At 31.3% G+C, this 137,788-nt stretch overlaps 23 protein-coding genes across 59 annotated transcripts; 9 read left to right on the forward strand and 14 right to left on the reverse strand.

Moving 5' to 3' along the window:
- Positions 1 to 170: 170 nt before the first annotated feature.
- LOC124426751 (kinetochore protein ndc-80-like) lies at positions 171 to 3,162 on the reverse strand. Its single transcript, XM_046968826.1, has 7 exons — positions 2,824 to 3,162; positions 1,890 to 2,339; positions 1,552 to 1,758; positions 1,205 to 1,423; positions 847 to 1,053; positions 536 to 709; positions 171 to 398 (listed from the first exon to the last, which is right to left on the reverse strand). Exons 1-7 carry the CDS (start codon positions 2,881 to 2,883, stop codon positions 171 to 173), a joined length of 1,545 nt encoding a protein of 514 aa, XP_046824782.1. The 5' UTR covers positions 2,884 to 3,162.
- Positions 3,163 to 3,714: 552 nt separating this feature from the next.
- LOC124426928 (uncharacterized protein YMR317W-like) lies at positions 3,715 to 6,536 on the reverse strand. Its single transcript, XM_046969211.1, has 2 exons — positions 6,183 to 6,536; positions 3,715 to 6,101 (listed from the first exon to the last, which is right to left on the reverse strand). The coding sequence occupies exons 1-2, from the start codon at positions 6,504 to 6,506 to the stop codon at positions 3,843 to 3,845; spliced, it is 2,583 nt and encodes an 860-aa protein (XP_046825167.1). The 5' UTR covers positions 6,507 to 6,536; the 3' UTR covers positions 3,715 to 3,842.
- Positions 6,537 to 8,343: 1,807 nt separating this feature from the next.
- LOC124426955 (uncharacterized protein YMR317W-like) lies at positions 8,344 to 11,144 on the reverse strand. Its single transcript, XM_046969298.1, has 2 exons — positions 10,794 to 11,144; positions 8,344 to 10,712 (listed from the first exon to the last, which is right to left on the reverse strand). Exons 1-2 carry the CDS (start codon positions 11,115 to 11,117, stop codon positions 8,454 to 8,456), a joined length of 2,583 nt encoding a protein of 860 aa, XP_046825254.1. The 5' UTR covers positions 11,118 to 11,144; the 3' UTR covers positions 8,344 to 8,453.
- A 1,927-nt stretch (positions 11,145 to 13,071) lies between these two features.
- On the reverse strand, positions 13,072 to 31,611 carry LOC124426502 (T-box transcription factor TBX1). 4 transcript variants are annotated; one of them, XM_046968242.1, is made up of 6 exons: positions 19,378 to 19,609; positions 15,149 to 15,528; positions 14,703 to 15,063; positions 14,142 to 14,617; positions 13,692 to 14,082; positions 13,072 to 13,595 (listed from the first exon to the last, which is right to left on the reverse strand). In XM_046968242.1, the coding sequence occupies exons 2-6, from the start codon at positions 15,240 to 15,242 to the stop codon at positions 13,187 to 13,189; spliced, it is 1,731 nt and encodes a 576-aa protein (XP_046824198.1). In that variant the 5' UTR covers positions 15,243 to 15,528; positions 19,378 to 19,609; the 3' UTR covers positions 13,072 to 13,186. The 4 variants fall into 4 exon arrangements, with proteins under 4 accessions (XP_046824198.1, XP_046824195.1, XP_046824194.1 ...); XM_046968239.1 differs by lacking the exons at positions 15,149 to 15,528; positions 19,378 to 19,609 and adding an exon at positions 30,247 to 31,611 and having other exon boundaries at positions 13,692 to 14,073; XM_046968238.1 differs by lacking the exons at positions 15,149 to 15,528; positions 19,378 to 19,609 and adding an exon at positions 30,247 to 31,611.
- LOC124426503 (splicing factor ESS-2 homolog) lies at positions 15,714 to 17,942 on the reverse strand. Its single transcript, XM_046968244.1, has 2 exons — positions 16,331 to 17,942; positions 15,714 to 16,242 (listed from the first exon to the last, which is right to left on the reverse strand). The coding sequence occupies exons 1-2, from the start codon at positions 17,479 to 17,481 to the stop codon at positions 15,936 to 15,938; spliced, it is 1,458 nt and encodes a 485-aa protein (XP_046824200.1). The 5' UTR covers positions 17,482 to 17,942; the 3' UTR covers positions 15,714 to 15,935.
- Positions 31,612 to 32,088: 477 nt separating the features above from the next.
- LOC124426504 (serine/threonine-protein phosphatase alpha-2 isoform) lies at positions 32,089 to 36,934 on the reverse strand. Its single transcript, XM_046968245.1, has 5 exons — positions 36,678 to 36,934; positions 35,591 to 35,722; positions 35,211 to 35,441; positions 34,647 to 34,975; positions 32,089 to 34,554 (listed from the first exon to the last, which is right to left on the reverse strand). Exons 1-5 carry the CDS (start codon positions 36,730 to 36,732, stop codon positions 34,315 to 34,317), a joined length of 987 nt encoding a protein of 328 aa, XP_046824201.1. The 5' UTR covers positions 36,733 to 36,934; the 3' UTR covers positions 32,089 to 34,314.
- A 581-nt stretch (positions 36,935 to 37,515) lies between these two features.
- On the forward strand, positions 37,516 to 39,976 carry LOC124427125 (ran-specific GTPase-activating protein-like). The gene is made up of 4 exons (XM_046969668.1): positions 37,516 to 37,783; positions 38,207 to 38,364; positions 38,461 to 38,747; positions 38,977 to 39,976. Exons 1-4 carry the CDS (start codon positions 37,769 to 37,771, stop codon positions 39,261 to 39,263), a joined length of 747 nt encoding a protein of 248 aa, XP_046825624.1. The 5' UTR covers positions 37,516 to 37,768; the 3' UTR covers positions 39,264 to 39,976.
- Positions 39,977 to 39,992: 16 nt separating this feature from the next.
- Positions 39,993 to 41,751, reverse strand: LOC124427126 (endoplasmic reticulum resident protein 29). Its single transcript, XM_046969669.1, has 3 exons — positions 41,328 to 41,751; positions 40,396 to 40,794; positions 39,993 to 40,288 (listed from the first exon to the last, which is right to left on the reverse strand). The coding sequence occupies exons 1-3, from the start codon at positions 41,433 to 41,435 to the stop codon at positions 40,052 to 40,054; spliced, it is 744 nt and encodes a 247-aa protein (XP_046825625.1). The 5' UTR covers positions 41,436 to 41,751; the 3' UTR covers positions 39,993 to 40,051.
- A 572-nt stretch (positions 41,752 to 42,323) lies between these two features.
- On the reverse strand, positions 42,324 to 51,070 carry LOC124427123 (alpha-tocopherol transfer protein-like). 9 transcript variants are annotated; one of them, XM_046969667.1, is made up of 7 exons: positions 46,261 to 47,149; positions 44,314 to 44,414; positions 43,716 to 43,988; positions 43,192 to 43,268; positions 42,905 to 43,071; positions 42,704 to 42,809; positions 42,324 to 42,585 (listed from the first exon to the last, which is right to left on the reverse strand). In XM_046969667.1, exons 3-7 carry the CDS (start codon positions 43,985 to 43,987, stop codon positions 42,488 to 42,490), a joined length of 720 nt encoding a protein of 239 aa, XP_046825623.1. In that variant the 5' UTR covers position 43,988; positions 44,314 to 44,414; positions 46,261 to 47,149; the 3' UTR covers positions 42,324 to 42,487. The 9 variants fall into 9 exon arrangements, with proteins under 9 accessions (XP_046825623.1, XP_046825616.1, XP_046825615.1 ...); XM_046969660.1 differs by adding an exon at positions 45,531 to 45,586 and having other exon boundaries at positions 42,905 to 43,268; positions 46,261 to 47,142; XM_046969659.1 differs by adding an exon at positions 45,531 to 45,589 and having other exon boundaries at positions 42,905 to 43,268; positions 46,261 to 47,142.
- LOC124427122 (RIMS-binding protein 2) lies at positions 48,175 to 68,494 on the forward strand. Of its 16 annotated transcripts, none has more exons than XM_046969654.1 (18): positions 48,176 to 48,312; positions 51,244 to 51,369; positions 52,526 to 52,651; positions 53,803 to 54,131; positions 54,272 to 54,449; positions 54,598 to 55,026; positions 55,106 to 55,409; positions 55,510 to 56,096; positions 56,327 to 56,453; positions 57,351 to 57,559; positions 57,675 to 58,079; positions 58,159 to 58,696; positions 58,891 to 59,088; positions 59,171 to 59,376; positions 59,459 to 59,701; positions 59,832 to 60,084; positions 61,830 to 62,104; positions 63,835 to 68,494. In XM_046969654.1, exons 2-18 carry the CDS (start codon positions 51,364 to 51,366, stop codon positions 64,417 to 64,419), a joined length of 4,998 nt encoding a protein of 1,665 aa, XP_046825610.1. In that variant the 5' UTR covers positions 48,176 to 48,312; positions 51,244 to 51,363; the 3' UTR covers positions 64,420 to 68,494. The 16 variants fall into 16 exon arrangements, with proteins under 16 accessions (XP_046825611.1, XP_046825610.1, XP_046825609.1 ...); XM_046969653.1 differs by lacking the exon at positions 48,176 to 48,312 and adding an exon at positions 48,385 to 48,521; XM_046969652.1 differs by lacking the exon at positions 48,176 to 48,312 and adding an exon at positions 48,768 to 48,904.
- Positions 68,495 to 71,141: 2,647 nt separating this feature from the next.
- LOC124426561 lies at positions 71,142 to 75,502 on the reverse strand. The gene is made up of 5 exons (XM_046968379.1): positions 75,105 to 75,502; positions 74,655 to 74,958; positions 74,347 to 74,508; positions 73,833 to 74,238; positions 71,142 to 73,685 (listed from the first exon to the last, which is right to left on the reverse strand). The coding sequence occupies exons 1-5, from the start codon at positions 75,218 to 75,220 to the stop codon at positions 73,585 to 73,587; spliced, it is 1,089 nt and encodes a 362-aa protein (XP_046824335.1). The 5' UTR covers positions 75,221 to 75,502; the 3' UTR covers positions 71,142 to 73,584.
- Positions 75,485 to 76,998, reverse strand: LOC124426562 (spindle and kinetochore-associated protein 1-like). 2 transcript variants are annotated; one of them, XM_046968381.1, is made up of 5 exons: positions 76,863 to 76,998; positions 76,634 to 76,742; positions 76,429 to 76,550; positions 75,859 to 76,348; positions 75,485 to 75,778 (listed from the first exon to the last, which is right to left on the reverse strand). In XM_046968381.1, exons 2-5 carry the CDS (start codon positions 76,719 to 76,721, stop codon positions 75,624 to 75,626), a joined length of 855 nt encoding a protein of 284 aa, XP_046824337.1. In that variant the 5' UTR covers positions 76,722 to 76,742; positions 76,863 to 76,998; the 3' UTR covers positions 75,485 to 75,623. The 2 variants fall into 2 exon arrangements, with proteins under 2 accessions (XP_046824337.1, XP_046824336.1); XM_046968380.1 differs by lacking the exon at positions 76,863 to 76,998 and having other exon boundaries at positions 76,634 to 76,803.
- LOC124426752 lies at positions 76,987 to 83,283 on the forward strand. The gene is made up of 9 exons (XM_046968828.1): positions 76,987 to 78,717; positions 78,801 to 79,081; positions 79,163 to 79,355; positions 79,429 to 79,543; positions 79,628 to 79,823; positions 80,067 to 80,119; positions 82,021 to 82,288; positions 82,369 to 82,564; positions 82,643 to 83,283. Exons 1-9 carry the CDS (start codon positions 77,926 to 77,928, stop codon positions 82,919 to 82,921), a joined length of 2,373 nt encoding a protein of 790 aa, XP_046824784.1. The 5' UTR covers positions 76,987 to 77,925; the 3' UTR covers positions 82,922 to 83,283.
- LOC124426563 lies at positions 79,950 to 81,126 on the reverse strand. Its single transcript, XM_046968382.1, has 2 exons — positions 80,791 to 81,126; positions 79,950 to 80,400 (listed from the first exon to the last, which is right to left on the reverse strand). Exons 1-2 carry the CDS (start codon positions 80,850 to 80,852, stop codon positions 80,076 to 80,078), a joined length of 387 nt encoding a protein of 128 aa, XP_046824338.1. The 5' UTR covers positions 80,853 to 81,126; the 3' UTR covers positions 79,950 to 80,075.
- A 612-nt stretch (positions 83,284 to 83,895) lies between the features above and the next one.
- On the reverse strand, positions 83,896 to 84,812 carry LOC124426704 (thioredoxin, mitochondrial-like). Its single transcript, XM_046968740.1, has 3 exons — positions 84,445 to 84,812; positions 84,201 to 84,324; positions 83,896 to 84,113 (listed from the first exon to the last, which is right to left on the reverse strand). Exons 1-3 carry the CDS (start codon positions 84,615 to 84,617, stop codon positions 84,000 to 84,002), a joined length of 411 nt encoding a protein of 136 aa, XP_046824696.1. The 5' UTR covers positions 84,618 to 84,812; the 3' UTR covers positions 83,896 to 83,999.
- Positions 84,813 to 94,570: 9,758 nt separating this feature from the next.
- LOC124426703 (protein yellow-like) lies at positions 94,571 to 97,755 on the forward strand. Its single transcript, XM_046968739.1, has one exon. The coding sequence runs from the start codon at positions 95,177 to 95,179 to the stop codon at positions 96,491 to 96,493; it is 1,317 nt and encodes a 438-aa protein (XP_046824695.1). The 5' UTR covers positions 94,571 to 95,176; the 3' UTR covers positions 96,494 to 97,755.
- Positions 97,756 to 100,642: 2,887 nt separating this feature from the next.
- Positions 100,643 to 101,814, forward strand: LOC124426753 (chaperone protein dnaJ 10-like). Its single transcript, XM_046968829.1, has 3 exons — positions 100,643 to 100,961; positions 101,075 to 101,097; positions 101,728 to 101,814. The coding sequence occupies exons 1-3, from the start codon at positions 100,643 to 100,645 to the stop codon at positions 101,812 to 101,814; spliced, it is 429 nt and encodes a 142-aa protein (XP_046824785.1).
- LOC124426552 (F-box/WD repeat-containing protein 7) lies at positions 101,616 to 107,839 on the reverse strand. Of its 4 annotated transcripts, none has more exons than XM_046968364.1 (8): positions 107,550 to 107,839; positions 105,842 to 106,074; positions 105,519 to 105,751; positions 105,313 to 105,415; positions 104,683 to 105,201; positions 104,138 to 104,545; positions 103,655 to 103,970; positions 101,616 to 103,571 (listed from the first exon to the last, which is right to left on the reverse strand). In XM_046968364.1, exons 2-8 carry the CDS (start codon positions 106,046 to 106,048, stop codon positions 103,408 to 103,410), a joined length of 1,950 nt encoding a protein of 649 aa, XP_046824320.1. In that variant the 5' UTR covers positions 106,049 to 106,074; positions 107,550 to 107,839; the 3' UTR covers positions 101,616 to 103,407. The 4 variants fall into 4 exon arrangements, with proteins under 4 accessions (XP_046824320.1, XP_046824322.1, XP_046824321.1 ...); XM_046968366.1 differs by having other exon boundaries at positions 107,504 to 107,839; XM_046968365.1 differs by having other exon boundaries at positions 107,384 to 107,839.
- Positions 107,840 to 108,124: 285 nt separating this feature from the next.
- Positions 108,125 to 111,297, forward strand: LOC124426554 (mitochondrial DNA helicase). Of its 4 annotated transcripts, XM_046968368.1 has the most exons (8): positions 108,125 to 108,143; positions 108,945 to 109,034; positions 109,144 to 109,376; positions 109,450 to 110,134; positions 110,226 to 110,470; positions 110,549 to 110,649; positions 110,711 to 110,930; positions 111,032 to 111,297. In XM_046968368.1, the coding sequence occupies exons 3-8, from the start codon at positions 109,152 to 109,154 to the stop codon at positions 111,176 to 111,178; spliced, it is 1,623 nt and encodes a 540-aa protein (XP_046824324.1). In that variant the 5' UTR covers positions 108,125 to 108,143; positions 108,945 to 109,034; positions 109,144 to 109,151; the 3' UTR covers positions 111,179 to 111,297. The 4 variants fall into 4 exon arrangements, with proteins under 4 accessions (XP_046824324.1, XP_046824325.1, XP_046824323.1 ...); XM_046968367.1 differs by lacking the exon at positions 108,125 to 108,143 and having other exon boundaries at positions 108,171 to 109,034; XM_046968370.1 differs by lacking the exon at positions 108,125 to 108,143 and having other exon boundaries at positions 108,172 to 109,034; positions 109,169 to 109,376.
- A 67-nt stretch (positions 111,298 to 111,364) lies between these two features.
- On the forward strand, positions 111,365 to 114,724 carry LOC124426472 (glycosyltransferase 25 family member). The gene is made up of 10 exons (XM_046968203.1): positions 111,365 to 111,870; positions 112,103 to 112,331; positions 112,437 to 112,779; positions 112,846 to 112,965; positions 113,052 to 113,238; positions 113,375 to 113,449; positions 113,529 to 113,586; positions 113,662 to 113,789; positions 113,863 to 114,066; positions 114,181 to 114,724. Exons 1-10 carry the CDS (start codon positions 111,671 to 111,673, stop codon positions 114,356 to 114,358), a joined length of 1,722 nt encoding a protein of 573 aa, XP_046824159.1. The 5' UTR covers positions 111,365 to 111,670; the 3' UTR covers positions 114,359 to 114,724.
- Positions 114,725 to 126,354: 11,630 nt separating this feature from the next.
- Positions 126,355 to 131,334, forward strand: LOC124426804 (UPF0047 protein YjbQ). The gene is made up of 3 exons (XM_046968938.1): positions 126,355 to 126,955; positions 127,600 to 127,736; positions 127,870 to 131,334. The coding sequence occupies exons 1-3, from the start codon at positions 126,796 to 126,798 to the stop codon at positions 128,083 to 128,085; spliced, it is 513 nt and encodes a 170-aa protein (XP_046824894.1). The 5' UTR covers positions 126,355 to 126,795; the 3' UTR covers positions 128,086 to 131,334.
- Positions 131,335 to 133,333: 1,999 nt separating this feature from the next.
- On the forward strand, positions 133,334 to 135,528 carry LOC124426895 (BTB/POZ domain-containing protein KCTD9). 3 transcript variants are annotated; one of them, XM_046969101.1, is made up of 7 exons: positions 133,334 to 133,627; positions 133,908 to 134,029; positions 134,148 to 134,297; positions 134,411 to 134,571; positions 134,688 to 134,914; positions 134,993 to 135,322; positions 135,388 to 135,528. In XM_046969101.1, the coding sequence occupies exons 1-7, from the start codon at positions 133,580 to 133,582 to the stop codon at positions 135,502 to 135,504; spliced, it is 1,155 nt and encodes a 384-aa protein (XP_046825057.1). In that variant the 5' UTR covers positions 133,334 to 133,579; the 3' UTR covers positions 135,505 to 135,528. The 3 variants fall into 3 exon arrangements, with proteins under 3 accessions (XP_046825057.1, XP_046825056.1, XP_046825058.1); XM_046969100.1 differs by having other exon boundaries at positions 133,342 to 133,627; positions 134,121 to 134,297; XM_046969102.1 differs by lacking the exons at positions 133,334 to 133,627; positions 133,908 to 134,029 and adding an exon at positions 134,031 to 134,062.
- A 1,048-nt stretch (positions 135,529 to 136,576) lies between these two features.
- LOC124426568 lies at positions 136,577 to 137,608 on the reverse strand. 2 transcript variants are annotated; one of them, XM_046968399.1, is made up of 3 exons: positions 137,088 to 137,608; positions 136,910 to 136,969; positions 136,577 to 136,798 (listed from the first exon to the last, which is right to left on the reverse strand). In XM_046968399.1, exons 1-3 carry the CDS (start codon positions 137,430 to 137,432, stop codon positions 136,760 to 136,762), a joined length of 444 nt encoding a protein of 147 aa, XP_046824355.1. In that variant the 5' UTR covers positions 137,433 to 137,608; the 3' UTR covers positions 136,577 to 136,759. The 2 variants fall into 2 exon arrangements, with proteins under 2 accessions (XP_046824355.1, XP_046824354.1); XM_046968398.1 differs by having other exon boundaries at positions 136,910 to 137,597.
- Positions 137,609 to 137,788: the final 180 nt, after the last annotated feature.

The raw sequence follows: 137,788 nt of genomic DNA on the forward strand, positions 1-137,788 counted from the left end.
GAAAAATGAAAATCTTCAAATTAGATGAAAACAATAGTTAAACTTTATTGTTTAATTTTTTAAAAATGAATACATATTCATTGTTTGTATTGATCATATTTCATGATAATATCGATGAACGATACTATATGTAATACATATGTATATATATGTCCATCATAATTTTCAAATTAAATGATGATATTTTTAATTGGATTATGAATAGATTCAATGATTTCCTTGACAGAGTTTTTACCTTGTTTAACTGCCTTTTCACCTTCCTCAATAATTTCCTTTATTTTCGGATTGTTCAACAATTTCTTCAATTTATCGTGAACATGTTTCTTGAAGTCATTCCAAGTTTCCTTTACTGATTTTCCAAAAACATCAAATTCAAAATTTTCAAGATTTTCTAGTTGCTAATAAAGAAACGAAAAAGTGAAAAAAAAATTAAAACTAACGAGCAAATCGATTATTGTTCAATAGATATAGAAATACATGTCTAATTAATTTGATCGCATATGTATCATAAATATGTTATGTTGTTAATACATACCATGAGAAATCTCTTTTTGATTTCTTTTTTTAAAGCCTCGAAGATTTCTTTTACCTCAGGATTGTTCAAAATTTGCTTCAATTTATCGTCAACATGTTTCTTGAAGTCATTCCAAGTTTCCTTTACTGATTTTCCAAAAACATCAAATTCAAAATTTTCAAGATTTTCTAGTTGCTAATAAAGAAATGAAAAAGTGAAAAAAAAATGAAAACTAACGACCAAATCGATTATTGTTCAATAGATATAGAAATACATGTCTAATTAATTTGATCGCATATGTATCATAAATATGTTATGTTGTTAATACATACCATGAGAAACCTCTTAATGATTTCTTTTTTTAAAGTCTCGAAGATTTCTTTTACCTCAGGATTGTTCAAAATTTTCTTCAATTTATCGTCAACATGTTTCTTGAAGTCATTCCAAGCTTCCTTTACTGTTTTTCCAAAAACATCAAATTCAAGATCTTCCATTCCGCCATCTTTTAATTCTTCTTCATTTTCAGGATTTTTTGGTTGCTAATAAAGAAAAGAAAAAGTGAAAAAAAAAGAAAACTATCGAGCAAATCAATTATTGTTCAATAGGTATAGAAATACATATTTAATTAATTTTCTAAATTTTTCTAATTTGATTATGTATGTATCGTAGATACATTATGACATTATATACCTTGGAATTTCTAATAGACTCTATAATCTTCTTAATGGTATCCTTAGTATATTCGATCGTTTTATTAGTTTTCTCGATGATTGCTTGTAGTTTTGGTTTATTCAAATTATCCTTCAAGTTTTCTTCAAGTTTGTTCTTTAAGTTCTCCAAAGTTCTCTTTGATCTTTCTTTCCAACCGTAATTCGCGAAATCTTCCTTTTTCTCTTCAAAATATCTGGTCTAGTGATAGTGGAAAAAAGAAAAAAAAGAGGACAAACAAATCAATTATTGTATAATAAATATAAGAAAACGCATTTAATTAATTTTGTCTTGTATGTTTCGTAGATATTTATATCTTTAATACATACTTTGTCAATAGCGTCAATAATATTTTCCAGGTCATCTTTAATTTCTTTGATCATCTTGTTAGTTTTCTCGATAATATCTTTTACTTTAGGATTATTCAATATTTTTTCCTTAAGCTGGTTCTTGAATTCGTTCCAAGTTAGCCGTAACTTGTCGTTAATTTTAAGACCATTGTCATCGTATTCTATTACTATTTCCTTATCGTTGTTCTAATGAAAATTAAAATTTAATAAAATAAAAAGAAAAAAGAAGAAAAGATTATTATCCAATACAAATACATCCACATGTTCAATATTAATCGATTGATCTATGATCTATTGTGTTTAATGTATTATTATACCTTTTCAACATTTTCTATTCGCGCGCGAACAATATCTATAGCGATTTGTATAGCTGCTTTTGTTTTTTTTATTGCATTTTTAATTTCATCACTGATCGCTTGCACATTTGAATTTTTCATTTCTTCATATTGTTCCTCAAATGTTTTCTGATGTTCAACCCAACTATACACTAGTTCATTTTTAGATGGTTCGGGATCCTTAGGTTTATCACTACCTTCAATACTTTCTTCAATCGTTAGTTTGAGTTTATGGATCAATATTTCGACGGTATTTAAGAAGTCATTGCTGATTGAGGAATCCTCAACCAATTCCTTGATTTTTTCTTGTATCGTATTCTTTACGTTTGTCCATGTTTCTTTTAAATTATTTTGGAATATAGATATTTCGGGCTCGAGTAATTGATTCGGTATAATTACTGTGTTTAGAACGTTGCCCGTTACAGGATTAGTCTATGATAATGATATCAACGAATTTTTATTTATATCTTACATATGTTTATCTTATTAGATAAGTATTATATTATTAAGACACATTGTGAGAGTGTCTATTTTATATATATATAAAAGAATATGTAATGCATTTTTCATACGGGCTATCTGTTCATAATTAAATTAAAGTCTTTATTTTAAAATATTTCAAAAAGTGTAAAAAAATTGTGATAATATTAAAATTAAATATAAAACATTATGCGAGATACAATGAAGAGTATTAAGTATTAAATAACAACGACTTACACATTTTAATAATTGAGTACATAAGTTGAATGCAACATCTGAATATATTCCTGATCGATAAACTATATGTTAACATGATAAGAAAAAAAAGGAAGAAAGAAAGAAAAGAAAAACAACGTATTGAACTTTATTCTCTTTATGTTTTTATTAATCGTAAATCTGATATTTTATTATAATTGTACAGTCAAAATGAGCTTACCTGTACATATGCCAAGATGGTAGATGCCAATAAGACTGTTAAAAAAGTACTTCGTGTCATGATTCCGTTGATTTTGATCAAAAACCCCTTTTAAAGTATTTTGACGGTCTTCAACGTCATCTCTCTTATATACTAACTTTATCAATAACGCATATATTTAACATTCTGCTAAATCTTTTTTAATGATTATAAATTTGGTTATATGGAATATCAATTTGAAACACTTGCGTTAAATGTATCGAAAAAACAGAAATGTTTTCATAGCTTTGGATAGTATTTGTCCGTAAGTTTTTATTCGTGTGTGTATTCTTTTCGTTTTTATTATGTTTTTGTTAAATTATTAAATATTTCGTTCTTTTCATCACGTATTCTTATTAGTTATCATTATGATTTCCGTTTTTTTATATAATTTTCTTTGTAAAATCTTACGTAGACATTTTAGAATTAATTTCTTCAGCCGGCATTTTATCGTTCTTTATTTAATTAATCTCAATTTTATTAATAATTAACTTACTAATGAGAACCATAATTTCAATATAAATATACTATACACAGTTTTATTGGATTACATAAGCAAAGTAATCATTTAAATAATAACAGATGTCTTATCTATTAAATATCGTTAACAGAACGGAAAATTTCTTATCAAAATGTTATATATTTAATTTTCTGTCTTTTTCTAAATGGAGTTAATTATATATTTTTGTACTATAATCTTATATAACTCGATAAAGAATAAATCTATTCACCTAACAGTTTAGAGAATAATTTTCTTAGAAATATATATGTGTGTGTACACTTTTTATTACACGCTGTGGATATTAATTAAAAAAAAGAAAATAAGAGATTTGCATTACAGATTATAAGAAAGTGTATAAAATATACAATATATGATGCAAACATAGATTTTTATTTATTTGTTTCATAATATTAGTGATAACAATCAATAAAAATATTTATGTTTATTCTATAAATTCGATCAATATATACCATTAAAGATTAATATATATCATTGAAAGTTAATAAATACCACTGAAGAGAGATTCACAATTAATATCATTGAAATCTCCTGGAACGAGTTTCCAAATTCTGCCGAAAGTATTCAAAACTCCTGGAAACATTCGAGGTTTAAGAAACTCGAATGTTAGTGGGCTGACTTCGTCGGTGATACGACTGAAGTACGTTTTATTTGACTTTAAGGTCATGAGGACAATGTCTCCTGGTACGAGATTATTGTTACCAATAGCGGCAATAACTTTGTTTCTGGGTAAAGTCACTGGCCATTTTAGTTTCAAAGGGAATCCTGAGAGGCTACTGGAAGAGATTCCTGAAGACTCTGCTGCAGAAGTCGTTGCTGATAAACTTGTAACAGCAGGAACAGCAGAACTTACTTGAAACTTTCTTTTATAAGGATTTAGAATTGGCGACGAAGGAACAATTATTGTAGGATTAGAAGACGTACTGACTGCGGAAGAACTGCTTGCCGAACTTGTGCTAGTTACTGGAAGAACGTTTTTTATACGAGTAATTGGGGATGCATAATTATCAATGAAACTAGAGGAGGCACTGCTGGAAGCACTGCTTGATGTTAACGAAGGTGAAACAGTGGAAATTACTGGGTTAATGCTCGATAATAAGGAGCTAGAGGAAGAGGAAGAAGCAGAGGAGGAAGAAGCAGTAGTATCAGTCAAGAGATTTCCATCTGAAATTGCTGAAGAAGTGGCACTAGTTAGATCTTTTGTTCTACTTGAAATCGATGAAATTATTGGTATCACGCGTGATAAAAAGGATGGTTCGACTAATGCTTTGGATAATTCTGGTAATGTGGAAGATGAAGAACTGGATGATGTCGCTGTGGAAGCAACTGTTTCGTCTAATTCTGGCAGAGTTGAGACACTTGAAGTGGATGAGGAAGAACTCGATGAAGAAGACACTACGTCGGTAGTGTCGATATTTGAGATTGGACTTAATAGATTGGAGGAAGAGGAACTGGCTGCTGATGTCGTTGCTACTGCTCCTGTTGCTGCTGTTCCTGCCGCTGCAGCTGTTGTCGTCGTTGTTGTGGTTATGGTGGATGGAATTTCTTCGATCAAGATTTTCGGCTCGCTAACAACAGTAGTTGTCGAGGTTGAAGAAGACGTACTTACTTCACTAGAAGGCACTGGGACAGATGGAATTAGCGGTTCTTGAATGGGTACAATTTCTGCTTCGCTTGTTGAAGTGGTAGTTACAGCAGCAGAGCTAGTAGACTGCGATGATAGCGGTATCACGGGTAAGATTTCGTCTTGTTCCGACAAAGTGGTAACCGTTGATGAAGCTGATGATTGACTATTGATAAATGTTTCCTGGATACCAGACGCTTGATAACCATCGTAAACAGCTTTAACAACATCTATAAAGGTCGGTCCAATTTGCACATCACTTAGCAATATATTGGCACTCGTTGTAAAACTCGTGATCAAATTTAAGAAAAACGTCTTGAATGCATCGATGCAAGATAAGATGAGTTCAATTTCCTTTTCTTTTAATTCGATGATTCTTTTAAATAGTTGAGAAAAAGCCGGATAAATACGTTCCAAGAGAAGCAGACTATCTTCCTTCAATCTGTTGATCGTCAGAACGATATCTTCTAATGGTATAGCATTTATTAAAATCTCTGGTAAAGCGAGTAGATGTTGTGGTTGTTTCAATAATTCTTCCAGTATCACAGGGGCACGTTCTAAGAATCCAACAAAAATCGAACCGATGTCTGCTTCCAATAAATTATTCTGTGGTCCAATTGAGATTTCACTCAACAAATTGAGACCAGCGTGCAACAGATAATGCAGCAATTTCTTTACCTCGCATAAAATTTCTTGCACTATTATACTTAATAAATGAGGGTGTCCGTATTCAATCGCTTCAGCGGCACACTCTATTTGCCTCAAAACTTCCAGTGGTAAAGGTGTTGGAAGACTAAACGATGATGATGACGATGATGATGATGATGATGATGATGACGATGCTGTTGCCAATGGCATTGATGATGATGATGATGATGATGATGATGATGACGATGACACCGATGTTACTGCCGTTGGAATTACTTCCGTTAGTAAACATCCATCAGTAGAAATTACTTGACGTTTTGGTAATCTGTTTCGTGTTTCAATTTCTCTTTTCTTGTATATTTGTCCAATTTTATCGTGTATTTGTTGTTCCTTATCTTTTTTCTTCATATATTCCGATAAATTCTCTATTAATTCTTCTAAATGTTGTATCATAACTGCACGTTCAATCTATTTATAAAAAAAATCAAATTTTTCCTGAATTTATAATTTTGTTCATTTCAACGTATGATCAGAAATAATTACACTCACCTCGTTATTTACTTCTTCATTATTTTTGTTAATTAAAGTCTCGTTGTTGTCAGAAAAATCGATCATTTCCTGTTCTTCTTCTTTAAACGATTCATTCTTTTCTTTAACGTTTTGTATATTTGTCTGCTGCATCGATAGATCTATGTTATCGGTAGTATCTTTGGTGTTTTCTTGCTCATCTTGAAGTGATCTTCCTGGTTCTATGAAACTGTAGACTTTATCGTTTAGATCCGAACTATCTTCCCCAAGCGTTGTCCGAGTCGAAACGGACAAAAAGATGAAGAAGAAGAAGATGGGGAATATCCTATTCGCTATTCTCGACATTTTACTTTACGATTTCAAACTCGTTATGTTTTTGGAAAGAAAAGAACTGCTTTATATAGTCGAAGATTTACTATCCCAGCTCGAGATTTGGCACGATGATCGTGCGGTATCTTAATAATATCAGAGATAATAAATCATAACACAGAAAATGATAATAACATTACAATCGTTGTGTATATTCGATTAATACGTTTATATTAGATTAATCTTTTATGAGATTTCTCACGTTGTTTTTTTATCTTCATTTGACTCGTTATTCTCAATCACGTTTTTCTTTCAAAATGAGAGATCAAAATTGATATAACATCATATGTTTACGCTAAGTATCCTTGTTTATTATGAGAATTTAAGGGATAGGATAATCAATAAAATTTTGTACCACATTTTTGCGTGCCATTTTTATTACACATATTTTTATTAATATTTTCATAAATATCCATCTGATAATGTTTTGTTTGTATATTAAAGGTGAAACAGTGCAATAATAATATTTCGAAGAAATTATAATTGTGATTTTTAACTTAGTTTGATATCTCGTAGGCAGGTGAAAATCTTTTGAATTTCGATGTGAGATATTTGAATGTAAATGTAATTTAGTTTTATTCGTTTTGTTCTTCGATTAATTTTTTCTGTATATAAAAAGAGATAAGAAAATAATATTTGATAATTTATCTTATTGGAGGTTGTGTATAAGTATTTTTTGTCATTTTGTGATGATGCGTATCTTATATCAAACAAGATATTCTAAAACATAATTATTTCCACATCATTATGTTCATATATTGATATAATCATTCTTCTTTATCCGATCGTATTCGATCACTAAAAAGAAATTATTTAAATTCACGAAAATATCTTAATTGTCGATGTCATATTCAAACTTTGTTCGATCATCGTTCGAGATTTTACTGATTGATTGCGATACGAACATCTTTTGTACGACTTTTTACATATCCATTTTTCAAACAACAAATATTTAATCTTCCTGTCCTTTTTTTCCATTTCATTTCGTAATACTATATGTTTCCATAAAAGAGAACAAAGAAATCCGTAAATATACTTTACTTTTCTAATTACGCTTTTCTATATGCACAAACACACACAGTTATATACATAAAAATTATGATCCCTTTTTTAATTCGAAACTTGTCATCGTAATTTGCTAAACTTGTTTGTTACGATACATTGAATGATCTCTTCGAATTTTTTTCTTTTTTTTTCTAGAAACATGAATATTTTGTTCATTATCTATAATAAAATATCAGTTTCGTAATATAACTGGTCATTATAAATAATTAAATATCAGGATTGCGTCTTGATTTATTAGAATTACTGGCCGTCTATTTAAAATACTGACAAATTATTTTAATATTCACAGATATTTTAATAAAAATATTGACAAATTTGGATTATTTGGAGTAATATTTGTAGTAAGTATTGATGTCTTATTATAAATACTTATCATTTATTTAATATACTGATTAAAAATTTGTAGTCATCCTTATCCAATAAATAGCAACTATAAGAAAATCGATTATTTTTTATGAAAATGTTTGAGAATGAATATTTAATTAGTGAATAGATATTTCACTTGATATTAGAAAATATGAACTTAGAGATATTATTATATTTGATTGAATTAATTATATGCTTTTATACTACAGTTTTACGTGTCTCGATAAAAAACGATCCAATTTGATTAATTGATTAGAGAATAATTTTGTTGAAAATGTGTAATTGTTTAATTATTATCATACATTTTGAATTTTATCTAAAGGATAAGGAAAAAAAGGTTTGCGTCACAGACCATAAGAATATATATATGGAATGAATAATATATGGTAAAAAAATAGATCTTTATTTATTTATTTCATAGAATTCGATATAACAATCGTTGTTAATTTGTATTTTTTATATATATTAATTATGTTTATTGTATATATTCGATTAAAGTATACTATTGAAGAGAGATTCACAATTAATATCATTGAAATCTCCTGGAACAAGTTTCCAAATTCTGCCGAAAGTATTCAAAACTCCTGGAAACATTCGAGGTTTAAGAAACTCGAATGTTAGTGGGCTGACTTCGTCGGTGATACGACTGAAGTACGTTTTATTTGACTTTAAGGTCATGAGGACAATGTCTCCTGGTACGAGATTATTGTTACCAATAGCGGCAATAACTTTGTTTCTGGGTAAAGTCACTGGCCATTTTAGTTCCAAAGGGAATCCTGAGAGGCTACTGGAAGAGATTCCTGAAGACTCTGCTGCAGAAGTCGTTGCTGATAAACTTGTAACAGCAGGAACAGCAGAACTTACTTGAAACTTTCTTTTATAAGGATTTAGAATTGGCGACGAAGGAACAATTATTGTAGGATTAGAAGACGTACTGACTGCGGAAGAACTGCTTGCCGAACTTGTGCTAGTTACTGGAAGAACGTTTTTTATACGAGTAATTGGGGATGCATAATTATCAATGAAACTAGAGGAGGCACTGCTGGAAGCACTGCTTGATGTTAACGAAGGTGAAACAGTGGAAATTACTGGGTTAATGCTCGATAATAAGGAGCTAGAGGAAGAGGAAGAAGCAGAGGAGGAAGAAGCAGTAGTATCAGTCAAGAGATTTCCATCTGAAATTGCTGAAGAAGTGGCACTAGTTAGATCTTTTGTTCTACTTGAAATCGATGAAATTATTGGTATCACGCGTGATAAAAAGGATGGTTCGACTAATGCTTTGGATAATTCTGGTAATGTGGAAGATGAAGAACTGGATGATGTCGCTGTGGAAGCAACTGTTTCGTCTAATTCTGGCAGAGTTGAGACACTTGAAGTGGATGAGGAAGAACTCGATGAAGAAGACACTACGTCGGTAGTGTCGATATTTGAGATTGGACTTAATAGATTGGAGGAAGAGGAGCTGGCTGCTGATGTCGTTGCTACTGCTCCTGTTGCTGCTGTTCCTGCCGCTGCAGCTGTTGTCGTCGTTGTTGTGGTTATGGTGGATGGAATTTCTTCGATCAAGATTTTCGGCTCGCTAACAACAGTAGTTGTCGAGGTTGAAGAAGACGTACTTACTTCACTAGAAGGCACTGGGACAGATGGAATTAGCGGTTCTTGAATGGGTACAATTTCTGCTTCGCTTGTTGAAGTGGTAGTTACAGCAGCAGAGCTAGTAGACTGCGATGATAGCGGTATCACGGGTAAGATTTCGTCTTGTTCCGACAAAGTGGTAACCGTTGATGAAGCTGATGATTGACTATTGATAAATGTTTCCTGGATACCAGACGCTTGATAACCATCGTAAACAGCTTTAACAACATCTATAAAGGTCGGTCCAATTTGCACATCACTTAGCAATATATTGGCACTCGTTGTAAAACTCGTGATCAAATTTAAGAAAAACGTCTTGAATGCATCGATGCAAGATAAGATGAGTTCAATTTCCTTTTCTTTTAATTCGATGATTCTTTTAAATAGTTGAGAAAAAGCCGGATAAATACGTTCCAAGAGAAGCAGACTATCTTCCTTCAATCTGTTGATCGTCAGAACGATGTCCTCTAATGGTATAGCATTTATTAAAATCTCTGGTAAAGCGAGTAGATGTTGTGGTTGTTTCAATAATTCTTCCAGTATCACAGGGGCACGTTCTAAGAATCCAACAAAAATCGAACCGATGTCTGCTTCCAATAAATTATTCTGTGGTCCAATTGAGATTTCACTCAACAAATTGAGACCAGCGTGCAACAGATAATGCAGCAATTTCTTTACCTCGCATAAAATTTCTTGCACTATTATACTTAATAAATGAGGGTGTCCGTATTCAATCGCTTCAGCGGCACACTCTATTTGCCTCAAAACTTCCAGTGGTAAAGGTGTTGGAAGACTAAACGATGATGATGACGATGATGATGATGATGATGATGATGACGATGCTGTTGCCAATGGCATTGATGATGATGATGATGATGATGATGATGATGACGATGACACCGATGTTACTGCCGTTGGAATTACTTCCGTTAGTAAACATCCATCAGTAGAAATTACTTGACGTTTTGGTAATCTGTTTCGTGTTTCAATTTCTCTTTTCTTGTATATTTGTCCAATTTTATCGTGTATTTGTTGTTCCTTATCTTTTTTCTTCATATATTCCGATAAATTCTCTATTAATTCTTCTAAATGTTGTATCATAACTGCACGTTCAATCTATTTATAAAAAAAATCAAATTTTTCCTGAATTTATAATTTTGTTCATTTCAACGTATGATCAGAAATAATTACACTCACCTCGTTATTTACTTCTTCATTATTTTTGTTAATTAAAGTCTCGTTGTTGTCAGAAAAATCGATCATTTCCTGTTCTTCTTCTTTAAACGATTCATTCTTTTCTTTAACGTTTTGTATATTTGTCTGTTGCATCGATAGATCTATGTTATCGGTAGTATCTTTGGTGTTTTCTTGCTCATCTTGAAGTGATCTTCCTGGTTCTATGAAACTGTAGACTTTATCGTTTAGATCCGAACTATCTTCCCCAAGCGTTGTCCGAGTCGAAACGGACAAAAAGATGAAGAAGAAGAAGATGGGGAATATCGTATTCGCTATTCTCGACATTTTACTTTACGATTTCAAACTCGTTATGTTTTCAAAAAGGAAGGTGCCGCTTTATATAGTTGGAGATTTACAAATTCAGATCGAGATTTGGCACGATGCTCGTGCGATATCTTAACAACATCAAAGATAATAAATCGTAACATAGAACATGATGATATCATTGCAATCGTCATTTATATTCGATTAATAAGAGATTACTCTTTTATGAAATTTCTCACGTTGTTTTTATTTTTTATCTTGTGTTGTCACATGGTTCATATTCACGTTCTTCCGTCATAATGAGAGATCAAAATTAATATAACATCGTATATTTACGGCAAGTATCCTTTGTTTATTATGAAAATTCAAGGGATATGATAATCAATGAACTTTTGTAATACACTTTTTCTTATCATGTTTACTGCATATATTTTTGTTTATATCTTCGTAAATGTGATAATTTTTGGTTTGTATATTAAAGAAGAAGTAATACAATAATCAAAAGAATTGTATTCGTGACTTTTAACTTAATTTGATATTTCGTAAACAGATAAAAATTTGTTGATTTTCAACGTGTGATATATGAGTGTATTTATGTGAAAAAATATTTAGTAACGTACATTGCTAGAAATAGGAAGTAATTATTGTCTGCGATCTTGTTATGGCACATATCTTTTACCAATTATAGTGATTTGTAATTTAATTCTTTTTCTATGACATTTTTTAAAATAAATTATCAGTATATGTGAATATTTAGATCGATATTTATAATAGACTATGGGTTCGTAATATAACTGGTTAATATAAATAATTAAATGTCAGAACAACGTCTTAGTTTATTGTAAATACTAGTTATGTCATTTAAAATCCTGACGAATTATTATATTTGCAAATATATTAAAATACTGACGATCTTTATATCGATCGATGTAATACTGATCATTTATATTACCTACTGATTATTTATTATAAATATTGATTATTTATTTAAAATACTGATAAATAATTTTTTAAAATACCAAATCAATAAGTACCAGCCATACGAAGGTCGATGATTTTTCATTGTTACGTTTCAGAGTGAATACATAATTAATGAATATATATTTCATTCAGTACCTTCAAACATCCATTAATTAAATCTCAAGATATTATTTCACGCGAAGTGATTTATTCACGACGATACGACAATTTACAGTAGCATATGTAAATGAAACAAATCATGTTACTAACACCAAAAGAACGGCGTATCGTAAAGTTCATCTACGTGGTTTGAAGGAGAGAAAGAGAAAGAGAGAGAGAGAGAGAGAGAGAGAGAGAAAAGAAGGAAAAAGACAAAATATTCTCACAGTAAGGTCATGCCCTGGGCCTAGCTTTGGAGATTCTTTAAATAGAAAGACGGCCGCCTTTCTCTCTCTCTCTCTCTCTCTCTCTCTTTCATGGATACATTATGCTTCCTTCGAGACAATCATCGTGTTCTGCCATGTGGTCTTGAACCAGCACGCGGATTCCCTTTTCTCGGCCGTAGCGTTTTATGATGCGTTGACAGCCGTGCTTTAGGTTAAGGAAGTCGAAGGCAGACCATAAATTTCGATGTACGCAAACATAAGAGGAGGATCTTCGTGGATGAGTTTGTTCGCGTTACAAATCGGCTTGACTCTTAAACAGTCCTTTGAAAATCAACTAAAATTCATCTTTTATATATATATATATATATATATATATACACACACATATATATATATATATATATGCCTACTAATATATATCTGGATACTTTGAAAATTATTTTAATACGTAAAACGGTTAGTTATCGTATAATCTGAATATAATTATTCGAAGATATATTATTTCCAATGGTTTTTGAGAGAGGAGAATAGATATCGGTGTGTAATTATTAAATTAATTTTTATAGATATCATAAATAATGTTTTATTTTAATATATATATACATTTACTAAATGTATCACATCTTTGAAGTAAATATCTTATACTCGAAGCGAAATGGCACAATAAAGATTTCAAACGATACGTTTGATATTTAACAGACAATTAGAATTTTTCTATAAATTTAAGCGGGCTAAGGTAGGTCATCATTTAAAGCACGTAGACGATACCGAATGTTTTCGTGCTGCATTGCGTAATCTAGCAATGATTCCCGATTCTGGGCCAAATTGGTTGTCCTCGTTGATTTCAATGTTATCGACGTTGTAATTATAAGTATTCGTGTCAATCTCTTCAATGTCTCTTGGTGTCTCTGTTTCGACATCGTTTTTAATTATTATAGATCCTGGTATATAACCTGGTAAAGGAGGTCCAATGGGTCCGCAAGATCCTGTTGATTTATATCCTACATTTGTTCCAGTTAATTTTCCACCTACGCCATTTTCTTCTCCATTTGGTAGATTTCTTTGGTCCATTCCTTGAGGATTTAACGAAGGTGTGTTTGTGGCGAGGCCTGATTCGACAACATTTAAATCGATTGGTCGGTAACCTACGTCTCTGAAATAATTGAAATTACATAATTAAATTTTAATGATAATTATAAAAATTAGATATATCTTCGATTGTATTTATCTCGTAATACTCTTTCCTTACCCGTAACTTAAAAAGTTCGTCCTGACGCGATTGACTTGTTCTCTCTGTTCCAAGTTTTCACGTTCCATAGCTTCAAGTTCGGCAAGATTATCTTCCTCGTCGTCGTTCTCGCCGATTATTATAGAACTCGCAGGAGAGTGTTTCAATTCGACAATAGGCTTATCGACGATAACAAGTTTTTCTTCGGGTATATCAATCAATTTCTTTTCTTTCTTTGCTTCGATCGGCAATGTTCTATGTCCAAACGATATACTTCCCTCTGATATTAATTTCTTTCCTTTATTATAATATATTTGTGGTGCAACCAGATTTTTATAAGCAAGAGTCAATGATATGGGATCTGCTGGTAATTGGTCTTGTGGTCGACGTTGCGATGGAATTCCTATTAAATCTAATAGATAAATCATCTTTGTTCGCATTAAAATAATATTTATCGTAAAAGTTACTTACCACCTTGAACAGGAGTGTTGTAGATTTTATAAGAGCTAGTGTAACCTCCGTTTCCAAATTCAGATTGAGGCAATCCGATAGTAGTTCCAAAAGGAGTAGGAATATCGTTAATGATGCTAGAGGTACTGTAACTTCCACTTCCGAATACCGATTGAGACAATCCATTAGGAGTTCCGAAAGGATTAGAAATATCATAGATATTCCTAGAGGTTCCATAATTTCCATTTCCCAATGGAGATAATCCGCTAGGAGTTCCGGATTCTGATTGAGGCAATCCGATAGGAGTTCCGATATGATGTGTCACGCTAGAAGGATTGCCGCGAATACCCGATATGTATTTAATGCATTCTTGATAAGGACTACCTCGACAACATTTCATTTTAACAGGATACGCAGGAGTTACTTTAACGCGTGTTCCCAATGTTAATGCCGTTAGTTTGCTCGATGGATTGCAAAGATTGCTAACAGGCGAGAAACTGTTGAAAGATCATTCGAATTATTCATCATCTTAATATAAGAAAAATCTCATTGGATATGTTTAATTTATATCACTTTACCTACCTGGGTACTATTTGAACGTTTTTATCCGAAGAAGTAGGTTCTGTTTGAATGGTGACACTGGTCAACTCGGAGGGAGAATATTTATTCGGGACGTCTAGAGTGATCGATGGATTAGAAATACTACTACTTGGATTTAAGGTATTATCAATTACATTAGTAACAGTAGTGTCCGATTGTGTAGTCACAGTTGTGAAATCCGGTATAATCAATGTATTAGTTTGCGTTTCAGAACATCCCGATTTTCCACCTTCACGAATTGTTACAGCTTCATTTATTACTTCTGGTGATACATGATACTGTATAGGTTTCGTCACTTCGGCAGCTTGAACGACGATGTCATTACAGCTACATGGATTTTTACCTGATAATTTAATATCAATGCATTAACGTAAACAAGTACATTTGATTAAAATTCAATATATGATAAAAATTCAATATTCGAATACCTGATCCAAGATCGCCACAAGTGCATCCATCTTGAGCCAAGATAGAAGAAACCAAGAGCAATAACGTTAAACCCTTTATCCAAGTCGACGACATTATCACGTAGTTACTTTTTACTCTGTACTTGATTATTACTCTTCTTTTCTCTCATTTATATAAGAATTCCATCCGATTGAAAGAAAGGATGTTGCAATGATTTTTTATTATGTCGTTCGTTTCATTTTGTTGTTGTCATTTTATTCCGCGTCTTTGCCTCGTCTTTATTCATAACTATATACACTTCCGGCTTTTGCGGACATTATTTTGTTTATCGCTCTTAATTTCTTCCGGCATATTTCTTGGTTATTAAAAGGATCATCGAGGTATCGGTGTATTTTATTTCCTTGTTGTAAAAAAAAAAAAAATACAAGACGTGACCGAAAATAGAATACAATGCGTGACATATACGAATAAATTAAATCGTAAGAAAAATTTTATTGCGAGAACATAAAGGAGGAAATATCTTTTGAAAAATTATTATCAAAACTTTAGTTGAAATGTTGCAAATTTAAAAAAGAAATCGGGACATTCGTTGAAAAACTAAAAGCATTATATTTCGTTGTTTATCATACATAGTATTAATTTATAATAATCGCTATTATACAATAATTTTATTCTTATTATTAAAGTTCGTATTTACAAGGTTCGTACATTTTCTATATTCACCAATATGGTAATATTATTTATTTGCAGTATGCAAAATATCGTTTATAACATCGGTATTAAATCCACATATTTGTCTTTATTTATTCACTTATTAAAGAAATCAGAAGCCCTTTGTCTTTGAGGTGGTAAATTGAGTAAATTGTCTGTTAGAACAGGACCGTCCGATCTTCGACTACTACCATTACTTCTTTCCGATGTTGAATCTGTGTCACGTTTTAATGGTGTATTTGCCCTAGGTGTAGTCGGTGTCCTAATACCTATAGAGGGTGTTCTCGATGAAGAAACTCTTCGGGGTGAAGGAGTATGCGCAATACGAAGCTTTTGAGTTGCCAGTCTTCTTGCAGCAGGTGACATTGTACTTAACCGGTCGATGGTCGATCTTGGAGAAGGCCTATAATAAGGAAATCAAGTAAAATAATAAAAACGTAAAATTCAAGCCTAATTAAAATAAAAATAAAACAGTTCATTTTCATACTTACGTCGCCAATGATTTTCTTGCTGCTTCGAGTGCTTTATTCTTCCTATCTCTATGTCGTTCACCAGCTTTCTCAGCTAATTGTAAAGCGATCTGTTCTCTTTTTGGTGGTTCTGCCATTCTGAACGAAGGACCTTGACTAGTTCTCAACAATGGAGTATCACCGCCATCTAACCTAAAAGGAGTTCCTTCAATTTCACCCCATGTCATCAATGGACTTTCACATTCTCCTGGTCGAGGACTAGGTGTAGCTACAAAACTATATCCATTCACCCTTGGTGCTGCATTCTTTACAACTTCCTTTCCATCTACCCCGATTTTGCCATCATTAACTTTTGACTGATGTTTTGCCAATTCATTAATAGTTTCTTTATTCTGTTGTTCATTGAATGGATTCATTCTCAGTCGTGTATTCTCATGCATTACCATTTGTTTTCTTCTCGCTAAATCTACCTTTTCATCCGGTGTTAATTCTACACCATCAGGAATATACATAATATAATTTTTATTCTTGTAATTCCAAGTGTCCAATACCGGTTGTCTCTTATTTTCATTTTCAATGGCTAAAGAACTGTTGTTAGATTTTTCTACAGTAAGTAAATTTGATTTTTCTTCGGCTTCATAAAGCCATGCATATTTTAATTTACGTCTTCTCTCAGCTTCAACCATCATTTCTTCAAAACTTGCATTATCCTCGCTAGTATTAATACTTAAAAATGTATCTAAACCTACTCTATCTTCTATATCTTTCTCCTTTGACTCAGTTTTACAAGGTATATCTCTGGTCACTTTTATAGATCTAAACTGTTCATCTTCTGACTCATCCTTATGTATTGGTGTTTCAAATGTAGCTGGACTGGCAGGTCTCTCCGTAGCAGGTCGACCAGAACTATATTTCTCATAAAGTTCTCTCATTCTTTTCACATCATTTTGTTCTAACGCATCCAAATATTGATTCTGAGCTTGAAGCTTTTCAAGATGTGGAAAAAAATCTCTTTGTATAATTTCTCCCATCTTTTCAATATATGTATCTTCGTCTAAAATTTTCGAATGAATGTGTTTACTTTTCTTTGCAACACCAATTGGTTTTTTAAAAATCGCCAAGTCATTTAGATTTTTAGCAGCTTCGAGTGCCCGAGATCCAGGAGTTTCCATAATTTATTTTATATAAAATAACCATAACACATAAACGTTTAACACATAAATATTTTTTTTTTCTTCGAGAAAACTTGCAACATAAACGAAATATACGTCACAGTTATTTGCATCAAATGTAGTGGTACGCAATTCGTTTAATGATTTCACCACTGTTGAGCGCTGACAGCATTAAGTTTTTTCATATTCCCCCGTTATTGGCGCTAATGTCGCTTCAACGTAGCGTCATCTGACGTGGCAAATAATAACTGTTTCCTTTTTTACCGACAGAATTTATCGAGTAATCTGAAGTCTGTTACGTATTAAAAAATTTCAAAAATAATGCATATCTTTTCGAAGTCATCGATTTTATTAAAAATATTCAATCGTTCGATGATTAATTATTATTGTACGTTATATATTCACGAAATGATTTGACATTTACAATTCAAATGTTCAATTCTGCGAATGAAATCGAAATCATCATCATCATTCCAAATGTAATCAATCTGGACGAAATACGCAAAGCTATGATCGCAACAAAAAAAAAAGGTAAGACAACAATTTTTCCAATTTCTATAATACTATATCTCTTCTTTTGAATAATCGAATATTTACAAAAAGAAAAAAAGAAATAATAATTAAAGATTGACAATACATTTAATATCCGTTAAAAGGATCAAAGTCGAAAACGCAGTAAGTTTTCCAATGCAAGAAAGACGATCAAAATTTATCGAGATAATAAAAAAAAAATAATAATAACAAAAAAAATATATATATATATATAGGTCGACCGATTATACATTTTCACATGTACATACGTACGTAAACGTGGGTACATATTTTATTGATGACAATAGCAGAACTATGTGGGAAGGTAAAGACACGATCGAGTTACGAGCAATAGTCGAGATGATATTTTCGTACAGTGAGAGAATAACAGTGCAGTACACGGTACACAGTAAGATGAGATAGTATGAGATAAAATGAGATAGAATAGTCTTCTCGTATTGCTGCGTCTGTGGCCTCGAGATCGGTTCAGATTTGGGAGAAAGAGAAAGAAAGAAAGAACGAGAGAGAGAGAGAGAGAGTGAGAGAGAGAGAGAGAGAGGTGCGTGTGTGTGTGTGAGAGAAAGAGAGAGAAAGGTGAAGAAGAAAAGCAAAAGATCGTAAGAAGAGAGCGAGGGCGAACGTAGAAGAAGAGAAGGAGAAAGAAGAAGAAGAAGAAACGGAGGATTCGTGCGAGGTGTTGGAGAAGTACGATGACAGACATATGAGGATTCCAGCGGCGAGATAGGATATGCGCGGCGAATACACGTCGCCTTCCGAAATCTACCTTACGATTATCTCACACCCACTTTCTAACCTCTACTTTTATATCACTAACAATATTATTTCGTTAAATCATTAACTTAATAACCCAATTTTAATTCAATTTCATCGAGCCTCGACACAAAATTACGTTTCATTATCGAACGATTTTTCAAATACATTGAATTATGTGTATATATATATATATATACATATGTATATTAATATTAATCGTATTAGAATTAGGTGTGATAAAAAAGAAAATTATTGAAATAATAAGAAATTATTCCTTATTATACCAATGGAGAAAGTTGTAAGAAGAAAGGAAAAGAAAAAATAAAAACAAAAAGAAAAAAAGAACAAAAGAAAAAAGAAAATTGCAGAATAACTCGTTAGATTTGTTAAAATTTTCATATTTAATTTTAGTTTTGAAAACTCGCGCGCACTTACGCATAAATACACATAACCACGTCTACGTCTTTATCTTTATACTTTGGCGATATGTATGCGTATAAGATATAAACAAAGATAAATAAGAAATAAGATCGCCTTGAAAATTTGATATCAAAATTATACCAATCGGTTCTTAGCACGTGGCCATCTTACCTCTCTTTTTCCCTTTCACTCTCTCTCTCTCTCTCTCTCTCTCTCTCTCTCTCTCACTCACTCTATTTCACTCGCTCTTTCTCTGAAAGTCTCGCAAAGATCGTCCCCTCTATTTACATCGTAAAATAAACTTTTTCAATCTTGGAAAGAGAGATTCACGGTCAACGTCTGTCTTCGCTCGGAGAGATCGCTTAAACGGTTTTCATTACGTTGACGGATATGTCCGCGTGCTTCTTCCTCCTTCACAGAACCTAGCTATATATATATATATGTATATATATATATATATATATATATATTTGATAATATTTATAAAATGAAAGACTCGTTTCGACATTGAGCGACCTAACAAAATGGTAGGATACATTTGACATATCACCATTAGAGAAGAGAAAGCCGTCCGCGAAGGATCGTCGCAAATTTTATACGTACTTTCGTTAATCTTAAATGTTATATATCTCTGCGTTCATTATTATATCAACGAGAGAACAGGCACACACACACAAATTATTGATTAAATTTTGTACTTTAAAAGCAAATACGAAGATTCATTCTGATCGTATTTATCGTTAATACGATTTCTAACCTCTTTTTTTCTTTTTGTTTGTTCCTTTTTTTTGTTGTTAAATTCTTTATATATATATATATATATATGCTCCTATAACATATATTGTTTTAGAACATTTCAGACATTTTTACCAGTCTCTCTATAATTCGTTCTTAACATTGTAACATATATTGGCAATACACATAACATTATATATTGATAAAAGTATCATTATAATCTATAAATATTTGTGTCATTTTATACAATCTTAAAAGAAAAAAAAAAGAAAAAAGAAAGAAAGAAAGAAAAAAAGAAAGAAGAAGTTATCCGATTATAATAATTATTACTGTTACATTTTGTCAAACATTATATCATCGATAAGATAATAATATCTATATATTGAAAACTGATAGTAACTATTTGTTGTTGAACGACGATGTTAAAGTTACAACGAAGAATTAGAAAGATGCTTTTTCGAGAGAAAGAGGAAGTCGAGGAACACGAATCATAGGTCGGTCGCGTACGAGACGCGAACGCGCAAGTTCATATCCTGCGGTACCAGCCGTACAAGAATATGGCCGCAATGACAGATTTACAGATTCCAGCCATCGCCTTGTCCTCTTCTTCGGGATTCTTAAAGCGTATATCCAACGAGAGCAAGACGCGTCGCCTCGTCTCGAATGGCCGGAGTGCACGTCAAATCGCACCTCGAATGTTTACGCTTTACGTCCGCAACCTTCCTCTCCGTTCACTAATACTATCCACCACCATCTCTCTTTTACTTCCTTGCTCTTCTCCTCCACCTCCACCTCCTCCACCTCCTCCTTCTTTACCACCTCTTTTATTTTCTTTTTTTTTCTTTCGGCTTTGCTACTTTTCCTTTCGTCTACCATCACGTTCTGTTTTCTTCTCTCTCTCTCTCTCTCTCTCTCTATCTCTCTTTTTTTCTTTTTTTTTCTTGGTTTGTTTTGTATTTTTATTTTGTTTCTTTTTCCTTGTTTCCTTTTCTCCTCTTCTCTGCCCTTTTCATTTATTAAATTCTTTTTGCGAGAAGATACGTATTTGATGGTACGAGAGAGAGGGAGGAAGAGAGAGAAAGAAGGTATTTACTTGCATTTTTGAGAATATTATAAAAAAAATATTTCTCGAGAAAGATCTTCCCGGGAAGAGTGATTTTCTTTTAAGAAAACTTTAATGAATGCAACTTTTTTTTTTAAGATAATTCTAGACTTCTGCGAAACAAAAAGAAAAAAAGAGAAAAAGAGAAAAAGAGAAAAAGGGAGAAAGAAAAGTAATTTTTGTCTTCGTTCGAGCATAGTAAAAAGTTAGAAACAAATTTTCTGGAGTAATTTAGATTTCGTAGATTAGGAAATGGTAATAATCAAAGATAAATGTGGATTATAAGTTTCTGCGAATGAAAGAGAGATTAAGAGAGAGAGAGAGAGAGAGAGAGAGAGAGAGAGAGAGAGAGAGAGAGAAAGAGAGAAGTAACTAATTTTTGTCTTCATTAGAATAGAACGAAAAGTTAGAAACAAATTTTGGAATTGGCTCGAAAACTATAAAAGCCTCTCTTTCGAGACAGCGATACGGATCGCGACTCGCAAGCGTGCTCGTACGGTTACCTCCTGGCGAAATCCATGGCGATGACGGATTCATGGCCCGTGGGATGCAAGACGTTTCCTCCTCTCCTCTCTCTTTTCCTCCTTTTTTCCGGCAAATTCAACCGAGCGATTCATTTGTCGGTCTTTGATCCGCGACCAACGAGGCACACTCGGAAAATTAGGGAGATTTATTACCCTCTTCCTTGGAATATACACACACACATCTCATACATTTTTTTTTTAATTTTTTTTTTTTATATATATATATATTTTTTTCCACTTTCCTCGTCACCTGTTCTCATGATAAAAATTGAAAATTTTCATTCAAACGACATTCTGCTCCATTATTCTTTTTTTTTTTGTTTTTTTTTAAGTATTATATTCAAAGAATATCATTTTTATATTTCGTATTTTAAGAATTAATTAATGACATGTGTATCGTCGTATATTATATGTATCTAATATGTACATTTTTATTTTGTGATTGTGTAGATATTCCAATTGGATAGAACTGATATAGAAAAATATAAAAATTGTCGAATGATGATTTAATGAAGATTAAAAGGAATTTTCAGATTTAGTTTTTTATAAATTAGCACAAATCACATATGTGCATTATATTCTAATTAAATAGTACTCTAATTAATAGTATATATATATATACATATTTAGATAATTTAGAAAAGGTCATAAAAAATTAGAATTTTATATTTAATAAATTAGAAAATCACAAATGTGTAGATTAATTGGACGGTATATATAATAAATATACGAATTATCAAATGAAAATTTAGCAAAGATTATTTTCGTATTACGTAATATTTTGTATGTTTTCAAATCAATTCCACTTAATGCTTATCTTAAGCAATTATCTTTTCTTAAACATATACACGCATATGTAATCTGTATACGAATACATTGTTATTGTTATATTAGCGGTTAAAACTAAGATGAAAGAGAAATGTCTCGTAAATTTGTCCAATTCCAGGACGACTTTGTCGAAAGGACACAACCGACGGCATCGTCGGTGTTCCGTTTATCTTGAAACGATCTTTTATTTTCACTCGCTCTACGAAGTAGTGTCTTTGAGAGTATCTTTTTTTTTTTTATGTGAAATAAACCGAGAACGGTGATGGTGATTATGGTGATGGTGGTGGTAGCAGTAAAGAGGAAGAAGAAACGATGTCGCTTGACCTTTCGACGGGCCAATTCTTTTACGTTCGTTTTCTACGAGACCCTATAGTGTAAGTGAAAAGATGAAAGAATATAAGAGTGAGATAAGGGCGTCGACCGTGCATACGCAACCCTTAACTCGCGAAAAACTCTTTTACGGCCGGCGCCGTCACGGGCCGTCGCGCGCGATTCGTACTTTTAAGTCGAAAATGGAAAGGGTAAAAAGGACCACCGGTTTTGACATCTCTTATAGTTTGTATTTAAGTATATCTTTATCCATCTGGTGAATTCAATTGGTTGCACATCCGTGCGTTACAAGATTATATCAAATATTTATTAATTTAATCCTCTATAATTCTGTATTTCTTTTTTTGTTTTTTTTTCTTATCTCGTATTTACTAAATAATAAAAGACATTTATTAATTTTCATTCTTATGGTTGCTTGATAACTGGAATAGATTTTCTTTTTCTTTCTCTTTTCTTTCCCTCCCTCTAAAAATTTTTCATACAAAAAAATAAATCGTTCATCAAAAGGATTAACGACAATTTCGATCCACGTTCGAATGATATTAATAATTATTTTGTAGAATAAAAAATAATTCGACGTTAACGAATGATGTCCCATTAAAATGGTCTACAGTGACCCTCATTGATGAATTCTCAGTGCTTGAATCAAGGACATAATGAAATGTATTTTTCAAAATATTTAGTAAAACTCAGTCGTAACCGCGAAACGTTCCTCGCCAATGAGAAAATGTATCCGTGGTCATTAAGGATACGCTAATATGTTTACACAGCGTCGTTTCATGCTCGGTCATCAATCAAGAGGCGTCCGTCTCTCCGTAGGTGCCGCGTGCATCAGGGTCCATTGCCAGAAGCTACTCAAATTCGAGAAGAGAAGTGATATAAGTATTTACAGGATCTAACAAGCTTTCTTATTTTCATTTTCTCATTTATTTGTATATATATAAATAATAATAATAATAATAATACGAGAAATAATTTGTGAAAATGGTTCTTTCAACATTTTAACACATTGTTAATCGATCGCGAATATACTCATGTGTTGCTCATACTAGTATACACGTATGTATGTACGTATGTAAATGCAACTTATGTAATTATTAAAATATACAATTATTTATATAATTATTACAGAAGATAATATGATTTTTTCGTCATTAATAGTGTCTCCTTAGTTTTTATATATTAATGATTTTTATTCGGATCTTTTCAATAATTCAATAACGATAATTTTAATTTAATTCTGAACATAATCGGTGAACGATGTGTGTTTAATAAAAAAAAAAGAGAAAAAAAAAACAAGAACAGGATGTCTCAAACTTCGTAAGGGAGAAATTTGATAGGTATATAAAGAAAGTGAACCAGTCCGAGTTATATCGAAACTCATTGTATTTTCGCTTTTTTTTTTTGGACAAAAAGTAGACTAGTACATACCTACGTAAAGGAAAGTCACTTATCTTTTTTGGAGTAAATATCGAACGATAACGCATCGAAATTCTTTTTTATTAGATGAGAACGTAACTTCTCTCTAAACCTAAAAGTACAATGGCACGATACTCATGGCATAATTTATTAAGGCACTTAACGGTCCCGCACTCTCATGGGTTGTCACGGAGCGTTTACATTCCCGTCTTGGCTCAAGAGAGCGTTTTAGGCTCGTTCGGCATTTGAGATACCTCGTATAAATAGACGCACTTTGCTCCTACAAAAGGCACTTTCCTTCTTGGACGACGTTACGTCGAACCTACGATCGAAATGGCTAACATTTTAATACAAATCCCAAGATACATATATATGCATATACATATATATATTTGAGACAATATCAAATCTTTCGTAACCAATACGTCATTGGAAAATATATTTAACGTTTAATATAAATAAGATAAAATCTCTACAAAATACATATTATGTTTAGATCCACGATATAATCTGGCAATCTTAACAATAAATGTGTAACGTTGTTTTAATTGCTTTGGTTTAAACACGTATCATCGACTCGATCACGTTTATGTATATACATAGATAGATAGATAGATAGATAGATGGATAGATAGATAGATAGATAGATAGATAAATAGATATATAGATACGATTATAGAGGATTATCGTGGTCCATAAAGAGAAGTACCAGGATGGGTATGATGAGGATGAGGATGAGAATGAGGATGAGGATGAGGATAATGAAGGGAATTGACATGAGGGTTGGATTGTCCGTGATGATGGGGATGAGGTGGCGGCGGGGGTGGGGGAGGAGGGGGATAAGTGGACCAAGGTCCTGGAGTAGCGGTCGCGTAAAACTGATGATGATGTTCTTGACTCGACAAACCGGGTATTTGCATTCCCTGAGATATTATAGCATTCGGATATCCGCTTGTTGTAAGGACATTGGCGTTTGCGTTTACGTTACTCGTGCCACTCGGTGCCGATCTTTTTGCGGGATTTTGTATTGCCGAAGATACCGCTACGGTTTCGCAATCGTCGGATTCGCAATCTCGGAATCCTTTAGCGAATGGATTACTAGCGATTTTCAATTGGGTGATACGATGATTTTGATAGGCCGTTACCGCGGTGAATCTCGTTTCTGGGAAGGAAAATGTCTTGAAGTTTTCCGTCCTTGGATCTGGCGCTGAACCTGGTGGTGAGGGTGCGACTACAACGTGACATCTTGGTTGATATCGGTGCATCGAATTTAAGATGATCTGAAAGAGTAGAGTCCAAGAGAAAAAAAAAAAGAAAAAAAAGAAAAGAAATGGTTTTATGTTAAATCGTTTTCGACGAACGTTGATCTCGCTTAAAAGAAAGAGAGAAAGAGAGAAAGAGAGAGAGAGAGAGAAAGAGAGAGAGAGAGAGAAAGAGAGAGAGAGAGAGAAAGAGAGAGAGAGAGAGAAAGAGAGAATGGAAAAGGGGCGGGGATAAGAGAGAGGGAAATAAGGAAAGAAAAGTGAACGCAACACACGTGAGGGAAGGAAGAAGAGAAGGAAGAAGCACCACAGGGGGGCGGTCACAATGTTTGACAGGCAGAAGAGAACCGGTGACTAATTAGTGTAAAAACTAACCCCCGACCCAACGGCAATACGACACCCTTCTTCGTTCTTTCCTATGCGTACGCTAATGTGCATATGCCTTGACGAAGAGAAGACGATCAAGAGAGAAAGAAGAGAGGCAGATAGATAGATAGAGAGAAAGAGAGAGAGAGAGAGCACGTGTGTCGCGCCGCTCGCTAAGTAAGAAAAAGAAGAAGAGAAAGCCAAGAAGAGGCTTTGCCTTGCGCCCGGTGGAAAATGCGTGTGGCCCGAAACAAGCAATCGAATCTCTTCTCTTCTCTTCTCTTCCTCCTCTCTTCCCTTCTCTTCTCTTCTCTCTCTCTCTCTCTCTCTCCTCTTCTCTTGTCTTCTCTCCTCTTCTCTTGTCTTGTCTTTTACTTTTCTTTCTCTTTTACCCAGACTTTACGTCCATACGCCCTTTTTTCCTTCTCTTTTCCTTTTTTCTTTTCTTTTTTTTTTTTTTTTTCGACGAACGTCTCTCCCATACTCCCGTCAAACCTTATTCTTCTTCCTCTTTGAGTAAATCTATGCCACGCAAAAATAAAAATAAAAATAAAAATAAAAATAAAATTAAAATTAAAAATAGAAAAAGAGAGAAAAGTAAAGAAAGGAGAAAAAGAAAACTCGAGCACGAGAACGGCATGCGATCCGGAAAGCGATTCCCTCTTCGATAGGATACGTCAATTAAGAGACTCGTATTCTCAAACATTCTTTAGTACCACCTCCTTTAAGATTTTTTTCTATGGACCTGTAACACATTTTTCCGTAAGCAATTAAAAGAACAAACTGGCCTGTTTGTTTCTACTCTGACTCTTCTTTCTTTCTTTCTTTCTTTCTCTTTCTCTCTCTCTCTCTCTCTCTCTCTCTCTCTCTCTCTCTGTATCTCTCTTTCTTTCTCTCTCTCTCTTTCTCTCTCTCTATGTTCCCCTTTTTGGTGTCAAAGGTCTTCTTACACGGCGAGCAATAAATTTTCGAAAGGAACGCGAGCAGAGGGCGCGAGACTCTGCTCTCTTTCAAGGATTCCGTGACCGTCGAAAAATAGAGGGACGTTCCCAGTAGAAAGGCGTGTCGTTCGTTTCCAAGATGTATCTTATCAAATGTCGATCGTCCGTATTTCGAAGCAATTCTATTAGTAAAAGCAAAAACCAAAGTAATACGAGTCGCGGAAAAATCAACGAATACATCTCTCTCTTTCTCTTTCTCTCTTTCTCTCTCTTTTTCTGTTTCTCTATCAATTCTTTTTTTCTTTTTTTATTTTTTATTATTTTCTTCTAATCAATCGATTGATTTTAACGAACCACACGCGCACATACACAATGTAAATAGATAGTCTATATACTTTTTGGTTACATTTGTAATACCGATTCTATCGGTCGTCTACCTTTCAAATGAATCGATACGTCCCGTTTAAAAGTGACTCGATCGATTGATTTGGCACGACAGATAGATCCCGATTATTTTTGGCCACTCAATTCTAAATACGCATGTTGTTACGTTGCGTTCGATTGTGAGAAAAAGAATCGACTTCTAAACTGTTCCGAGCATCGACCCCTTTTTTTGCTTTATTTATTTTTTTTTCCTTTCTTTCCTTCTTTCTTTCTTTCTTTCTTACGTACCTTCTTTTTTTTTTCTTTCTTTCTTTCTTTCTTTCATCTATCGTCGACTCTGAGTTCGTAAATTAGCGATTTTTAATGTAAATCGATGATTATATGTAAGGAGTTGTTGAAAGAAGTAAGATTTATGGTTATAATCAATTTCTTTTCTCTCTCTCTTTCTCTCTTTTTCTCCTCTCTTTTTTTCTCTCTTTTTTTTTTCTCTCTTTTCTCTCAAGCAAAACGTCTCTAAGTTTACCTTAATACTAGTGTATTGTTTGTAACTAAGATTTATGATGAATTTGAATTAGAACAGAACCGTTAAAAGCTGATAATTTATGTATAAATCCTTTTTTTATATATCGTTTTTCCTTCAGTCATGGTGTATATATATATATATATATATATATATATATATATATGCACGATATGTATATAAAATTTTATAACTCATTTCTAATATAAAACATTTTTCAAACTTACTGACTGCTGTGAATTCTTTCGTATATTCGACCTATTTTCCCATACTTTCGTCTTTTCGTTTATTTTATCCGTGTTTACATTATATTCTAAACGTACGATATTCCATGCCATCGTGGCGACAGGAGAAAGAGATCGATTTAAAACTTAAAGATCTAAGACGATCACAGCTTATTTTGCGTTTGGTAAATCTCGCGAGTATGCTGTTTAAATATATAATATTTAGATGCTTTAAGAAAAATGAATATCCTATCTGATATGATTATATTTATGTCTAATGATTTATATTTACAGCCATCTTTAAACAAATTTTGTAACAATTTTTCATGGGAATATCTAAATTTTCTTTTTATATAAAAATTTCTTAATATAATTATATTTCTGAAATATTGTAGAACTAATTTATAATGATTTTAAGGCTCTTTGAATTGTCACAATTTGCTTTAGATTTTGATGATATTTATAGTATTCATAATAGTCGAAATGATCCAGAAAATACATATATGTACGTATATACAAATTCTATTTGTTAATTTTCTATCTTTTCTTTTTCTATTAATTATTTTATATGTTTTGACGTATAAAGGCGTAAAAAAAAAAACAGGAAAAATAAATCAATAAAATAGTATAGTAGAAATGCGAAGAAGATTATTTTACGGATCGTTGATCGATGATAATAGATCGTAATTTGATTCTATACGTAAAGAAGAGGCAGCTTTGTTGAGGAATGTTAAACTTTGAGGAAAAAAGAAAAAGAAAAATATAAAAATAAATAGAAAAATGAACGAGAATTGCCAAAGTAATATTTCTTTCTCGCGAAAAGAGTGATGGTCGGTGACTCTTGGGTGACTTATAATTTCTGGTTAAACGGCACGGTCTCGTATCTCAGGTCAATTAAAGCGAACTCGTCCGAAACGACAAACACGTGGAAGAAAAGAGAAGGAACGTTGTCGCCGTCGGCATCGTCATCGAAAACACGATGCATTTTTCACTCTACTTTATTACTAGGGTACTTTAAAAGAAGCATCTCCTCAAGAGAGAAAGAAAGAAAAAGAGAGAGAGAGAGGGAGAGAAAGAGAGAGAGAGAGAGGGAGAGAGAGAGAGAGAGTTTTAACGAGGACTGGAAAAGAAACGAAAATGAAGGAAGGGATAGATTTGAAGAAGATTCAAGTAGACAATTTTGAATCTCTGAAGGATGATAAGTTTGACGGACTTACATGGCCGTTGTCATCGAGTTGATTATTAGTGAGCTTGAGTTTGTCAAAAGAGACCGGTTGCTTCATCCAATGGGCTCCGCTGGCAGGACTATCAGGATGCATGTGAATCCTTGGTGGTGATACTGGATCGGCCCTACCAGCGACTACCCAGGCGCTGCTGTGAAATGCGTATCTATATCTCTTGTCGTCGCACGGAACAAAATCCATCACCAAAAGATACTCCGTATTTGGATCCAAACCAAAGAGTCGACACTGAAAATGTGGTCACTTTCTTCTGTCATTTCCTTCCCGTTCTCTTTCTGTTTTTTTTTTGTTTTTCTATTTTTTTCTTTTGTTCTTTCCTCTTCGAAGGAATAAAGGATGGGACTTGAGACGGATGATTGAGACGGTTGAGGAAAATTTTGATTGGTTTTATAAGTTCTCACCTGAAAAGTAGGAAACATTCTTCTTCCAGCTTTGGTAACGATCATTTCCGTTCCCAATTGATGAAATTCTTCCCAAAGCGGTTTAGCTTCGAGCGCTGCCCCAGCTCCAGCGAGTGCCGGATGAAGTGGTCTCTTCGATGAACCAATTTCTTCCGTACCCTCGTCGCTTCTACGTCGATGATGATTGTGATGATGATGGTGATGATGATGATGATGATTATTATTATTATTATTATTATTATTATTATGATTATTATGATGATCCCCGTGATGTCGATTATTATTATTCCTGTCGTTTCGACCGTCCGCGGAAGAGGTGGACGACGAAGACGACGACGATGTTGCTACCACCACGGCTACTGCCGGCGGATTCGAAGCGTGCGACGCCAAAGACGACTTACTTAAATTCGGACTTCGGGATCGTTTTACTCTTCCTGCGCTTTGTAGACACGCTAAGATAAATGGGGCGAATTGTTTAACGTATACCTTTAATCGATACGATAAAGAAACAGAGAAACATAAAGAGATAGAAATATACATACGTACGTACATACATAAATAGATATGTTACGTTTATAGAATTTCATTGTCGAATGTTTCACATGTGAAATTATTTACGATAAAGGTACGCACGCACTTGTAAACGTGAACGATAATAACGTGAAACATAAAGAACATAAGAATAAAAAGAATAATGTAGAACCGAACGGATGTAATTAGTAAATAAAGGGTAAGTTAGATAAGCACGATCCAACAATCTCACCTTCCATTTGTTGCATCGGCGATGGTACCATCGATAATTGTTGATGATGTTGCTGTTGCGTCGGCCATTGTTGTTGGTAGCAGCAATCGGCACCACCAATATCACGTTGTTCTTCTTGCTGCTCTTGCATAATTAACTTATACTCGAAGGACACATCGAACAAATCACGATATCTTTGTAGTTTAATATGATATATCTTTACGAAACACTTTTCCTTTGCTTTATCAATATGTATCTATGTATATTCTCAATGGACCGATATGCGATATGCGTGACACTTTAAAACAACACTTCAAATCGATTCGACATGTTTCTTCCAGGTATGGACGAGAAATGTTTTTACTTTTTTTTTTGCTTTTCTTCTTTTTGTATTTTTTTTTTTTTTGTTTTTTTGTTTCTCTTTAATGTTTATATTTGCGAAGACACAGGAGAGAATTAGAAAGAAGTGGAAGAAAAGAATGACGATGTAGCAGATGATGATGATGACGACGATAACGACGACGAAGAAGAAGAAGAAGAAGAAGAAGAAGAAGGAGAAGAAAAAGAAGAAGAAAAAGATGATGATGACGATGACGATGATGAAGACGAAGAAGTCGACTTAGTATTCTCCGTTCTCCGTTCTAAGTCACAGAATTTGACCGAATTTCGTATTGGAGCCGTTGACAGCTAGGCGTATCACAAGAAGAGGGGTACCAAGGCAGAAATAATGATCTCAAAACTTGCCGACCGACCGATCGTCAACGGGACTTGTCCTCGCCTCGAAGAACGTTTGCTGACAAGGAAGGATTTCTACAGAAAGAGAGAAAGAGAGAGAGAGAAAGGGAAGAGAGAGAGAGAGAGAGAGAGAGAGAGAGAGAAGAGAGAGAGAGAGAAAATCTCGGACGATGAAATCGGATGATGATTCAGAAAGGACTCTCTGCCGGCAACTACCCCCGCTAGTGATCTTATCATCGGAACATCATTCTCTCTCTCCTCTCCCTCTTTCTCTTTCTCTCTCTTTCCCTCTCTCAAATCGTCCAAGAGAAAAGCTGAAAGAGCTACGGGCGGAGGTGCCACGTGAAAGGAGGGGTTTCTCGAAGAACCTCCTACATGGACACCCACGCGTACTAGAAAGCCAAGTTTCCTTCTGACGCCTCAACTTAGCATCGTTCTTTTGGCTCTCTCACCGAAAGGCGGAGTCCCGCCTCTTTTCTCTTTCTCTCTTACTCTTACTCTTACTCTTTCTCTATTTCGTTCTCTCTCTCTCTCTCTCTCTCTCTCTTTTTCTTTCTCTTTCTCTCTTTCCCTATCTCTTTTCTTTAAGGGTAGCAGAACCAATTTCTCAGCCAAACGAAATCCAACTCTCAGCGACTATACGTGAGGCCTTCTAAACAACTTTACACACATATATGTATATATATATATATATATATATATATATATATATATATATATGCGTGTGTGTATCTACCTTTACGTTCATTTACATTTTCTCATACAGTTCATACGGATCTGATAGTAATACATCGTCATTTAAATTTTTAATATAGTATAGTACTTATCTAATTTGTCAAAGAAAAAAGAATGAGTAGAAAAGAAAAAACAGGAACAAAGAATTAATCAGAAGTAATAGATATTTGTTTACTTAATCACTTATGTATGTATTATCTTTCATCGATGAATTACTTAGAATTTGCTCTTTGAAAAGTTTTAAGTAAGAGTTGTAACAAATTATCGTCGTGAGTTTAATCGTTTAATTATTTGTTGTAAATATATATATATATATATATATATATATATATATATATATATATATCTTGATGTTGGTGGAAAAATACAGTGGTAAGAAATACACGATCTGGCTAAAATTGTAGTTTACGAATTTATTGTTTAATATCCGCTATTATTATTGTAATTGCATTGTAATAGCATAGTACCAATACTGTTATCTTATATGTAGGTATGTATGTATGTATGTATATATGTATGTATGTATTTATTTATTTATTTATTTACGCGCATACAAGTAGACGTGTGTGTATGTGATAAAATCAAATAACTGATGGCATACGTGCAACGAATAAGAAAAAAGTAAAAGTTACAATTCATAACGAAATGGCGTGTTATGTTAAAGGGACGTTGTTCGTTTAAACAAGGAGCTAATGTTTTACCGAGTTTTTCGCTATGATTTATTTATAAAAAAGGAAACTTTTAATATACAAGTATTAGAGAGGCAAAATAATTGATTCCGGTATATATATATTTTTTTCTTTTTTTTTTCTCTTTTCAAAATAAAGAAAAGAATCGTTATGCATTTTATATAAAATGCATCAAATATATAATAATAATAATAATAATAATAATAATAATAATAATAATAATAATAATAGTAATAATAATAATAATAATAGTAATAATAGTACGGAGGAGAGGAAATAAAAAACAGAAAACTATATGATTGTGATAACGATAAGGACAGTTTTATCCTGCCATAATAAGTAGGACAACACACACACACACACACGCGCGCACACACACGCACATTCGTGTCGAAAAAAGATTAATATCCATGTGATGTAAAATATTTCTCTTTTTCCATGTTTTTCTATTAAAATTTCTGAACGTAACGCTCAACTACACTTGCGTTATACGTATTTTTATTTGAAACGTTATTTTAACGACATATTATTACTTCTCATGTTTATTGTTTAATAATGATATCGAGCAAGAATCCGGAGAAGCTTTGCAGCGCTATACTACTATACTCATTTACGTTAGTTTCCTTCTCATCGTATTATAACGAGTTATTCACGCAATACGTAGGATACGATCGAACGTTTGATTAAAAAAAATGAACTATTTTATTTGTTTATAAGGGTTCTACAAAAGAATGAAACTCAATTTCATTTTATATATCTCGCATGTATTTTTTTTTCTTTTTTTTTTTCTTTTTTCTTTATTTATTTATTTATTTTTTTTTCTTTTTTTTCTTCTTTTTTTTTTTTATATATATATATAAAGACGTTCATTACGCAAATCCATTGATTCATTTATACCAATCTGTTTTATGAAGTTTGTGCGAGCGTTCTTTTTATTTTCTTTCAGAGAAACGTTGAGCTTCGATTATAATAATATTACTTTGTACAAGATTCGTATGGACGTATTACAGTCGATAGTTTACGATCATAGGCAGTCACTAATAATATATTATCGCGCTTACATATCGTATATTATTTTGCTATAATAAAATTGCCAGATATCTTTTTTTCTTTTTTTTTTTTTGGTCGTATCGCGTTATTACAAATGAAATTTAAGCGAAACAAAATAATATATATATATGTATATATAATTTGATGTCACAGTTTTGACAGAACTATATAAAAGCTGCAAGAGTGCTAAATATTACAGTTCAGAGATCGTTTTATCGAACGAGTGATAGCTATTATTATTATTATTTATTTATTTATTATTATTATTTATTTATTTATTTATTTATTATTATTATTATTATTAGTATTATTATTATTATTATTATTATTAGTATTATAAGATCTACGTCATTTTAATCAAATTTTTCGTCCTTTATGCCCGGTGTTTATTATTTTTGTTCCTTTTTTTTTACCTCCTCGTTAATTCGTGCCTTTTCTTAAAACATATATATATATATTTTTTTTGTTTGTTTATTATTCCATATTTAAGTCGACCGTGCATACGTACACACAGAAATCAATTTCCGATCGATATATTCTACTTTACCGTAACTGAATTACTTTCATTATCTTTTTTTCAAATCTCTTGCGAATAACGAGCAACGCCTCTCCGGATTATACCTACCATTTTGTTAAGTAGTCATTGCGTATTTTTTTTCTTTTCTTTTCTTTTTTTTTTTGTTTTTCTTTTTCTTTTCTTTTGAATCAACTCCCTATGTTTCACAATGAATTAATAGCAACTCGCATTTATAAGAATTCCAAATGTCAAAAAAAAAAAAAAACAAAAAAAAAAAAAACAAAAAAAAAACAAAAAATAACGGACGTGGGAAACGGTAGATAGATCCTAAGTTTTTTGCGTCCAAAAACCATTCTAATAATTTCACTTCTTCTTATTTTTGTTATTTGCACCTCGTGGAGGTGTTACCGGTCTTCCTGCATTCAGACCGCCATAAGTGAATTTCCTTTTATCTGCTGGCTTTAAAATTTGGAAACTGCACATGAGCGTCTCGTCTACCGACATCATGGCACCAGCATTATCAAATTCGCCACAATAATTTGGAGCCGAAAATAGAGTTACCAATTGTCGCTTTGCAAAAAATTCATAGCCATCTTCAACTACCTGGAATTTTAATGAAACCAATAAAATATCAATTCATCTAAATTAAAACTTTGAATATTGAATGAGAAAAAAGGGAAATGTATATACTTTACCTGATGTGCACGGCATATCAGATCAAAATCGTGTTTATGTAAAAATTTAGCAACTATCTCTGCGCCAAATGTGAAAGATACGCCACGATCATTCTCACCCCAACCCATAGTATCTTTATCTGGATCAGACCATAATAAATCACAAAGAAGTCCTTGATCTGGCACATCCGTTGGTCGCATGATACGTCTGATTTGTTCCATGCTTTGAAGATCCGGACTCAAACCACCATGACAACAAAATATTTTCTCATCGACAATAGCAGCAACAGGTAAACAATTGAAGCAATCCGTAAAAGTTTTCCACAACTTAATGTTGTATCGGCGTTTACCTGAAATATTATTCAATATGATTAATAAATTTAAAAAAAAAAAAGCAAAAACCTGTCACAAATGTCGTTACATGAGTTTATTAAGAAAAAAAAAAAAAAGAAATAGAATTAATCTTTTCTTACTTTCACATATATCTATTGTAAGTAATGAAAAGATAAACATATTGAATATGAATTGCCTCAAAAGAAGGAAGGAAAATGAATTATTGATATTTTAATTTTACAAAATACTTACATTCGTCATAAAATCCATATATCCTGTTAATAGAAGCACATTCATGGTTACCTCTGAGTAAGAAAAAGTTTTCAGGGTACTTGATCTTATAGGCAAGAAGAAGACAAATGGTTTCTAAAGATTGTTTTCCTCTATCAACGTAATCTCCTAAAAAGAGATAATTGCTTTCGGGTGGAAATCCACCGTATTCAAAAAGTCGCAATAAGTCGTAATATTGACCATGAATATCACCTTAAAAAGGAAAATCATTAATCGAGCTTCAATTGAATACATTAATATCAAGCGGTTTTTATTTTTATTCTTTTTTTTTTTTTTTTTTTTTTTTTTTTTTTTTTTTTTTTTTTTTTTGGAGTAATCCATTGTATTTTATAAAAACTTACCACATATTTTAAGCGGTGCTTCAAGTTCTAGCAAAATAGGCTGTGACAGAAAAATTTCACGGGATTTGAGACAAAGTCCCCGAATTTCTCCTTCGGACAATTGTACATTTTTTCCTGGTCTAGCACCTCGTACTAATAAAATGAAATATATTACAATACATATATTTTGCTATAGTGATAAATATATAAAGATATATATATACATATATATATATATACATAGATAATATATATACATATATATAGATAATATATATATATATATATATATATATTTTATCTTGTTTTTCAAATATAAATGATAAGAAAACAAAAATATGAAAGAACAAGTAAGGTCAAGAGTGTATGATGGCGTTGGAAAATCTTGGACTTTATGGTTCAAATTTAATACATGATATATTCGTGTTTTTTTAGAAATTACAGGACAGGCAGATACGCAAGCGCGTATACGCAAATCTAACACAGAAGCACGCACCCTTGATCGAATATTTGCATGAATCAGCATGAGCTCTTAATATAGCTAATAGGTAGAATCTATAATAAACAAGACATTGGTGGCGACATCGGCGATATTCGTGCAAACAATATTTTTACTATCGCGAAGAAGAAAGATTATGTATTTTAGTGTAAAACCAAAGAGAATCGGACCTCGCCCAAACGTCCCAATAATTCGAGTACGGTTGTCAACCTCATTTTTATGTAAACAAACCATCGATAATAATCTACCTCTTTTTCTTTCCTTTCTATCTCTCTCTCTCTCTCTCTCTCTCCCCCTCACTCTCTCTCTCTCTCTCACTCACTCGATTTCTTTAATATGATCGGTCGTGTTTAGATTATATTGCGTAATCGGTATAAAGAAAGGTTCGAGAAAAAAAAAAAATAGATACATATGTCGATGGATAAAAGAGGAAGAAAAAAAAAAGAAAAGAAAAGAAAAAAAAAATACAGAAAATAATACGAAGGAGAAATGAAAGTTATTCGAAAGATGAACTTAACGAAGGTAAGAAGTCGTGAAAGGGTGACGCGGCTTACTCTTTATTCCGTTTCATACCCCCCTCTTAAGGACGACGATCGAGCAGAGCTTTACCTTCTAACAATCGACCTATGATGCTGTCAATGTTTAACTTGTCGGTCTCAGCCATCGGACCGGAGTTTCGTGCGCGTACCGGGCTTCACACGGAGCACCTTGATACGAGGATGACTCTTGATTCTTCTGGATTTTAATCCGCCTAACACAATGCACTTTATCGTCTTCGCGGTTTTCGACAAGGTACCCGCAATGGCCGCCCGGACAACCGCGCACTCCACTCCCTTCAGTTCTCTTTCTCGTTCTTTCTCTCTCTCTCTCTCTCTCTCACTCTCACTCTCTCTCTCTCTCTCTCTCTCTCTCTTTCTCCCTCCCTTCTTCTTTTCTGCCGCCAAGCTCTTTCCCCTACCACTTCATAACTCCGAGCCAACGGTTATGTCGCTACAACTGGCCGCAACATTTTTTTCGTTACATGCGCATTCGAAGCAAGCGATCATTTCAAACAACTTTGGACTTTCTCCTATCGTGATACGATGTTTCCACGAATCATACGTCTGTACTTGGACTTTTGATATATCCTTATTCTTTCGGATTTAATTTCATTCGATATAACGAATAATTCTAAATAAATATTTAAAAATTTTCTACGTTGGATTGTTATTTTTAATCGATAAACATTAAATATTTAAGTTTAATAAGGATATTGTACATTGATTTTTGTCAACGATAACGATTATTATTTCGTTGAAGACCAATCGGAGGGCACTTTCTTCTTAAACCTTAACGCCAATTGGTCAATTTTAAATGTGATAACTTATGAGCTGTCGTATCCAAACAGCAAGCGACTCTCGCAAGTCTACTTGAACGTTATTCGATCAAATCTAAATTCTAAAAGAATGTCGTCGTACTTTAAAACAGTTGACGATAACATGAAAAACTTACGCGCATACGAAGTTATTTCCCTTGAACGAAGATAGGAAAAGATAATCGAAAAATTGGGAAATTGCATGCAACGTTATATTAATAAACGAATTTTGTGATTATTCGAATCGAAATTTATTTTCGCTTTGCGATTTATTGTGTTGGAAATATCAGCGTTAAGTGGTGTGGCAATTTTTCTCACTAATTCTATTATTCTACGTTAGAAAAATATGCCAGAAAACGTGGTAATTATTTCATATTTTTCATAGATCTCGTTAAAAATTTTATTTGAAAAAAAATTCAAGGACCTTTTGTTGCTATAATTTTTTTTTAATCTTAAAGGCCATATTTTATTTTTTATTAGTGACAATAACAATAATAATAATAATATTAATAATAATAATAATAATATTAATAATAATAATAATAATAATAATAATAATAATAATAACGATAACGATAATGATAATAATAATAAAATACTAATAATAATAAGATATCATATCATAGAAAAATCCTTATATGTTCCATTAAATTAATTATTTTCTAGCCAACTTAAATAATTAAATAATTAAAGTTCATATTACAAAGAGAGTCAAATCTAATTGTATAAAAAATACATATTTCACAAATTGTTCACAAATAATAATGCATCATTCATAATACAGTTGAATGGAGATCATGTGGATGTAAAGGGTACAAATTGTGAAGTTCAAGATAATGACGATGTTAATACAGAAAACGATGTACATTTTGAACCGATCATATCTTTACCTCTAATAGAGGTTTCCAATAATGAAGAAGATGAAGTTGAGATGATTAAATTGTAAATTTAAATTTATAGGAGGAGTAGTAATCTATCATATATTTTAAATATATTTGAAAAGAAATAGATGTAGTATAATAATTATTATAATTACAGAAGAGCTAAACTATATCGTTATGACTCTACAAGTAGTCCACCAGAATGGAAAGAACGTGGTACTGGAGAAGTGAAACTGTTAAGACATAAGACCAAAAATACAGTCAGAGTAGTAATGCGCAGAGACAAGACATTGAAAATATGTGCTAATCATTTTGTTACTCCTTGGATGGAATTAAAACCAAATTGTGGCAGCGACAGAGCTTGGGTTTGGAGTGTTCTTGCTGATTTTGCAGATGAACAACTTAAACCAGAATTACTTGCAATACGTTTTGCGAATGCTGAAAGTAAGAATTTCTTTGTTTTATTCCATATTTTTTCTATATTAATATTTTTTACTTCTTCATTGCATATGTGCTTTAAGGTAACATGAAATATGTTTAGTTAGATCTACCTAATAACATTGATAAGAGCATAACCTATTTTTATCATATTTAATGGATATATTGTTTTCTTTTATTTTTTTTTTTTTATTTTTTTTTTTATTTTTTTATTTTTTTATTTTTTTTATCCAAGATGCATCATTATGGAAAGATGCCTTTGAAAAGGCAAAAGCTGTAGTGGGATCTGAATGTGAAATTTATGCTGGTAAAAGCAATCCTGAAGTTAAGCAAGTCGATAGTGATAGTGAATCCTGCAGTGATGTAAGCTACAGTGAGAGTACTGACAATGAAGAACAAACAAACAAAGTTAGCAAAGAGGTTTCTAAAGATTCAGTGGAAAAAGTAAAAATTATAGAAAATACAGAGGAAGTAACCAAAGGACTTGAAAACTTAGAAGTGCATGATAATTCAAAAAATTAATAAACATATAAAAATAATGAACTTTCAATAGTGCAAGGGAAAAGTGAAGTTAATATCCATGGCACATTCCAAGCAATATGCAATAATTATGTAAACATGTACATACATATATATGTACATGTATGCATTCAAATAATCTACCAATGCTTAAAAGATTTACAAATGATTTTATAGAAAAATTTTTAGCAATGTCATTCGATACAAACTAAAGTATATTTTCACTTTATTAAAATAAGGCGTTGTTTATATAAACGTTATATGTCGCGATTTTTTTAATCAAGAGTAAATGAAAGTGCGATAGCATTTATACTAAAAGATGTTTATCGATACAAATCTGAATAAATGTGTGAAAATTACATCAATTTATAAACTTCGCATTTACATATAATAGAAGTGAAATTTTGTTTTGTAGCAGTCCTTTGTTGAAAGATATTTTATGTATTACTACTTTTATTATAATTTGACCTTAACATTAAAGTTAATAAATATATGGAAATAATGGCGATAGTAACAAATGAATTTTAAAACGATAATCGAGTAAATTACTCATTTTGGAGTATATTTTCATTTAATAATATTTGTTTTTATCTCCTGTGCTTTATTAACAAATTTATAAAATATAAAAATGTAATTACTTTGAGTCAAGCAATTATTAAAGAAGATATCAACTTTAACAAAATAAAAAATATAAAAATAAAAAAAAAAAAAAAAAACAAAAACCAAGGCAAATTTTAATATCTGAATATTTTTTTTATATCTTTGAGATTTATATTGTGTACAAAATTTTTTTATAGCTCATCCCTGTGCGTAAATGATTGTAAAATGTTTCTCCTTTCTTCCATTGTACGTTTTTTCTCATCTGACAATTTTCCTTTTAGAAGGCCTTCAAGTCGTGTTTGTTCTGTTTGAACAAATATATCTCCTCGTTCCAATATTCTTTCCATAGTTTTAACGTACACCTTTGCAGCTGTACGTTGAGTTTCTGGTAATATTTCCTCGAAGACTTTAGCTTTGCGTAATATTTCCTGGATGGGAGGAGAGAGTGGAAAATGAAAATATCATATAGATTTATTTATATAAAGAAACAATTTAACAGTATTGAACATTATCTCTTTAAATTAGATCCTCTTACCTCTCTATCATTTTCTACACTGATTTTAAATTCCTCAGCAAGTCTATCCAATTGCTCTACACAACCAGGTAATCCAAGATAAACGCCTGACTTTGATTTAACAAAGCGTTTGATATTGTCTGCAGTAAAATCATCATCCTTTTCTGCAATAAATCTAATTGGTTCTGTTTTTCCTTGTAAAAACAATAATACAATTGGAAAATCTTCTTTCTTAATGTTATAACGTTTGGCCAAGTCTGCGTTATCTTTATTGCCAAAATCTTTAACGCCAACTTCAGCAACTAAAAGATCTTGAGACTCTTTAGTAGATGCTGCTATCTTTCCAAATTGTAAATGTTTTTCTCCATATGGAAATGCTACATCAAATTTAACAACTGATGCCTTAAACTTTGCTATCACCTATAATTATTAATAACAATATAGAAAATCAAATATGAAATTTAAATTATAATAAGAATATATTTTGTTATTTCTTCATAATATAAAATAATATCTTATTTGTATCCATGATTTTCATATCAAAATATTTGTATCATAGATAATAAACATTTGCATTATACTTAGAGATATTAATTATCTCTATGAATTTACAATTTACATGAGATAAGAAGAAAAAAAGGATTAAAAGATGATAAATGTGTGTATATGTATGTATGTATGTGTACTTACACAAACAAGTTTTACGTATAAGAAAAAAAAAGATCGTATAAAATATGTGACACTATATAATATATATATATATATATATATATATATATATATATATATATATACACTGTAATAGGTAACAATAGCAACGGTTGAAAAAATGAGAACACTAATAATAAAAACGAAACAAAACAAAAAACAAAATAAAAAGAAGAGAAATTCGTGAGACACCTATAATATCAATAAAAAAAAAAAAAAGTATAAAGACAAATATAAAATTATACCTTGTCGAAGGAATAAGAATCCAAAGGGACGCAACCTTTGCAGTCCTCGGCGATAGAAATGCTCGATCCAATGATCGTGCCGATGAATATGATCAACGGTATTATCATCTTATTAACGAAGAATTACCGATTAACTCGATTAGTTAAAAAGAAAAGAAAGAAAAGAAAAGTAAGAAAGGGATGGAGATAGAGAGGAAGAGAGAAAGAAAAAAAAGAAGTCACGTATATCACAATAAAAAACTTCGACGAAAGAAAATCGTATCTGTTTCTCTCTTTAATATACGATTGTCATCACCAATTATAAAAATTCATTAAACAAATTCACAGATTAACTTAGATCAGTTTTTTTTTTTTTTTTTAAATTGTTTATAATTGATTATAGTTAATATCGGACTCTATCTCTTTCTCTCTCTCGTACGTTTATCGTAACGATATAATCGAAGGAAGAAAAGAGATAAAGTAACAGAAGAAGAAGAAGAAGGGTTTATGCATGTGTCTATTATGTATAGGTACTGGATATGGTGAATAATGGACGGTAGTGGAGGGGATAGAGAGAGAGAGAGAGTGTGTGTGTGTGTGTGTGAGAGAAAGAGAGGAATAGAGTATGAAATAAACAAAGATAGAAAATGTTGAAGCAGTGTCGTGTCGTTGATCGAATTGAGAAGATCGATTTTTATCATTAATTAAATAAATATATTATATGAGAGAGAAAGAGAGGGAAATAGATAAACAATTTTTTGATTCGATTTTTATATGATAAATTATTCTTATTTAATCGAGAATTCGAAAATAAATCGTAAAGAGAGAGAAAGACCGGCTTCGGTAACGTCGAATCAGAATCGACCACGAAAGTGCCACGCTGTAGTACGAAGTGCGACAAAGACGCACACATTTTTCTGCTGACCGCGTTAAAGCGCAAGTGCAAACGTTTATTAAGCGGATTACGAATCACACACATATATATAAATAATGAACAAAAATATAAAAAACGACGAGTTAAAATATGAGATCGTTTATCCTATTTATATATTAGTACAGTCTTTGATTAACAATTGTCTTCGATGATAAAAAATTTCTTGGGTACAATTTTTTTTCTTTCTTTCTCTTTTTTTTTTTTTTTTTTTATAGTCTTTATTAAAAACCCATTGTAACATCATAATTTAATTTTCTTTTTTCATCGATGTATTATAGTTCTGACGTATAGTCTCTTCCTCATGGAAATAATCTCTCAATTGTTCCAGCTTACGTAAATGTTCCCCTAAACAAATACGTACATACGTATATATGTAAATAAGGATACGTATATATTATTGAATAATATTATTTATGGATTATAAAATATTATAAATGTTGATGCTCGATATTATTCGAATTACCATGAAGTACTTTGATGCAGTCCAATTCACCTCCATAATCTTTTGGAAGGCACATAGGTGGTATATATTTGTAAATTTCCGATATCTCGCCGGTATGTAAATGTAACTGTAAAAAATAATTGTTTCAGCGATATATTAATTGGCCTTTAAAAAAAAAAAAAAAAAAAAAAAAAAAATACATTTCTATTCGTAAACCTTTACCATTTCAAGGATTTCGCTATTCATAAATGGCTTCAGGATTGAAAGAATTTTATCCATAAAACCAACGACATTTATTACGTGAATAGCCTTCAATCTAACCGGCATTCCCTCTTGCACATATTCAAATAATTTTCGAATACTGCCAATGGATATTCTCGTTAAATGGGCTATATTAACACCGGCCATGTCGAAAAGAAAAATATAACCGGGTGAACAGCCATAGTTGTAAAGATTCTCATCCACGGTCATCATCATTAATTTTATAGCATCATTCAAGAAATATTTACTTGCTTTAGTGTCTGCCAGTCGATGAAAAATTATATTATATCCATTGGGATCCGGTACAGGTAGTATTACAAATTCCCTATAACATAATGAAATGTTTTAATTATCTCATTTTATATAGGTGTACATATATGACATATAATATGTATTTATGTACGACTAGAGTTCAATGCACCCGTTATGTTCGTGCATGAAGAGAAAGCCTAAAGAATTTTACAATACATATATACATATATAATATATATAATATATTGTTAGCACGTAACCAACATTACGAGTATCACAGTAGAAATGTCACGTAAAAATATTTATAAATATCTAACCAATTTTCAATAAAATTGTTATATCTAAAAAAATATCTTATTCTATAATTTATCGTAAGTACAAAGTGTATTAGTAATAGTGAAAGGCGTAAAATATATTTACGATGAATATAATAAAAGTTATATTTTCTCTTTCAGCCGTGGTAAAGTAAAAAAAAAAGAAAAAAGATAAAAAAAAAGAAGAAGAGGCAAATAAAGCTTACAGTACTTTCAGGGAACATTGCAAGTTATCTAATTTGATATCACGATTGCTAAAAAATTCCGGAGTGCTTGTTCTTATTCTGTAATAAGTCTCCATGCATCGTAATGTAGCATCCGTTTGAAAATAACAACTCTGTGCAAAGATTGCCAATTGCTCTTGTGGAACATCAGAAAGATTGCATTGTTGTAACCATTCTTTCAACTTTTCCAAAAGTTCTTCCGTAAGTTCGGGATACTTTTTTCTTGAATCCTCGATCGTATGTCCGAGTTTCATCCTAGAAAAATATTATCGTTCGTATTAATCGCTCGAACAAATATTTAAACAGTATATATACTTTTACAAAATAATTCATATAATTGCATTAATACAATTATTAAAATTATCAATGAAAAGTTATTGTTCATAAATTACAAATTACAAGATTAAGTGAAGGATATGTAAATGAACGGAGGAAGGGGATAAAGGGTAAGGGAGGAAGAAAGAATAAAAGAAAAATTTCATAAACACGAACTATTAAAAGTATTTAAATATTTTTCAGGACAATCCGTCTGATTCGCATACTAAATAATTAATAATAATAAAATAAAAATCATATATACCTTTGCAATAATCGTTATAGACACAACAAATGATCACTGGCAAAATAACAAATGATCTATTTCCTTCTTTACCATCGACGGAAGCCCCATAAATGTTTAACCTGCAAGAAAGAATAAACATTCTACGAGGTAATATATTTGAATACATATATTATATTTGATACATTATTTAAATATACTCCATTCAATAAGTTGAGTCAATAGAAATAAAAAAAAACACGCGTGATCGGGACCAGGAACGTATTCAGATCCTACACCATCAACAATCTGTCAATAATCCGTCTCATTCGACTTCTAAGTCTGAAAAATCGAAACTAGCATAATTATGAACCATTTATTTTCGCTCCTGAATTTTACAATTGACTATCGTTTGAAAACCAATAGCTGGTATCCATCGCATCTATCACGTGCTTACCACGCGAATATTTTGTTTATTTCTATTAGCGTGATTCATTCAACGGAGTATAGATATATATTCCTTCTAATCGTACAAATATTTTTATATTGTCATAAGTCAAAAGTTGTACTAGTTTGTCGTTTAGTCTTTCTGTCAGAATATTTATAAAATGGTCAAGTAATAAATTATAAAAAAAAAAAAAAAGAAGAAGAAAAGAAAAAAAAAACAAAAAAGAAGACAAAACAAAATCAAACCAAAAGAAAGAAAAATAGAAATAAATAAATAAATAGATAGACAGATGAGGAAGGTTAGAGATATAAATTCAATGAAAAATTTTAGTACAAAGTATCATCTGATGAATAGACGTGAAATTTATTAGTAAAATATGGAAAAAAAGAAAAGAGAAAAAAAGGAACGAAAGGAAAATTATTTTATATCTATAAAAAAAAAAAGAAGAAGAAAAAAAGGAAAAAAAGAAAAGAAAAAAAATTCTAATTGATGATACAAATCCTATTAACGCACAACACTTTTTTCACTTGCGAGAGATTCTCATACTATGCGACGTTTCTCGAATAATTATCGGACCGATAATAAGCTATCGAGATAATTGTTCTGAAATTAAGCTATCGAAAAAAGTAAAATCGTGCATGTTACGGTTCATTTACGGTTATCAGCAAATTGATTGAGTACCATTGTTGTCGATAAAATGAAATGACCTAACAATATTAGTTTCACGACGATTCGATGGATAAAGATAGCGTATAAAGTTCATCGATAAAAATCATTTGTATGTGTGTGTGTGTGTATGTACGTATCTTACGTCTCTGTTCATGTTTAGTTGTTCCTCCCTTCTACCCTTTCTTTTCTTCTTTATTTCTTCTTACATAATCCGAACCAAAGCCATTGTATATATCGTTAAGGGAAAGAGGAAGAGAAAGAGAGAAAGATAAAACGACAGGTTTGAACAAATAAAAGATGTTTCTCAAAATGCGAAAAAAAAAAGAAAATCTGAAAATTACACGATCGATAACGATTCGTTTGTTCGTTTCTTTTTTCTTTTCTTTTTTTTTTCTTATTAATCATTTTTACCAGATTTCCAATTAGATAAGATTAATATTTTGCCTAACTCTAGAGAGAGAAAGAGATAGAAAGAGATTAGAATCGAGATGTTATTTGAGAAAAAAAAAGAGGGAAAAAAAAAGAGGAAAAAGACAAAGAAAAATGCAAATAACGCGCGAGCGCGTATAAGAGATTTTATATATAATAAAAATCTTTAAATAGGAATACTAGCGTTCTTAGGATATATCTATATATACATATGTACTTAAAAGCGACTGCGATCGATTTTAGCTCGAATCGAAATGGTGAATGGGAAAGATGCGTGCTGTGATGACAGAATCAACGGCACTTTAATAACAAGACATAAGTATGTGAGTGTGTGTCTATGGATGATTGTATGTATGACGAGTAACTACCTACCTACATACCTATATATGTAGGTATGTAGTTAGGTAGGTAGGTAGGTAGGTAGATAGGTGAGTAGTACGTACATTGACTAAGCTTGATTCATCGTCGATCATTGGTTGAAAGTTCAGAAGGCATCGTGATTCGTATTGTCGTATACGTGAAAACAATGATGACGAAAGAGAAAAAGAAAAGAAGAAAGAAGGAAGAAAAGCAAGGGTGCTACGGGAATCGAGAGTAGTGACAAGGCTAACGGGTGGGTCGACCGGTTCACCACTAGAGGGAACAGGTATTTGCCGTAGGCGTCGTACGTTCATTGATAAGCGTATAACAGACTATACCTGTATGTGTGTGTGCGTAAGAACAAGAGAGAAAGAGAGAGAGAGAAAGGGAGAAACTTGTGACGTCGTCGGATCATCGAAACGCCTGCGCCCGAAGCAGTGCCGTAATTAGAACATCGTTCTCTCTTTTTTCCCCTATTTTCCCTAGCCATGGGAAATCGTGTGCCGCTTCTCGAAAAGCACGTTCCACGGTTATACGCAAAAGTAAACCCGATTCGTTTTTAAATACGATCATTATCAAGGTAATTCATAATTAAAAATCTATAATATATGACAAAATAGAAAATATTTTTAAAATATGATAAAAATTATTTATACGAAGCATATATATATATATATCTGAAAATAATATACGGCCCTGACTTTCTCAACAACGATTATTCCGAATTACTACGATGAACGAGATAACAAATGGGCCAACGGGGGAGAAGAACGAGAAGGAATTCGTCGACTAATGAATTTTCGTCTACCTCTTAATTATTATCGGCGATAGGTTTAGTGACTCGTCGGCACTTATTCTCGTATCACGTCTCTCATTTCGCAGCGATTCTCTTGCTGCAAAGGATGTATGAAAGAAAGAATGATATTTCGGGAAAAAGGGAAGAGATTGGAACGGGAAGAAGAGAAAGAGAGAGAGAGAGAGAGAGAGAGAGAGAGAGAGAGAGAGAGAGAGAGAGAGAGAGAGAGAGAGAAAGAATAGGTTGTGAAAATGGGTGGTAGAGTAAGAGTAGGGTGAAAAAGTAGGAAATAGAGAGGGGGAAACAGACCAATAGCACCGCTAGGTAGCTGTGTAAGCGCGCGCACGTGTATGCGTGTGTATATGTAAGAGAGAGAGAGAGAGAGATCGAGGACGAGGGTAGCGAGAGGGTAATGGCGAGGGCGAGATATCGGTAGATCGTCTCGCGCGTATTGATTGGTCTTTTGTGAAAGCTACACCCTCGTGTAGATGCGTACGGAAGCACTCTGTTAAGTCAGTAGACCAGCCGGATGTCGCACGTTTATGAAACTAAAACGTGATGATAAAGTATCACCGCCATATTTGAAGGGAGGGGGCTAACAATGAGAAAGGAATGAAAAGCAAAGCTTCTATTTAGTTTTATTTGATGATACTTTTGAAAAAGGAAAAAAGGATAAAGGAAAATTAATGCACAAGGAAGTGCGAAAGTTGTGAGGGCGTTGAGAGAGGATGGAGGGGGGAGGGCAGAGGGAAAGGAAATTGAGATAAAAGAAATAGAGGAAGAGAGAAAGAAAAAATGACGTAAGGGATCGAAAGGGAGTTCGAAGAACGCAGCGACACTCTCTATCGGCATCGATCGCCGAGTGACCCATATCCATGCTCGTCGACGCCCCTCTTTCGCTTTTCCACTAGTCACCCCTCTCGACAGTGTAGTGACGACGAGAACGAGCGATCCCCCACCTTTTCTCTCCCGCGATCCGTCGGCGAGGGAGCACTTCCTCCTCCTCCTCCTCCTCCTCCTCCCCTTTCTTCTCCTCCTCCTCCTCCCCTTTCTTCTCCTCCTCCTCCTCCTCTTTCTTCTCTTCCACCTCCTCCTCCACCTCCACCACCTCCTCCTCCTCCTCCTTCGCCGTTTTCCAGCGGTCCTGACCGCCCACCCTCCCGCTTGCTTTCCACGCTCGAACAGAGATCTTGGGGGTGTACGGACGATGAGATAGGCGAGCGAAAAAGCTCGCGAGTTCCGAGGAGTTTGCTCGTTGGCAGCAGTAGCAGTAGCAGTAGCAGCAGCACCAGCAGCAGCAGCAGTCCTGGCCTGCCACTATCCTTCCGATACGGTCATCGTAAGTGTCTCCTCGTCTGTGCTGCATATGCGTGTTGTGTGCGTGCTGTGTCGTGTGTTCTCGCGTGCCGTTGTCGTTGTCGATTCGTCGTTGTTATCTTCGTCGTCGTCTTCGTCGTCGTCGTCGTCGTCGTCGTCATTGTCGTCGCTGTCGCCGTCGCCGTCGCCGTTGCCGTCGCCGCCGCCGTCGTCGTGAAAAGAGCAAAGATGGTAAGGGTGAAGAAACGGAAAGAAGCTACGAAATGAGGATTGAAAATAAGTGTGCCAACTTTCTTATGGGAATACATATACCACGTATATACCGGGGGTGAGAAATAAGATTGCTCGATGTTATATCTTCCTTGGAATATGGTCCCAGTGATTCTCGCATTGATGGGTTTAAATCATAGCTCTTTAAAAATGAGCTAAGGAATATTTTCTGATAAAGCGCGCGCGTTTATCGAACGTCGCTCAGGGGTTGTTCGGGTCTTTCAGCAGCACCGAACGAACGAACGAACGAGCGAGCGAGCGCTGGCGTTTCGTTGCTCCACTGTGCGTGGCGACGCGACAGTCTCGACGACGGCGGCGAACTCGAGACGTGTCCGAGACCGAGGGTAAATCAGTCAGTATGGCGGTGGAATTGGCGGAGGTAACGGCGGAGGAAACGATGGAGGGTTGCTTCTACTATATCGTAGTGTTGGCACTTGGCTTCGCCGACACCATCACCACCAATCCCCACTGTCGCTATCATTCTCCTTATCCCTTTCTCGTATATTTTCGTTTTGGCTGATAGTTCATTTCTTTTCGTCCTTTCTTTTCGATCCATCCTAACTCTCGTGGATGACCGATGACAATGACGGTTTTACGATTTTAAAACGTGGACACAACGCGCGCACTCTACGTTCAACCTCCGCCGTTCAGCTGGCGCGTCCTCGCGCGCACCGCCTGCATTACGCGTACACTCTACACGTATCTCTTTGGTAGTGAGATCAATAAGCAGTGCCGTACCAATCTTTTGTCGTGTCCCCGATCTTTAATCTATCACACATGAATCTCTTTCCTATCGTTACAATTCTAATTATCGTTACTAGAATCGTATATAATTATTGTCGAGTTATCGTAACTCGATTGTAATCTTTTTTTCTCGTTTGTAATTCTTTTTCTTTTTCTTTTTCTTTTTCTTTCGTTCTTTCATTCGTTTCTTTTTTACTTATTACTTTTATTCTCTTTTTCATTAAATTTTCCTTCACAATTCTTTCGTACACTCTCGATCCACCTATTCATCTAACCATCCATCCATCTCCCACCACCTTCTTCTTCTTCTTCTCTTTTTTTCATTCGTTCTCTCCATCTTTTAGTCTCAAATCACGTTCCGACAATCTCTCTTAGTTTTCCCTCTTCACGCTAGATATTTTAATTATTATTATTATTATTATTATTATTATTATTACTATTGTTTTTATCATCATCATCATCATCATCATCATCATCATCATCATCATCATCATCATCATCATCATCATTATTATTATTATTATTATTATTATTATTATTATTATTATTATAATTCTTCATTTTATTTTTAACGAATTTTTTATCGCATTATACTTTAGTCTATCTAAAAATTACCCGCTATAAATTCGTTCGCGGTTTTCTCTTTTCCTTTTCTTTTCTTTTTCTTTTCTTTTTTACTTTCATTCAAACGCTAAGAGAAAAGTTTCGATTAGTGGCAGGAAAGGTCTCATTGGTTATTTCTCCTCTTTATTATCTCTTATCGTATGTCACCGAATATCATCCGGAATCGCAATATCGATTTCTCAGAAGAATCGTCGCTTTGTGAGAAACGGTGCTTGCGCGCGTGTGTGCATGTGCGTGCGTGCACACTTGCGTGCATACTTGCGTGCGTGCGTGCTTGCGTGCGTACTTGCGTGGGTCGGATGCAGTTCCGAAAACTTCCTGGACGACCTATCATTAACGATCATTATTATATCGAGAAAAAATGCCATTGCGTTCGTTTCGTTCTTAATCACTTTTAATCACTTTTCGAACGTCGTTAATTAACAAATAAAAGAGAATAAAAATAAACGGTAAAAAAGAGAAAAAAGAATACGAGACAAACCGATAAAATTCAAGCGTGGTCGAGCTTGTCTCACCGTGAAGATATTTCACAATTTATAGTGTCTATTACGTCACTAGTCATTAAAAAAAAAAAAAAAAAAAATAAAAAAAGGAAAAATAAAAAAAGAATAAAAGAGATAACAGAAGAAAAAATGAAAGACTAAAGTCTCGAGCAGAGAGAACAGTTTTTGCCTATTAAATTCGTCGACTTTTCCACTTGGCCAGATTAGATCGATTCAAGAGCTACTTTTTTTTCGTCTATTTATCTCTCTCCCTCTCTCTCTCTCTCTTTCTCTCTCATTCTTTCTTTTTTTTCTTTTTTTCTGTCTTTCTTTCTCTCTCTCTCTCTCTCTTACCGAAGACGAATAATCTCGGAAGGTTCGACACAAAACTGTAAGATATTCTTCGAACGTCGTAGTTATAACGAGATAGGATAATCAGTGGCAATAAGAATCGTGTGACGCACCGAGTAAGAATAAAATCGATAATTCGAAAGGCGATTTAAACGCCGTTGATGTGGACGAAACGAACGAACGCGTGTATTTTCTTTCTCTCTTTCTCCCTCCCTCTCTCTCTCTCTCTCTCTCTCTCTTTTTTTCTCAATTTTTTTGCATTTCTTTTTTATTACTATTATATTTTTTTTTTTTTCGATAATTCACTCGATCGAATTATAAAACTTTTTTCCTCATTCTACGAAATATTATTTGTACTGTAATATAAAAACAATGAAAGCTCGTATTATCGGGATATTTGTACAAACGATTATCACATATTATTTTATTTGGATAGGGTTTGTGCAAACGTTGATAAAAAAATAGAAAAAACCAATTATTAGGTTGTCCGGCAACAGGGAGGAAGGGATACACTACAGTCGACAATAATTAAATGTAGATAAGCCTTAACGCGTAAGGCGCATTCAAAGAAAAATCATCGGATGGAAGAATAACGAGTAGAGATGCATGTAAGTATTGTGGTAGTCTCGTTTTATCTGCGTTTAGTAGGCCGAAGCGAGAGACCGAACGAAATGAATCTTCTTTTTATCGACGCTTATTCTGGCTTTAAATATTTTTACTTCTTCTTCTTCTTCTTCTTCTTCTTCTTATTTTTATTCTTCTATTTGTCCTTATTTTGTTGCTGCTGCTTCGTACGTAATCGCAGAGTTAAAAAAAATAATAATAATGAAAAAAAAAGAAAAATAAATAAAAATAAAAATAAAAAAAGAAAAGAAGAAAAGAAAAAGAATATAATCCAAAATGTGATATACATGTGTGACGAGTATTCAATACCGAAGATATTCGTGTCTCTCTATATTATGAATTGTATTATTCAAAAGATTAGGAGAATGAATTGAAGTCAATAGGGGTTAATTCGTAATCAATCGAATTACACCTACGAAAAACCTGTTGCCAACGATCGAAGCAGATTTTTTTTCCTCGAAATTCTTGGAATTCACTTTATATCGCGTTAATACGCTAAGGGGTTGGTTCGTTTAAAACGGCATTGAGAGGGTTGTGCGAGCTTACGCGAGGGATCTTTGCAGTGATTGTGCGCGACTCGATTGACAGTTATTTATATATTACATCTTGATAAAACTCTGGATAGATACACGTGGACCAATAATGATGATAAAAATAATAATAACAATAATAATAATAATAATAATAATAATAATAATAATAATAATAATAATAATAATAATAATAATAATAATAAAGGTTAAAAGAGAGTTGAAATGTAGAAAGAGAAGGGTGGAGAGAATACGAAAGTTAACAAAAAGAAAAAAGAAAAAATATATATATACTGTATATATAAAAATACAAAAAGGGAAAGAGTATAACGATAAAATCTTTTTTTTTTTTCGTTAAGATAAAGAAAGTTTGAAGAACAAAACAAAGGATCTTCATCCATGAGAACGTATTAAAGTCATTTTAGTTTGGCATCTTTGAAATCGCATGTGAAAAACAAAGTATGTACATACATACTCGCTAGCGAGTAGAAAGTGGCAGGCGCTGTTGCAAGCCGGCAATTAATTAAGATAGCTAGAGATACATGCTAGATCGATAGGGACTAGCCGTGATAACGACGGACAAGGGTCTCAGACTTCAGAAATGTTGCAGTGCTGTGGCGTTGGAGGTGGCGCTTCCACGGCACCTCAGGCTCCGCAGCTGCAGGCTACCGGATCTGCTGTCGGGGCTACCACCTCCGCGATCATGCAGGACCCAGTTCTCGAGTCCATCCTCGAGGTAATTCTCTTCCTGCACTTTTTTATTTCTTTTCTTCTTATTCTTCTTCTTCTTCTTCCTTTTCCGGTCAGTACGTCTCTTTTCTCAAGCATCCGATCTATAAGTATATATACATATTATACACATATGATATATATATATATATATATGTTTGTATGTGTGTGTGTATCATATGATAAATACGTATTATATCATATATGTAATATATATATATATATGTATCTATGTAAAATAAGATGTTAGAGTTTTAGACTAAGGTCACGAGACCTATAAATACATGTACCATTATGTTTCTAACAAAGTAAATCACAGTAACGTAAAAAAATATAGCGATAAAGAATTTTCAACCCCTACTCCCACTTCCTTCTTTTTTCCAACCCTTAAGATTTGATGATCTCACGATTTGACAACATCGTACACGACTATCCGAGATTATGTCACACGTAAGTTTGTGTTTCTCTAGCCGCAGGCATTCTGAGTACAAAGCCACCTCTTCCTCCCCCATTCCTTTATCCTTCTCCTCCTCCTCTTCTTCCTCCTCCTTCTCTTCCTCCTCCTCCTCCTTCTCCTTCTCCTTCTTTCATTATTAATATCGCACGAACGATTTCCGTTTTGCATCACATTCCCAACTAGACGTCGCTCCGGGTTATTAAAAGCGGTTACGAGTCCAGCCTTGTACTCGACGGAAATCGAGCCAAAGCTTCTCTTCCTTCCCCTATCCCCTCTCCACTCGTTCTCCTCTCTCTCTCTTTCTCTCTCTCTCTCTCTCTTTTCCCCCTCTTCTTTTCGCGATTTTAGGACGTTCTCTGATGTGGTAATGTTACATACATGTACATATGTGCCGACCATTCGACCGACCTTTCACGTGTCCATTCTGCATCTATCGATGTTGCATCAACTCTGAAAATATTTGATAACGTCAAATCGTTAGCACAACGCATGATGCACGATTAAGCATATTTTTAATATTTTTTCTTTGTAAATTTATATCGATTTAAAAGTAATTATCATCGATCGATATTTTGAACATAGAAATCTATTTATTAGAAGATGAAAAGAAAAAAGAAATCTTTTCGAAATATATATATATATATATATATATATATATATATATATATATATATATAAACGTAGGTATATACTTTGTTTAGCAAATGCGAGAAACCGAAGCTCGGAGGACAGATTTGGAACGACAATACGGGGAAGCACAGAATCAATTACGTGAAAAGATAGCAGGTCGATACCAAGGACCAGAATCAGTCGAAGCACTACAGTCGAAAATCAGAGAGTTGGAGAAAAAAACTGAATTGCAGATGGTCAAGCATGAGGAATTATCGCTGGAATTGACGAGTTTAAGAAGGGCTCGAACTCGTGGCCCAGGTGTTGGTCATGTTACATCTGGAATACCAACATCCACTTGGCCTCCGGCTGGCTCTGAAATTGATAGAATTATTGCAAAGATTGAACAAGACAGTAGCAGGTACATAAAGCAAATTTTACGTGTACACGATAATAGTATACGTAGATCTATCTATACCGTTCTTTTCTTTTTGTACTTATTACGTTGGTTTATTCGTTCAACGATTAAACGATTAATGATAAAAATAAAAATAAAATTAGTGCCGGCAGAATGTTACACGACTTGGATCATGCTCGAGGAACTATAACTACACAGCAACCTTCGGCCACGCAAAGTATTCTTCGATCCAGTTCGGAGAACCTTCCTAATTTGGGCCAACATCAGCACCCTCCTCATCCACATGCTCTTAATCTGGGGATGCCCACGCAAATGAGCCATGTACGCAGACTAATCGCATTCAGTGTAACTGTATTTATTAACTACACACTTTCTATATGTGTCCCGGTTGTACCTCAACTGGATTCTCTTATTAATAATAGATAATTTCTAAATTTAATTTGTAACACGTTTTATTCGCATAATGCAGTATGCAGGATCGCCCATGCCATTGACGCCAATGATGCCTGGTTGTCCGCCGTTGACGCCAAACGGGCCACCGTATCATTATAGCGAACCAATACCTCCAGCACCGTCTCTCTCTACTAGTCAGTCGCAGCCTGCTTTTCAACAAAAACTCCAGCAATATCAACAACAATCGGATTTGTCGAGTTCTCATCCTCAGGGAGCTTTGCCCTCCCAACAAAAGCAACAAGCGCACACACACTTCACAAGTAATCAGTATCAAGAGAGTTATCCGCATACGCAAACTTATCAGCAACCGCTTCAACAGCAACAACATCCGAGTTCGACTTCGTACCTGACAGCGTCGAATCAAAGTGTGATACCTCATTATACGCAGCCAACTCAGACTGCGCAAAGTTATCAATTAAATGGCAGCCAGCATGGTTCTCAACAGGTAAGTTATTGATTTATCTTGAGAAAAATATGTGAAATGTTCAGAAAAAAAGAGGAATTCTTTATACGATTGTTAACAGTCTACGACGTATCCTAATTTATCAATGTCGACGCATCCCAATGGAACATACAGTTCAGGAGCTTCTTTTAATCCTCAACTGTCTCACCTTAATTATTCGGTTCCGCCGTCGAATATCACGCAAACTACCTTGTCAACGTTGGCACCATATTCGACGGCATCCTTCCATTCAACGTTAGGGCCGCTTACGAGCGTTTCTCAAACCGTTCTTCCTTATTCGAGCGCTCAAAGTAGCTATGCTACAAGCGGCTTGACTTATTCTACTGTCGGGACCAATGCTTTCGGCACCTCGAGCGTCGGCTCGGGTGAGTAGTCCTTTTTCATCGTTCTTACATTGAATTATTTTCATATTTCGAATAAATCGTAATTCACATTAACCAGGACGTTTTATGCGATTTCTCATAGGTACTACATCGGGAAACTTGTTACAAGCAATAGGAGATCCTTTACAAGCGATGCAACAACTTTCTGCTCAATCGCAAGCCAATCAATTGCAACAACAAGCGATTATTCAACAAATACAACAAAGTTTGCGAGCTAGTTCGCCAACGGCGACAAGCACAACGGGCCACCATTTTCTTGGTCCAAGACAAATGCCAAAAATCCCTACTGGTATACTTACTAATCCTTTAGATAGATTGACCAATGAAAATATAGTATCTGAAGGTCAAGTCGACATGTTGGATATACCTGGCAAGGGTAGATGCTACGTTTACATAGCTCGCTTCACTTATGAGCCCTTTCAGCATTCGCCTAATGAAAATCCAGAAGCTGAGTTACCCGTACAGGGTGGGGATTATCTTCTTGTTTGGAGTCAACCAGACGATGATGGTTTCCTTGACGCTGAAACTCTCGATGGAAGGCGTGGTCTCGTACCCGCTAACTTTGTACAAAAGTTAATTGGTGAAGATCTGTTGGAATTTCATCAAGCTGTCCTCGGCCTTAGAGACGTCGATGATTCTGCTTCAACGAATATTCCACAAGTGAGCAATGTGAGACTCACGTATATATACTCAAGTGTCTGGCTCTGTGTCTGTATGTGTGTACAATTGAACGGGAGCGTGTATGCGTGCGTGTGTGAACTCATATATAGATGGTAATATATATATATATATATTTTATATATATATTACCACCGGTAATCAATAGTGACTATTATGATTAGTGAAAAAAATCGAATGATCAAAAGATTGTAAAACAAAAAAAATTATTTTCGTTGTAGTGCTATCTGCAAGACATCGATCTAGAATTAGCAGCTTTAGAAGAAGGAAATCGAAATCGACAAGCTGAGTTATCTGCTTATGCTGAATTAGACAATATTGCGGAAGATGACGAACAGGAACCACCAGGTTTGTAAATGTTATGGCTTTGCAATAAAAGAATTGCATATAAAATGTCAATATATACATACGTGATGATATATATTTATTTGTGTATATATATATATATATATATATATATATATATATATATATATATATATATATACATAATTTTCTATAAAATTATTTTTGTATAGAATATTTTGCTTGTATAATATTATTATGAGATAGAGCTGGTAGCATTGCGCATTTCAATGTAAAGTAGATTTTCTTTGAGTGTAACACGATTAGCACATTACTTTCGATATATATATATATATATATACATATATATATATATATATATATATATATATATATATATATATATATTTGATGGTACATTTGATAATGATAGAAAGTGTACATTTCAAAAGTAAATATGTATTTATTTAAAGATGAAATAATTAATCTAGTACAATTGGGTTTTATTTTTTTTTTCTTTAATTTTTTATTTATTTATTCTTTTTTTACTCGGCACATTTAAATAATTTCTTTGAAGCTCAGTTTTTTTTTTTCTGATTTATAGATTTCGGTTTGAGATAGATCAATATATGTAAGCTTGACAGATTTCTATATTTCTGTGTTTGATATATAAAAAGTTTTTTTTTTTTAATATCTGTACGTTATTTTGTATGCATCGTGAAAAGTGCATATTTCAAAACGATTGAAAATGCACAAGGTATCTATACTTTGCTTACACAAGAATACTCGAAATTAATAATTAACATATGGCACACACAAAGTGATTTGTTATGTTGGTGCTGTCATATCTGAATATTGCACAGACGTTAAGTATTTGCTGGATTTAGGCTCGTTTAGAGAGATAGATAGTGAAAGGTTTCTAGCTACAGCTAGGCTCGTCTTGTCTTTTTCCTCCTGAAGAAGTCTACCTGTTTTCGGACCTAGTTCCGGCGCCGCAGCACCTCACTCTCGAACGACAACTCAACAAGAGTGTCCTGATTGGGTGGACCGCTCCTGAAAATCCTCATCAACTAGAATCCTATCATGTCTACGTGGATGGTGTACTGAAGGTTACCGTCAAAGCTACTGAAAGAACGAGGGCATTGGTCGAGGGAGTTGATTCTACTAGGGTTCGTAAAAAGGAAACATTTACAATATTAAATAATTTTGTTCGCATGTAGATATATTTTATGGTATTTCAAAGAATAATCCAAGCATAATGCAATTTAATTTTCGTTAATTTAGCCCCACAGAATAAGCGTACGATCAGTGACGCATTCGAGAAGAACATCAAGGGATGCAGCATGCACAATGGTAATCGGCAAAGATATTGCTTTGGGTCCAACTGCCGTAAAAGCATCCAATGTAACAGCAACAAGCGCTGTGATATCATGGTTGCCAAGTAATAGTAATCATCAACACGTAGTTTGTGTGAATAACGTCGAAGTCAGGACCGTGAAGCCAGGAGTTTATAGACATACGATCACCGGTTTGGCACCCTCAACGATTTACAGGGTGACGGTGAAAGCGAAAAATTTAAGAGCAACACATTTTGAGGATCAAAATGCACAAGCGGTAAACAATTTTGCCTGTCATGTCCATTTTAAGACATTGCCCAAAGGATTGCCAGATCCTCCGGTCGATATCCAGGTTAATAACGCACTTTGATACGTTTTATTATTTTCTCGACGGTATGTTAGTAATTGATATCAGTATGACGCAATCACAGGTGGAGGCTGGACCGCAGGACGGCACTTTGCTAGTGACCTGGCAGCCTGTTGCCCTAAACGGTTCGGCCGTCACCGGTTACGCGGTGTATGCCGATGGAAAAAAAGTCACCGACGTTGACAGTCCCACCGGTGATCACGCTTTGGTCGACATACACAAACTTATGGGGCTGAATCCAAAACACATAACAGTCCGTACGAAGAGTAGGGAGAGTCAATCGGGCGACAGTTGTGCTACAGCGATACCTTGCAGTGTTCTTCGGGGTGGTACGAGTACTCATTTGCAGCATGGTGCCCCACATATGCTCGATCAAGGCCAACAACAACAACAACAACAACAACAACAAACAAGCGTCATACAACAGGACGATCCGAACCGTCATCGTATGGCAGTTGCTCAGCGATATCCTACTGCACCTGTTCCATCGCACATGAGAAGACAAGGTACCAGAGTCGATGTACATGGTCAAGTAATCATTGAAACAGATGAAAACCTCTCCGACAAGGAAATATTTCCAGGACAGAGCATCTCTCAAATGGGTGAGAAACTCTTTCCTCCTTGCGATAACTTGTCCCTTTCTCTCTTTTTCTCTCTCTCTCTATCTCTCTCTCTCCTTCTATTTTTCGCACTTTCTCCATTACTCTCTTTTTCGTCTGTTTTAATCTTTCCTTTTTTTCTTTTCAATTTTTTTTTACCACGCCTAGCTAATTTTTCTTTAGCTAATTTCTTTTAGCTGTTCCAGAAATCACAAAGGATTCTGCTAGCGAAGCCAATTATAGCGAAGAGGATGATCCATCTCGAAGAGGTCGTGGAATGTCACCGCATCATCATCGATATGGTCCTCAAGGCCCTCAAGGACCACCTGGAGCATATAGATCGGTTAGAATGGGAGGACCTGGTAGACCTCAGGATGCTTATTACGATCAAACAGGTATATATATATATGTATATCATAAGCATACCTCAAATCGTTTGTATCGAGAGAGAATAAATTCAATTATTTGATCGTTTAGGTAATCAAAGGATGAGAGGACCGATATATGGTGCAAGAGTAAATCAAGCTCAAGGTGGTAACGTTCATCCAGCTAGTGGTGTTCAACAAATGAATAAGAGGGTACGCCGATTCATTGCATTATTCGATTACGATCCAACAACTATGTCACCAAATCCCAATGCCTGCGAGGAAGAATTACAATTCTCTGAGGGAGACACCATCAAGGTTTTTGATAAAATAATGTCTTATAATGGATTCTAATTATCCTTCATCGATCATACTTTTAATACCACTTTTCTTTGTATAGGTATACGGTGAAAAGGATGCCGATGGTTTTTATTGGGGCGAATGTCGTGGTAGACGAGGATACGTGCCGCATAATATGGTTGAAGAATTAAAAGATCAAAATCAAGGTGGTCAAGGACAACCTAATAGACGAGGACCTGGATCTAATGAAAGATGGGGAGATATCTATGCGAGTATGCCTATGAAGAAAATGATAGCGATGTACGATTATAATCCACAGGAACTTTCACCTAATCCGGATGCGGTAGTTTGAATTTTCGTTTTTTTCTCCTTTCTCTCTCTCTCTCTCTCTCTCTCTCTCTCTCTCTCTCTCTAAAGATTATCGAAAAATTTCAATTTTATTTAACAACTTTCTTCTCCTTCAATTATTGCAGCAAGTCGAGTTACCGTTTCATGCTGGCAATGAAATTTGTGTTTATGGTGAAATGGACTCCGATGGATTTTATATGGGCGAACTTAACGGAGTTCGCGGTTTAGTGCCAAGTAATTTCCTCATAGAAGCATCTAACCAGGGTCAACCGTCTCAAGGAGGTAGAAGGCCACCGGGACAAAGTCAAGGACCCGGTGCGAGGGGTCCACCACCCCCACCACGAGAACCTCCGCCAACTGGGCACCGCCGTAATAAAGGTAAAATTCTATGAAACGATTTTATTAACTTTTTATTACGTTGATTATACTCCTTGTAACGCAATATATCGCGACACGATTTGATTCCTTTTGCTCTCAATTCGAAAAATCTTATCACCGATATGCTATCTCTATTAGCAGAATAAAGCTTTCTTTATGAATAATCGATTAAACATTAAATGCCGATCCGACGATTACGATAAAAGATCGGTTTGATAGAATAGTTAAATATATATATATTTTTTTCCTTTCTTTTCTTTTCTTTTCTTTTCTTATCTTATCTTTTCTTTTTTTTTTATTTTCGATTAAGTTCAAGTAATTTTATTATGAATCAGATTAGAAAAACGGCAAGCAGCACAAGACACGAAACTAGATGTGCAAGACGACAGGCTAAAGGGTCACACGAATTTCGTCAAGCAATCTAGCTGCGATTGTAATTGTATTATTATTATTATTATTATTTATTATAATTTATTATTATTATTATTATTATTATTATTATTATTATTATTATTATTATTATTATTATTATTATTATTATTATTATTATTATTATTATGACGATCTAGATATATCTAATAAATGAGAGATTAACGGGTAATAATATTGTTTCGAAAACATTTTTTTTTTGAAAATCTCAGACTTCGGCTCCACAGTTTGATCGCACATTAATTGCACTTTATAGCTAAGAAATTAGATTGCAAATTCGCGGAGTGTAGTAGCTTGTGATAAGAGAAATTTGACACGATCTTTCACTTGTACTTTGGATCGTTGAATTTTTATATCGATCAATTGTCTTGGAAACATAGGCTGTCTCATACACACGGCAATATTTATGCGCAATAAAACACTAAGCTGCTTTCAGTGTTCTCTCTACTTAAGTATACTATATACACAGACACATATATATGTAAATATATATTTATTTATATATATATATATATACATATATATATATATATATATATATATATATATATATTCATTTTTGTTTCTTTTTGCTCTATGAGAGTTTTTTTTAGCTCCGTACTTCTCTCTACATATCTGTCCTATTCTCTCTATCTATTATACGAACGTATTATGTATACACTTTATTTACTTGTAAACGGATTCTATACAACACGATCATGTACTATAAAATAATGCGTTTATACTCCATATATACCGACATGGTCTGTCTCTTTGTGTGCCTGAACTGGTCGATGGTCGTCGTGTCACATGATTGTCGTTCGTGTCGTGTTGTCATGCTGGCCATTTAATTGCCTTTCTCTATATTCGTCTTATATTCCAAATCTATATATAAATCTATATATATATATTTATCACGTTTGCGATGATATTTGCGATCGCACGTCCTTCATATCATAAAGTTCGTTTCGCATAAGTTCCATTTAAATATTATTTCTCGCTAAATGTTCTTCGTATTTTAATTATAATCTAATATTACGGCCAATATTTCATTTTCTTATTAAAAATCAAACATTAACTTAACGAGAACAATTGGAGAAGATTTGACATTCGATAAAATATTTTATCGTTGAATCATTAATTCGTTCATAGGTTCAGAATCTTTTTAAACGCGATTGTGATAACCCTAAAAAAAAAAAAGAAAAAAAAAGAAAAAAGAAGAAGAAGAAGAAGAAGAAGAAGAAGAAGAAGAAAGAAAAAAGACCAACAACAACAAAAAAAAAACAGTAAATGAGCCATAAATGACAACACGGTTCTGTTCTCTTCTCTGTTGCTAGATGCCTGCATTGTGCCTGTGTCTGTCCCTGTCTGTCACTTAGACTCTAGACAACAACAACAACAACAACAACAACAACAACAACCACTAATGAACAACCAACAACATCAACTACAACAAAACAATCCACCGCATCTAGCGTACCAACAAGCGAATCACCATAGCAATACGACTGTAACCACGTCTAATCAGCATGGGCCCAGTCACTTGCCTTCCGGCGGTGGTGTCATGGGTGCCCATCAACAAGGGCCCCTTCCACCCCACCTTCAACAACAGGTGAGTGCCCTCCTCTTCCGAAACATTCCGTCTCTTTTTCTCTTGTTCTCTCTCTCTCTCTCTTTCTTTGCTTAATATGCCGTTTCTACTCGAAGGATAATATACAGGGTGGCCAGCTTAAAGCGTTACACTTTATTATCATCGAAACAAATAAAAGCAACGTTGACACTTCAACTTAATGTTGAAGAGAAAAAAAAAGAAAAGAAAAGGAAAGAACAAGTCGATAGTTGTAATAGTTTCGATAAAAATAATGTGTAACACAATTTACTTGGGCCACCTTGTGTATGCACTTTATTAAAATTTTATGTATGATAATCCGACTTTCTGATTTTGCATAATTCATTTTTAGGCACGACTAAGGGGAGTTTCTTGTAAAAGAAAAAAAAAATCAAAAAATTTGTTCAAATATCTTTACGTTTCATATTTCAATTCTAAATGTGTATTTGCGCGCACGTGTGTGTGTATATTTACTTTATCGTTTAAATCAATAATATTGAATCGAAATTTTTATCGCAGATTAAATTATTAGATATATATATATATTTTTTTTTTCGAAAATTCCTTAATAATTTTTTGATTCAATCTAACACTTTTGTTATTTCCAAGTGGCAAGACTATATTAAATATCAACAAATTATATAAATAATTGCTTGCGTGATATTGCATGTCTTTTAAGAATAAAGTTGAAGGAAAAGGTCATATGTATTTAGTCTATGTTTCAATTTGACATGAATTGACAAGGAACTCTCGATAGTTATGCTTTAAAATTATGGGAAACTAAAAAATGCTTTTATCGTAAAAAAAATTTGATGATTTAACGAGATCGATAGGTTCACTTATTGATTCAAAATAACATCCCATAATCGAATTTTTTTTCTCAAAAAACATCATTATTCATCATTTACATAATCATTCGAACGATTATGTCAAATTTCGAAAGGGTATCTATCGTCACATTAATTTTTGAACGTTTTAAGGATAAATATGTTTCTATTTGCGTAGCTTGTCCGTTTATTTTCTATTTTTTTTCTTCTTCTTCTTCTTCTTTTTCTTTTTTTTTTCTTTTTTTCTTGATCACGGCTTCTGTGCGTCGCTATTATGCTTAATTGTATGTGCACTAATAGCATGACGAAACATAATAAACATACGCTTACACGTATTCAACAGAATACATCACGATCGTCGGCAGCAACAAATCCGACGAGCAATCAACATTATTAACATCATCATATTATGGCATTCACATTCACATAGCACTTATTCTCCTTCTTCCTTGAATCTCCGTTCCTTTTAGGTTTTTTAATTTCATATGTATACATATGTATATTTAACTAGGAAAAAGAAGAACCCGCGTACCACAAGGAATTTCGTAGGTATTGGTATTTAAAGAGAGGAGGAAAGAAGAAATGAGAAAACAAACGTATCAAAGTATTTTATACTTAGATACACGTGTACATTGAGTATAAAAAGTATTCTTATATACTCTCATTATAGTTTTACATGAACGTATAGATATTTCTTTGTTATGTTTTACATACATTTATTTTTGTTAAAGCGATTTTTAATAATAATATTATGATCGCTTAACGAAAACTTGTAAGGAACGTAAGAAAGAAAAATAAATGTTTATGTTAAATTCTAATGAGCGTGGAAAAACATTTTACGCTCACTGTAAATATTATTAAGGTTAAATTTGGTGAACAGTAGCACGTAATACGTTTCGTTTTCAGGGGAAGGGGAGGGGAGGCGTGGGCAATCGAGCCGTTGGTAGTAACATGCCAGGCGGCATGCAAACTTCGGGACAACACATGCAAGCGCAACAGCAGCTCGATTATCAAGGTCAGCAACAGCCGAATCAACAGTATCAACAACAGCCAAATCAACAGAATCAGAATTATCAGCAACCAAATCAGGGATACCCGCAACAAGGTCAACAAGGCTTTGGACAGCAAGCTGGACAACAGTATCAACAACCGCAACAACAACAACAGGGACAGCAGCAGCAGCAACAGCAGCAGCAGGTGCAACAACCAAATCAAGGATATGGTCAACAAAACCAAGGACCATCGATGCAGAGTTCACAGCCAAGCAGCAAACCAATGAGGGGTATACCGACTGTCCTTCCAACTGCTCAAAGCAAAACCACACCGAACACTCCGCAAGGCCAACAACAACAGCAACAGCCACAACAGCAGCAGAGTACGGGTCCGAATCTAATGCAAAAATTTACAGAAATGGCAGGTGCCAGTGCAGGCGGAGATATTCTCTCGAAGGGCAAAGAGCTTATCTTTATGAAGTTTGGCTTGGGCAAGTGAGCTATTGCCTTTATTACACCGCCGATATTAAAAATACATCTTTTCTTTTTCTTCCTCTCCGCTTACGATATTTGACGCGGATTCGGACGACGTATCGATAACGAGCTCCGCGATCAGAACGTTCGAATGCAACTTTATTACGACCGATCGTATGTACGAGTGCAGGATAAAAAATAAAATATGATTAAACATTTATGGGATATATATATATATATATATATACATACATATATATATGCATATATATATATATATATATAAAGAGAGAGAGAGAGAGAGAGAGAGAGAGAGAAGGCCGACGATGACTCGCTGATTCCTTCGTCAAGTTCGATGAACTTCGATGTGTCCTGCCATCGCTGCCGCTGCTGTTGGTGCTGGTGCTGGTGCTGGTGCCATTACCGCCGCTGCCGCCATTGCCATCGCTATGTAATCGCTGCTAGAATTCGCCGGAGGCATATAAACGCAGGCAGGTAATCGATCGTAAAATCTTTTGGGAAGCATATTCTAGCTCGTCTATCATTTCACGTTGGAGAGAGAAAGATAGATAGATAGATAGATAGATAGATAGAGAGAGAGAGAAAGAGAGAAAGAGAGAGAGAGAGAGAGAGAGAGAGAGAGAGAAAGAGACGGAGAGACGAAGGATCGGCTTTGTTGCCGATGTTATTATAGAGCGAAAGAAAACCTTCGATAGAATTTTTTTAAGATCACCCTGATATAATAAAGAATAATAATAATAATAATAATAATAATAATAATAATAATAATAATAATAAAAATGACAACGGTAAGAAAGTAAAAGAGTTCTCGCGACGTTGACGCAAAAAACATGCGAGATCTATCTCCTTAAGAAGAAAATAATTAAAAGATAAAGAAAAAGAAGAAGAAAAAAAGAAATAATGAACAATGACAGAAACTAAACGATGTTATTCCGAATATACTTATTTACGTTTCGAGGAGATACGAGAAATGGGAATTTGCAAAAAGAGAGAAAAAAAAAAAGCGGAAGACACATATATAGTAAGGTTCCTCCGAAAATCTTAATATATCCTCTTCTAATTCTTCTACGCGAAAGCTGGAACTTCTTCGCAGGTGCTAATACAATCGACGAGAGTATTATCTTGATGTTCCAATGTACGTGAGCAATGCAGATTCAATCTAGAGAGAAAAAAAAATGCAAAAAAAAAAACAAAAAAAAAGAAAAAAAAGTATATTTCCTTCAATATTGTATAATATATTCGCGAACGAATATACATAAATGTTGGCCGATTATAAAAATGTTATCGCGTCCAGACCAAAGTACATCACCAACGCGTGTTGCATGTTTTTCGTACCTGTTGCCGTACCTTCCAAACGGTGTGGACGATCCACCTCATTTCGAAGTTCTTTCTGTTAATAACTATGTTGGCTTTTTCCTTGTAATAATTGACATAATGCAAGTCCTCGTTGAGAATCGAACGTGTCTTTCATTTCGTCCACGTATACACGAGACAAAGAGAGATTAAGAACAAGAGGGAGAGAAAGAGAGAGAGAGAGAGAGAGAGAGAGAGAGAGAGAGAGAGAGACGTAGACAAACGCAATTAATTCGTTTCTCGTGTTACGATGGAAGTAAGAAAAGAAAAGAAAAAAGAAAAGAAAAACGTAAAAAAAAAAGAAAAAAAAACAAGAAAAAATGCATTAACAGAATCAGGTTATTCGCAGAATTATAGAGAAGTTGATTAAATGTTAGTAAAAAAAAAAAAAAAAAAAAAAAAAAAAAAAGAAAAAAGAAAAAAAAAATAAATAAAAATAAAAATAAAAAATAAAAAAATAAATAAATAAACAAATAACATACTTGGACGAGCGCGGACAGGATATTAATGTACGTGCGAACGTAATGGAACAACATAAAAAACTTTTATCATGTAGGTAATGCATAGATTACGAGATAAATTTTATCTACATAGGACTGGACAATGAAACGTGGGGGTGTGCCTTCAAATATCTCACCCTGAAAACAAAAGACGAGACCATATCCTTAAATCATTATAATATATATTGCAGCTAGTTTATTCCGTTTGAGATCGCTAAACGATTGCGCGTTTTTAAATAAATGCGCGTATACATATTTCTCACTTTCGCGAAAGCCAATATTTAAATGATGATAGGCCGAACGAAATAAAATATGACAAGTTCGTTTCCTTCGATAAACAAATTTTCTTCATAGAATGTGTTACTCGATCCTCGTAGGAATTATGTTTTCTCTTTCGAGGATATGAGAACTATCCTAATCCTCTCTATTTTTCCACACTGTAATCTTTAGCTTTTATCTTTATTCTTGTTCTTTTTTTTTTGGTGTACTTCTTTTCTCCTTCTTCTTCTTCTTCTTCTTCTTCTTCTTCTTCTTCTTCTTCTTCCGTCTTCTTCTATCTTCTTTCTATGTATATACATACAAAATACATCTTACGTCTTAGGTTGACATAACTCTCGCGATTAAATTCGCATACACGATGAGCCAATCATTGCGTCCATCGTGATTGTTCCGTCATTATCATATATTATAAATGTAGAAAACGTCGTCCCTCTCTTCCCTCTCTATCCTCTCCGCCTTTCCCCCTTCTTCACCATCTGCTTTTCGATCGATTTAAGGAAGAAACGTATCTTCTCTTGTCGCATTCGAGCATATACATACATACATACATACATAAATACATAAATACATACATACATACATATATACATACATAAATATCGAGAGATATGTATCTTAAATACAACATATGGTAATCAGATGAGCTAGAGCAAGCAAACGAGCAAATAATAATCAGGTTATGACCGATTTCATCGACGATCGTGTTGTTCAACGACGTCGCCTGATTTCGCGTCTTTATTTATACGTGCATTGAGAGAAGAATGACGTTTGTCAAATGAAAAATATACCATTGATAAAAATAAAACGAAAGGGAGATACGTAAAAGCGAACGAAGCAAAAAGAAAAAACAGAGAAAACCAAAAAAAAGAGAAAGAAAAGAAAAAGAAAAAACAGAGAAATAGTAGGGTACGCATACAATACATTAAAATATACATATTATACAGATCGGTGGCATTTAAGACAATATATTATACTCCGATATCTTTTTCCGATTAAAAAAGGTACGAACAAATGTTTAGAGCAAAAGTTACCTGATTCGAAGAAAAGAAATGGAAAATAATGAGGAGGAGTCCTTTCTTTCCTTTTTCCTTTTTTTTTTTCTTTCTTTCTTTCTTTCTTCCTTTCCAAATATTAATGATTAAGAAAATGATTAGAAATCTTTATTTACGATCGTTCCTATCGCGTTTACGTGTATATGTTTAATTTTTGCTTTTTTTCTTTCTCTTTTTTTTTCCTCTTTCAATTCGTCATAAGATCGACGCAGGAATACTTGAGAGATAAATGTTTCACGTTACGTATATGCGTGCGTAAAAATAAAAAGAAGAAAAAAAAAACAAGGAAAACGATGATAATAATAAAAATTAAAAAAATTATATTATTTATTTCTTTATATTCATGGAAAAGTATTTAAAAACGTTCTTCGACAACATCGATACAACTTCGAAACCGTCCAATCGAAAATCCAAAGATGTGTTCTGCGAAGGAATTCAAGATATCGGCAGCATGATCCACAAAAAAGAGCTGTCAATCAAATTGTTTCTGTTTTTTTTTTCTTATTTATTTACTTATTTTTTTTTTTTTGTTAATTATCTTTTCAATATTTCTTTTTTCTTTTTTTATGGTTCTCGACGAGAGATCAACTATCAATATATTTTCCATTATTTGCAATTAATCGATTATCCATTAAATCTTACAAAAGGATAATATTCGATATAATAAATGTAAATCCTTTGAGAAAATATCAATGTTGTAAAAAACGACGAATATATATGACGTTTAGAAAAAGACTCCTTCTAAATATTAAACATTTTTTGAAACGGACCAAACGATTTTGTTCGATGACGTTTATTCGCGTCTAATTTCGCGTAAAGAAAAAGAAAAACAAAAAAAAAATTGTAAGAGAAAGATATTTGAGTATAAGGTTTTAAATACCGCAACTCTCTTATATACATACGTATACATACTGTATTTAACTATTGCAAAATGTTGTTACGTCGCTACTTGCATTGTATTTTGTACAAAATGTCTTTATTCATGTACTTAATCATTTTCTCTTATTCGATTATCCCCAATCGATTAAGAATAATAGGATCTCATTCATATTTGTTGTTATGCCATGCGTTTACGCGAGAGTGCAAAGTATACATACATTCATACATACATACAGCTATACAACATACATACATACAGACATACGTACATACATACATATATACATGTATGCATACATAAATACACTCCCTCTTGTTTTCTTCATTAACTTGGAATTCTTTTCTTTTTTAAATTATTTTCGTCCTTCATCATTTTTTCCCCTTAAATCGTTAGATTTATTAATCTAACGATTAATAAAAAAAAGGATAAAGGAAAAAAGGGCAAGAAGATCGACGCGCAACATATCGGAACGAAGCAAATTTTGTGAGTGTTAACAAATTTAAAAAGGTTTCGATTAATAATCAGGCTTTACATGTATCAACTTATCTTCGATTCAACGCGTTCGTTTTCAAATAATTATGCACACGCATATATATATATATATATATATACACGCATATATATACAAACACACACACAACAAACACACATTTTCTTCTTTACTCAAAGCAGGACAAGAGTCAAATCGACGATCGATAATATCTCCCTCGATCATCACGGATATCGATCTTTCCGATTAAAAAATATATTTTGCTCGGTCCTTCACTATTATAAAATCATAAATCGTAGAAAATGATCGAAGATAAACGAACATTTTGAAAGCCTATCTAAATTAATTAATTAATTATTTTCTCGACCGAGCGTTGATGATATCTTTACGCAATAAACATCGAAATGATCGATCTTTCATATATTATTATTATTATTATTATTATTATTATTATTATTATTATTATTACTATCATTATTATTATTATTACTACTACTACTACTATTATTATTATTGTTATTATTATTATTATTATTATTATTATTATTATTATTATTATTATTATTATCGAAAGGTATATATTGAAAATTAACAATTAAGATATAAGATCGATTTATGTATATTACGGGATATAGGCTAGTATTTTATTATCGTTCTTATTATTATTACTGTCTCTTAATTCTTTTATTTTTATTTATTTATTTATTTATTTATTAATACATACATAAATACGTAGTACATACATAGTACATACTATATGCATACATACATACATACATGAACATACATACATACATATATGTAGAGAAATATGTATGTGTCGTATAAAGATCTTCGTACGAGCTCTTCATTGGCCCAATTAAAAAGATTTATCAGAGACATAATAGTGAGAGCGTACATAACTTATGATCTTGATTCAGGCAGTGTTAAAAAAAAGACTGATACGAAGTTTCAAAGCCGTTGGTACTTAACGAACCGTGATTATAATAATGCGCCAGAACATTTCCACATAAAAAGTTTTACTGTTTGTACATTTGATTTTGAATATCGGTAACAAAAAAATAGCGCTACTTTTCAAATGACACAGTAACACGTCGCGATTAGAAACCTTTAGATCATTGGAATAGTTAAAGAAATAAGAAAAGAAGTTCATACTCGAGAAAATGCTCGAGGAGCGTCAACGTCTTTTGGTAGAATTTGATGAGAGAAAGAGAAAGAGAGAAAGAGAGAGAGAGAAAAAAAAGAACAATGAATTTGCTATCGATCGACACCATATTTCTTCTAATCTCTGTATCCAATTTATAACATTTACCTGTATGAAAATTATCTGCATTTTTTTTCTCTTTTTTTTTTCTTTTTTTTTTTTTATAAATGTTCAAAGTTGTTACAAATCTTTGCATTTTGTTATTCATTTTTCGATCATGTTTTTAAATTTATTAAAAAAAGAAGGTGATTGCAAAATATGTAGATGTTTTATTATTATTATTATTGTTATCGATTGGATACAACAAAAAAAAATAAAAAAAAGAAGAAGATGATACATATATCACGGTACAAAAATCAGAACCGATCGAACGATATCTCTATTCAATATTGTTAGATGTTAGAAGTTAGTTTAAGAAACGGCGACGTACTTAGGATTAAAATGCTCATTACTCATAGTACGATACGTACGATAGCGCGCGAAAAGGATCTACGTCTTTTGTCTTCGTGATCAGACCAAATTTCCTAGTGATAATGATAGTAATGACAGAAAAACAATAAACTCTGGAGCGAATGCAATATTCCAAGATGGAGAAAGCAAAACGGATCGTTCTATCATCGATTTTATTGTTAGCGTTATTATATATACATATATGTATACACATATTGGATTGGATAATAAGTTCGTTCGCATTTTGACGATTTTTGTATATATATATACATACATATACATATATATATATATATATATATATATATATATATATATATATAAACATTTTCTTAAGATATTGCATATAATTGTTGCTTTCTATAAGTAGATCAAATTGTTAAATATGATTTGTGTAGAATGATAGTTAATTTTGATCGATCAATTTCGTATTAATTAATAGAATAGAATTTGTCTAATAAAAGATTTAGCTTGTGATTATTTAATAAAATTGCAAAAAAAAAAAAGAAAAAATAATGTTCATTCTTTGAAACGATCGTTCGTACATAGAAAATGTTTAATAGAGATTAATTGATTTTGATTGAAATATTTCAATATATGCGTCGTATTGTTCGTAAGAAAGATTGATTATTAAGATAATCCCAAAGAATTATACAGATTGTACGACAAGATAGTTGATTGTGATCTCAGATCTTTTTCTTTTTTCTTCTTTTTTCTTTTTTTAGCAAAGAAAAATTTTTTATAAAAAAAAAAAAAAAAAGAAAAAAGAAATGAAGAATGTTTAGCGTTAGCCTGGACAGAAGAAAAAAAAGAAAAGACTAAATTTGAGCGAACTTACGATGCAATCAAATATATTATACATGAATGAAACGACTAAGCGCGCAGACTGAACGTAAAAAATGTGCTACTGTAGTGCGTTCTCCTAGTTGATCGTTATCTCCGAAAATTCACGCGTGTTGAATAGACATATTATTGATATCATCATTAGAGATGGATATAGAATAATTCGAGATGGGGCTCATTGTCACAGGAACTTTTTAACATCGCCGCGATTATCGTTGATCGTGTGCAATTTCTTGCTCTCTATAAATTTCAATGATGTTATAACGTCCTACTAAATATTTAATTTGTAACGATCCATCAAAAGATCGTTATATCCTGCCTGTTATCCATATTCTGTCCACTTCTCTCTCTTCTTCTTCTTCTTCTTCTTCTTCTTCGATCTGGAATACCATTGCAAAAGTTTCCGATTTAACGTCATTTTAACTCTTTACAATTTCATTTTTGTTAATATTATTTTTCGAGACTGAAGTAAAATTTTTCATTTGTATGAATTCAAAGTTACACATCCATGAATTGATTATTATAAGAGGATTAACTTAAAGGGTCGAACCTTTTTCCCTCTCTCTCTCTCTCTCTCTCTCTCTCTCTCTCTCTCTCTCTATAAAAAGGAATAATAACGAAAAAGGAATTTGTGGAGGGGAGATAAAAAAATTTGAAAGATAAGAAAGATATCCATTTTCTTTTTTTTCTTATATATATATATATATATATATATATATATATATATATACACATATTTTTTTTTCTTTTTCTTCTCTCTTTCTTTATCATCACACCAAACGATAACGCAATATTTCCAACCCCTCTTTTTTTCCTATGTGATTCTAATCATTCCTCTCTTTCCAATATTCCCGTTATAGACTAAAACTCGATGATATCCCTTATATATTTATGCGTTGCTAGCGTACGTGTAATGGTCCTCGCTTAAAGTACATACTTGTATGACACGAGAGTTGTAACGTTAAATTGCGTTACCTTATTAATAAAAACGTGGAACGTTTTTATCGCCGCAAGAAAATTCCAATGAAGGAAAGAAGAAGACACATGTGCGTGACGAAGAAAGTTATGAAGAGAGAGAGAGAGAGAGAGAATGTGTGTGTATGTGTGTGAGAAAAAGAAAGAAAAAAAAGAGAGAGCCAGAGAGAAAGAGACAGAAACAATTGGAAAGACAAATTCGATGGAGGCTGAGAGAGGGAAGGAAAACGTGTTTGATTCGCATCTTTCGAGTACCCATTGTCCTCCTTCTTTCTCATCGAACAAAAAAAGAAAAAAAAAACAAAGAAAGAAAAAGATGTTGTTGTTGTTGTTGTATGAGCGCGGGTATAGTGCAAACCGATAATTATATACTACGATGACGATGATTTCTAATATAACGAATATCGCGTCGAGATTAAGCATGCCAAGTCGTCAGAGTTATATGATAAGTTTCTTTGAATAATCTTGCGCTTTCTTTTTTCTATAAAGAATCAATGCATAATCATTAATTCTTTGGTCTTCTTCCTTCTTTTTCTTATTTCTTTTTTCTTCTCCCTTTTCTTTTCTTTTCTTTCCTTTCTCTCTTGTTAGTGTCCACGTGAAAATAACGAAGAAAAAGGGGAAAAAAACTGACATAAGCGAGAAAATTCAACAAAAACACATAATGTTATTATAAACAATTAATTAATAAAAGACAAATCTTGTTTGTTGTTACTTGTGCTATTCCTCCACAACTTTCTTCTCTTTTATTTTTTTTCTTCCATTTTTTTATTCCTTTTTTTTTTTTTTTTTTTTTTTTGATACCACATTTATGATGCGTCTCCTTTTTAAACAGGGTAGTAGAGAAGAAAAGGATTTGTTTTTTTTTTTTTTTTTTTAGTATTTCTCTCGACGTTACAGTATGTATACGAATTGTCAAAGTTGGCGATATTTTTTATTATATTTTTTCTTTTTGTTTTTTTTTTTTTTTTCTTCATTGAAATATACATATCAATGAAACAAACGTATACACGATCGATGGAATACGTCCTATTTAATACGTTTATATCGATACATGTATTAAAGATGGGAAAGCTCTTGAAAAAGTTTCAAGATCAAGAAACCACGATCGTTATATTAATTGAAAAGTAACGATTTTACGATTTAACTGTCTTCTTCCCAAACGGTTTCCGTAAGGATAGCGATGTTATCCAATCCACGCATTGGTGCATACTCCAAAGTCCACATCAGGTTGGTAAATACAACTATACATAGATTAGACAAAACAAAGGATTAAACTTTAAAATACAAACATGTGATCTTAGCGATTTAACCGTAGGGAAAACATAGAAGATTAAAAAAAAAAAAAAGAAAAAAAAACATTTAACAAGATTTTTATTCGAGATACTCACGCATCTCTCCTTGATGTAAATCAGCAATAAGTTCGGGACAAGAACTATTGCATGGATTGATAGGTGTTAATCGCAATTGAGTGGCACCACGAAGCTGTGCCAAAGCTATCAAGCCAGAATCTAACTCGACTTTTTTATAACTAGGACTGTTATAATCCGAGGACATGAGAACCCAATTGAAGTGTGCCGGGGAGACCGTGCTCGATAGGAAGTAAGGTCTCTGATAATATTTTCTTAATACTTTGACGGCATTTATGTCACAATTTTGCCAATGAACAAACCATTTTGCAACTTCGGGCGAGTGTACTCGACGTAAAAAAGCCGCTAAATCGGACGAACCGGTTCGTAAATTAGACGTGAGAGCACATGGGACCGTTTCCATCAAACGTTCGTTCTCCAAGTAAAGCTAATCGAATGATTGAAAAATTGATTATACTATTTAAATGATTTTATAATTGGAACGTTCGATGATTTCTTTTTTTTGTTTTGTTTTGTTTCGTTTTGTTCTACTCACGTGAGTTATATTATCGAACCAAAAGTAATCCGTATTCATAACCGCCCATGTGTCCATTGCATCGGTGATGATAGCTGGTGCATCACGACTAAGATAATTATCAACGAGGCTGCGATATCTTACGTCCGATAAACGATCAATCGTTTCAAGTGCTTCGCAAGTCTTCAAATTCATAAATATATGTAAGAATATATGAGAGTAGATATTTTCTTAATTTTATTTTTTTTCCTTTCTTTTGCTCCCTTTTCTTTCTTTTTTTTTCTTTTAGCAATAGTTGTACAAACTACAGCTGCTAAAATTTTACCTACCACGCAATCTTCCTCCGTAATCGTGTAATCATTGTAAAAGGGATTATTAATCATGCAATTTTCGTAATAAAGAGGTTGCCAGTTCCATATTGGTAATACTTTGATCAATAATAAACGGCTAAGAGCAGTAAAATGAGTCCCAACGAAATCAAGTTGAGCCGCCAGACAAGCCAATGTACCAAGCACAACGAGTATCAAAGTACCACGAAAAACGAGTTGCAACCATGAACGGCGCATTGCCGCTACCAATGGTTGACAAATTATATCCATTTCTTCCTCGGTAAAACCTGCTTGCTGACAATATCTGTAAACATAGATAATGGAGAATGAAAGATACACAGATTTTCTCTTTAGATTTTTAAACCATCATTTTTATTCTAATATATATATATATCATCGTTCTAATCCACGAGAATAAGTAACAAGAAATGTATGAGTAAAATTAATTACTTGTAAAATGAATTTAACTCGTCATCGATTAGTCTTAACTTCTCCGAATGACTCATTTCGTGCTGCTCCTTCGCATACGCTTTACGCGGTTGTTTCACACATTTGCTACTCGACATTTTTATCGTTTTCTTTCACCAAGATTTTCGTATCTTCGAATTAACGCAATATTTCTCGATAAATCCTTAGAGTTATCGAGGGGAAAAAGTGATAGAGAACTGTTGTAGTCGACGACGCCGAGCAAAACTGTATCCGTAGCGCACGCGCTTAATCTCTCTCTCTTTCTCTTTCTTACTCACCCCCTTTGAAACGTGTATCGATTCTCAGCGAAACGCAGGATATTGTCTACATGATATTAAAAAGAATTTTTCATCGGCTTTGATATAAAATTTGACTTTTTTTTTTTCTTTCATTCCATTCCGATTATAATTCTATTCATTTGATCATAATTACAGACATATTATTTTACTTAAATGAGATAAGAATGACAATAGATGATATAACAATGAAAATGTAAACGAATTAATTCAAGACAATATAATACAATTCTTTTTTCAATCTGTATTCACGTATTCGTTTACAATGGCGCAATGCCATCATCAACTTCAATGCTAATCTATCTAATTTAACTTTTATGTATCTTTCATAATCTTCCGCAGTGAAGAAGTATTTACATTCTGAAATTAAAATATAATTATGTTTAAAAAAAAAAAAAATACATCTCCAGGATTTATTTTTTAATCGAAAAAATAATTACCATTGCCTTCGCAAATAATATCTTGTTTTCTATAATATAAATATAGATCAAGTTCGCCTTTTTTTCTAGCAACTATTTTCCCAGCAGATAACAAGGTATATTTAGCTTTTAATACTAAATTGATGGAATTAATTAAACCATTAATCATTTGCAAGGATTGTCTTCCAATCATATACTTCGGTAATTGATCGAACTCTTCCTCTTTAATCAAAGATATTTTTGGATATTCTGGTTCATTAAAAAGTGCCTTTTTACAATCTTTAATAGCAGACTTTTTAACATCTCCCATATCATTAAGGTCTACATTTTCTTGCTTGTTTTTGTTAGCAGTTGACGCATGAGAAGAAATAGTGACAGAACATGCATCATTAATAGATTGCATTGACTCACTCTTGTTATTATTTGCATATGCCGTTAACAATTCTTCAGGGACATTTTTATACATGTCTATTATTTTCTCATTCAAATTTTGATATAACAATATCATCTTCTATATATAGGAATGTATAAATAACACAATTTATCTAATATATCTATATAATTTTTAAAAATATATTCTCTCTCACTTACCTTTGAAGAATCATTGTTTTCCTTCAATTGATCTAAATACTTTCTTAAAATACAAATTCCACTTGAAATATCAAGAATAGAATCTCGAACAAACACTAGGATCTCCTTTAAATTGTTTCTACCTGTAAATATAATTATAAAAAAAACTACTCTTTATAAATATGATCAACTATACTTTATAATTATTACAATAAATTTGCATTACTCTTTATGAATGTTGTTTCCATTTGAAGTCGATCAAGTATTTCACATTGGCTTTCAATCAGGTTCTCTATACTTAATTCACATTCCATTTTGATAAAGAGTCAAAATACCTTATCATGAAAATAACGAATATGTTAAAAAATTTGAATTTCCCAGAGCTAGTAGTAATGAGATAGATAAGAAAGGTAGACATTGCATTATAAATTGTTGTATGATGAAGTATCACATACCGGTAGATGGCAGTAATCATTTATTTGTATGGGTTTTTCGTGGACAATCAATCCATTACGTAGAAAGAAACTTTACACATCAAGTAATAATTGTGATATATTTATTTAACTTTGTCAGGTAAACAGTAGTTTAATCAGACTATCACTGTCAACAACTATGGCTATGGTCACATGAAAAATCCAAGAAAGAATGAATGATTTCTTTTTTATTCCCGACATTTCTGTCGTCTCTTTCATTTTCATTGCTTTGTCAAACTCACTTTGTTTGGTTGGTTTTACACGTGCGTGTTTGGTGGCGCCAAAGCGTGTTAGTTATGTGTCTGTGCCGACAGAAGCGCAACAATTGCTACGAGGTTGCCACATTTGTCCGAAAATGTTATTAATAATGTAACATTCTAAAGAACATATGATTAAAAAAAAAATTACTTGGAATATATAATTATTCATATCTAAAAACTATCCATATTTATTCCAATAGAAAGTAATCAAAACTAATTGAAAAAAAATGAATATCTATTAAATAATGTGTCACGCGATGCTAGCGCCACCATTTGACGAAATGACCAATGTTATATACTTGCGAAGAATAATTTTAAATTACGCGGTACGTGATAACAGTTGAAACAACGTACGCTTAATAGAGATGATTTTTATCTCTTCGTATTGCTTCAAATTCGTGAGGAATATTCATAAAAACAATTTTTTTATCGTTGCAGACAATAAAGTTCCAAACTTTCTTTACAAACAAGCTAAAATAATGTATTCAAATAACCATTAATTACGAATATTGAATTGTAGATTGAATCAACAATGATCTAGTTTGATTTAATTAAAAATAAAATATCTATTGTTAATAATTCAGTTCAATGTATTATTTTGTTGAATTAATTTCAAGTTTTTATATAAATATGTATATATATATATAATATATTAATATTACGGTTATTTTGTTGCATTGTTGCTAATTGAGACTGATGAGAATAAGTATTAAAACTATTTAAATATCATAAAAAAAAATATCGCGTTATTTTATATGCAATAGGATGTTAATATTTAAAGCACTATGAAGTTGTTAGTTTTTATTCCACAAACTTTCCACGCCGAAAAATCTGGCTATGTATTTGGTAAAATTATATATGATAAACATAGAGATATGAAAAAATATTACATTGTTGATATATGTGAAAAAGATATAAATGAAATAAACAAGTCTGTTAACCTTATTGGTTATTATTATAATACCAATTGTATTATTGAAAATGTAGATAGAAAGTACATAGACTGGATAGATATTTCTCTTACCACAGTAAACTCAACGTCTAATAATGATTATAATTACTGCGTAGAAAATATTATTAGTAATAACAGAAAAATTTGTCTATCGTCTTGTTCTATTATCATAATAATCTATGATTTGTTAGCATTACAAGGGACCGAACTGTTAGTTGCTAAAACAACATCCAATGATCATTTTTATGAGCTTATGAAAATATTACAAACAGAAGAAGTTAAATATAGTATAAAAATGAAATCTAAATTTGTTTCTTTAAAGGAAACTATTATTCACTATAATACATATTTATGTTTGATTCCAATTCTTTTTTTTCTTAAAATCACAAATAATTTATTACCAATATTGAAATATTCATCATTGGGTTTACATTTAAATGAATGGTTAGAAAATGTTAAATGGGTCTTGATAAATATAATACAAAAGAAAAGGATTACCTTAAAAACGGGCAGTTATATTTTTGCTACAATTATAGACATTTTATTTGGTGTAATAATTTTAAAATTATCATTATGTTACTTTAATGATATATCACCTTCTGAAGTATTATTAAAGAATGCAGAGGCAAGTGTTCATCATTACATACGTATACAATTATTTTGTCTTTTCGATACATTATATACATATATATTATATTAAATTTGCAGAAAGTAGTGGAATCATTGAAAAATTTGATTCAATATCTAATGGGTGCTCCAGCTGGCTTAAAATTAAATTATGCATTTAATAATATGCTTGGAAAATTTTTTCTATATCATATACACCTATGGTGGACATTTTTGATATTTGTAACACCTGTAATGGATTTTGCATTTGAAGTATTATTATTATTTGGAAGGCTTGGTATTACTTTTCAAATATCAATAGCCTCTGATCTTTTAGCACTTATTAGTTTCCATACATATTGTATTTATGTTTATGCAGCAAGGTATGAAAATATTAATTTATCAATACACTCGTACAATTATGAATTTTATAAAGAAAATAACTATTATAATGAACATTGCAGGCTCTTTAATATTCAATTAAACGCTCTCATATCTCTATCTAGACTGTTCTTGGGGAAGAAAAAAAATCCTTTAAGAGAAAGAGTGGATTCTTGTCAATACAAGCCAGATCAACTATTTGTGGGTACTTTATTATTTACCATTCTCCTATTTCTTGCACCGACAACATGGGTATATTATACAGTTTTTACTACGGTAAATAAAAGATTTTTATTAATGTTATTATTTAGCTAGTGATTACTAATATTTTGATATTTATACAATTCAGTTTAGACTTTTGTTGACTGGCTTTAGTGGACTTCTAGCTAGATTAAAACTTTATTTTCAAGTTACACCTGTCTATGCATTTATTAGATGGTTATTTAATTCTTACTGTACACGCAGTAAGTAATTAATAATATTTATATTTATATTGTATAATAACATACATATAGTTTCAAAAGTTTTGTTAATATTTGAAATTTTAGATAGCATTTATATTAAATTACATTCACAACAGTCAAAGAATAATATGACAATAACTTTATGGATGACAATGGTCAAATCTTCATGGGGTCGAACATGGAAAAGCTGTATTATAGACACCATAGCTTATCAACCATCTATTAAATGGAGTGAAATATTGAACAGTATAATATGGGGACGATTAATATATCCATTGTAGTACAATTGCCTATTGGAAAAACCAAATCAATATAAAGTCCAATATGTAATAAGGAAATTTTTACTATTTTATATGTTTGTTAAACAGAAAATCCTTCCAAATATATTGAAATAAATCTATTTATATAAGTTCAATAATTAACTATTTATTTAATTGATAATTTAAGAAAAAAAAAGAAATAATATATATATGGATGAATCAAAAAATTCAATTACATACAAAAACCGATTACTACAATACAGTATTTACAGTTATAATCTCTTGGAAGATAATGCATTTGTTTTGTTAATATTAGGTACAAGTTCTGACAGCGATTTATTAAGAGATAGATCTATATCGTTCTCTTCTCTTAAAATAAAGAAATAAATCATAAAAATGATTATACTAATTGTTATAACATTAGATTCATATGGATGTCTTTCAAATTGACGTTGACGAATTTGGGAAGCAAGCCAAGTTGATGCTTTTGATGTAGAATATTTGATAGGTTCATTTGAACATTCATCATCTACAATTTTTTCTTTCGATGATGCTTTCCTATTGCTTGAAAGGAGTATGTTGTAAAGATTTGTCTGTCTGAAATCCAAATTTTCCTTAAATTATATATATATATATATAAAAACAAAAAAAAAATAAAAAAAAATTAAAATAAATACATAAAAAGAAATTAATTAAATGAAACTATAATTTTCAAATCATTAAATAATAGAACTTTGATAACATATAACAACTCGAAATATACAAGAAATAGTAGATGACAATCTTTAGTTAATGTTCGAAGAATTTATCAAAAAATACGTTAATAAAATTAATCAATTTGAACTCATAACGATTTTAATACTTCATTCAATGTCATTTTATTGGAAATCAAATATAAAAAAAAAACAATGTTTATCACTCATTATATATACTTTCATAACCTCTACGTATGTACATCGTTAATAAAAACAAATACAATATAATTACCTCGATGAAAAAACCTTTTTGGATTGATTCTGAAAGCTTACTTTTACAAATTGTGTTAACATTTTGATAATATTTTATGATTTCTTTGATCAACGAATTGATTATTTTAGTATTTTATTATAATTTATAATACTGACGCAAGTTCTTTGTAAATGTCCTGTTATAAATTATATGTATATATGTATGTTTAATGTTATATTAATATTTAACATATCTTAGCGAATTATTTACGTAATAATATATGAACATATATATATGTCATATACATATAAATTATAATTGTTTGAGAAGTTCGTAGTTTTTCTTAATTGGATTGTAGAAAATTAAAGAACATGAACAACGCACATGCGCTAACGCAAGGTATGTATATTATATATACATTCTGAATGCACAACACATGAATACATCCAAAGAAAAAGTCGTTGGCACATGCTGCGGCAACCTATCTCGAATCTCCGCATGGCACTAATACATTTTATCGCAAATAATCCTTTAATTACTATTTCAAAATAATTATCAATTCGTATTATCTTCTTTTCTAACCCGTGCTCAGCTTATTCGTATACAATCTAATTGTTTTATCATCGTACAAATATGGGCTTCGAGAATACGTCAGATTTTGGGGTTAGAAAATCTAAATCGCGAAAGCGTACGAAAATCCGAAAGAATATATTGGAAGGTAAAATAGTATTATTAATGAATTTGTAAATGTGACATTTGTTAATTATATTTTTTTTTAACATAGTAATGTAATAGATTTCGGAAAAAAAGTTAAGTGCCTCGTGTCTTCAAATAATATTATTGCAGAAAAATGTAGAAAATGTGTATATATATATATATATATATATATATATATACATACATATATATATATATACACGCGCTAAAGTTTGATTTAAAAGAAAAATTATAAGAAATGAAAATAACTATTTTGTTATATTTTAATTGAAAAAGAAAAAGAAAGAGAGAAAATAAAGATGATATAAGATGTATTCGAATTTTTTTACACATCGTTTTCACATTGTAATGAATTTAATGAAAAAATTTGTTTATTTTTTCATTTCGTATTTTAATTAATTATCGAATTATGATGATAGAGATATTGGTATATCGTTAATGTTTCAAAAGTATTAAATTATGCATTTTTTATATATATATATATATATATAAGCAGTTTTCTATATCCAACATAATGTAACATAAACAATTAATATGTCTGTTCATTGACAGATAAGAAATCTCAAGTAAATTCTGACACAAATATTATAAAGAATGACGATGATGAAACAGGAGAATCGAATGAAACTCTTTTGGAGAGAACACAACAAAGGACAAGTAAACGCAAAATTAATGGTAAAATTTCTAAAAATGGTCTTAATCATAAAGTGACAAAAAGCAAAATAGGAGAAACTGGTAGCACTGATATATTGGAAAAGGATTCAAGTGATACCGAATTATTGATAGAGGAAAAAATATCAAAACGTCGAAAACGTGGAAGGTGAAAGAAATTATATTTAAATTGTAATACATAATAATATTATTTATTGGAAGATTGTCTAACATAATTTATCCTTTTAGTACTGCACTTGTTGAAAGTAATAATGGAAGTACAGGAGACTTAAATACTAAAGTTCCTGAAGAAAAAGAAGCAAAAGAAACGGAAACACCTTCAAAACGAAGAATAAAAAGAGAAAAGGCTGAACAAAGAGAAGCAGAAAAGCGGGAAGCTACTAAAATAGAAGCAACTCAAAAAGCATTGACTTATGTCAGAAAGGTATAAATTGGAGCAGCGGTATGAAGTAATGGATTGCATTAACAGATTGTTTTTTTATTTTGTAATTTTTGCTTCTAGTGGAAATATTCAAGAAGTGAATGGAAATTTGAAAAAATAAGACAAATATGGTTAATGGACAATTTACTTGATGATACTCTAATCCCCGATGAAGTATTTCCAATAGTATTAGAGTACTTTGAAGGTTGTAAAGGTATGGCTAGAGAACAACTTTTGAAGAAAGGTATGGATGTTGTACGGATTGCAGAAGAAAATGTAGAAAAGAGAGATGAGACTGTAGAATCTATATCATATAAAAGAGCTAGATTACTTTTACAAGCATTACCAACTGAAACATAATAAATACTAGCTTATATCAAATGAAGAATTAATTTAAAAGAATTTTAATTATTGAGAAACGATTGAATGAATTGAAATCATTCAAGATATTCATAATGTCAGGATAATAATTACTTGTATTTGTACCAGTTGAATAATAATTATGATAAATATATAATACTTTAAAGTGAACAACAAATGAATTATGTAAGATACGGGTTTAATTGACTAATGAGATCAAACATTAGTATTTTGTGTTCTAATTTATATAAATTATTATCGATAAATGTTTATATACTAAAACTTATATCGCTGTAAATGTTCCTGTTATATCTATCTCCTTGAACGTATATAAAAATATAAAATTGTATGTTACATCATAAATAAATTTCAAATTTATTCCATTCTACATTATTTCAGATGAGTTTAAATAAAATTTAAACGAAGAAGATAAAACAAAATGGTCTAATGATAAAATCAATATTTATATTAAAAGAGAAAGCTTTTTATTTAATAATTCAAAATCTTTTAATTCTTTTACATATAATTATTGTAAAGTAAAATACATAATATAATTTTTTTTATACAACTCCAAACTATAAAAGTTTGATTAAAAGATATATTACACATTCCATCTATTATTTGTAGCAACATATTTCTTTTTTTTTTTTTTTTTCTTAAGAAAATTAATACTTTTATACATTTCTACTTGTATATAAATGATAAATAAAAAGATATAACGACAAAGTGTAGAAATTAAAATTGTTTAGATATTATTAATATTTTAAATTATGAAAATTTACTCTGCCTTTTAATTATTTTTTTTATAATATATAGTAATATTGAATAAATATATTGCCACATATTGAAGATAATATTACAAAAATATATTTAAAATAAATGATACATATTAAAACGAATTACAATTTTTTACTGCAATTTCTTTGTATTTAAAAAAAAAAAAAAGAAAAAAAACCATAAAAAAACAGACCAAGTTGAAAAGTATGTATGTATTATTTCTTTCTTTTTTAAATATATAACATATGCCACAGCTACAAAAAGTACAACAGGATCATACTATATGTAACACTATATTGTACTATTCTGCATATTTGTTAACGAATTGTCTAAGTTTATCTGTATCCTGTAAACCAACAACTCTTTCCAAGACTTTTCCATCCTTCATTGCAATTAAGACAGGAACGCTGCCAACCTAAATCAAGTATTAAATGCCTGATAAGAAATTAAACAATGACAAATACTAATTGTTTGTAGAAATATAAGGAAATGATTTACTAACTTCATAATCAAGTGCAAGATCACTGTTTTCATCAATGTCAACCTTAGCCAAAAGTACTTTTCCCTGTTTCTCTGCGATCACTGATTCTAAACGAGGAGTCAACATGCGGCATGGATTACACCACCTACAGAAAGACGAATGTTTTTCATAGTACAATTAGTTTTTATCTTACAAAAAAAAAGAAAAAAAAAAAAAACCAGATTTGTAACTTAGGTAATATCATTATTTATTTATTATTACTCACGTCGCAAAAAAATCGACGATCACAGGCACTTTAGAATTTTTCACGCGTTCATCAAAATCTTTAGGATCTTGAATCTTGAAAGTCGCTGATAGTGCACGTTCTTGTGCTGGTGCATTCGCAAAATTTCTTACGTTGAAACTCTTACGAACAGCTCTGATACCAACGCGCAACATTTTGTTCACTTTTTAATAACGAAGTTGATGATCGACGTTTATTTGTAAATATAATTACTTGCAATGTTTAAGAAATCTTATAATCGATTTGGCGCGTAATAAATTATTTCCTGTAGGTTACTGTTTACTCCTCTTTTCTTTTTCGCACTACGATTTCGAACGAATGTGCAACGGGACAAAATGGTTATTTCAATGAATAATCATAAAGTATAGATGGCGTATTGGGTTTACGATAAGAATCAAAGAAAACAAAAAAAAGAAGAAAACTTTCTTATCTACAGTCAATAAAATAAAAGTGAGACGTTACCGACTGTTTCAATAGATAATTTGAAAATATAACAACAGTTTCCCTTTTTATCGAGCGTCTATAAAGGAACCAAACGATTACACAAAAAAAAAGAAGGACCAATTTTGAAAATTCATAAACAAATAAAAAATTACATGAGAAATGAAAAAGCTTCATTCATATATTATATTCTATAATGAAATCTCTAAACGTATTAAACTTAAACTTTAAAGCAAATACTGCTATAAGTATCTTTATAAGTGATTAATTAGAAAGAAATGTGTTTGTGATATATGTTCATCTAAGATGGTACCATCGCTGACTGATACTAAGAGGAAAAACTTTACATTAATATTCATATAGCATTGAATCAATAACGACTAGAATGCAATGCATATATAATCGATTGAAGTTGTTGGTTAAAATAAAAAAAAAAAGTTTTCCACAATAAATTATTACCTTGACAATTATTTATTATGCAGGAATAACTTTTTGCAAAATAAACAATTATCTTGTAATTATATTGATCGCATAAGCGAGTGTAGGCGGCATCCACGGTGGTCTTATTTCACAACGTATCGTTTGGATTGCGTTACGCAACGGGACGCATGTCCCGTCATGGCGCGGTGCGGTGCGGTGCATTGTCCGCATCGAGTGGGACGGAAACAGCTTGTATTTTAGCTGGAACATTTAGATGCACAGAGCGGACACGCTTCGTTGCAATGGATTGTCTATTTACATGTTACATTCAGAAAAGAAACAGAAAGAGAAAGATGGAGAGAGAGGGAGAAAAGTTGAATATTAATTTCATTCAGTAATTTTGTTTTTAAACATTAAAATTATTATAAAAAGAATCGTATTATTTCTTTTTACTTTATTTTTCAAAGTTCGTTAAAATGTATATGTAACGATATAAATGAAAAAAAAAAAAAAAAAAAAAAAAAAATGATTAAAAATCAATCAGAAGATATTCCTTTTCGATTAGATTACGTCGACTATTATATTGTTTCGAATAATGATAATAAATGCTTATTATTGAAAAAAACAACTATAAATACGTACAAGCAACACCGTCAATGATCCAACAGGAGTATTAAGTCGATAGATTAAGTACTTACCATAGGAAACCACGTAGTGGCTTAATTGTTAAATTGAGTCGTTTGGAGCCACGTACTTTTCGTATCGGCCTAACGTCTGTTTAATGCGACGTATACGATGAACACGCGCCTGCACACCCTTTAACTATTATGGCATTGTGATGTTACGTAAAATAAAGTATGCATTATTCATCGCTAAGGCAAACGTAATATATATATATATTTTTTTTTTCTTTTTTTCTGTTCTAATAAAAAAGAGAAGGAGAGAGAGGGAAAGAGAGGGAAAGAGAGAGAGAGAGAGAGAGAGAGAGAGAGAGAGAGAGAGAGACAGGGAAAGATTTATTGTTCTCTTCGACAAGAAATAATTATAATTAAAATCATATATTTGATTCGTTAATTTCGATCTTCATTTTCATATTTCTCATATTGTCTCAGGTGTTATTTCGTCGATGAGATCTATTTCAACATTTCTCGAGATTTCACGAAGCTTCATCATGACATACTTTATCTCGTAGAAGAAATTTTAATGTAATCTAATGCAACGCAAGATTACATTATCTTGTGCTAGTAAACAAAATAAAATAATTAAATGTGAAGATAGTTGTATGACAAGTTCGCGTATCTGAATGTTTCATCGATTAGTACGTAGCTATCGCGTAAAAAAAAAAAAAAGAAAAAAGTAGAAAAAAAAGAAAAAGAAGAAAAAAAAAGAAAAGGAAAAAGAATAGGGAAAAAAAAGAAGAAAAAAAAGAAAAAGAAAAAGAATAGGGAAAAAAAGAAGAAAAAGAAAATTAATTTGTATTATGCGGAGATGTCAATTATCTGCTATATCTATATAATCATTTTAATCTATCTAAAGACATAATTGTAAATAAAATCTTTAGCGGAAATAAGAAGAATGAGAGAGAGAGAGAGAGAGAGAGAGAGAGAGAAAAGATGCAACGTGTTTTCTCGTTCTTTCATATTAGTATTGCACAATAGCAATACTAATGAGAATACTACGAGTGAGTATGTCGTTCGCGTGCCTTTCAACGTGCCAAAGACGAAAGGACATTTAATCGAGGAAACGTGCGCCATACCAATTACGTTTGAGAATCAAGATAATTCCTTAGCAGTCTAGGCTCTCTCTATCCCTCTCTTTTTCTCTCTTTTTCTCTCTCTCTCACGTTGGCGTCAAGGTTCCGCTGGTTCGCATCGTCTGCCATCTCACGCATCCATAAGACATACGGACTACGTTTCGAGTCTTTACTTGACATAGAAATTCAATCCATGGATAATGGATTTTTACGTTGAGCCATGTCGTTTCCCATAAAATCAACCATTGTTCATTGTTCTACACGTATTACCTCGTCGATTTTTTTCTTTTATTTTTCGAGATTTTCAAAGTCGGTCAATTCCATATTAGAATTTTCGACGAAATTTCGTCACTTTTTATCATATTACATTGATATTAATTATAGATTTATGATCTATGAGAAAAAAAAAGGGCACTTAAGAATTTTCAGAAGATAATAAATGAAGATGGGAAAAGGCTAAAGGAAAATATTATTTGTAAATAAACATTGACATGAGATGGGAGTTCATCGAACGTTTTTTTTAAAAAGGGGTGATTATGTAAGCCATAAGAAAAGAGGACATAACAAAGAATCGAGACATCTTCAATGGCTCAAGGCCAATGGGTAACCTATTCAAGTCAGCGTGGTGCCAGCCAGATGAAATTTTATAGATCGATGGTTACCATAACTACCAACGGTGGGTCTACCCTTCATTATTTTGTAACCCCCATTGCCATGTCTATATATATATATACATATATATATATATATATATATATATATATATATGTATACGTAACCGTCGGTTGCAAAGACCCCACCTCTCTTTTCTAAGCGATTAAAGGCACGAGTTCCGTTTGATTTCTGTCGGGCTTCCACGATGCGAACCGTTTTCATTTAGGATGGCAAATTTTTCAATGATGTTACTATAGGGTCGTCAAACGCCGTTTGGAATAACGCCGTAGGCCATTTTTGTACCGATCAACTAAACGGATTTTATACTTTGATGCAAAAGTAATATCTATTCTTTTACATACGCTAATATCATTTTTTTTATGGTTCTTTTTTACGATATTAATTCGTTGGAAAGAACGGACTGATCGATAATTTGAAGTAATTTGAAATGCGCACTTTAAATTTTTCGATTATTTTGAAATAAGAAAAATATTTATAGACAATCTTTACCTTATACGTATTGGATAGATACTTTTTCTAAATGTCTAACAACCTACCTACTTTGGTATATTTCTTGAGAAAGAAAGGAAAATAAAAAAGATCTTCCTTAGATTTTCTTCAATAAAAACTTAGACTATTTATCGATGGCGATTTGAAGGTTCAAAAAGATCCTGTTTTTCATCCCCTCCGATCCCTTCCACTGGGGACAAAGGTTAAACGTAGAATGGATTATGATGAACCTATTGGATCATATCGCTTCAGTGCGCAATGTGTAAACGAGCATGATATAGTTAAAATATATAAGTATAAATTGAATTAAAACAAAGCGAAAATTATATACATATATATATATATATGTGTGTGTGTGTGTGTGTAAATATATGTATATTACTTGTAAATTATTATATTGATTCAAGATCGTACGAGACGCCTGAGATTACGTAGATATTTAGCTTTAACTTGTTTATTTCTTTTCTACACACGTATATATGTGTATATATATATATATATATATATATATATATACTAAGTATTTACATACATAATAACTATGTCCATTAGCGTCTTGAAAATGTCTGTCAAAATAAAAATGTTAGAAATGCGAACGAGTCTTCGAATGGGAACTACTATCAGTAGAAGCTTTCAAAGCCTGCAAAAAGAACCTTTCAAAACTTTAACTATTCGTTAAGTACATATATAAAAAAAATCTCTTGTAGTGTGTCAATTATCAAGGTATCCATTTTAAAGAATCGTTAAAATCGTTATCTTAATATACAAATCAAACGACAATACGAAAGTTTAATTACAATATATGAAACATCGCGATTTATGTATAATTATGATTAGATTATGTCAAATCGATTTTTAAATCGTACGAATAAAATCTAATATATTATATTTGATATATTAGATTATAAAATTTCGGAGAAAGAGGAAAATGTTAAACTTTCTTTGATTCTCAATGATAACAATTGCAATCAATATGAATTGCACAAACATTTATTCTGTTCGATCTTTATATAAAAGTATGCCAATAGCGTGTCAAAAATCAGAATATCCATTAGAGAAATGGATAGATAGATGGAACAAAATCCAATAATCATTCAATTTTGATCATCTACGCAAAGCCATCGTATTCCTTTTTCTCTTTTTCTTTCTCTTTCTTATATAAAACTCTTATCTATTCGCTCGTCGTTAGTTTTCATTTCATTTTCAATTCACTAACCGATCACAAGCTGTTCTTATCTTTATCCAATGTTTCTACATTATGAATCGATGGTTCTAACTTTTGCAAGGTCATTGGGAAACGGATATGAGGGTGTGTCATTCATCTAAATGCCAAGTATACTTTTATGTTCTTTAAATTAAACACGTTTCATTCCCGAATATAAAAGGTATCATAGCGCATTTAAATAATGAACAAAAAAAAGTTCTTTGAAGAAAACAAAAAGAAGGAAAAAAAATATACGTTTCTATAGAGAAAATTAATGAATATTCCGTCTATCATTAATATCGAAATTTTTCATAATCCACAACATAATAATAATAATATATATATATATATGTGTGTGTGTGTGTGTATGGTGTAGACATTGAAAGATCAAGAAAAATAAGAAAAAATCGTACGATTTAGTATAAATATAGATAAAACATTAATCTTCGTAATTAGTTTATGTAAGACTTCATTATTATTGAGTTTTATTGAACGATAAAAAGAGTCAAAGATCTTGGTCATGAGCTACGAAACGAATGACAGCAATTTAGCGGATGAAATGTCGACAATGTGAAGTATCGAAAGGGAGGTAAAAAGCGAACAGGGAGAGAAAGAGAGAGGGTGAGAGAGAGAGGGTGAGAGAGAGAGAGAGAGAGAGAGAGAAGAAATCAAAAGAGAAATGACTCATCGTCAATCCAGGCGAGAATACCGCAATAGACGCATCCGGACTGTTTCTCGTCAACGACGTGATATCGAAGTTGTCACGGATTGTCATCATACACACACACACACACACACATATATATATATATATATATATATATATATATATATACATACATATATTCGTAATTCACGTAGTTACATTTCACACTCACAAATAAATACCACTGACGTAATCGCATCCGCCCTTATATTACGGTATTTTAAGAACACTATTTCGATACACACATATGATAGTGTAATTGCATAAAACAAGAAACAAAAAAGTACAATGCACGTTATATCTAATTTTAACATAATTTTCGTCGTGATTCGAAACTTTTAATCTCTCTTAATGAAATACTTAAATGTATGCATATTTTTATCACTAAAATATAAAACATATGTATGTATGTACGTAGATATATATATGTACACACTCTTTTATCTTTTCCATTCTAAACACTTGCTATATACGTGTGCTAATTGTGTTTGTCGTTATCGAGTTACGACACTTGTTTGATTTCGTTTCAATGTTATATTATTAAAATACCTGAGATATGATATTTGATAAAAATGAATTTATCATATATACATTAGGAATCCAAATGTTTTATATTCAAAACACTTGGTGAAAGATTAGTGTAAAAGCAAAAGAAAAAAGCCATTTAAAAATTGTTTATTAATATATTATATTAATATCTTTTCTTTTTGCTTATTACAACAAATCAATTTTATACGATGACGAAGTTTTTAATATTTATATCTTAATACAAATTGCAAGGTCGAAATTTGAAATATTTCAATACCAAATATTGGTGTCACCATTCTTTAATTATAATAAATCAATGAATTATACATATGCAAGAAAGTGAAAGCAAAAGGAAAGTAGGATTGAAATTTAATTGGGGGGGAAAAAAAAAATCAAGATAAAGAAGAATATTGATCGAATGATGATTATCTTATCTATTTAAAAATATTCATTGTTTTAGGGACAATTTGACTACGTGAGAAATAGTTAATCTTGTTAATACGACAATATTAAAAGGTACACGTGAATTAATTGTAAAAATATAAATAAAAAAATTCACATGTATAAATGATTATTTCTTATGTTATAATATTATCATTTTTAATTGTCAGAAAGGATTGATTAAACAAATTAGGTCGTATTATCGAGAATCTAATGTGTATATTTCTAACAACCTTGAAATGAGCAAACAAATTTGAAACTCTTCTTTAATGTATAGACAGGTACGCGCAATACAAACAAGAAGAGCAAACGGTGTGCGAAACATCTAAGAAAATTAGCAGAACATGCTAATAAGTGGTCCTCATTGATATTTATACCGCGAATATATCGCAGTTACGTGTACTTATAGTACAGTTGTAACCAATCTATCGTACCATTTTTAGCGGTTAAAATCCTTTTGATAGACGTGAAAGAATGTTGAATTGTCGTTAGTTGACACTCTTCCCCCGCTCATTCTCTCAGAGTTCTCATTAGTTAATTAGAGAGTACACAAGGACTGTGTCCCTAATTCGCAACTTGCTTTTAACCGCTCACGCTATCGAAGCAATAAAAAATTTTAACATTAAAAAACATATATTATTTCTCTCATTCATGTATATATGCGACGTTGGTTGATTTAGCTATTAATCGAAATTTATGATAAATATAAAATTTCTTTGATATTATATATATATATATAAGTATGTCATACATATATATAAGTATGACAAATTCTTTTCTGACAAATATTTTTCCGACACGATAACTATTAACATCAAAAAAAAAAAAAAATTTGTTGACGAAAATGGTGTAACAATAGAGTTATTTGCATGACGGTTGATTCATGAGCATGTGACAAGTAATATAATGTTCTAACAGTAATAAAGGCACGCGAGAGTCAATTCAATTTGAAACTCTTCATATATGACACGATATTCCAATAGAGAGAGAGAGAGAGAGAGGGAGAAAGAGAGGGAGAGAGAGAGAGTGGGAGAGAGAGAGAGAGAGAGAGAGAGAGAGAGAGAGAGAAATGCAAAATAAAGGGAAAAACATTAAAGCATTCGCATGCCTTAATATATTTTTTTTCTTTCTTCATTTCTTTTTATTTTTTAAAAATTTCAAAGACATTGAAAACATAGACAAAAATAAACAGAAAATGTCTATTATTGTGCGTAAATGTATACGTCTATTATTGAACAAGTATGACGTTATAAAGAATACTATGTCAAGGAAAATCCTCTATGATGCATGGTTGGATAGAAAGAAAAAGAAAAAAAAAAAAGATCTAATACTGAAAACCTATCTCATAGAATAAATCCGTGAAACGAAAAAGGTATTCTCCTTTCCAAGGTGATGTAATCTTATTAATGAGATCGATCGTTTATTTCTAAGATCGCATATACTATATAAGCTTTACGATAATATCGTATGCGTGAAACGTAAGGAAAAGCGTTTTTCATGACCTTGTTTTCTTATATTCGTAATAAATAATGAAATAGGGTTATTCAATGTTAACAAATGTTTATAAAATTTTCTTATATAATTATATCGTATAAAATGCAAATCACATTGAAATCATACACGTTCAGTTATACTCCTGACTCATTCATTCTTTACATTACTAACGAGAAAACAATCACGGTAAGATAATGAGTCATTCGTCATTCGGATGTTTGATGAATTATATAGTAAGAATTGCGACGAGGATGTCAAATGTCATCTTTGACTTCACAACCATACATATGTACATTAATTTCTACTTTCTTATTGTCACTCTTTCTTTGTCTCTTTCTTTCTCTCTCTCTCTCTTTCTCTTCCTCTTTCTCTCTTTACTTTCGAAATATTCCCGCGTATATTTTATTCTATCTTTTGTTAAATATTAGATAGAAAAACATTAAAAAATGTGTAGATAAATGTGTATATATATATGTACTAAATAGAGATATGACAATAATTGTTTTCGTACAAAGACACGATTTCGGATAAGTCAATTTCCATCATGCGAAACTAAAAAAAAAAAAAAAAACTAAAAAAATAACATTCTTCAGCGTAATTCATTGCGTAATATAAGCATGTGCAAATTTCTGCGCATAGAGAAGCCGCCATACGTACGAAGTTACATATATTAACGTCTAGTCCGTCAAATTGATGCAACATTTAAAAATATCCATCTTGTCCTTTTAGAATTAGAGCTTAGTTTGACTAACTAGAAACGGAGATTGCAGTTAAGGATTTATACTGTTTAAGATTAAAAATGTTAGTTTTATATCAGATTATCTTCTCTTTTATCTATCTTTTTTTTCAAAAATATTTACTCCTTGTATTTTCTCTCTCTCTCTCTCTCTCTCTCTCTCACTTTCTGTTTCTCTCTTTTTTTCTCTTTCATATATTATTTCGATTTCAACTAGATTCTTTTGATCTGATGTTCAACAGTGCGTATAAAAAAATACAGTCGCTCACTTACACACACACAAATACACACATGCTACAATAAAAAAAAAGAGAGAGAGAGAGAGAGATGAACAAGTCGTCATCTTGATTAAATCGTTCGGAACATTCAAAGGCAAAAGTTCTTGCGAAAAAAAAAAAATACTATGGTCTTAAATCATGGTCTCGTTCCAAAGACACTCCTATTTCTCTCAATGTCTCTTTCTCTGTCTTTTTCCTTTACCAAAAAGAGATAGCCGCGTTTACACGATTCTTTTAAAGGATTTCTCGAGGTCGTGGTGAATCCAATATTTCGTCACTCACGAATACTCGTGTACAATTCAATAGGCCCACGATAGAATATAAATATACATTATATAACTATATTTCTTATCGCGCTTAAATCTCAGCTTATCATGATAAATCGAAAAGTTTTAAACAAATCGAGAGAGAGACAAAAATCCTCGCGTATACTTAAATAACAAATATCTAAATAATTACAAATCTCATGTATTGTGAATTGGAAATTCAATTAATATTTGTAAAAATATTGTTAAATATGTATATATCGAGGATAAAATATCTGATAGGTTTGTTAAGACCATAAAACTTTTTTCTTTCTTTCTTTCTTTCTTTCTTTCTTTTCCTTTTTTTTTTTTCTTTTTCTTATAACAAATCTCCCAAAATGACGCACGTATCACGTAACCGTTAAATTTAATACAAGTAAGAAACGCGGTTAAGAGACCGAACGCAAGGGTTGAGTGTTAAGTTTGGAAGGGGTAAATAGATGAATACTATGTGTACGTAGACGTAGTAGCTGACACATAGCCTTGGTTTCTTCTCACGGCGTTTGATCGTTCGTGCGCGTCCCTCTGGAGTGGGGTGCATCGGTAGACACAGTGAAAGAGAGAGAGCGAGAGAGGGAGTGAAAGAAAGAGAAACAGAGAGAGAGAAAGAGAGAAAGAGAGAGAGAGAGAGAGAGAGAGAGAGAGACTAGCGCAGCTTCGACTCTGACTCTTCTCTTCGTTTTCATCGTCAGTCAAATTGCGAACGTGTCCGCGCGCGCAACGTTCTAACGTTTTCTTTTTCTCTTCTTTCTTGCTTCTCTTCGCTATACTTAAATTTTCCTTTCGCTTCGCATCGTGATCACGAACACGCTCATGCGAGTTCGTTTTCCAAAACGAATAAAGAGACAATAAAGAGAGAAAAATAAAGAGAGAAAAATAAAGAGAGAAAAATAAAAAGAGAGAAACAGAGAGAGAAACAGAGAGAGAAAGAGAGAGAAAGAGAGAGAGTGAGAGAGGGAGAGAGAGAGAGTTGGAAAATAGCCCAGGAATAAATAGCACATCGGTAGCTAGCAGTAATTTGGTAATATTATAGTAGTATAGTACTACCTCTCGCCTCTCTCAAAGTAGCATTACGGAAATAGACATCTTTTGAAGAAGAGGAAGAAGAAACGAAAAAAATAGAAGTGTAAAGAAAGAAATAAAGAGAGAGAGAGAGAGAGAGAGAGAGAGAGAGAGAGAGAGAAAGAGAGAGAGACTACGAGTTTACACACTCTCAAAGAAAAATATAAAAATTCTTAACCAGAATGAAGGGTTTGACTTTGTTATTTTTGATTCTGACGACTGTGGCAACGATAACAAAGGTAGGATGGTGTCACGAGCCCTTTCAAGTGATATTCCAATGGAATACGATAGACGTGGTCTGGCCATCCGAAGACATGCGTCAATTAGCCATTCGAAAGGGCGATTATATACCAGCGAACAATTTGATAGCAGGTATTAAGTTTTGGAAAAATAAAATGTATTTAACGATACCAAGGTGGAAGGACGGTGTGCCCGTAACATTGGGTGTTACGTCGGCGATACCGATCGAAAGAAATACGGCACCGAAGTTGGAAGCTTTTCCTAATTGGAATATGCAAAAGGTCGGGGATTGTAATGCCTTTCAATTGGTTCATAGTATGGAGATTGATCCGAAAGGCCGAATGTGGGTACTCGACACTGGAAGGCCCGCTGCCTTGACCGTGGACGTTAAGTCCGAGTGTAAGCCTCGCTTGGTTATCCTCGACCTTGAGAAAAAGGGTGAAATACTTCGTAGTTACGAGTTCCCAGAAGATGTTGCCCCTCGTAACACGGCCTACCTCAACGATATAGTTTTAGATCATGAGGATGGCGGTATGGCTTATATAACCGATAATGGTAACGTCGATCCTGGTATTATTGTTTATTCTTTAATGAATAATACATCTTGGAAGATCAGACACGAATCGATGAAGGCTAAAGCCGAGGCCGTAGGATTCATGGTTGCAAAAACTCATGTAATATTACCGATTCACGTAGATGGGATAGCACTTTCACCGGCAAGCAGCAAGGATAGACAGGTCTATTATTCTCCCATATCCTCCTTTCATCTTTATTCCTTACCTACTTCCGTTTTAAAAAATAATACGAAGAACGTAGATCGATTTGTCAAAGAACTTGGCCGAAAGAACTCCCAAACCGATGGTATGGCAATGTCCGCCACCGGTGTACTTTATTTCGGTCTTCTCGCCGATGACGCCGTCTCTACCTGGGATACCAAACAATCGAATTCTTTCACAACCGGTCAAAGGATCATATCAAGGGATCACATTCACATGCAATGGCCCGATACGTTTGCTTTTGACGAGGACGGTAACTTTTATTGCGTTACCAATTCATTTCAAAACTTTATCAACAATCGCGTAGACATAGACGTGCCCAATTATCGTGTTATAAAAACACGTGCAATGTCCAAGAGTTATCAATATTTCGAAGATGGTTCGATACCAATACTACCGGATATTACTTCTGGCGTCGGTAGAATTTCCTACTTTCTACCATCGTTATTATTACCTTTTTTCCTTCTTCATCTTCTTAAGTAATTTTACGTCCATCCATCCATTCATTCATTCATTCATCCATCCATCCATCCATCCATCCATCCATACATACATCCATTCATACATTAGTTAATCCATTTGTTCATTCATCTTTCTTCAATTCATCCTAAAATCCATGCGTTCGAACGTATATATATATATATATACATATATATATATATATATATATTCTTGGTCGATTATTCGACCGTCAACGACATTTCGAAGCTCGGATGATCTCTTACGGTACTTTTTTCAAGCATTAAAGAATTAATTGAGGATGGGTTTTAATGCCAATGGAAACAAATATCTTGACCTATATACGATGTATATACATGCATACATATATATGTACCTATTAACGAAGGAGATTTCGTTTGAGCTACAATCATCGATTTTACATATGAAACAAAAATACAGATAACGGAGGGGAATATATAGAATGGACAAAAAAAGAAAAAAAGAAAAAAAAAAAATAAAAGAAAAAGAAAAAGAAGAAAAAAAGGGAAGAACAAAAATTTCAATCCAAATCGTGCGAATATTCGACTTCTTCTTTTTATCTTTTCAATATAATGTATCATATCAATTTAATATCAATATAATGTATCATATCAATTTAATTCTCTATGCATAAATGCTATGTCGTAAGATCTATGCTAGATCAGGTTAGTAGAGATTTGCGAGAATAATAAATATTTGAATGTTGACATTCCAAAAAAAAAGAAAAAGAATATAATCTCCCTGTCAACCAATTGAAATTTGCGATATGAGCAATAAATGAACTATCTCACTAGGAATCAGCATTTTTCGTTTGTCTCGAGACTAACGACATAGCAAGAGTCGCGACGCTTTTTCTCTTAATATTTTAATCTCTTTTTTTATAATTGTCGAAAGGAAAAAAAGGAAAAAAAACGAGTAAAATAAATAAATAAATAAAAAAAAAAGAGAGAAAAAGAAAAGAAAAGAAAAAATACATAGTAACAAAGAGCAGGTGTAAAATGCCATTAACGGAAACCTGAAATCTCTACGAAATTACATTTTTATATATGACAATATCAAAATGAAGAAAAGAACAAACGAAAGTTAAAAAAAGTTTAAAAACGAAAAGACACGAATGATGACAACGAACGCACGACCTCGTTTCACGCGTAAACTTTGACTAGAGGTTCGAGATTAGAGAGAAACGGCAACGTTACGCGATCGTCTAACGACAGAGGGAAAAAAGGGAAGAAAGATAGAGAGATAAAGAGAGAGAGAGAAAGAAAGAGAGAGAGAGAATCGTGAGTAGAACTTATTGTCAGTAGTCAAGAACATTCTTCTTGCACATTGAACGTGTGAGAGAAAAGGAAGAAAGATAAACTGGCGTGGCAAGTACCCGGGTTACTTTGTTACTATGACCCAAGCAGAAAAACATGTTCGCCTTTATAATCATCTTACTTTTAGTTGTAATTTCTTAATGCATATCTGTGTCAACGTATTCGCGATTTACGTTATTCAAATTTTTATGGGAACGATTCTGATCTTTGACAATATCAATTGTGTGTTCAAAAGCATACAAGTACCTTTGAATTTCAATAGGCATTAGATATATCAATGAATGATTCGTAATCTCATTCAACGTATGTTGATTAACGTCAAAAGACATGATCAAAGATATCTATTAGAATACAAATTGACGATTAATGATTAACTATTGAAATATTGTTTTTTTCGAATCTTTATTTTGTAATGTCATCGACAATTATTATTTAAATGAATGGTTAAAAAATTAGTTTTTATCAAAAAAAAATCGAGATTAATTAATACGGAATAAATATTCATTAAAAATAATTAGAATATATATATATATATATATATATATATATATATATATATATATATATGTATATATAATATTTTATACAACTATAAAATCGATCAAAATATTACAAGACGTTAAAATCTTTTATTTAAAAAAGGAAATATTGCAAAGAAGGTTGTTCTATCTTTCACTTTCTCGTTTAAAAGCATTTCTCACAATTGTGTTTGCCTTTCGATACGCACAACGATTCGCGTTCCACTTTTCTTCTCTCTCTTTTTCTCTCTCTTTCTCTCTCTCTCTCTCTCTCTCTCTCTCTCTTTCTCTCTCTTGTGATAGGTACTTTAAAACGGAAAAGAAGACATCGCCTTGCCTCGCCTCGTTTCATCTTCTAAATGATGCCAAAGCGTGTGCAGGCAGGCGGACGCGCGAGGGTGAGGCTCCTCAAATGACGAAATCTTTCTTGTGAGAACGCTCTCGGAATCTTTTGCAATAGATAAACCACGATCCCACCCAGAGATAGATATTAATATGAGATAACGTTTATACAATGCAACGAGATCTCACCCTCGTTACGCTTTACATTAAATTCCATTTGATTCGAATAAACGATCGAAAGCTTGATAATAACGCATGAAAAATCTTCTCAACTTATAAAACTTTCCTTTCTTTCTCCTTTCTTTCATTATTTAATTATTTTTATTCATATATAGTACTTTGGAAAATCTACGCTTTGTGTAACCTTTACCATAGAAACGTGATAGTGATAGAAAGTGAGATTTCGAGAAAGCGTTAGAGACGATATAGAAACACGCAGGAAAGCACACGCTTACGAATAATCTTTCCTAGATGTAATAATTGACTCGTTTAAATTTCTTTTCTTTGTTTCTTTTTTTTCGCTTTTTTTTCCTTTAACAACAACAAAAGAATACAATTCAACAGATCATATTCTATAACTAAACATAGTATTTAGAAATCGCGTGGTTTCGTAGAGATTCGCAGGTGTATTAATGACATAAAAAAATAAAAAATCTTCACGTTATTATGTTATTATAAAAAAAAAAAAACAAAAAAAAAAGTCGAATAATTCACGTTATGCAAATATCGCTCGTATTGTTTATAAAAATTGTATAATTAAAATTCAGCTACCAAAGAACCACAACTGATCGCCACCACTTTTGGCTTTCAATTTTGCTGACCAATGCGTTTCTTTTCTTTAATTCACATTTCTTTTTGAATATTTCAGATATTCGATCGCTCTGAAAACATTCATTGTATCTAACATAGTTTGTTAATTTAATATTTTTCATTTTTTAATATCTTTTATTGCAAAAATTTTGATATAATTTCGCAATATCATATAGACCAATAACAAGCCAGTTTATTATTCCGTAATAAGATTGCTTTCATATACATATCGTTTAATACATATCAAGAAACATAATGGTGTTATTTTGCTAGAATGAAAATCTCTTATGTGGAGATAATTAATCCGTGATAATATAACTTTGCTAAAATTCATATACCGATAACGCATATGTAATTTCGGTTATATATTATATTCGAGTTAATCTTCTCGTTTATTTCTCATTTATTTTATCCAATTAATTAATATCATTATAAATTATCATGCCAAACGGAACAGAAGTGCACAGAATAAATTTAAGTTACATCGAAGTAATTAAATTTTAAAAGCAACGCGCGTATAATATTAAAATCAATTAAGCAGATGAAATTAATATATTTTTTATTAACGTATAAATTATAATATATATATTATAGGTGACTCACCCGATATATATATATATATATGTATATATATATACGGCAAACATAAAAGAAGAATAAGTATATATATATATATATTGTATATGATTAACAATTTATATATATATATATATATATTTATATAGTACTACTACTATTATTTAGCGTTTATTTAAATGATAATTTATCAATAAAGAGGCAAATTCTGTATTTCCTTATGTCCCTTTCGAAATCCTTTTTATCACTTTATTAATTTTAAACATTTTTCGAAACAATACATATAAGTTTAAACAATCAGAATAATTAGTTTGAAACGATACGTAATCGTTTATATGAAAAATTAGTTAATACTCGTAGTCGGTAGATGGCGCGCAGGTCTGTTGTTAAGACGCCTGAAATTATGCAATGTTTTATACATATAGACATTGACTCATCGTACTGCGCAGTCGCGTTATGACCACATGTGGAATAGTTGATAGAATGATGTAAACTATATAACCTATAAAATATTTCATAAACTCTAATTATATTAATACTGAAATCGTTAAATAGTTTAATACGTAAATAACCAGTCGAAGAAGGAAATAATGGATATATATGATTATTATAATACACTTGGTTGTTCTATGGAATCATCATATGAGGAAATAAGGCATGCATATTATCATCGAGCACGTCAACTTCATCCGGATAAAACCATTGGAACAAAGGAAAATACTAAAGAATTTCAACTTCTTGCCGAAGCTTGGTCTATCTTAAAAGATCCCGACTTGAGAAAGAAATATGATACTGAATGTAAACAAGCGGAATTAGAATCTAATAACATTATTGTTCATGCAACTGTACATTTACATGAATTACAAGAAACAAATAAAAAGGATGTATTAAGTTTTCCATGCAGATGTGGCAATTATTACAAAATAGACAAAGAGATGCTCGAAGAAAAAAATTCTTCAATTTATGTGACTTGTGAAGAATGTACTTTTATTATCATTGTTAAAACATGATATTTTAAACAGTTTTTAAAAAGACAAATATTCTTGTAAGTTATATATTTTGCCATGTACAGTTGTCGTTGTAATATTGAAACATTAATGAAATTGTGGAGTATTGAAACGGTAATGAAACAGTAAAGAAATTAACGAAGAAGCAAAATCTTACCTGTAAATTATTTGAATTAAAATTTCAACTTTTATTATCTATCATATATCTTGTGGGTCATTAATAATTTTCAAACTTCACATTATCGTCAAAAATAACAAATGATTTTTTGAATTTTCACATATTTTTTTTACTCCTATTGTTATTATTATAAAAATAAATCTAACAGCACATCGTAGAAAATTGAAACATACCGTGCTCAAATATACATATCTATATACACATATAGTATATAGTTCTTTCCATTTAATTTCTTAGTTGTTGCTACATTTCCAACATTAAAAAAATATTATCTATTTATACAGGAAACAAAATGTACAGATTTTATTTTGCTGTTAAACAAATTTTTCTTTAATATAACAAATTGTAAATGACAGTATATTGTAAATAAAAATACGATTTTTCTAAAATGGAGCAACATTTTCTATTTCTTGTAAAAAATGATACAACAGATAACACATCCTTATAATATAAACTATTAAGCAATATACAAATAAAACACGATCCTTAGGATAACCAGGGTCCAATAATAAAAGATGCATTCACACAAAATATAATTTCTTGCATTCCTTATAATGCCCTTTCTACGGGCATATAAACTTTTTGCAAGAGGAAAAAATTAATATTTTGAATTTTTTTTGCAAGCTTATTTTTATCTATCTCAGGAATAATGATTGTGATTAAGTGCAATAATTCATTATTGTCTACATCACTTCGATTTACTGTAAATTCTAAGCTGGAATAATAAATAAATGCCTTTTTAGTCTAACTTTTTAACTTACTTTTGACAACTCATAGGGGCTCTAAAGATCGTGATTATATAAGCGATGCTATAAAATTAGCATATACATACTATATGGGGATAATATGCAGCTCTTATTATTGCCCCTTGGTAAAAAAAAATACTTTTATGAATTATCAAAAAAAGACATTCTATAACTTTCGATGCGAGCCTTTTCATTACATTTGCTTTTCGATCATTTATGTTACGATTGCTTACATAGAATAAATAAATCCTTTTCCAATAATCCTAATGATCCGCTCATTTTTAGATCTTTTTATACTTATATAAAAGTCATTTTAATTTTTGAATATATTAAACGATGGAGATTTAATCGCCACACATATGGGATTACACCTAATGAAAATATTTATATATCACATATACGCCTATTTAACGTGAATATATCGAAACAAATTCGTGTCATATTCTCCATGACTCCAGAATTCCAATTAAGACTGAATTCTATCTCCTTATCAATTTGTATACACATAAAAGTTATCTTATCAAATTTTTGCATTTTCAAGCAAAAAAAAAGGAAAAGAAAAAAAATTTTTTTATACATATTTCGATGTAATCTTAAAATTTTAGTATTAAAAAAATTTTTACTATACCTAATGATTCACTAATATTAGATATTACACGATTATATTCAAGTGATAGTTACAAAATCTAAATCTTTGTGTCCTCCCATATGTATCTCTTTTTCAGTCTCACAACAATGTATTTCCATTCTTACAACAAAAATCATGTTTCTAAATAGATACAGATTGATATCTAAATCATGTGGCATGATATTTGCATTTATAATAAAAAAGATTTAATCAGAAATTTCTTTAAAAAACAAAAACAAAAAAAAAAGAAAAATTAATAAAAAAGAATGACGTTCAAGTTGTAACTTATGTGGACAATTAATAATTACTTATTTTAATTGAAATTCTATAAATAACCGTTCCATAATATTAATAAAACCTTATTTTTTTTATAAGAAATCTTTTTCATAGCCCACATAAACTTGCATTAAGATGAAAGAATTATCATGCCTCCTTTTATATCCGTAACGATTTCGTTAAATTCAATAACAGCAATAATTCAGTATTACACTTATAAAGCTCTCATTCCCCAGAGGCTGTTGAGTCTTTTAAATCTCATATTTGTACACTGCAATTGATACACTCCGTAAGTTATGCAATTAATCCCGTCAATGTTAGACAACTCATTTAATCGAAGATCGCGCATAATGTCCAAAATTGACTTGAATCAACTTCTTCAAATTTCCACCATACAGTCTTATCACAATCACACCATGTAATACATGAAACATTGTACAGTAAATTGGTTATGCTACCTAATTAAAGTATGTACAGAAGTCGTACAAAGGAGCAGGAATCCAGTCTGTGAGAAAGTGCACTATTTTATCTCTACATCAAAATCGAGGACAAGAAGTTTTGTTTCTTCAGTACCATTACGGCTACCAACTGCACACACCAATTTTGTGTCACTTGCACGTATTCTCCATACAACTCCACCACTCCCACCACTTTCTAAAGCAACTAGATTTCTTATAAATTCACCTAATAAATAGAAAGATTATAATATAATAAATTCTATTATAACAAGATAATAATATCAATAATTATTCTAACAATATACATACCAGTTTTGACATCCCATAGTTTAACAGTACCATCATCAGATGAAGTAATCACAAAATGACTATTAAACTGCAGACAAGTAACTGCTGATTGATGCTTATTTGGACCAGAAAGTGTTTGAAGGCAGTGCCCACTAACAATATCCCATACCTTGACTGTAGAGTCTGCATTTCCAGACACCAAAATATTATTACGCAATTCCATACCTGAAGTAAGAGACTGATGGCCCATAAGAGTATGTCTACAAGCACCAGTTTCTACTTCCCATACTCTTATACTTGTATCTAGTGATCCACTAACAACATGTACACCATCGAACTAATAAGCAAATAAAACATATCAGTAATTATAAAATTCAATGCATAAATTTTTTTTTTCTTTTTTTTTTTTTTTTTTTTTTTTTTTTCATGAAAAAGATAAGAAATGAAATATTGTGTGTATAATATATAAGCTTAATTACATTTAAATACATAAGTAATACTTACTTGGAGGGAATAGACGCGATTAGTATGTCCTTGCAATGTATGAAGGCACTCCTCGCGTTCGGGATTCCATACTTTTACCATATAATCATAAGCTCCACTGACAACTAATTTTCCATCATATTGCACACATCTGACAGCTGCCAAATGACCCACAAGTACATGTAGGCATTCACCAGTATCTACTTGCCACACTCTTAATGTGGCATCTCTACTACCACTAACCACTTTATTTCCATATAAATGCATACATCTCACTGTTGATGTATGGCCATACAAAGTATGTATACACTGTCCAGTCTCTGCATTCCATACTTTTAAGGTACGATCTGTACTACCACTAATTACAGTAGTACCTGACATTTGGGAGGACCATACACCACCTGTATGTCCAACCAATGTTCGTAAACACTAGAAATAAAAATATTCAAATACATGTAATTATATATTGTATATATATATATAAAATGGAAAATTTAATTGCTTATGTATTACAAAAGCAATATTTATTAGCTTGAAATATTTATTAAAATACTTGGAATATTTACCTTACCCGTAACAGCTGACCAAACTTTAAGAGTATTATCGTCAGAACCACTAACTATTCGATTACCAGAAAATTGAAGACATGTAATAACATGATCATCATGACCTTTAAGAACTTTTGGGGTACGGATTGGCTTTGTTCTCCAATTCATTTTTATATTGTGTTGTCGCATGTAAGCTTGTTTCCATGGTGATGAAGAGTTGCCAGGATTTCTACAATTTTTACGTTTTGAAGGAGGTAAATCTTTTAAATCATCTATACCAGCAGCTATACATTTCTCTTTCCAAAGTAAATTATCATCTGCTAAAAATCTCCAATTTCTACAAGTTTGTGCTGCACGTAATAAATCCCTGGGTTCTAAGAAAGCCAATACCGATAAGGCTAATTCTTTTGGCAGTAAGGATATAAAATCCCTTTGAAATTGTGGTTCTATAACCTGCATCATATGGCGTACTTGCGTTGGTTCACATCTTTCTATTAATTCGTCTATGGCTAACATCCTTTCTGCATTTGACCACCTCTGAAAATATATTAACATATGATATAAAACATGCAATATGATAAATAATATTTGTAATGATCAATGAAATATTTTTTAATAAAACAAATATAAAAGTATCTTTAAGCATACTTGAAATTGCAAAAGCCAGTTATTCATTTCAGGTGGTGGATTATCTTTTGTTGGAATGACACATCTAATATGTTTAGCCTTATCATCCAATTTTTTTGCATTCCTGTTAAAAAATAATAATACTTATTAACTTCATTTAAATATAATGTTAATATATTTAACATTAAGTTATAATTTAAGTTATAATTTTTTAAGATAGCACATACATTATATAAGATTTATCTTCTGGATTAAGTTTTTTGCATGGTAAACTAGACTCTGTTTCACTTTTTCGTTTTCTATGAGGTTGTACAATATCCAATGGAACACATGTGTGTAATATAGGACTATGAACTCTCTGTGGTAAACATGGCTGAGCTTGTAATACGGGCGATGAACAACTGCTACCTTCAATTTCTTCTTCGCACTCAGCATCACGAAATAAGCCAGAATCACTAATCTGTTTTATAATTAATTTATGATATTAGATAAAATATATATGATATGCAAAACAATTTGACATATAGACTAAAGAATAAGATGAGCTTACTTCACTCTCTTCTTCACTACTTTCATCATCATCTTCATCTTCTTCATCACCATATTCTTCAGATTCACCATCTTGTGGAAAGGTGCAATGCATAGGATCTAAAGAACTAGGTCCAGGAACAACTTCGATACTTTCAATAGGACTTGGACTTGTACCTCCTGGTTTTCCTTCACTAAGCTTTTTTGATGATGTGGAAGGAACAGACATTACTGTATTTTCTTTCTTTTAACAACCTAAAAAATCAAAAGAGAACCTTTCAAGAAATAAAATATATGATATTAAATTATTATATAGAAAAGAATAAATTCCATAAGAAACCAATAGATTTATTTAACTCTTGATACTCTCAAAGATGATTTCATTTTAAAAATATAAGCATTTTTATCCAATTTTTAACGTACATTCCTTAATCATAAAAGTTCACTGAAACTTTTTTCTTCAGACTTTTTTATTTTTCAAATTATCTACATAGGAAGATATGTATATATAGAATATACTACCTAACTTTATCACATGAAATATTTACCTCGTAATATAAATTTCAAAAGAATGTTTCCTGCAAAAGTTGCATCATTTTATGAGGGCCAATATATAATAGAAAACCTTGTTTATGTGACCTTTGTTAACCTTGAAATACTTAGTATTATAGGTTGCCAAATTGATCTTAAAAATTTTTCTATTTAAAGAAACAAATATGACCTTTTTATCTCATTAATCTTTTGCAATGGAATAGAACTATTTTTACTATATACTTTACTATACACTTTACTCCCAATAAAACTATATAACTTTCGTTCAATCAGGAAACATTTTCTTTCAAAATTTGTAATATAACGGAAATATTTCAAGTGATATAATTAGGTGGTACCCCCTATGTATCTATATATATATATATCTATATATATATATAAATAAATCCTAGATCTAGTCATGTGGAATATAAATGCCTATACCATGCAATGTGTTATTTAAATTAAAATTATCATAAGAAAAAAAAAAAAAAAAATTAATATTTCGAAGAGTATTTGATTTATAAATAAAAATAGTATATGCATATACATATGTGACCATAATTCTTTTATTATATCAAACAATAGACTTTTGGAATAATGGGTAACAAAGAGCTTATAATTATCAGTTTTTTAATAAACACTGGTAGCAGCAGTTCATGAATGATGCTTTATCAATAAGAATAAGGATATTTAACAAAATTTTTGATATAGAATTGACAAATATCTTATATTATACAATCGAATTAACACTTGACAAAAAATATTTCATCAGAATCATAATATTTTAATGTTCTTCGTGTGATATATAATACATCGATGTCTCAGAAAACGTGTCGACGCCGTGTGCAGTATATGATAACTCCAAGGGGCGAAGGGAAAAAGTAAAGAATCTAATACGAGTGAAATAGGATCGATGCACAAAATTTCGATCACAAATTCCTAATCTTGTAGTGGCATTTTAATATGGGAATAATTATATTCTATAATAATAATACATTATTAATAACACAAATTTGAAAAACGTCTTAACCTTGATCAACTTTTCTATCGTGGCCTATCATTTGAAACCTAGCCTAGAACATCATAAACGTGGGCTAATCAGCCACACCCCGTCCTTTTTATATTTTTTTTCCCAAGTCAGCTTAACTACCTGAGTCGAAAGACGTTGAAAAAAACTTCATAAAGAATATTCATACTTGGGACACTTTTCTTCTTTGCCCTTCCTTCAGCGGAGTCAAACGTCTTGACGGTGTAGCGTTGTTAAATGTCTATTATATTTTTCTATCAAATTAACGCAGTGTACATTTTTTTTTCGGGGAGTATTACTTGTCGAGATCAAAATGTGATAATAATGATATTAGCTAGAGATAATTTTTTAAAAGCAAGCGCTAAAATAAAAACAGGATACACGTATAAACACGGCAAAGAACCCATCGGTAGCCCGTGGCAGCTCCGAGGTTGCTTTCCGAACTCCGGTGATACAGAAACCAAGAGCAGGTAAATGCAGGGTAGCCAAACTTATGTTAGAAACTTTAAAGGTTTCACAAGGGAATCCCTAGTTTTTTGTAGGTTTTTTTTTTTTTGTTATTGTCGCCATCATATGTGGATTCTCCATACTTTAAATCTATGATTTTTGTGTATGCATTATATATGTCATATGTAATACAGAATGAGTAAAAAATTCCTAAGGTTGTAGGTTTACAATCTGAAAGAAAAAAAGATAACCTAAAAAGTCTCAAAGAGAAAGTACATTGATTTGTAAAATCACTTAGGAACTTTAGGACCACTTGGTAGTATATTCTTAAGATAATTCAATACCATTTTTAAAGGTTGCTTGGACTGAATTTTGAAAACAAATCATAACCAATAGAAGATTGCCATATTCTATTAATATCTTTACTCCCAGGTCGTCTATAATGTTAAAAATTCTCGGGAGTAAAAATTTTTTAAAATACTAAATAATTTTATTTTTTAATATTTGATCCATATTGGAAAATGAACATGCAGTTTCATGTATGACATATTTGTTTATAAACTATCATCTTTAACCTCTATACGTATTCAACTATATATCTTCGTTGAATACGAACGTATCATAGTATATACATTATTCAGTTTAATCCACGTGCTTAATCAGTCCAATGTTTTCAAATTTGATGAGGTTATAATTTTATAGGATTATATACTGTTTATAATAAATATTAATACCTTTATTATCGTATGAACTATGAAGTTTCATTGCGAAAAAAACATTTTGTTTTGTTTTTATTTTTATATAAAAACTTGGTACCATAAAAAAATGAATTAGTTCTATAATGTATATAAAAGTACCAAACACTGTACAATAGAACATTAGTTTTTTAAAAATGGTTTAATGATCAGCGATAATTATTTATTCTGAATACTTTGAGGATCTAAATTCTTAATAGCAATGCTTGTTAGGTTGTTGTCACGATATATTTTGAAGAAGAAATGTATAAAATCATATTTCATGAGTTACTGTTATCACACAAATCAAAATGATCTTCTACCTAATATTTCCTTAATAGGAATAAAAAAAATTTTAAGGGAAAATAATATAACATTTCTAGAAGGCCATGCTTGTATTAACATAAATTGTCCTATATGTGAAACTAATAAATGTACAAAAAATCGAAAGATTTATATAAATAAGACAACAGGTAAATACATTTAAATTTCCTAATTTATTATTAATAATTATATTATATATATATATATATATATATATGTATGTGTATATGTTATTTCTGAGATAAATATTATATACAGGGTTCTTTATGTGCGATAAATGCAGGTGTATTGGGCCATGGAATATATTAGAAAAATTAATATCATTAAAAGTAACTAACAAAAAAATTAAGGAATTAGAAGAACTTAAAAAGAATTTATCAGTGGATAAAGATTATGTAGATGAATGGAAAGTTATAAAGGAAAATTGTATAGAGATTTCTAAATTATCCAAAGATAAATATGACAAAATTTTGGATATGCTTTCATTGAAGGTATAATCCAATAGCAGTAATATAGTGAATTATATTTTAATATAGTGATTATATTTTTTTATTTAATTTACAGAATGTATTGCAAGAAGATATATCCACATTAAACTGTTTATACAGTGAAGATAAAAATGCTCTTTATTTTCCACTGTACGCTTTTGATCATTATCTTGTTGGCGTTAAGCAATTTTTCTTGAATACTAGAACTGAAATAACGATTCCAACTTCAGATGTCAGTGGCCTTATAATTTATGGACACAAAAATATAAAAAGCGACGCTAGTGCTGTTGTTATACCAACCATTCCAGATCTGTTAGCACTAATATCTCAACAATTAGTGAACGTCATCATCTGTTTACCATACAATTTACAATACTTACCTCAGCAGGTCTTGCCAAGTCTAGAAAATTTTAAAAAATTAACTTTATGGTTTGGAAATGATGATTCAAGTTGGGATGCAGCACGACATTTCTCCAAAAAACTGAATGAAGAAAGATGTTACTTTGTAAGATCGACTGATCTACAACCTAGCCCGAAACTTGCTGTTGATTTAGAATATGATATTAAAAATATTATACATAATGCTCAGCCAATATGGCATCAAAGTATTACTACCTTTCACTATTTAAGACAGGACGTTTTAAGTGATTTACAAAATATTGATAAGGTTCAAGGTGTAAAATGGAAACGGTATCCAGCTCTAAATCGTATTTTGAAGGGCCATAGAAGAGGAGAATTCACAATATTAACTGGTCCAACTGGTAAAATAATAATGTAGTGATATCGATAAATTATAAATATATAATTTATATTATACTTCTTTGTTGCATTAAATACAAAATTTATTTTTAGGATCTGGTAAAACTACATTCATGAGTGAATATTCATTAGACTTGGCAATGCAAGGAGTTAACACATTATGGGGTAGTTTTGAAATTAGAAATGCACGATTAGCAAGGACAATGTTGCAACAAATGGCAGGTGTTTCCCTTCATGATAATATAATTGATTTTGATATGTACGCAGATGCTTTTGAAAAGTTACCCATCTATTTTATGACGTTTCATGGGCAACAAAGTATTAAAATTGTTATGGATGTAAGTTTATAAAAATTAATTATTCGAACTTTTATGTACATAATAATTGAATTAAGTACTTATTTATTATGTATTTAGGCAGTAGAGCATGCAACATATGTGCATGACATATCTCATGTGATCATTGACAATATGCAATTTATGATGGGAATTTCTGATGAATCCAAACACATAGATAGGTAAATCGTTATCATCCAAATTTAACTGAATGATCTCAGCTTCTTCATTATTTGTATTTAGGTTTTGGAGACAAGACAAAATAATTTCTGCATTTAGAATCTTTGCTACAAAATATAATTGTCATGTTACACTTGTAATTCATCCGAGAAAAGAACGCAATGACGAAGAACTAACAACTTCATCTATTTTTGGAAGTGCTAAAGCAAGTCAAGAAGCTGATAATGTTCTTATTATACAAGACAAGAGACTTACTAGTATAAAAGGAAAAAAATATTTACAAGTAAGGGTATATTAAAATATACATAAATTTTACATTGATTACACAGAATTGTAATAAATATAAAACTTATTCTGCTTTTTTTAATTTATTTTATATTATAGGTAGCCAAAAATAGATACAGCGGCGATTTGGGTATCATGATATTGGATTTTGATAAAACTAGTTTAAGTTATGGAACTAAGAAAAAATCAAAATCTGAAACTAAAAGTACTACAAAGTCTGATTCAGATAAAGAATTAGAATTATAAGATACAATTAAAACCAGAATCAGGCATAAAAATTAATTTTCTTATACAATATTTTGTGATTTTGTATTAATTAAAAAAAAAAAAAAAAAAAAACAAAAAAAAAACAAAAAATACAAAAAAGACTTAAGCGCTTTATAAATGTATATATGAAAAAAAAAAAAAAATTATTAAAAAAAATATTTTATTCCAACATTTTTATCACTTCATTTAATGCAAATAATGTTATAATTTTCGTTTCGAATCAATTAGAATCGTTTTTTAATATAAATAAAACTGAAAAAAGGAGTGATTAAGAAAATATTCCAAAACAGGCGGTTTTATCTGATTACTCTTAGTAAGCAAAAGGGACGGAACAGGATAGAGTACAAGAGAAAGAAAGAGAATGAAAGATCTCTTTTAACTTATCATTATTCATTAATTCATCCGGTATTATAGTGAGAATTTTTTGTGTACGCTTTTCTATGTGATATATTAAGAACTACACGGATAATAATGCTCAATAAAACAATATTTCGAAGTTTTATTTTTATTTTTTTGATAATTAATATCGCGCGGTCCGTTCAATGTACTGAACGTTTTAAAAAGCCGACAGTACTGATAGCTATTCTAATTAGAAATAAAGCTCATACATTACCATATTTTCTAAGTTTGTTAGAACAACAAAACTATCCTAAAAATCGAATAAAATTATGGTAAGAAAAATAATTTCTTTTTTAAAGATAAAATTGTATTTAACCTTACTTTTCGACATAGCCTCGATACTTTCAACTATATGCAAGAAAAATATTATAAACGAATTATGAATTATAAAAGAGATATAATATTTATTATATACAAAATTATTAACGAATTTAATTGAAATTTTTAAGAACAATCAAATTATATATAATATTCATATGATTTTTAATTTTATTCCTTTTTAAGGATTTATAGTGATAATAATATTGATAATACAAGTGAAATATTGAGAGCATGGTTAGCAGAAGTATCAGAAAAATATCATACTGTTGACACATATATAGATGAAAAGTCAAATGGTTTTGAAGATGAAGAGAGTAGTACAGATTGGTCGCTTCTTCGATTTACACATGTCATCAATTTACGTGAAGAAGCATTGAATTATGCTAGAAAAATATGGGCTGATTTTATTTGGGTAATTTTGAATGTTAACTATTCTATATATATATATATATATAAAATTTCAAGAGAATCGTGCTTTAATCATAATAATACAATATAATAATCTATAAATTTACAGATGGTCGATGCTGATATCTTTTTGACAAATCCAAATACTTTAACAAATTTAGTATCGAAAGGACAAGTTGTGGTTGCTCCTTTGTTAAAATCCGATGGATTATACAGTAATTTTTGGGCAGGGATGACTGATGACTATTACTATCTTCGAACTGAAAAATACCAACTAATTTTATATCGTGAAGATGTAGGATGTTTTAATGTTCCCATGGTTCATAGTGCTGTTCTTATTAATTTAAACATGGTACAATCAGATTGGTTGACTTACAATTTTACAAATTTAGCACAATATGATGGTCCTTTGGATGATGTTATAACTTTTGCTGTTGGTGCTAATAATTCTGGTAAGTCCACTTATATTTGAATCATTTATATTATATAAGTAATACAAGAATTACATAAATATCCAGGCGTTCCATTGTATATTTGTAATGATGAATTATACGGATACATCATGGTACCATTGGGAAAAGATGAAACAATTAAAGAGGATCTACAGAGATTAACAAATATAAAATTAGAAATTTTGTGTATGTCAAAATTATTAATATATTTTTTTATATTATTTATTATCTTTATATTTGTTATATTTTCTTTTATGTTAAAATGATTTTAGCAGAAGATCATTTGTCATTATTGAATAGTATGGAACAATTCATGTCTTCTCCAAAAATAGACACATTAGGATTGGATAATATCTATATGATAAATCTTTTGAGAAGACCAGAAAGGCGTACTAGAATGTATCGTCTCTTTAAAGAACTTGGTGCACATGTAGAAACTTTTAATGCTGTGGATGGTAGGTAAGTTCTATTTAATACAATATATTTTTATGATATAAAATAATTTATTTTTTCTTATTTTTGCATATTCCTATTTATTTTATCATAAATAAAATTTATTTTAATATCTCCCAATATCTGTATCCTGATGTTATAGAATGTTAAATGAAAGTGCACTTGAAAAATGGGGTGTAAAATTAATGGCAGGATATGAAGATCCATACCATAAGAGGTAATTTAGAAAAGTAAAACAGCTTAAATATATTTAAATAGAAAATATTTTAGATACATATGTTTCTTATTGTTTTTAGACCTATGACAACTGGAGAAATTGGTTGCTTTTTAAGTCATTATATTATTTGGAATAAGGTAATGTAATAAGATTTTATAGTAATTTAGTAGAGATCAATTGACTTTTATTATTGATAATAATTAAATTATCAGATGTTAGAATATAGATATGAACGTATTATGATTCTGGAAGATGACATTCGTTTTGAGCCATTTTTTCGACAGAAATTGGATTTTGTTTTATCCGAATTAAATACATTAAGAAATCCATGGGATTTAATGTAAGAGTTATACTTTCATAAAATATTTATTTTGTAACTTTTGATACAAATTTTGATACAAATTGATACATAGATACATAGGAAGAAAAAGATTAATGGAAAAACAGGAATCGTGGGTACAAGGTTCTAAGTATTTGGTGCATGCAGCATATAGCTATTGGACGCTTGGTTATATCTTATCAGCCACTGGAGCTAAAAAACTTGTTGAGGCAAAACCACTTGAAAATATGATACCTGTTGATGAATATATTCCTATTTTATCAAATGTTCATCCAAGGTTAGTAAAATATTTATATAAAATATTATCTATGAAGATATATAGTAGAAGTAAACAGAAAATTGTAAGTAAATTAACTACTTTATATATTTATTCTTTTATTTTCAATACAAGAGATGATTGGAAAAAACATTACCCAGTACGTAATTTGACGGTATTGTCAACGAATCCTCTTTTGATACATCCAACTCATTATACCGGTGATCAGGGATATATAAGTGATACAGAAAATTCTAAGATCATTTTTGATAATCAAGCAAGCAATATTTTGAAAATTCGAGAAGAATTATGAGTAATCATAAAATATCCTTAATTCGCAAAGCACAATATTATACAACTACATGAAATTTTATAATCATCCAATTATTTCAATTCATTATCAATCATTTAACTTTAGTTTTGCTTTTATTCTTCTTCTTACGAAGAAGTGGATAATCGTGCCATAATATTTATGAACTTATTTTCTTCAATGTTTATCAGAGTAGTCAATGTATTATTTCATATTACGTGTTATATCATTTCATAATTTATTACAGTATTCATCTTATATAATACTTTAAATATATTTACATTTTCCTGATGATTATCATTTAATCTCATAAAAATAATTATAAGAGATTTACTGTATTATTAAGTGTGTTTTAATTAGTCTACATTTATATTTTTATTATGTGTTTATAAAATGATATATGACATAAATAATGTATGCGACTACATTTTAATGTGAGTTAAGAATTTTTCTATCCATGATTAGTTTTACAAGGTAAATAAAACGCAATAATTTCACGATAACTCGTTTATTATAAATCCATATTCAACAATTTCAATTACAATAAATTAAATTAAATATAATTTTGAAAACACATAAAGATATGCAGCCATTCGCTCGGTAATACTTGTGTTAAAGAATTTATAATTAGTGTATGCAAGTAATACCGACCCAGGTCTCACCACGTGGAGGTTGCTGCATGTGGAGACCCACGGGCTAACGGTGACTCTACTCTAAAATCCGCGTTCCGCGATACCGATCCGGGATACCTTTCCGCTTCAATGCACTGGCTTCTTAACTAACAGGGTATGCGTAGCTTAGCTACTACACACCTCTTACAGATAGCTCCACCATTTGCACCGTCCGCTTCAGACATAACGGATTATTAAGCACATCAGAATTCGTGCTTTCCGAATTTCGAACAAACAAAGCGCACTCCTTAGAAATACTAATCGCGTCGCGACACTCACGTGTGTGTTATAATTACGTAGATTCTACTGTTAAGCCGAAATTCGCGAAGTACCCCCATCGAGATTTTAAAGAAATCAAACGAAGTCCACGGTAGGACCTTTTATCGCGCCCGAACACCCACGCGAGTGTTAGAAGAACGATGACTCTACTCTAAATTCGCGTTTTCGATACGAACAATCAAACGAAGTTTAATCGCGCCCGAGAACACCAATGCCTGTGCCCGCCGACACGCGCGTCAGTGTTCTTCCTATCCTTCCCGTAATCGCGCGTAGAAATCGATGATGAATCCTGCCATGCGATGTATCATCAGGCCGTAGATGAACCTATCCCTCGATGATCTATCCTGAAAAAAAGAAGCTAAGGAGAAAATAAGAGAAAGCAAAAAAATATATAAAATAAAACATAATATATATATAGATTATAAATATAAAATAAATATAATAAAAAATAAATAAAAAGAAACAATATAAACAAATATTAAGAAAATACAATTAAAAGGAAATAACATATTGATAACATAATTGAAAACATAATAGAAAAATAAAAATATGAAATAGAAAAGACTGCCGGAGAATGTAAAGAGAGCCGGAAAACGAAAAAAGAGCCCCAGAAAGAGAAAAGAGAAACAACTCCACACGATGCTGAACAGCAACCCGCACAGAGGCCCTCACCCATGGGCCCATCCCATGGGTCCCACCCGAGATATATAAAGGATAATTAGTGAGAGTAAATAGGAATAAATAGAAATGATAGTGGACATAAAAGTGTGATAGATAAGTTTCCTTATCGTTTCTGTAAGAAATTATTGTAAAATAAATTCTGTTATATTTCCTCTTCCGAAATATTATTAGCTATATAAGATGGAAATATGTTAATGTTTAGTTGGAATAAGATTAAAAAAATTATGGAAAAGTAATATAATATGCAGCCATTCGCTCGATAATACTTGTATTATAAGATTTAGAATTAAACTTTGCAAGTATTAACGACCCAGGTCTCACTACGTGGAAGTTGCTGCATGTGGAGACCCACGGGCTAACGGTGACTCTACTTTACTCTAAAATCCGCGTTCCGCGATACCGATCCCTTATGCCTTCCGCTTCGAATATCTAGGGCGACTTAGCTAACAGGAGGTATCTAGCCTTAGCTACAGGGACCCCACTTACAGAGAGCTTTACCGTTCGACACTCTCGCCTCGGGCATAACGGATTATTAAGCACATTCGAATTCGTGCTTCCGAATTGCGAACAATCAAAGCGCATTAATCGCGTTCGCGACACTCACGTGTGTTATAATTACGTAGATTCTACTGTTCTATCCAAATTCGCGAAGTAATCTAATCGAAATATCGAAGAAATAAAACGAAGTCCCCGGTAGGACTTTCAATCGCGCACGCGAACACTTACGTGAGTGTTAATAAAACGGTGACTCTAAGTTGAAATCCGAAGCGCACCTCGAATTTCAACACTAAAACGAAGTCCATGATAGGACTTTTAATCGCGCCCGGACACCCACGCAAGTGTTCGTAAAACGGTGACTCTATTCTAAATAAACTAATCGAATATTCGAGCAAACAAAACGAAGTCCCCGGTAGGACTTTTAATCGCGTACGCGAACACTCACGTGAGTGTTAGAATAACGGTGACTCTAAGTTGAAATCCAAAGTGACATATGTTAACCGGTATTTAGACTCTCCATGATATTTGTCGGGATTTCCGCCCCGCTACCAAATATGAGGATGATCATAACATCAGCCAACTATGTACAGCACTACAAGGTAAACCGTTCGCGCACCCCGAATTTCAACACTAAAACGAAGTCCATGATAGGACTTTTAATCGCGCCCGGACACCCACACAAGTGTTCGGAAAACGGTGACTCTACTCTAAAAAAACGCGTTCGCGAGGTAATCTAATCGAATATTCGAGCAAATATAAACGAAGTCCCCGGTAGGACTTTTAAATCGCGCCCGTGTACATTCACGTGAGTTTTAGAAAAACGGTGACTCTACTCTAAATTCGCGTTTTCGATACGAGCAATCAAACGAAGTTTAATCGCGCCCGAGAACACTCACGCCTGTGCCAGCCGACACGCACGCCAGTGTTCTTCCTATCCTTCCCGTAATCGCGCATAAAAATCGATAATGAATCGAGGCAGGCGATGACGCATTCGACCAGAGGTGAACCTATCCCTTGATGATCTATCCTGAAAAAAAAGAAGATAAGGAAAAAATAAGAAAAAGAAAAGACATATTAAATATCGTTGCATGATTGCTCGATCATCCCTGAAAAAGAAAAAAAGAAGATGAATAAAAGAAAGATAAGAAAATAGAAGTAGCTATGCACGTTGCTGAAACAATAGTCCGCTTCATCTCATGGGTCCTATCTAATGCTTAAAAATTAAAATTAATTAGAATATATTAATAACAAACCTAAAAACATAAAAACATACTTAAAAAGAAATAATATAAATAAATATTAAAAAAACATAATTAAAAGGAAATAACATAATTAAATTCTGAAAAGACATAATAAAAAGAAATAACATATTAATAACATAATTAAAAACATAATTAAAAACGTAATTAAAGAAGAAAAATATGAGTAATGAAAGAGAGCTGCTGAAAGATAAGAAAATAGAAGTAGCTCTGCATGCTGCTGAAACAACAGTCCACTTCATCTAATGGTTCCTACCTAAAACCTGTAAATCATAATTAATAAGAATATATTAAAAACATACCTAAAACCATAAAAACATAATTAAAAAGAAATAACATAATAAAAATCTGAAAAGACATAATGAAAAGAAATAACATATTAATAACATAATTAAAAACATAATTAAAGAAGAAAAATATGAGATAGAAAAGAAAGCTGCAGAAAGATAAGAAAATAGAAGCAACTCTACACGATGCTAAGACAGTAACCCGCACAGAGGCCCACACCCATGTCCCCATCCCATGGGTCCCACCCGAGACTAATAAATAATAATTAATAATAGTAAATAAGAATGAAAAATATGAAATAGAAAAGAAAGCCCTGAAAACAGAAGAAAAGAGAAACAGCTCTATAAGATGCTGAGAAAGCAACCCGCACAGAGGCCCACACCCATGGGCCCTTCCCATGAGTCCCACCCGAAATTTATAAAGGATAATTAATGACAGTAAATAGGAAAAAATAGAAATGACACTAGACATTAAAGTGTGATAGAGAAATTTCCTTTTCGTTTCTCTGAGAAATTATTGTACAATAGAATTCTGCCATATTTCTTCTTTTGAAGTATTATTAGCGATATAAAGTGGAAAAATATTAATGTTCAGTTGGAATTAGATTAAAAAGATATTGGAAAAGTAAAAAAATATGCAGCCATTCGCTCAGTAATACTTGTGTTAAAGAATTTATAATTAGTGTATGCAAGTAATACCGACCCAGGTCTCACCACGTGGAGGTTGCTGCATGTGGAGACCCACGGGCTAACGGTGACTCTACTCTAAAATCCGCGTTCCGCGATACCGATCCGGGATACCTTTCCGCTTCAATGCACTGGCTTCTTAACTAACAGGGTATGCGTAGCTTAGCTACTACACACCTCTTACAGATAGCTCCACCATTTGCACCGTCCGCTTCAGACATAACGGATTATTAAGCACATCAGAATTCGTGCTTTCCGAATTTCGAACAAACAAAGCGCACTCCTTAGAAATACTAATCGCGTCGCGACACTCACGTGTGTGTTATAATTACGTAGATTCTACTGTTAAGCCGAAATTCGCGAAGTACCCACATCGAGATTTTAAAGAAATCAAACGAAGTCCACGGTAGGACCTTTAATCGCGCCCGAACACCCACGCGAGTGTTAGAAGAACGATGACTCTACTCTACAATTCGCGTTTTCGATTCGAACAATCAAACGAAGTTTAATCGCGCCCGAGAACACCAATGCCTGTGCCCGCCGACACGCGCACCAGTGTTCTTCCTATCCTTCCCGTATTCGCGCGTAGAATCGATGATGGATCCTGCCATGCGACGACGCATCCGTTCGCAGATGAACCTATCCCTCGATGATCTATACTGTAAAAAAAAAAGATAAAGAGAAAATAAAAGAACAAAAAAAAATATAATACAAAAAATAATATATATACACATATATAAAATGCAAATAGAAAATAAATATATATAAATAGATGAGAGACCAAGAAAAAAAAACGAAAAGAGAAGCAGCATGCACCATCCCATGGGTCCTACCTAAAGCTTATAAATCATAATTAATAAAAATATATTAAAAACATAATTAAGAACATAATCAAAAACATAATTAAAAACATAATTAAAAACATAATACAAAAGAGACATCATAAATAAATATTAAGAAAACATAATTAAACAGAAATAACATATTAATAATATAATTGAAAACATAATAGAAAAAGAAAAATATGAGATAGAAAAGAGAGCCGGAAAAAGAAAAAAGAGCCCCAGAAAGAGAAAAGTAGAGAAGCAACTCTACACGATGCTGAGACAGCAACCCGCATAGAAGCCCACACTCATGGGCCCCTCCCATGAGTCCCACCCGATGCTATAAATCATAATTAATAAGAGCAAATAAAAATAAAAAATATGAGGTAGAAAAGAGAGCCGAATAAAGAAAATAAAACCCCTGAAAGATAAGAAAATAGAAGCAGCTCTACATGATGCTGAGACAGTAACCTGCACAGAGGCCCACACCCATGGGCCCCTCCCATGGGTTCCACCCGAGATATATATAGAGGATAATTAATGACAGTAAATAAGAAAAAATAGAAATGACAGTAATTATACGAACGATAAAATGCTGAATTTAATTTGATTAAACTTAAGAAAAATAAAAGATTAATTAAAAAGAAATGAAATATTCTGAACACTGATATAAATAAATATTATTCTCTCTGAAAGAAATATTATATTTATTAATCGATAATATATGATAATATATGTACATGTTCTCTATAACGTTGCTAAGAATATCCTATTGTTTAAATATTAATTAATTATTCCTTCACGTATTCGCGATCCCACGACTCAGACCTAGCTGAAAAGAAATAAGGAAAGAAAGAAGAATTAGTATGTATGTATATTAATTATACGAACAATAAAATGCTAAATTTAATTCGATTATACTTAAGAAAAATAAACGATTAATATAAATAAATATTATTCTCTCTGAAAGAAATATTATTATATCTATTAATCGATAGTAAATGATAATACATGTATATGATTTTTATAACGTTGCTAAGAATATCTTATTGTATAAATATTAATTAATTATACTTTACGTGTATCCTATATCGTTTAAATGTTAAGATAATATTCTTTATTAATTATTCCTTCCCGTGTTGGCGACCACACGACCTGGAACTAGCTGAAAAGAAATAAGGAAAGAAAAAAAAATATGTACATATTAATTATATGAACGATAAAATTATGAATTTAATCTAATTAAACTTAAGGAAAATAAAAGATTAATTAACAGAAAAAATGAAATATGCTGAAAACTGATGTAAAGAAATATTATTCTCTCTGAAAGAAATATTGTATTACTTGTACATTTCATAGACATATGATTTTTTAATATAGATCTCGATTTTATTAAAATAAAATTATGAATTTAATTGAACTTTAGAAAAGAAAAAAAATGTACAAAATTTATCAATAAACTTTAACGTAAAATTTGATTTTATTAAACTAAAATTATAAATTCAATTGAATTTTAGAATAGAGAAAATATGTAAAATTTATATCTCGAGTTTAATATTAAAAATTCATAAAATATGAAGTAATGTCTATTCGTGTGCACGGAATGTTACTTCGTCTTAGTTTTTTAAATCTACATCCCTACAGGCATCATCATAGGAGCATTTTGAATGACAACATGATAAAATTAAAATACGACTAAGAACCATTCTCGAAAGTTTCTAGTGAATTTTCGAAAATAATTCAATAGCCTAATAATTGTCCTCTTGAGCTACAATTTATGATTGACCTTTTCGACATATAGCATCTTGTTTAATTCGTGCCCTAATCAAATCAGAAACTGTAACGACAAATTATCATTCAGAAACTGTAACGACAAAATTTTATTCGAAATAATAAGATATAAAAGAAAATCTTTACACAATTATTGGTAGCCTAAGAAAAATTTTAATTAGTATATTAATTGCTGAAAATCCTGAGCTAAAAATTAATTAAGTTAATTATCTAGGCTTACGGACTATGACTCTACAAGTCTCTTTGTTCTTTTAGCAATTATTCTACTTGACTTTTCTCTTTTTCAAAAGCAACGATTTTATTGAGACTTTTCTTTTGTCAATTCAAATTAATAAAATATTTAATTAATATTTATTTAAAAATATATAGCAAACCCTTGGATGTTCCCTTTTTACAAGCGAATATTTTTATTATTAAAAGAAAATCATGCACAATTACGCTTGTAATCCAGATACTATCCATCGCGAATATCTTCTTGTTCATTTTTTATTAAAATTCCTGGGTAACGATTCTTTGATATTATCATTTAAGAAAAATATTTAAAAGTGAATTAAAATATTCCAAATTTGTAATAATTATAAACGCGTTTTAACAAGAAGAACTTATCCTGATCTAATAAATAAATGAAAAAATAAAAAATCATTCACGAGTAAATTATCGAAGAAATTTACTCGTGGTCATTCAATGCTCTTCTAATAATTAATTACAACCAATCACTCGTGTCAATTTGGACCTTTCGTCCTTGACATGATTGAGTGATCAGAGGGATTTAAAAATTCACTCACTACTTAAGAAGTTCTGCGATGGCTCCAAAACACTCGTTCACGGTTGAAGTCGAAATTGAGGATGGATGATTCTTTAAAATTAAGTAGGTCAACATCGAAGTTGATTGAGATCCTTTTCAATGATGCACTGATTCTATTACGCGATAAATATTTTTAAACGAACGGTCACTGAATTTACTTCGCGAAACTCTACTGTCTTTTATAAATACAGTCTATGTGACTGTTAAAAAAGCAAAACACTTTTTGTGAACAAACACTGACTCTAACGATTGCATTGCACACAATCGATGAAAATACACTTGTTATTTAAATCGCGAAACCCGAACGAACAAACACTGCTTCTACTTCGCGATATTCTTATTTTAGTGATACTGAAAATATTCGATTAAATCATTGCTTCGCGCGCGATTGGAATGATAATCTGAAACAAAAAAATGAAATCAAAATTATTACTATCACTGTTATAATAAGAATAAATATATAAATTATTGAAGAAACGTGCAATATAAAAATACATTTACCTTAAATAATCGTTGATACTTGCAGAAAAGACATCCTGAGATACTTTCGATGTTTACTCTTCCAAGGCTAAAGGAGAACTGATAGATAAGAACTGATTTGATAATCGTCCAATATCAATATGTTAATAATCATATATGTTAATAAAAAAGAAAATACGCGATGAAAATTTTTAAGTATCGAAACTTCAAATTAAAATTATTCTAAGTTCAACACGCGTTTCTTCTTTATAATATATAAATGAATCTACTATTGTTTAAATATTCGTTTATTGTACTATGTGTACCTCAAAAATTGTTTAATTAATTGAAAAATTACCGAAATTATTGATTTATAAATTTTACCGATTAGAAATAAAGAGTACGATGTGCACTGGTCGGAGTACAGAAGTAAACTAACTCACGAATCGTCAAAGTTAATCAAAAGAACGTTTATGTTTATATTGCAGAAGGCCAACAACCGAAAATTAAAAATTTTTAAGTATGGGAATTTTATTTTTAAATTATTTTTAGTTTCTCGCGTGTTTCTTTCTTTATAATGTTTAAATGAATCTACTATTGTTTAAATATTCGTTTATTGTACTACGCGAACATTAAATATTGTTTAAATAATAATAAAATTACCGAAATTATTAATTTATAAGTTGTCGGGATTAGAAATAGAGAGTACGATGTGCACAGGTCGGAGTACAGAAGCAAACTAACTCGCGAATCGTCAAAGTTAATCGAAGGTTCGTTTATGTTTATATTAAACAAGGCCAACAACCACGAGATCAAATTTTTAAATAACGGAATTTTATTTTAAAATTATTTTTAGTTTCTCGAGCGTTTTCGGCATTTTAATGTATAAACAAATGAACTGTTATTTAAATATTAGTTTATTGTACTCCGTGTACATTAGAGATTGTTAAAATAATTGAAAAATTATCGAAATTATTAATTTATAAGTTTTACCGATTAGAAATAGAGATTAACAATGTGCACTGGTCGGAGTGCTAAAGAAAACTAACTCGGTAATTGTCAAAGTTAATCGAAGGACCGATTATGTTTATATTGCACAAGGCCAACAACCGCGAGATAAAATTTTTAAGTATGGGAATTTTATTTTAAAATTATTTTTAGTTTCTCTCGCGTACCCGTCTTTCTAATGTTTAAACGAATAAACTGTTATTTAAATATTAGTTTATTGTACTCCGTGTACATTAGAGATTGTTAAAATAATTGAAAAATTATCGAAATTATTAATTTATAAGTTTTACCGATTAGAAATAGAGATTAACGATGTGCACTGGTCGGAATGCAAAAGCAAACTAACTCGGTAATTGTCAAAGTTAATCGAAGGACCGATTATGTTTATATTGCACAAGGCCAACAACCGCGAGATAAAATTTTTAAGTGTCGGTATCTTTTATAACAATTATTTTAAATTTCTCGATCGTTTTCTGCTTTGCAATGTTTAAACGAATGTATTATTGATTAAATATTAGTTTATTGTACTCCGTGTACATTATAGATCGTTTAAATAATTGAAAAACTATCAAAAGTATGGATTTTTTAGTTTTCGCGTTTAGGAAGAGTGAGACGATGTGTGCTGGTCGGAATGCAAAAGCAAACTAACTCGGTAATTGTCAAAGTTAATCGAAGGACCGATTATGTTTATATTGCACAAGGCCAACAACCGCGAGATAAAATTTTTAAGTATGGGAATTTTATTTTAAAATTATTTTTAGTTTCTCTCGCGTACCCGTCTTTCTAATGTTTAAACGAATAAACTATTGTTTAAATATTATTATATTGTACTATGTGTACATTAGAGATTATTTAATTAATTGAAAAATTACCGAAATTATTGATTTATAAGTTTAACCGATTAGAAATAAAGAGTATTGATGTGTACTGGTCGGAATGCGAAAGAATACTAACTCGATAATTGTCAAAGTTAATCGAAGGATCGATTATGTTTATATTGCACAAGGCCAACAACCGCGAGATAAAATTTTTAAGTGTCGGTATCTTTTATAACAATTATTTTAAATTTCTCGATCGTTTTCTGCTTTGCAATGTTTAAACGAATGTATTATTGATTAAATATTAGTTTATTGTACTCCGTGTACATTATAGATCGTTTAAATAATTGAAAAACTATCAAAAGTATGGATTTTTTAGTTTTCGCGTTTAGGAAGAGTGAGACGATGTGTGCTGGTCGGAATGCAAAAGCAAACTAACTCGGTAATTGTCAAAGTTAATCGAAGGACCGATTATGTTTATATTGCACAAGGCCAACAACCGCGAGATAAAATTTTTAAGTATGGGAATTTTATTTTAAAATTATTTTTAGTTTCTCTCGCGTACCCGTCTTTCTAATGTTTAAACGAATAAACTATTGTTTAAATATTATTATATTGTACTATGTGTACATTAGAGATTATTTAATTAATTGAAAAATTACCGAAATTATTGATTTATAAGTTTAACCGATTAGAAATAAAGAGTATTGATGTGTACTGGTCGGAATGCGAAAGAATACTAACTCGATAATTGTCAAAGTTAATCGAAGGACCGATTATGTTTATATTGCACAAGGCCAACAACCGCGAGATAAAATTTTTAAGTATGGGAATTTTATTTTAAAATTATTTTTAGTTTCTCTCGCGTACCCGTCTCTCTAATGTTTAAACGAATAAACTATTGTTTAAATATTATTATATTGTACTATGTGTACATTAGAGATTATTTAATTAATTGAAAAATTACCGAAATTATTGATTTATAAGTTTAACCGATTAGAAATAAAGAGTATTGATGTGTACTGGTCGGAATGCGAAAGAATACTAACTCGATAATTGTCAAAGTTAATCGAAGGACCGATTATGTTTATATTGCACAAGGCCAACAACCGCGAGATAAAATTTTTAAGTGTCGGTATCTTTTATAACAATTATTTTAAATTTCTCGATCGTTTTCTGCTTTGCAATATTTAAACGAATGTACTATTGATTAAATATTAGTTTATTGTACTCCGTGTACATTAGAGATTGTTTAAATAATTGAAAAACTATCGAAAGTATGGATTTTTAAGTTTTCGCGTTTAGGAAGAGTGAGACGATATGTACTGGTCGGAATGCAAAAGCAAACTAACTCGGTAATTGTCAAAGTTAATCGAAGTATCGTTCATGTTTACATTTCTCAAGACTAACCACTCCGAGATTAAAATTTTTAATTATTGGAGTTTTATATTACATTTATTTTTAGTTTACGCATATTACCGTCCTTTTAACGTTTTAACGAATGTACTGTCATTAAATTATTAGTTTATTCTTTTGCGTGTATATTAAAGACTGTTGAAATAATAGAAAAATTATTGAAAGTATTAATTTATATGTTTTTACGTTTAAGAATATAGAATTTCGATGTGTACTCGTCGGAATATAAAAGAAGACCCCGGAACTTTCCGTAATATTTGCAATTTATTCTAAGATGAACTTGTAAATCTGTAATATTTTTTATCCTGTGTATAAAAGTATATAAACGAATATAAAGTAAAAGATGAATCGAAAATGGAATCATATAATCGCGCCTATCAATTCCAATTGTATATCAGGAATGAATTCGTGCTGCCACATCCCTCTTTAGGCTATTTCTATGAACGATATTCTGTGGACGATATATAATATTACTGACCGCTACTGACTTATCTGAACATATCCAACTGGTATATCTAAAGCTAACAGAGTCGGGGTCGTCATCGTCAATAATGGCGGTTTCCGGCGGCACGACTATCAAAGGATATAGACATGGAGTCGACCGACTGTTAAACTGTGATACAAGTCTGTGAACGCAACACGGATACACATACCTTTAAATATTCGTAAAGGCAATCGTTTTATTTCACGTTTTCGTGAATAAACGTTTTACACAGATAGAACTAAGTTAGACAATCAAACATTAATACGTTTCGTGGGATGTGGTTCTTCCGCATTTGTGAATAGTCAAACAATTTTCGATGCGAGACGTGTGTAGTGTTTCTCAAATGGAGTTGACTGTACAATCGTGATTTTCGGCTTCTAATAGACTGACCGCAGTTTACACAACATCGCAGAAAAAGGAATTATTGTCTGTTCCATTTAAACGTGCGATCCTTCCATAAAAATTACCATATCATGGCCTCGTCAAATAGAGGTATACAAATTGGTTCGGCCTGGTATCAAACTAAAATTAACCTAAGACCACAGCATCGTGGCGTACATCTTGTCACCGAAGAAATTTTAAGACAAATTCCAGAACTGTATCAGTTCTCTGTTGGTCTTTGTCACATACAGAGTAAGTAATTTTGTTTCTGACAAACGATTTTTGTACTGTCTTGTAATCGTGTGTGTACACATATTCACATGCATATATAACATATATTGCATTATATATACATGTATATGAATTATACTGTAATGTGTGTGTGGTGTGTGTATATATATATGTGTGTATGTACATATATGTATATATATTATATATGCAAAAATATACACAAATTTGTAAATATTGTTAACTGTATATCTTTGACATGATATAAGTGATATATACCATAATCAATGTTATAAAAATATGTATTAAAGTATAAAGCATGTGCCCTATGCTGTATTATGGCTTTGTTTTTATTTAAGATATTATTTAATATTTAAAAATCAATAAATAATTATTAAGTTACATTAAATATGTTTACACCATTTTTTTTTGAAATCTTAATTATTAGAATAGAGATGAGAGTTTCAACTATTGTTAAGTCATGTACGTGTGCAGTGTATATGTGATATTTTCAGGAGAAGAAGTTTTAGGAAGTATTTGAAAAAAATTGATTTCTTTATTCATGTAACTATTAGTTGATTCTTTAATCTATTATTATTAAATATAACAGCATTCTATATGTATATATGACTAAGTTTTAAAAAGATCATATTTACTTTTTATAATAGTTCTTCATACATCAGCTAGTTTAGCATTAAATGAAAGCTGGGACCCTGATGTAAGAGATGATATGGAAATGATGCTTAATAAAATAATTCCTGAAGGATTAGAGTATCGACATAACTGTGAAGGTCCAGACGACATGGTAAGTTCTTTAATTCTGTAGTAATTATAAAATATAATTACAAATTAATACGATTATAACGAGTTGTGTTATTTATAATTATGATTAAAAAATTAAATATATTAAAAATTTTAATTTTGACTCTTTTTTTTAGCCGGCACATGTAAAAGCATGCTTTTTGGGATCTTCATTAAGTATTCCAATTACGGATGGGAAGTTAGCCCTTGGTACATGGCAAGGTATTTGGTTTTGCGAACATCGTGATCAAGCAGGAAGTCGCAAATTAATTATAACATTGACCGGTTGTCTCAGGGATTCAGCACGTAGCCCTTTAAGTCCTGTCAGCCCTATTGCTTCTACTAGCAGCTAGGACCAATCACACCCCCAAAGGTGTGGCAAACGTCAGCTGCACATATCTACTTCTAGTGATTCAAGCTAGCAGCTGCTTAATTCTAGAGAAAACCTAAGAGTAGAGTCCAAGGAAGAGTGAGTGGATACTATGTAAACATATAAGGAGTGTATATATGAGTCTTTATATTGAAAAAATAGCTGGGAATTTGCTTAATTTTTAGAGTCATACTTTAGATATTCAATTAAATCATTATACAATTACAGGAACAGATTATTTTATTTTTTAATTTTCTTTTACATCTGCTTTTAAGAATAAACTGCTTTAAATTGATGAAAAACATGCATGCACGTATTTGAGTGATCCATGCAATAAGTTCTGGTTCATTATTTATGTTTCATGCATAATTGAATTCATTTAATAAAATTACAAAAGGTACAAAAGTCAAAGTTGGATGTTTAATCTAGTAACGATACATTGCAGTTACTGTGCAATAAAGTGTTCCATACCAAAAAAATCATGACAGATATAAGTTATACATACTTTAGAGAAATGCAACGTAATTACATTAGTATCCTATACTCTTTCTCGTTACTCTTAGATACAAATAATCTAATGCATTCTAATGCGTCCAGTACTCCGAATTTAATTATATATAGCTTTATTTAAGAGACCCTTTTACAAAAATAGTAAAATTTGCCAAGAAAATTATACAGACAAGTGCTGGTCTGAAAACTTGCATTCTTTTTTATATCGTGCAAGATAACCAGCTTTAATACATTCTTTGTTATAACTTTCTAATTCGCTGCTTTTCATAGTGCTGCTATTTCTAATGACGTTTCCATTACACTGGGGGTGTACATAGAAAGGTATTTCTCAACAAATTCAATATCAAAATTCTTTGCTGTGCTAATGCATTTCTGCTAGAAGTAATTCCAAAATCTTAAAAATAAGATGCATTTACTGATATGTGTGCAAATTAAGAACCATTAAAAGTTCCAAGATTATACAGCAATGATCTATATTTTGCATTTGTGAGCAAAACTTGGCATTTTTAAATCTAAACATCCTAGTGTAATATAAAATGATGCATACATTCCTGCAGAGATCTAGCACTGCAAAGAGCTATAATAAAAATAGCATTCTCATTACGTTTATTATTAACCAAAGGTTATTGTGAACTTGTAAATGTATCTAATATAAAATTAAGCAAGTTGATGTTAGTCAGTAATATTATCCATGTATAGCGTAAACGATCGTCCATTCATCGATTAATGGATACGCTTTGTAAAATATCTAATCCAATAATCCATAGCTTAAATATCAACGAGTTATAACATTTCGTCTATAACAAAATTATACACCAGATTGGTGCACTTCGTGATACAATCTCAAATACTAGAGATTACGAAATTCATGCGCGCGATTGTGATTTTGATCTTCTAAATATATCCAAAAAAAACAACAAATTTTTATGCCTATATGCCGAATAACAACTGAGCTGTCTAACTGAGGATAAGTGATAAGCAAATATATGTCTGTTAAGCTGCCAATACTGACATACATCATTGGAGTAGCATGAGCTACTGTACTGCATGTTTACTACACTTGATGGTGGTATATAAATTACAGACTTTGCTTCTAATAAATATAATAAGTGAATTTTACTGCTCACAGATTTCTTTTATAATTTAATTTGTAAGTGAAATTATTGGAAAGAAATATAACCCTTTGCACTCACATTGCTGGTGTGACAATACTAATTTTCCCTAAAACTCTTGAATCATCTCTGATATGACACTACATTTAGGTAATAAAACAAAACAGTATATAAAATGTTATTATTCAAACATTGTATTTAAGGTATAGATGGCGAGTCAAATAAAATGTTTTGAACTCTTTTTTTCTGAAACTATTATAGATAATATTTATTGTTATTATTATTAATTTCTTTTTGTAATCAAGACGCTCATAAAACATGATTGTTTCATGGATAAAAAAATGTAATAACCTTTTTTTTCATATCTATTAAATAATTTCTATGTCTTATTTAATTAAACAAAGAATTCAAGTTACTATCTGTAATAGTATTGGAGAAAAGAATTTGTAACATTTTATTTGAATCATCCTCCATATTTTTAATACAATTTTCAAATAAAAAAAGTGTTATATTATTTTATTTTATTAACTAAATGTTGCGTTATATCTGAGATGATTGAGGAGTGCAAAGGATTAAATAACTACAACAATTGTTTCTGCCTAAGATACCAAAATAGGAAAAAATAAAATCAGAATTACAAAAATTACTGAGAACAGATTACAAAAATGATTATAGTGCAAAGAGATAAAAAAAATCAAACAAAAAAAAAAAGAAAAAGAGAAACTGAAATTTTAACATTTACACATAAACATTTATAAACTATGTTTTTTATAGCAAAATTCTCTTCTCTCTTTCTCTCTCTCTCTCTCTCTCTCTCTCTCTCTCTCTCTCTCTCTCTCTCTCTCTTTCTCTCTTCCTCTCTCTCTCTTTCTCTCTTTCTGTATAATCCTGCCAGTTGGACAGTTTTAATATAAGATATGGTAAAAACAAAGTAAAAAACATATTATCCCTTTGTTATTACGAGCATATGGATGTACATAATAATGATTCATCAAAAAAAATGCTCTGTGCCAAACATTTGTTTGGTCCTTTGGATTGTACAGTTTTATCTTCGTTTGAATGAGAATTCTGTACAAAAAGAAAAATTGAATAATCTTTTCGCGAAATAGATATTCATTAAAAGTCAATCTACACATAATGTACATGCAGAATGCTAAATTCTATATATTATATTATTTTACTTACATAGAAGTAAATGTGAAAGAAAGATAAATCCATTTTGTAAGAGCATGATATTAATTGCAACTAATTCACTAAATGTATTAAATCCAAAAAATAATTTATTGCTCATTTTAATGCTTCATACTATGGAAAACTCTTTTGCTGACTAATGTCGATAAATTGTACATCCAACTTGGCATTCATATAGAAGGAATTTTTAAAGTTAAGAGTATCATAAGATATGTTAAATATATCTACACTATTTTAATCTTAGTAAATGAAATATAAATGTCCATTGTTTCTTAAATTAATTATCTGCATGTAATTATAAAATGTTTCAATTTTATGTAAAGACCAGGCTTGAGGATCAAATTTTTGGAAAAATCTTCATTACTGTATTACAAGCAAATGTGCTACATGTTTCATATAAATTTCATTTAACATGTATATACAAATTTTTAAGAAATTGAATGATATTGGTATATCTATATATCGAAAAAACAATATTTCTTTGAATTTACATTTAAAGTTTATTATTTCTTTCAAATCATTTAATTAACTCATATATGGCATACATACTGGAGCAGCGAGATGATTTCATTAGTTAATTTAGGATAAGGAATAATACAAATATGAACAATTTTGCTAATTTATTTAGCATACCGTTCTAAACTTTAATCACTGCTGCAGTATGCACGAGGCCTTGATATTTAAAATTAAATTAATACACTTGCAATTAACAATAAGTAAAAAATATTTTTCCTTCTTGCAAGGGATTCTTAACTGTTGAAAAATAAAAATAATGATATATAATATATATACATATATATATACCTTATACGCATATATATAATATATATGTATATATGGATTATAAAATATTAATCTAATTTTTTTTTAATATTAATATGCTTCCCATTATGTGAAATGTATATATGTGTATGTGTATATATATATATATATATATATATATATATATATATATATATATATATATATATATACATACACACATATATATATAATTATAATTTGATATAATTTATTCCACACAAAGTAATTTACAAAATAGACCTATGCTAAGAACATTTCTAATCTATTTATTAGGATTATGATATATACTGAATGCAATGCAACCACTCTCACACATCATATTAGAAATTTATGTTAAGTAAAATTAATATTATTGAAATTTAAGCATTGAAATTATGCAGCCCGCTGGAATTGAGTTTCTACAAAAAAAAAAAAAATACTTTATTACATATATATATATATATATAAAATTCCAGTTACGACAATAGTAACTTTAATAATTTATCAAAACATAGTTTAGTCTTATTGTACCAAACACAATACAAATTTAATGCTAATTAGATATATACTTAGTAATATTAATTAATTTATCATGACACACATTAAATGTATATACATTAGATCCCACATGTTTTCTTTTTTTTTTTCATTTTTTAAAAATAATTAAGAAACATTTTTATATTAATGAAATGGCGTATGTGTATCTTTTGAAAACTTACATTTAAAAAAAAGAGATACAAGAAGAAATAAAAGATCTTCATGCAGGAGAGTAATGTGATCAACAGCCTGAAAGGTATTTCTGAAGCTTATTTTCATATGTGATGAAACAAGGAAAAAAAAGGTATTGCATATTGTTAACTTGTATATTCTGGCCGAACGATCATTGCAGATATTCTACTTGGACAACCATGGAATAAGGATACATGTTACTGTCATTGATAAAGTTACATAGGCCTTGTATTTCTCAAAAACAATGGCACGTTTGCATACTTCAAAAAATGGCACTAAAAAGAATCAACATTCTAGATGGAAGATCTTACTTTGTATATTTTAATTTGTTAACCCTTTCATTTCCAATTACTCCTATCATTTTTCCAGTCGATAAGCAAAAGTAATATAGAAAATAAAAGATATGAATAAGTCTTGGAATTGATGCTTTGTCATTTTTGGAATAAATAATAATAATACTACATAGACACTTTAAGATTCTTATCAGAATTAAAGATTCAATCAATTATCTGATTCTTCACAAAAAATGTTTTTTTTTTCTTTTTTTTCTTTTTTTTTTACAGAAAGGTTTTATAGATTGGTTTTATTCTATGTGATTCTAACTTATTTGATTAGAAATATTAACGAAAATAATTTCACAAATTACTTGAAAATTAATTTACAATTACAAAAGTAATTATAAAAATTATATAAAATACGAAATGAAATTATTGTTCATTCTAAAAACAACAATATGTACGATTAAATTAATTAGAAAGACACATAAGCATATGAATGCTTACGAATATAGAATACGGAAAGACCTTGCATAGTGCGATATTTCCGATATTACCGCGTGTATTTATTATTCTTCTTGAAAATAATTTGAGTCATCCGATTGGGGTCGTTACTGATCTGTATACAGTGATAACGAATCTTTCGTATCCAACGTATCCACGAAAAAAAAAAAATTGTTTTTATTACGTGTACATTCACATATATGTACATTAAACGTTAAACGTTAAGTATTACGTGAATGTATGATTTTTTACTCATAAATAAAAAAATGTCACGCGTTCGATAGATTATGTAGATATAATTTTTTCGATAAAACGTTACCGGCAATTACCGGCGTTTTATTCAATTGACGAAAGTTTATAGTTTTGACAAACTATGAAGAGAGTGATACTTTTTGTGAACGGCACTGATGTTAATGGCAAGGTTATATTTCTTTAAATTTAATCTAAATATTATAAATTCTTTACGTACACGAATACATATTTAAATTTGAGAATGGTTTGTTTTTTTAACCAAATATTCATTATTTTTATTTTGTATCGGTAAAACCAATATATAGACATATTAAAATTATTTGTTAAAATGTTTATTATAATTAATCATTTGTTTGTTAGAAATATATGAAAATTATTATGTAGGCATATATTATAATTAAATTAAAGAAATGATTTTTTGACTTGATTGATGTCTTTATTTGTTCTAGGTATTTATGATTACGCATTCTTTAGACGAATTATTGTTTGCTGCTAGTACAAAGTTTGAAATCAATGCTAAAAGAATTTTTACTCCCCAAGGTGGAGAAATTGATGATATTAAGTTGATTAGGTAAAATCATTAAATTATGATTTGGGACATTAAGTAAATGTTACTTTTTAATAGGTTTCTTAAATTATTTACATTTAATTTATTTTTATAGAGATGATGATATATTATATGTTTCAAGTGGAGAAGATTTCATTTCTAAAAATAAAGTTGCTAACGATGATCAAATCAATGAAAATTCAGAATGGATTACATTGAATGTTGGAGGAAAATATTTTACTACTACAAGAAGTACATTAACAAAAAATGAACCAATGAGTATGCTAGCCAGGTTTGAATATTTAATATTTTTCAATTATATGATTATACTTGTATCATGTAATGTAACAGTGAAATAATATTGATTGTCTTAAATTTTATTATAAATATAATTTTGTTTTATAGAATGTTTACAAGAACACAAAAGTCTGATTGTATGTTAAAGCCAAGTCTAAAAGATCCCAATGGTGCCTTCTTAATCGATAGAAGTCCTATATACTTTGAACCATTATTGAATTTCTTAAGACATAATCTAATGATATTAGATTCTAATGTTAATGTAAATGGTATGATTCTTTTTTTATTAATCAAACAAATGCAGAACATTCCATGACTTATGATTTAAAGAAATGTATATGTATACATATCTTTTCTTTTCAATTTGCTATACATCTCTTCTTAGGTGTGCTTGCAGAGGCTCATTATTATGGGATGGAAAATGCTATATGTGTTCTTACAAAAATGGCCAATGAAAAAAATTCACCAACAGATGGTCTAATAACTTTAAGTCGCAAACATGTTGTGAAAGCAATCATGTCCACATCGCCAACTTCTGAACTCAGATTCCAAGGTGTCAATTTTTCAGGTGCTGATCTTTCTAAGTTGGATCTTAGGAACATTAATTTTAAGGTTTGTTTACTGCAATAAAAATAAAAGTTGTATTTTTTTACTATTATGGTATATTAAATATAAAATTATTCCTTTCAGTATGCTGTTATGGATTCTTGTAATCTAGCAGGTGCTAACTTATCAGGATGTTGTTTTGAACGAGCTAATTTATCTCATGCCAACTTCCAAGGTGCACAACTTTCATGTGTAAGAATGCCATGCGCCAATCTGGCTTCTGCAAATTTACGTTCATGTAACTTTGAAGATCCTAATGGTTCACCTGCAAATATGGAGGGTGCAGATTTTCGAGATGCTAATTTTGAAGGAAGTAATATGCCAGCAGTAAACTTGAGGGTGGCCACATTAAAGAATGCTATTTTACGAAATTGTGATTTAAGATCAGCTGTATTGGCTGGTGCAAATTTAGAGGTAAAGTAATGACAATTATTTTATTCACTTATATCATTATTATCATAATTAAATTTATATTGTAGCGTTGTGACTTATCAGGCTCAGACTTACAAGAAGCCAATTTACGTGGAGCAAATTTGAAAGATGCCACGTTTGAATTAATGCTTACACCCTTACATATGTCTCAAACCATTCGGTAACAATAAAAGAAATACTAATTCTTATAACTTTTTGCTTATTGTGATATAAATTTGGTTTATATCTGACTTAAATGATATTTTAGTCAAATAATATGAGTTGCAACATTGGTTAAATTTTAAATGATTTGTTATAAAATTAATATTTTATATCTATAATTCATTTAGGTAAAATTATTAAGTATTATTTGTATATTTTCATTTATTTTCTATTTATAAAATATTTATTAGAAAGAAAATTATTCAATACAATTTCTGACAAAAAAAAAAAAAGAAAGAAATAAAGGAATTGTAATGAAAGGTAACATTTATCATAATTTTTTACTTTTATTAGGTAAAATAAAAATTGATAAACTGGAATTCATAAATTAAGTAAAAAAAATGTAATTTCAGTGGAATCTTATATGTGCTCTTTCTCTAGCTCTACCGCTGCTACATGCGTGCACTAGCACGTATATTATAAAATCAGATGTGCTATTACATTTTCCATAATAATGTATTTGGTAGTGAAACAAATTAATTATTTAACATTAACTAAATAGGACTTATATAACGATTAACATATTTAATAGAAATATACTGCATGTTTAATTGAAATATATTTCCTATTACATATTATATAAAATAAAGATTAGAAAAAACTTTAAGATATATTTTATATTTATCTGTGCAATAGAATTTACAGTCATTGAAAGTTTTTTCCATAAAAAATGCATTACATAATTGTACTCTACTTTTGTACTATTTATTAGATATAATATTTCGTTATAATACAAATATAAATTATACAAGATATAATACAAATATAAATGAAACATATATTCTTTTGAATAATTGTAAATATAATTTAATTACACTGATGTTCTTTTCATAATTATTACATGTATAATATTTAAACATGCAATGATATGAAACAATATTTTTTATTATTTATTATGTCATTGTTGTATATATTTATAAATAATTCACCAAGTTTCTTTGATTTTTAATGAAAATTGAAATTTTTTGAATCAAAAAGTAAAACAAATTTTATAATGCAAAAATAATAAGAATTTAATTTAAAAGAAACCACAAGTTCTTTTCTGTATCATTTTATTTTATATATAATTTTTCAGATTTTTCAGTCTGCTTAATTGGATTGTCAGATTAAGAAAAAAAAACTATCGTTATATTATATATATCGTTATTTTACTTATTCTACCACTGATCTGTGCGCTTTTTTTTTTTTTTTTTTTTTTTTAGGAAAATTTCTGCAACTTTATTTTTGGCAGTTTTTACAATCACTATGATAAAATACCTGTCAATGAAAATGATGATTTAAAAACTTAGATGGTTACAGGCACAGTAATATAATATTTCTTTTCAAGCAAATTTCATTCCACTTTGATTTAATTTTCAGTCAACCTACTTTCAACAGAAATACTGTCTTCTTGTATTTTTTCCTCTTTCTCTTTGGACATTGGCTCGTCTAAAGTAAAATTGGGCATAGCATCTATCAATGCTGATGTTTCATTGTATCCAATTCCAAGTAAAATGCGCTCTCGTAACATGTAATTCTCCAGTGGTCCATATTCACATTTACTCACCAATTTAAGTAGATCAGTTGTAAAAGCATCTATCGTTTCATTAGGCAGTTTTACTCTATTATTGAACTTTTGTCGTTCGACAATGACATGTTTCTTGACAGTAAAATATTTAGTAAATTCAGTTTTCACTTCTTCATAAGACATTTCTTTTTCAAAATTTGGCTTTAATTCTGTCATGAGTTCTTTTGCTATTGAACCCATTTTATAAAAAAGAAGTTCTATCCTTTCTTTGTCAGATATCAAATTAAAATCGACTATTAACTCCTCAAAATTTTGTATCCATTCTAACCATAATTCTGGTTTTGAAAAATCAAATGATTCACAAACAGCTAACGAATTTGGCATTATTTTGATGACTAATTCTTTATAAACGTTTTTCGTATTTTACTACGATTTATTTTAAATAGTTTTAATTATTCTTTGTGAAATAACCTTTTATTTTCTTCTTCGTATACTTTTGACGCACTACTGCGTTGTCTTAAATAACTAGATTTTCTTTATTTCAATAACTTTGACAATAGAGTGCCATCTTGAATTCTGTTTTATTTACTTGTGTCTTAAGTTTCTTTTCAGAATCGGCGTCTTAATATACAGATGAAAAGCACATGTGTCGCTGTGTGTTCATAAATGAGAATCGTTCGATAAAAGTTAATGGAAGTCTATCTAGTAACAGTATAATATCTATGGAAAAGATATTTCAA

Source organism: Vespa crabro, chromosome 9 (assembly GCF_910589235.1).
Source record: "Vespa crabro chromosome 9, iyVesCrab1.2, whole genome shotgun sequence".
Taxonomy (NCBI): domain Eukaryota; kingdom Metazoa; phylum Arthropoda; class Insecta; order Hymenoptera; family Vespidae; genus Vespa; species Vespa crabro.

Excerpts from the sequence above, each read along its gene's own strand:
- LOC124426804 (XM_046968938.1), top strand. The coding sequence starts at position 126,796 with ATGGCCTCGTCAAATAGAGGTATACAAATTGGTTCGGCCTGGTATCAA. Across the intron at positions 126,956-127,599 it reads TGGTCTTTGTCACATACAGA|TTCTTCATACATCAGCTAGT; the intron begins GTAAGTAATTTT and ends TTTTTATAATAG. Across the intron at positions 127,737-127,869 it reads GTGAAGGTCCAGACGACATG|CCGGCACATGTAAAAGCATG; the intron begins GTAAGTTCTTTA and ends TCTTTTTTTTAG.
- LOC124426472 (XM_046968203.1), top strand. The coding sequence starts at position 111,671 with ATGCTCAATAAAACAATATTTCGAAGTTTTATTTTTATTTTTTTGATA. Across the intron at positions 112,966-113,051 it reads TATAAAATTAGAAATTTTGT|CAGAAGATCATTTGTCATTA; the intron begins GTATGTCAAAAT and ends AAATGATTTTAG. Across the intron at positions 113,450-113,528 it reads GAAGATCCATACCATAAGAG|ACCTATGACAACTGGAGAAA; the intron begins GTAATTTAGAAA and ends TATTGTTTTTAG.
- LOC124426563 (XM_046968382.1), bottom strand. The coding sequence starts at position 80,852 with ATGTTAACACAATTTGTAAAAGTAAGCTTTCAGAATCAATCCAAAAAG. Across the intron at positions 80,401-80,790 it reads AAAAAGGTTTTTTCATCGAG|ACAGACAAATCTTTACAACA; the intron begins GTAATTATATTG and ends TTTGGATTTCAG.
- LOC124426561 (XM_046968379.1), bottom strand. The coding sequence starts at position 75,220 with ATGTCGAGTAGCAAATGTGTGAAACAACCGCGTAAAGCGTATGCGAAG. Across the intron at positions 74,239-74,346 it reads GGTTCGATAATATAACTCAC|CTTTACTTGGAGAACGAACG; the intron begins GTGAGTAGAACA and ends TCATTCGATTAG. Across the intron at positions 73,686-73,832 it reads TTTACATCAAGGAGAGATGC|TTGTATTTACCAACCTGATG; the intron begins GTGAGTATCTCG and ends ATCTATGTATAG.
- LOC124426502 (XM_046968238.1), bottom strand. The coding sequence starts at position 30,376 with ATGCAAGAGCAGCAAGAAGAACAACGTGATATTGGTGGTGCCGATTGC. Across the intron at positions 15,064-30,246 it reads GCCGATGCAACAAATGGAAG|GTAAAAATCCATGTAGCTGT; the intron begins GTGAGATTGTTG and ends TTAAATTATCAG. Across the intron at positions 13,596-13,691 it reads ACGAACTTTTTAAGTTACGG|AGACGTAGGTTACCGACCAA; the intron begins GTAAGGAAAGAG and ends CAATTATTTCAG.
- LOC124426753 (XM_046968829.1), top strand. The coding sequence starts at position 100,643 with ATGGATATATATGATTATTATAATACACTTGGTTGTTCTATGGAATCA. Across the intron at positions 100,962-101,074 it reads AAGTTTTCCATGCAGATGTG|TTTTTAAAAAGACAAATATT; the intron begins GCAATTATTACA and ends TATTTTAAACAG. Across the intron at positions 101,098-101,727 it reads TTAAAAAGACAAATATTCTT|GATAACCAGGGTCCAATAAT; the intron begins GTAAGTTATATA and ends CACGATCCTTAG.
- LOC124426895 (XM_046969100.1), top strand. The coding sequence starts at position 133,580 with ATGAAGAGAGTGATACTTTTTGTGAACGGCACTGATGTTAATGGCAAG. Across the intron at positions 133,628-133,907 it reads GCACTGATGTTAATGGCAAG|GTATTTATGATTACGCATTC; the intron begins GTTATATTTCTT and ends TATTTGTTCTAG. Across the intron at positions 135,323-135,387 it reads TGGCTGGTGCAAATTTAGAG|CGTTGTGACTTATCAGGCTC; the intron begins GTAAAGTAATGA and ends TTTATATTGTAG.
- LOC124426703 (XM_046968739.1), top strand. The coding sequence starts at position 95,177 with ATGAAGGGTTTGACTTTGTTATTTTTGATTCTGACGACTGTGGCAACG.
- LOC124426752 (XM_046968828.1), top strand. The coding sequence starts at position 77,926 with ATGAAGTTGTTAGTTTTTATTCCACAAACTTTCCACGCCGAAAAATCT. Across the intron at positions 80,120-82,020 it reads ATTTGTTTTGTTAATATTAG|ATAAGAAATCTCAAGTAAAT; the intron begins GTACAAGTTCTG and ends GTTCATTGACAG. Across the intron at positions 82,565-82,642 it reads CATTGACTTATGTCAGAAAG|TGGAAATATTCAAGAAGTGA; the intron begins GTATAAATTGGA and ends TTTTGCTTCTAG.
- LOC124427125 (XM_046969668.1), top strand. Across the intron at positions 38,365-38,460 it reads GAAGTTGAGATGATTAAATT|AAGAGCTAAACTATATCGTT; the intron begins GTAAATTTAAAT and ends TTATAATTACAG. Across the intron at positions 38,748-38,976 it reads ACGTTTTGCGAATGCTGAAA|ATGCATCATTATGGAAAGAT; the intron begins GTAAGAATTTCT and ends TTTTTATCCAAG.
- LOC124426504 (XM_046968245.1), bottom strand. The coding sequence starts at position 36,732 with ATGGCTGAGACCGACAAGTTAAACATTGACAGCATCATAGGTCGATTG. Across the intron at positions 35,442-35,590 it reads AGCACCGCTTAAAATATGTG|GTGATATTCATGGTCAATAT; the intron begins GTAAGTTTTTAT and ends TTCCTTTTTAAG. Across the intron at positions 34,976-35,210 it reads ATATGGATTTTATGACGAAT|GTAAACGCCGATACAACATT; the intron begins GTAAGTATTTTG and ends ATAATATTTCAG.
- LOC124426552 (XM_046968364.1), bottom strand. The coding sequence starts at position 106,048 with ATGTCTGTTCCTTCCACATCATCAAAAAAGCTTAGTGAAGGAAAACCA. Across the intron at positions 105,416-105,518 it reads GAAGATAAATCTTATATAAT|GAATGCAAAAAAATTGGATG; the intron begins GTATGTGCTATC and ends ATTTTTTAACAG. Across the intron at positions 105,202-105,312 it reads ACTGGCTTTTGCAATTTCAA|AGGTGGTCAAATGCAGAAAG; the intron begins GTATGCTTAAAG and ends ATATATTTTCAG.
- LOC124426503 (XM_046968244.1), bottom strand. The coding sequence starts at position 17,481 with ATGGAAACTCCTGGATCTCGGGCACTCGAAGCTGCTAAAAATCTAAAT. Across the intron at positions 16,243-16,330 it reads GCAAGAAAATCATTGGCGAC|GCCTTCTCCAAGATCGACCA; the intron begins GTAAGTATGAAA and ends TCCTTATTATAG.
- LOC124426568 (XM_046968398.1), bottom strand. The coding sequence starts at position 137,432 with ATGCCAAATTCGTTAGCTGTTTGTGAATCATTTGATTTTTCAAAACCA.
- LOC124427123 (XM_046969666.1), bottom strand. The coding sequence starts at position 43,987 with ATGAAACTCGGACATACGATCGAGGATTCAAGAAAAAAGTATCCCGAA. Across the intron at positions 42,810-42,904 it reads ATAGCGAAATCCTTGAAATG|TTACATTTACATACCGGCGA; the intron begins GTAAAGGTTTAC and ends TATTTTTTACAG. Across the intron at positions 42,586-42,703 it reads CTGCATCAAAGTACTTCATG|GGGAACATTTACGTAAGCTG; the intron begins GTAATTCGAATA and ends GTATTTGTTTAG.
- LOC124426928 (XM_046969211.1), bottom strand. The coding sequence starts at position 6,506 with ATGTCGAGAATAGCGAATAGGATATTCCCCATCTTCTTCTTCTTCATC. Across the intron at positions 6,102-6,182 it reads ATGAAGAAGTAAATAACGAG|ATTGAACGTGCAGTTATGAT; the intron begins GTGAGTGTAATT and ends TTTTATAAATAG.
- LOC124426751 (XM_046968826.1), bottom strand. The coding sequence starts at position 2,883 with ATGACACGAAGTACTTTTTTAACAGTCTTATTGGCATCTACCATCTTG. Across the intron at positions 1,054-1,204 it reads AGTCTATTAGAAATTCCAAG|CAACCAAAAAATCCTGAAAA; the intron begins GTATATAATGTC and ends TTTCTTTATTAG. Across the intron at positions 399-535 it reads TCAAAAAGAGATTTCTCATG|CAACTAGAAAATCTTGAAAA; the intron begins GTATGTATTAAC and ends TTTCTTTATTAG.
- LOC124427126 (XM_046969669.1), bottom strand. The coding sequence starts at position 41,435 with ATGATAATACCGTTGATCATATTCATCGGCACGATCATTGGATCGAGC. Across the intron at positions 40,795-41,327 it reads ATTCTTATTCCTTCGACAAG|GTGATAGCAAAGTTTAAGGC; the intron begins GTATAATTTTAT and ends TAATAATTATAG. Across the intron at positions 40,289-40,395 it reads GTGTAGAAAATGATAGAGAG|GAAATATTACGCAAAGCTAA; the intron begins GTAAGAGGATCT and ends CCTCCCATCCAG.
- LOC124426562 (XM_046968381.1), bottom strand. The coding sequence starts at position 76,721 with ATGGAATGTGAATTAAGTATAGAGAACCTGATTGAAAGCCAATGTGAA. Across the intron at positions 76,551-76,633 it reads GGAAACAACATTCATAAAGA|GTAGAAACAATTTAAAGGAG; the intron begins GTAATGCAAATT and ends TTATATTTACAG. Across the intron at positions 75,779-75,858 it reads TATTATTTGCGAAGGCAATG|AATGTAAATACTTCTTCACT; the intron begins GTAATTATTTTT and ends TTTTAATTTCAG.
- LOC124427122 (XM_046969647.1), top strand. The coding sequence starts at position 52,517 with ATGTTGCAGTGCTGTGGCGTTGGAGGTGGCGCTTCCACGGCACCTCAG. Across the intron at positions 54,132-54,271 it reads ATTGAACAAGACAGTAGCAG|TGCCGGCAGAATGTTACACG; the intron begins GTACATAAAGCA and ends AAATAAAATTAG. Across the intron at positions 57,560-57,674 it reads AGGGAGTTGATTCTACTAGG|CCCCACAGAATAAGCGTACG; the intron begins GTTCGTAAAAAG and ends TCGTTAATTTAG.
- LOC124426704 (XM_046968740.1), bottom strand. The coding sequence starts at position 84,617 with ATGTTGCGCGTTGGTATCAGAGCTGTTCGTAAGAGTTTCAACGTAAGA. Across the intron at positions 84,325-84,444 it reads ATCGTCGATTTTTTTGCGAC|GTGGTGTAATCCATGCCGCA; the intron begins GTGAGTAATAAT and ends GTCTTTCTGTAG. Across the intron at positions 84,114-84,200 it reads ATCTTGCACTTGATTATGAA|GTTGGCAGCGTTCCTGTCTT; the intron begins GTTAGTAAATCA and ends TACTTGATTTAG.
- LOC124426955 (XM_046969298.1), bottom strand. The coding sequence starts at position 11,117 with ATGTCGAGAATAGCGAATACGATATTCCCCATCTTCTTCTTCTTCATC. Across the intron at positions 10,713-10,793 it reads ATGAAGAAGTAAATAACGAG|ATTGAACGTGCAGTTATGAT; the intron begins GTGAGTGTAATT and ends TTTTATAAATAG.
- LOC124426554 (XM_046968367.1), top strand. The coding sequence starts at position 108,785 with ATGCTTGTTAGGTTGTTGTCACGATATATTTTGAAGAAGAAATGTATA. Across the intron at positions 110,135-110,225 it reads AATATTAACTGGTCCAACTG|GATCTGGTAAAACTACATTC; the intron begins GTAAAATAATAA and ends ATTTATTTTTAG. Across the intron at positions 110,471-110,548 it reads GTATTAAAATTGTTATGGAT|GCAGTAGAGCATGCAACATA; the intron begins GTAAGTTTATAA and ends TTATGTATTTAG.